Raw genomic sequence first — 144,179 nt, 5'->3', positions numbered from 1 at the left:
GTTTGACTGTAGACCCTGCCACATACGTCTTGTGTCTGAGTCTTTGAATTGCGACTCTACTTTGTCTCTATACTGACGCTTAGCTTGTTTGATTGCATTGCGGAGGGAATAGCTACACTGTTTGTATTCGGTCATGTTTCCTGTCACCTTGCCCTGGTTAAAAGCAGTGGTTCGCGCTTTCAGTTTCGCTCGAATGCTGCTATCAATCCACGGTTTGAGGATCTTCATCAGATGACACTCATAGGACTTCATGTTACACAATACATGTATGTTTTGTTCATATTTATATCAGAAAATCTCAGTATACATTGGCGGGTTATGTTCAGAATGTTCCAAAAACATCTGGGGATTTTGCAGAGAGCCACATCAATTTACAGAAATACTCATTATAAATGTTGATGAAAATACAAGTGTTATTCATGGAAATATAGATAAACATCTCCTTAACCTCTAGCGTCGAGCAATCCCGTATCCGGGAGCGTAATCATAGCCTCAAGCTCATTAGCATAATGCAACGTTAACTATTCATGAAAATCGCAAATGAAATGAAATAAATATATTGGCTCACAAGCTTAGCCTTTTGTTAACAACTATTTCTCAAATGTCTGAAGGAAGGCCAAGCTATACTGAACAAAATATAAACGCAAATTGTAAAGTGTTGGTCCCATGTTTCATGAGCATTCAACTGGCATGCTGACAGCAGGAATGTCCACCAGAGCTGTCACGATACCATCCCCCATTTTTATCCCCCATGGACTTGAAATTCCCTGCAAATTAAACAAAAAGCATGTTTAGCTTTCGCGCTATGGTGAGGCTAGGCAGCTGGTTTCTATTTGGGGTGATAATCTGTGAGGTGACTGTAAATGACTTGTCAAGTCATGTGCTCTGGTTTTTGTATACACTGTAACAAGTACATTGAAGATTATTGATATGCTGAAAAGTGACCAAATTAAGTTAATATTTTTGGGGCAATGGGCGCAGCCATCTTTGACTCTGACTATTTGCATTTTATAGTGAATGGCATTCTGGGAATATTCACTTGTCAAACATAAACAACTGTGGCTGTCATCATAAAGAATTTAGCTACTATTGGCTTAGCTGACACGCATCTCTTTTCTAAACAATATAAATGTCTCCCTTGTGCTCACCAGAGAAGTGGTACATTGAAAAAAAGTCTAGCTGTTAGGTCGCTACTGTCATGACTGTCCTGTGAGAATCAGTATGGGTCAGATCAGCTTGGTGGTGGATGACAGTAACCCTGCCTTCTCTCACCCACAGAAAAGGAGAGGAGTATCCCTGGTTAAAATCAACATATTTCTTGAAATGTGTGTCAGAGAGTGGTTGTAATCCAGGCAATTTCTGGAAAGGGATATTTGAAACAAAACTACACCCATTCATTGCCCCAGCAGTTTTGACAGCCTCCGGTCACATACTAGAAAACATTTATATTTGTGATGCTTTAAATAACCATTCGCTTTAGCTGGCCACCTGTTTGAAAGGATAAACTCTGAAAAGTCATCTCATCCCACTAGAGGGAGTCCTGTAGTCACCTCAGAGCAGATTGTAGAGACTGATGCACTAACAGACTCGGTTGCAGCACTCACTACCGAGTTCCAAACTGCCTCTGGAAGCACCGTCAGCACAAGAACTGTTTGTTGGGAGCTTCATGAAGTGGGTTTCCATGGCCGAGCAGCCACACACAAGCCTAAGACTACTATGCACAATGCCAAAAGTCGGCTGAAGTGGTGTAAAGCTTGCTGCCATTGGACACTGGAGCAGTGGAAACACATTCTATGGAGTGATGAATCATGCTTCACCATCTGGCAGTCGGACAAAGCACTCACAAACTCCTACAGATGCACAATCGAGAGCATCCTGGCGGGCTGTATCACCGCCTGGTACGGCAACTGCTCCGCCCACAACCGTAAGGCTCTCCAGAGGGTAGTGAGGTCTGCACAACGCATCACCGGGGGCAAACTACCTGCCCTCCAGGACACCTACACCACCCGATGTTACAGGAAGGCCATAAAGATCATCAAGGACAACAACCACCCGAGCCACTGCCTGTTCACCCCGCTATCATCCAGAAGGCGAGGTCAGTACAGGTGCATCAAAGCTGGGACAGAGACTGAAAAACAGGTTCTATCTCAAGGCCATCAGGTTAAACAGCCACCACTAACATTGAGTGGCTGCTGCCAACACACTGACTCAACTCCAGCCATTTTAATAATGGGAATTGATGGGAAATGATGTAAATATATCACTAGCCACTTTAAACAATGCTACCTAATATAATGTTTACATACCCTACATTATTCATCTCATATGTATACGTATATACTGGACTCAATATCATCTACTGCATCTTTATGTAATACATGTATCACTACCCACTTTAACTATGCCACTTTGTTTACATACTCATCTCATATGTATATACTGTACTCAATACCATCTACTGTATCTTGCCTATGCTGCTCTGTACCATCACTCATTCATATATCTTTATGTACATAATCTTTATCCCCTTATACACACAAGTGTAAGACAGTAGTTTTGGAATTGTTAGTTAGATTACTTGTTGGTTATTACTGCATTGTCGGAACTAGAAGCACAAGCATTTCGCTACACTCGCATTAACATCTGCTAACCATGTGTAGGTGACAAATAAAATTTGATTTTGATTTGAAAGATAAATCTGGGTTTCGCGGAAGCCAGGAGATTGCTACCTGCCCCAATGCATAGTACCAACTGTAAAGTTTGTTGGAGGAGAAGTAATGGTCTGGGGTGTTTTCCTGGTTCGGCCTAGGCCCCTTAGTTTCAGTGAAGAGAATGTTAATGCTACAGCATACAATTACATTCTAGACAATTCTGTGCTTCCAACTTTGTGGCGCTTTCCTGTTTTAGCATGACAATGCCCCCATGCAGAAAGTGACGTCCATACAGAAATGGTTTGTTGATATAGGTGTAGAAGAACTTGACTAGCCTGCACAGAGCCTTGACCTCAACCCCATCGAACACCTTTGTCATGAATTGTCATGACAAATTGATCTTGCCTCTCCCTAAATATCAAGGAGCCAGATTGTACAGTCAACTTTCCTAACAGTTCTTGACTATGGTGACACCATTTACCAGATTGCAGCAGCCCCTACTCTTAAACCTTTGGATACCGTCTACCATTGTATTTACTGGTGACAGTTTAAATACTCCTGTATCAAAAGTTTGGCTGGTCATCATTAAAGTCCCCTAGATTGATTCATTGCTCACTTTTTGTTAGCAAAGCCCTACAAGCTTCCAACTTAGCTAACTTTAAAAAAAAGAAGGGGTGGGGTACTTACCTAAATTGGTTCTTAAAGTGTAAAAACCAAAAAGTGTAAAACCATGAGATACCAAACCTGCTCACAGGGTTGGTTAACTCTTGAGGTTCCTCGGGTCTCCACCAAACTAGGTAAATCTGCTTTTAGTTTTAATGCATCTCATTCCTGGAACCAACTGCAAAATACACTGCAATTGGATGCTCTGGTGCTGCTCGGGCATTTAAAAATATTGATTGCGGAACTACTTTCTGAGGAATGTGGCAGTTTGTTTGTTTGTGTTTGCAGTATTTTAGTTTGTTTTTGCACAATATCTGATTTTGATGTGATTTTATCTTGTGAATTGTATATGCAGGTCTCCCTTGCAAAAGAGACCTTTGTCTCAATGGTGACTCTGTTTAAGTTAAATAAAGATAAAAATTAACCCTAACTCCTAACTCTAACCCTAATTAGACTTTTTCCTGTGGGGACCGGCAAAATGTCCCCACTTGTCAGAATTGTCCTTGCTTTATTATCCTTGTGAGGTCTTCTGGTCCACACAAGGATAGTAAAACAAAAACACACACACACACACACACACACACACACACACACACACACACACACAGTGCTCAGAAAGGAAACTGCTAATTAAAGGCTGTGCTAGAATGCACCATGGAGACCGCAGAGGAGCAATATTCATCTCAATGTGAATTGATGTAAGAGCACTGTTGATTACGAGGAGAGCAGCCAGCCATTTCATATCGCTATGAGGAGCCAGCACAACCCAAAATTCACTCATGACTAGATGTAGATTTATTTTGCCCGTGAAGGGAGAAAAATCGTTATTTTCCCATCTTTGCTTGTTTCTGACTGATCACACAGTGTCCTCTCACTGATGTTATGTGCCCCCCTCACACAAACACATACCCACGCAGGGCCAGCAATAGCCTTTTGGGGGCCCCAACCAAAATCAATGGGGGCCACCTGGAGTTCAGGGCCCCTGGGCACCTGCCATGCATAATCAGTTGGTATTCGGCTATGATAACAACAAGTTTAGATTGCTGGCTAGACTAACTGACCAATCTACAAACTGACATAACAAGAGAAAAACTGCTGTTCCGCTACCAAATGTCGAAATTCCACCTTCTGTATTCTACTATTTTAACTCTCAAAAGTTGGTTGAGACCCCGACTGAGTTTCTTTTATTTTGTTGATGTTAGGGGGGCCCGTAGCGATCATGTACACATGACACACACACACACACACACACACACACACACACACACACACACACACACACACACACACACACACACACACACAGAGAGAGAGCTCAACAATGACCACTGCACTTGACCATTAAAGAGAGTCTGACTGAGTGTACCCCAAACGAACCCTTTGACTTCTGTTTGTCAGATAGGAATACATCCAAACAACAATTTCAGTGGACACATTAACAGAGGATAGTTTGGATAGGAGGACCTCATGATTCACAATATCAAAGGCCTTTATAAGATCCAAAAATAAAAGGTTTTGAAAGATCATACACAGCAAATCCCAAGGTCCTAAATTGCATTTTTTGTGTGCATGTTCTGCAGACCAACATCCCCCTCCCTCCCCCACTTGTCTACTACATTTACTATGGACAAAGATGTTCTATTATATTGCCAAGATAGTAAAGTGACTGCTCTAACAATGGAAGTATATGTCCTCAAAGATGGAAGGCATGCAGGAGGAGGCGAGTTCAGGTGGGACCATTCTAGCCAAAGAGGGCAGATACGCCTGTGAGTTCCCGAAATGTCACGTGTGTCCACTTATATCAGAGCATTCGTAACAACCTCACCTTCACGAAACTTCTATCCGATCAAATAAGCTTTGTGTTAAATTAGCAATTATTTTTTGTTGTTGACCATATTCGAAACTTTCTCAATGACATTCATACAAAATTTCGTCACTTCGTGGTCTTACTTTTGTGTATAGATTTTGACAGTAAACCCTCTCTCTTTGCCTCTTCCTCTCTGCTATGGAGCACTGTTTAAAGCCACCATGCAGTATTTTTGTATGTCTAATGAATCACTGTTTGTTTATTTCATGAAATCAAATCAAATTTTATTTGTCACATACACATGGTTAGCAGATGTTAATGCGAGTGTAGCGAAATGCTTGTGCTTCTAGTTCCGACAATGCCGTAATAACCAACTAGTAATCTAACTAACAATTCCTAAACTACTGTCTTATACACAGTGTAAGGGGATAAAGAATATGTACATAAGGATATATGAATGAGTGATGGTACAGAGCAGCATAGGCAAGATACAGTAGATGGTATCGAGTACAGTATATACATATGAGATGAGTATGTAAACAAAGTGGCATAGTTAAAGTGGCTAGCGATACATGTATTACATAAGGATGCAGTCGATGATATAGAGTACAGTATATACGTATGCATATGAGATGAATAATGTAGGGTAAGTAACATTATATAAGGTAGCATTGTTTAAAGTGGCTAGTGATATATTTACATCATTTCCCATCAATTCCCATTATTAAAATGGCTCAATGTTAGTGGTGGCTGTTTAACAGTCTGATGGCCTTGAGATAGAAGCTGTTTTTCAGTCTCTCGGTCCCAGCTTTGATGCACCTGTACTGACCTCGCCTTCTGGATGATAGCGGGGTGAACAGGCAGTGGCTCGGGTGGTTGATGTCCTTGATGATCTTTATGGCCTTCCTGTAACATCGGGTGGTGTAGGTGTCCTGGAGGGCAGGTAGTTTGCCCCCGGTGATGCGTTGTGCAGACCTCACTACCCTCTGGAGAGCCTTACGGTTGTGGGCGGAGCAGTTGCCGTACCAGGCGGTGATACAGCCCGCCAGGATGCTCTCGATTGTGCATCTGTAGAAGTTTGTAAGTGCTTTTGGTGACAAGCCAAATTTCTTCAGCCTCCTGAGGTTAAAGAGGCGCTGCTGCGCCTTCTTCACGATGCTGTCTGTGTGAGTGGACCAATTCAGTTTGTCTGTGATGTGTATGCCGAGGAACTTAAAACTTGCTACTCTCTCCACTACTGTTCCATCGATGTGGATAGGGGGGTGTTCCCTCTGCTGTTTCCTGAAGTCCACAATCATCTCCTTAGTTTTGTTGACGTTGAGTGTGAGGTTATTTTCCTGATACCACACTCCGAGGGCCCTCACCTCCTCCCTGTAGGCCGTCTCGTCGTTGTTGTTAATCAAGCCTACCACTGTTGTGTCGTCCGCAAACTTGATGATTGAGTTGGAGGCGTGAGTGGCCACGCAGTCGTGGGTGAACAGGGAGTACAGGAGAGGGCTCAGAACGCACCCTTGTGGGGCCCCAGTGTTGAGGATCAGCGGGGAGGAGATGTTGTTACCTACCCTCACCACCTGGGGGCGGCCCGTTAGGAAGTCCAGTACCCAGTTGCACATGGCGGGGTTGAGACCCAGGGTCTCGAGCTTGATGACGAGCTTGGAGGGTACTATGGTGTTGAATGCCGAGCTGTAGTCGATGAACAGCATTCTAACATAGGTATTCCTCTTGTCCAGATGGGTTAGGGCAGTGTGCAGTGTGGTTGAGATTGCATCGTCTGTGGACCTATTTGAGCGGTAAGCAAATTGGAGTGGGTCTAGGGTGTCAGGTAGGGTGGAGGTGATATGGTCCTTGACTAGTCTCTCAAAGCACTTCTTGATGACGGAAGTGAGTGCTACGGGGCGGTAGTCGTTTAGCTCAGATACCTTAGCTTTCTTGGGAACAGGAACAATGGTGGCCCTCTTGAAGCATGTGGGAACAGCAGACTGGTATAGGGATTGATTGAATATGTCCATAAACACACCAGCCAGCTGGTCTGCGCATGCTCTGAGGGCGCGGCTGGGGATGCCATCTGGGCCTGCAGCCTTGCGAGGGTTAACACGTTTAAATCTTTTACTCACCTCGCTGCAGTGAAGGAGAGACCGCATTTTTCCGTTGCAGGCAGTGTCAGTGGCACTGTATTGTCCTCAAAGCGGGCAAAAAAGTTATTTAGTCTGCCTGGGAGCAAGACATCCTGGTCCGTGACTGGGCTGGATTTCTTCCTGTAGTCCGTGATAGACTGTAGACCCTGCCACATGCCTCTTGTGTCTGAGCCTTTGAATTGGGATTCTACTTTGTCTCTGTACTGACGCTTAGCTTGTTTGATAGCCTTATGGAGGGAATAGCTGCATTGTTTGTATTCAGTCATGTTACCAGACACCTGGCCCTGATTGAAAGCAGTGGTTCGCGCTTTCAGTTTCACGCGAATGCTGCCATCAATCCGAGGTTTCTGGTTAGGGAATGTTTTAATCGTTGCTATGGGAACGACATCTTCAACGCGCGTTCTAATGAACTTGCACACCGAATCCGCGTATTCGTCAATGTTGTTATTTGACACAATACGAAACATGTCCCAGTCCACGTGATGGAAGCAGTCTTGGAGTGTGGAGTCAGCTTGGTCGGACCAGCGTTGGACAGACCTCAGCGTGGGAGCTTCTTTTTTTAGCTTTTGTCTGTAGGCAGGTATCAGCAAAATGGAGTCGTGGTCAGCTTTTCCGAAAGGGGGGCGGGGCAGGGCCTTATATGCGTCGCGGAAGTTAGAGTAACAGTGATCCAAGGTTTTTCCGCCCCTGGTTGCGCAATCGATATGCTGATAAAATTTAGGGAGTCTTGTTTTCAGATTAGCCATGTTAAAATCCCCAACAGCAATGAATGCAGCCTCCGGATAAATGGTTTCCAGTTTGCAAAGAGTTAAATAAAGTTCGTTCAGAGCCATCGATGTGTCTGCTTGGGGGGGGATATATACGGCTGTGATTATAATCGAAGAGAATTCTCTTGGTAGATAATGCGGTCTACATTTGATTGTGAGGAATTCTAAATCAGGTGAACAGAAGGATTTGAGTTCCTGTATGTTTCTTTCATCGCACCATGCCTCGTTAGCCATAAGGCATACACCCCCACCCCTCTTCTTACCAGAAAGGTGTTTGTTTCTGTCGGCGCGATGCGTGGAGAAACCCGTTGGCTGCACCGCCTCGGATAGCGTCTCTCCAGTGAGCCATGTTTCCGTGAAGCACAGAACGTTACAGGCTCTGATGTCCCTCTGGAATGCTACCCTTGCTCGGATTTCATCAACCTTGTTGTCAAGAGACTGGACATTGGCAAGAAGAATGCTAGGAAGTGGGGCACGATGTGCCCGTCTCCGTAGTCTGACCAGAAGACTGCCACGTTTCCCTCTTTTTCGGAGTCGTTTTTTGGATCGCTGCATGCGATCCATTCCGTTGTCCTGTTTGTAAGGCAGAACACAGGATCCGCGTCGCGAAAAGCATATTCTTGGTCGTACTGATGGTGAGTTGACGCTGATCTTATATACAGTAGTTCTTCTCGACTGTATGTAATGAAACCTAAGATGACCTGGGGTACTAATGTAAGAAATAACACGTAAAAAAACAAAAAACTGCATAGTTTCCTAGGAACGCGAAGCGAGGCGGCCATCTCTGGCGGCGCCGGAACTAATGATTGAAATCAACTGTTTCCCTGAGCCTCCTTTTGACATTGAAATTCTCAGTCTGATTGTGTGGGCGTGTAAATATGAATTTAAATACATTTACATACACAGCCCTGATTGGTGGATAGGATCGTCTAGACCAGGGCTGCCCAACCCTCTTCCTGGAGCTCTACCATCCTGTAGGTTTTCAGTCCAACCCTAATTTAACACACCTGATTCCACTAATTAGCTGCTCAATACAACCTTAAATAGCTGAATCAGTACTGCTAAATTAGGGTTGGACTGAAAACCTACAGGAAAGTAGATCTCCTGGAAGAGGGTTGGGCCGCCCTGGTCTTGACTGTATTTTCCCCCACTTACCCTTCAAAGTAGGAGGATACAAATCAAAGATGACTGGTCATTGGTCAGAATAATCAGATTGTGACGTCTTGATCTGGGCTAACCAGACTGAAATTCAAGGCATTTTTTTCAAATAGCTCTTACACAAAAAGGGCATTATCATAATTTTCACAACTTCAGAGTGTTATTTCAACCTCATAGTGTGGATATTTGATTTTTAAAACCTGGAAAAGCACGTTTTTAACTGCACTGCCTCTTTAAGGTCATGTTTGGTGTATATAAGCTTGTGGCTACTGGTGTTACTGACATTACCATGCCATTCACAGATTGTTCACAGACTGTAGTATTCCTTTTGATGTTCACTCTCAGTAGCACAATATGTTTTAGGAATCTTTTTTTGAAGCATTGCAAATATTCTGGCCAAGATATTTTGACTATCTTTAGTAAAATGTGATACAAGGGAGTATGTGGGTCCTATTTGTGTACATAACTTAGGTCAGATGAGAAGGTAAGGTACACCAAATCAAACGGATTCAGTCTGTACCCTGCTTCAAATGATAATGATTTTGAAAATAGACTACAGGTTTGAGAAAACAAAAGCTGTTGCTGGACTCAAGCTATAAAAATGGTGTGTGTGATCTGCCCTTGATTTCATTGACGGCCCTTTCGGCAGGCCACGTTTTTTTCCTTGTCCCAAATCTGAAGTAGAATTGCTAATGTTCTATAAAAACAGATCAGAGGCTTCCAGGGAAATGTTATGTCCTCTTTGGGCCATTCATTCCGCAAGGTCAGGTCATTGATGGAGTAGCTCCTCTTCATTGCTACTAGTTCTCACAATCCCAATAACACAATGGTGGAATTCCTATTCTCCCTCAGACAGAGAGCTAGCGATTAAAGGGACACCTCTCCAGAAGATTGTCATTCTTGCTGTGGAATAGGGTGGTGGGGGTCTGGAGGGGTACGCCAAACCCCCCAAAGGGGTGCTCTGTGGCCCTCTGTAGAGAAACAGACTGGTCTGAATAGGCCCCTCTCAAGGGAAAGAAAGGAACCTCTTCAGAGGTTTGTTTTGAGATCCTGCCTCTGAAATGAATGTATTGGCCCAGTTTCTCCTGTTCATGTGGAATATGGACAATGGCACTCACAGGCTTTATTATAGCTCCTCTGCACTATCCAATGAATGTCTCATAATGCTTGAGTTGGATGAGAATGACCCCCCGGTCCTACAACACACCACCCCACCCCAACAACGGAGGACAGGCAAAGCAAATCAATAGATTGATTTAGCCAATTTCAGGTAATACAAGGACTTCCAATTAGTCTAACGTGACATTCTGGGCTAAATCAAAATATAGGATGACAAAACTACATTGAACACCATATCTTGAGCATCTGGTTTACAATGAAGTAGAACATGTGTTTCTCAAACGTGACTAGTTTGAGGCCTTGGAACACAAAGTAATCTAGAGTGAGAGGCTTATCAGACCAATGAATTTATCAATGTACTTGACAGGCTGGCGCTGATCTTGTGAGGACCTGGACTGAGCCAGACGGGACCAAAACATCTTGAATAACAAGGCCACTGACTAAAGTACATTTCTTTATTTAATTTTGTTTAACTATGCAACAGTAAAATGTTGTTGCTATTAACTGTGGCCAGGTTACACATGCTACTGTAACAGTAACAGAGTTGTCTCTCAGTTGGTGAAAGTCTGACCCGCCATCTGGACAACCCCTGAGCTAAATAAAAGCAGGGGTGTAGTGTCATAATGCAAACTAACAGTAATTATACTGTATGTATTACACTGAAAAAAATATAACATGTAGTGTTGGTCCCATGTTTCATGAGCTGAAATAAAAAAATCCCAGAGATTTTCCGTACACCAAAAAAAGCTTATTTCTCTTAAATTTTGAGATCACTTTTGTTTACATCAGTATTTCTCATTTGTCAAGATAATCCATCCACCTGACAGGTGTGGCATATCTAAAAGATGATTAAACAGCATGATCATTACACTGGTGCACCTTGTGCTGGAGACAATATAAGGCCACTAAAATGGGCAGTTTTGTAACATAACACAATGCCACAGATGGCGCAAGTTTTGAGGGAGCATGCAATTGGCACGCTGACTGCAAGAAAGTGCCCCATGGTAGCGGTGGGAATTTGGTATGGACAACGAACACAATTTCATTTTATTGACGCTAATTTGAATGCACAGAGATACCGTGGCAAGATCCTGAGGCCCATTGTCGCGCCATTCATCCGCCGCAATCAACTCGTTTCAGCATGATAATGCACGGCCCCATGTCACAAGGATCTGTACATAATTCCTTGAAGCTGAAAATGTCCCAGTTCTTCCACGGCCTACATACTCACCAGACATGTCACTGAGCATGTGTGGGATGTTCTGGATCGACAGTGTTTTTCCAGTTCCCGCCAATATTCAGCAACTTCGCACAGCCTCTGAGTAGTGGAACAACATTCCACAATCAACTGCCTGATCAACTCTATGCGAAAGACATGTGTCATGCTGCATGAGGCAAAATGTGGTCACACCAGATACTGACTGGTTTTCTGATCCACTCCCTTACCTTTAAGGTATCTGTGACCAACAGATGCATATCTGTATTCCCAGTCATGTGAAATCCATAGATTAGGACCTAATACATTTATTTCAATTGACCAATTTCCTTTTATGAACTGTAACTCAGTAAAATCTTATAAATTGTTACATGTTGTGTTTATGTTTTTGTTCAGAATATATTAATCTGGCACTTTTCATTATGGTTTTAAAAACACTCAAAATTGTATGGATGTAACGCATCCCATCCATGGCGAATGTTTAGGTCTACCTGGGTGACGCACGGCAGCCTTTTTGGATTGACAATAACAGGGTGAGCCTTAACACATTGGGCACGTTCCACTGCCCAGGCATTGCTAATGAATGCCAGATCTTACAACGCCTAGATAGGCATTTTAAGTATCGGCTAACTACATCACACGTTATAGAAATCTGTCAATCGATGACGTGGCACACAACCATTGGTTGAGGGCTGCAACGTCTGAGCAGGGGTACACAACCATTGACTGACTGTCATCGCAATGCATCGACAGAGAGGTTGACACAGAGGGAGGGACAAGACAAGGACACATTACACAGCCTTTTGGAAGGTACCGTTTCTGAAGTTGTCCATGTGTGTTGTACTGAACACTACCAAACAATACTGAAAGACTAGGAGAAAATTAAAACTGTAGCTAATGTTTTGCACTGTTAACATATGGATTCTTAGGAGTCTGGACACTATATTCTCACATGGCCTCATTTTAACACTTGTCCATTGGCAAATTTCTGCATTAGCTGTCGAGAACAGGTACCCATATGCCATACCTATGGTGGGTAAAGTGGGTCTTTCCTGCAATGTCCACACATCTGATGCGGAAAGCTCAAGTGAACTGCAGTCTTAAAAAAGGTCCTCACTAATATTTCAGAACAAACCTGTTCAAAATGTAAACATTTTTTTTAGATAACAAAGACTTGAATGTAACCCTCAAGCTGAGTAACTATTTGTAATAGTCACGCAACCTATGGGGCCTCTGGGATAATAAGCCTCTGGGCCAATAAAATAGCTTTTCCTTGTGCAGTATTTCATCCCGGCCAATTATCAACCAGTAAGTCAGTAAATAAAAAGTTTTGAGATCAAAACCAAATTCCAAAACACATGGTAATGATTGGAATTTATTAAAAACAAACTAAACCAGAAAAAAATAAATACATGGAGGAATAGTAATACTTTTTAACTAAATAAAACACTAAAGTGGTGACAGACAAGTCAAACAACACCTTTTTGGCCAATGGATTGTAAAAGTATCCCAGCTACTTTTGACATATCAGGGGAAATATATATCTAAAAAGATGCGATTTGTCTTGTACACGTTTCTGAACTGATTGAAAACATCATAGTCCAATAATACAATGCTTGGTGTTAAGATTATATATATTTTTTTTACAGGCCCCAAAATATATTGAACTTAAAACCCAGTTTCCGAGTGAGTAGGGAGGATGTGGGCGGGTGGAGGGGGATGGGGTCAGGCTTAGCTTCATATTCTTTTATTTGATTGTTTTAGTGCTTGTAACCCCCCTCTGAAAAAGAAAAATGACCAAACTAAATAAGTTGGTCACAAAAGAAAACATGGTGTTCAGAGGTAAAAAAGAATCTTCTGTTGACCTAATCACGAGGCATAGGGCTAGGAATAGGAGCCAAGTGCAGTCATTAACCGTTGAGGGTACAAATTAAAATCACATAACAATAATTTATCACAAAGAAACATCTGAAATTAGGCAGGATTGATACATTCATAGTGTGCATACCCTCCACCTTTTAAATAAATAAGAACAAGTGAAGACTTTTGACCGCTCTTTAAAAGCTTGAAATGGGCACGGTCTAACGTACTCGACATCCAAAAACATACCGTACGAGTCAAAAGTTTGGACACGCCTACTCGTGGAAGTTTTGCTATTTTCTACATTGTGGAATGGCAAAGACATCAAAACTATGAAATAACACATGGAATCATGTAGTAACCAAAAAAGCGAGACACAAATCAAAATATATTTTATATTTGAGATACTTCAAAGTAGCCATCCTTTGCAGTGAATAGCTCAAATAAGCAAGGAGAAAACAACAATCCATCATTACTTTATGACATAAAGGTCAGTCAATCCGGGAACATTTCAAGAACATTGAAAGTTTCTTCAAGTTCAGTAGTGGCAGCGGGTGCCGCTGTGGCCTAAGGTACTGCATCGCAGTTGCTAGCTGTGCCACTAGAGATACTGGTTTGAGTCAGCCACAACTGTGGCCACGACTGTGAGACCCATGGGGCAGCACACAATTGGCCCAGCGTTGTCCTGGTTAAGGGAGGGTTTGGCCGGCAGGGATGTCCTTGTCCCATCGTGCTCTAGCAACTCCTGTGGCGGGCCAGGCACATGCAGGCTGACAAGGTTGCCAGGTGTACAGTGTTTCCTCCGACACATTGGTGTGGCTGGCTTCCGGGTTAAGAGGCCATTGTGTCAAGAAGCAGTGCGGCTTGGTTGGGGTGTGTTAAGGAGGACGCATGACTCGCGACATAAGCCTCTCCGAGTCCTTACAGGAGTTGCGGCGATGAGACAAGACTAACTACCAATTGAATACCACAAAATTGGGGAGAAAAAGGGGTAAAAAGTTTTTTTTTTTTTATATTTAAAAAATGATAAGTTCCATCGCAAAAACTATCAAGCGCTATGATAAAACTGGCTCTCATGAGGATCGCCACAGGAATGGAAGACCCAGAGTTACCTCTGCTGCAGAGGATAAGTTCATTAGAGTTAACTGCACCTCAGATTGCAGCCAAAACAAATGCTTCACTAAGTTTAAGTAACAGACACATATCAACATCAACTGTTCAGAGGAGACTGCGTGAATCAGGCCTTCATGGTCGAATTGCTGCAAACAAACCACTACTAAAAGGACACCAATAAGAAGAAGAGACTTGCTTGGTCCAAGAAACATGAGCAATGGATATTAGACCGGTGGAAATCTGTCCTTGGTCTAATGAGTCCAAATTTGCGATTTTTTTTGGTAATGATCTCCACAATAATGATCTCCACATGTGTGGTTCCCACCGTGAAGCATGGTAGGACTATCATTTGTTTTGAACAGGACAATGACCCAACACACTTCCAGGCTGTGTAAGGGCCATTTGACCAAGAAGGAGAGTGATGGCCTCCACAATCACCCAACCTCAACCCAATTGAGATGGTTTGGGATGAGTTGGATCACAGAGTGATGGAAAAGCAGCCAACAAGTGCTCAGCATATGTGGGAACTCCCTCTAGACGGTTGGAAAAGCATTACAGGTGAAGCTGGTTGAGAGAATACCAAGAGTGTGCAAAGCTGTCATCAAAGCAACAGGTGGCGACCTTCAAGAATCTGAAATATATTTTGATTTGTTTAACACTTCTTTTGTTACTACATGATTCCATGTGTTATTTCATAGTTTTGATGTCGTCACTATTATTCTACAATGTAGAAAATTGTAAGAACAAAGAAAAACCCTTGAATGAGTAGGTGTGTCCAACTTTTGACTGGTACTGTATCTATGTTTAGCGTTCTTAATGAACCATTAAGTAAACTGTTTGTCAAAGTTATCTGGCTAACTCATTGACCCTGCTTTGTGGTATACCACTCTGTCCAGACAACTGTTCTTTACTCCGGGCTGGCCAATTATCCCTGTGTTTGAGCTTGTGAGAGATATATATGTATATATGTGTGTGTGTGTGTGTGTGTGTGTGTGTGTGTGTGTGTGAGAGAGAGAGTGTCAGTAAGCCTATGAAAGTCTGTACATATACACTTGTGCATATCTTGTTCTGAGTACACACTTGTGCTCTATTGGTTCCTCATGGGGACTCTGAAGACAGAAGGCCGCATTGTTGCTATAAAACTATCAGTCATCAAATCTTACAGCCCACTCTTACTTGGCAGCTCTTTCAAATAAAAACACATTTCTAAATTCACAATTTGATCCATGAAACAAAAACAGAAGACCTAAAAATGGTAGTTTCCCTACTGGCTCTACAAGGGGTGGACAGGGACAGGGGAGGGTGGAGGAAAGAGGCTGTAACTTACAATTGGCATTTGACTTGACACTTCTCCTATTGATCAAAATGCCCTTTTAGTTGTACACCAACCTAACAGCAGGGATCTTACTCACATTCACACGTACCATTCCCTTGACCAAGGCCTGTGTGTTGCTTCCCTCCCTGACTGTCGTCACAACTGGTCAGAAGGGGCACACGTTTCTCTCAGCTCTTCCAGTATGGCTCAGTTTGTACCAGGGACAGTAAAGGGGGGATAAAATATTTCAGAAATCATAAGGAACGTACATTTAAAAACCCATTTTCGTCCTTGGTAGCCAGTTAGACATATTTAAATTTAACAGTTTCAAGTGACGGGATCTCAGCAGGGACTCTCCCAGTGAGGTGTCCCCTCCTTCTCCAGTTGGACAAGCATCGCAGTGGTGACCTCTTATTGGCTGCTTTAGTTCACACATCCCTTGACAACATCCACAGCCCCCCACCACCACAAGGTTCTCTGCTGCTCTGTTTAAGACTGTACGCTCATAAATATTACCATTACTCTCATTTATATTAGTGTCTTTTTGTTAAGGATTTATGAATCCTGCTCTCAAAATAAAAAGGTAGTAAAAGTCAAGTTAAGAGTCATCCATGAAGGAAGCACTGGGGGGTGAACCAGGGGTTCTCTGCAGATATGGTCATGAGTGACGTGGCTGTGGGAGAGGAGAAGGGTTGTCCTTAGAGCCCTGCCCCACACAGTTGTTTCTGAACGGGGCTGGAACAGAGCCCAGTGGGACACCACCCTGACCCTGGGGGAATGCTGCTATGCCGCCATGAGATACTGGTGGTAGAAGAGGCCGAAGATGGAGGTGGAAAAGAGGCAGGCAGCGATCCACCAGGTGAGGAAGGAGAGGAGGCCACGGAAAAGTAGGGGGGTGAATACTGTTCGCAGGCCCCCGAGGGCCACCGACAGCTGGACCACTGATGCCTGAGCCACCACAGCCAGCCCTGGAGCTGCAGTTGCTACTGCAACCACAGCAGGGTCAGAGTTAATCTCCATTGGGCAGGGGAGGTCTTCCTCAGAGTACACCCCCCAGGAGTGTCCACCTATAACACAAAGAGTAGGGTGCTACATTAGCAGTGTGGTGGACTAATGACGGCTGCTAAATGGTTCAATTTAATATATGAGCAATAATTTCTGATGATGTGCCAAACTCACCTAAGGTTTTTAGCAGGAAGGTTGTATGCAGCAACATCACCAAGGGTGCCACATACTGCAGTGCGATTACACATAGGTAGTAGAAAACACGGGCCACCTTGAAAAAAAAAAAATAAAAAATAAATAAAAAGAGTACTCCCTGTCAAGAGGAACTCTTAAAACCCCATTTGTTTTATCATACTCTGCCCATCTGTCAAGGCCAAATGATTGGCTGATTTGAGGCGCCACTCACCATCTTCTGCAGATCAATGGTGCTGATGCGTCCCACCTCCTTCTTCATCTGCTCCACGCCCTTCTGGGCCAGGTTGAGGTAGGCCTGGAGGTGGTGCCTCATCATGGCCAGGCGCAGCACACACAGCAGCAGGATGGCCCACAACCGCAACGTGTCATAGGTCTCCTCAGTCATCCTGGTGAGGAGTCAGACACAGCAAGTGTGTGTGTGTGTGTGTGTGTGTGTGAGGAGTCAGACACAGCAAGTGTGTGTGAGAGTGAGTGAGAGTGCAGGAGAGCGAGCGATGGGTGACGGGAAAATAAGCCAACCCACGTCAAATAATGTGAGAAGATGAGATAGTGTGTGAGAGAATGTGGAGGGTATGAAAGCCAGGAGTGACAGGGAGAGGTGGAAAGAGATGTTACAGAGATGTGAAACTTTGGGAAGGCTTAATCCTTTGACCATGCATGTGGTTGAAAAATGTACTGACAAACAAAACAAGGTGAACTTACAAAGGCATACTCTCCTTCCCCAGGGCAGGATTCAGGAGGTAGTCCTTGGTTATAGGCTTCACCCACAGCAGTACCATAATAAGAGGGGAAAGGAAGTTGATATGAAGCAAAGTCCTGGAAGAGAAGAACAAAATAAATGGTCACACATTCTTGTCAGTACAACGCTTTGCTTATCCAGGAGTACAATGTGAATACTGTATGAGCACTATATGTTTATGGCATACTATCATCTACACCAGAGGTCGTCCGATTATGATTTTTCAACACCGATACCGATTATTGGGGGACCACAAAATCCGATACCGATTAACCGGACGATTAAAAAAATAATGACAATTACAACAATACTGAATTAACACTTATTTTAACTTAATATAATACATCAATAAAATCAATTTATCCTCAAGTAGATAATGAAACATGTTCAATCTGGTTTAAATAATGCAAAAACAAAGTGTTGGAGAAGAACGTAAAAGTGCAATACTTGCTATGTACGAAAGCTAACGTTTCAGTTCTTTGCTCAGAACATGAGAACATATGAAAGCTGGTGGTTCCTTTTAACATGAGTCTTCAATATTCCCAGGTAAGAAGATTTTTCCCTCTATACCATTTGTATTTCATTAACCTTCGACTATTGGATGTTCTTATAGGCACTTCAGTATTGCCAGTGTAACAGTATAGCTTCCGTCCCTCTCCTCGCTCCTCCCTGGGCTTGAACCAGCAACACAACAACAGCCACCACATCGAAGCAGTGTTACCCATGCAGAGCAAGGGAAACAACCACCCCAAGGCTCAGAGCGAGTGAAGTTTGCAACGCTATTAGCGCATGCTAACTAGCCAGCCATTTCACTTCGGTCACACCAGCCTCATCTCAGGAGTTGATAGGTTTGAAGTCATAAACAGCGCAATGCTTGACGCACAACGAAGAGCTGCTGGCAAAATGCACGAAAGTGCTGTTTGAATGAATGTTTACGCGCCTGCTTCTGCCTACCACCGCTCAGTCAGATACTTAGATACTTGTATGCTCATGCAACACAGGACACGCTTGATAATATCTAGTAATATCATCAAACATGTGTAGTTAACTAGTGATTATGATTGATTGTTTTTTATAAGATAAGTTTAATGCTAGCTAGCAACTTACCTTGGCTTACTGCATTTGCGTAACAGGCAGTCTCCTTGTGGAGTGCAACGAGAGAGAGGCAGGTCGTTATTGCGTTGGACTAGTTAACTGTACGGTTGCAAGACTGGATCCCCCGAGCTGACAAGGTGAAAATTGTCTTCCTGCCCCTGAACGAGGCAGTTAACCCACCGTTCCTAGGCCATCATTGAAAATAAGAATGTGTTCTTAACTGACTTGCCTAGTTAAATAAAGATTAAATAAAAAGGTGTCAAAAATATATATTTAAAAAATAAAATACATACAAATCGGCCCCCAAAAATACCGATTTCCGATTGTTATGAAAACTTGAAATTGGCCCTAATTAAATCGGCCCAATTAATCGGCCATTTCGATTAATCGGTCGACCTCGAATCTACACTCATTGAGGACCAGCCAGTAGACCACACTTATTGGTTTATTCAGATCCCCATTAGCTTTTGCCGATGCAGCAGCTATTCTTCCTGGGGTCCACAAAAAACAATAATTTAAAAACTCACACCTTCTTCCCCAGCCCATTTATGAATGGGACAACAGTGCAACTGCGGAGAGGGTGAGGAAGACAGGAGAGAAGAGAGGGACTCACTGTGTGACTTTGGCTGTGGTCAGGTTGAGGGCGTCCAGGTGCATTTGAGCCAATCGTAGGCCGGGAAAGGTGAGGAATGCACCAATCAGAGAGCAGAGCAAGGCCAGGATCAGCTTAAAGGTGAGTTTAGATATGGGACCCCTGGAGAAAAGAACAGACCCAGTTGTACTGGGCTAAAGCGAACGTCACAGTCATACAACTTGTGAAAACGCGCACACACACAGTCCACGAGTCAATTAGATTCAAGACCCATGCATACTGATTTAAAAAAAAAGCTCATACTTACTGGGACTCTAACCCCTGGTTTTCCAAAAACTGTGTGGCACTTTCAGAGAAATTTGCAAAACCTAGATTGAAATGAAAACACAATTCAATTTTAAAAATGCCCAGAAAAATAACAATTACAGTACATTAGACGAAACAAATGGAATCTATTCCTCTAGTAACAGATTTAATCTATTCCTCTAATGTAGTGTTCTTCCACCCTGGTCCTAGGGAAGCACAGAGTTTGCAGGCTTTTGTTCACACTCATCACAAACACAGCTAGTTAGATAGAACTTGATGTGTTAGTACTGGTCTGGAACAACAGCCTGTGGGTCCCAAGGGTTGTAATCACTAGGAAGCAAACGGGACGAAAACGGTAGTTTTCTTTTTCCATTACAAAATGTTGTGCTGTGTTTTGTACTAATGAATAGGACCCAGGTGCAGGGCGGAAGAGCACTGTGGGCTAGCCATACTGACAGATGGCTCATCGCCCACTCACCTGTCTCCAGGCCAAACTCCAGGTAGTTCTCAGTGACGATGAGGATGGCCATGGCTTTGACAAAAAAGAAGAAAGCGAAGGTGATGCAGAGCGAGCGCTCGCCACCTTCCTCCAGCTTGAAGTAGAAGGCCGTCAGGGAGAACAGGGTCTTACTGTGGGGCAGGGGAGTTAAGGAAAATGCCAGCAGAAACACACCACTCATGAAATATAGCCTACTAATCATATTGCTGTGAGCCATGGCCGTGTAGAGACGTTTCTACAGTAATGGTGGTGGCTCATTAACATAATGGACTCGAAGGATCAGAAGCAAGCAACAGTACTCGACAGTGACCCTGCAACAAGCATGCGCACACACATCTAGCTTCTCTCACTCTTAAGCAGCGGCTGTCACACATTACCATGAGGCTCAATGGGCCGGGCTTCCTCAGAACTAGAATGGTGTTTTCTGCGGTGCCTTGCTGCAGTGTTTCTAGGGTGCTAAGTAAGGACATAGCATGCTTCTAGAGCTGCCTCGCATCTCCAAGGTGATGGAGTTCAGCCTTTATTCCACATAGCAATCTCTCAGGCCATTCTGAATGGGGAATCATGGTAATGTAGGCAAGCCAATGGATTTGCCATTTCCTGGGGGTCACAACCAGGATACTAAAGGCTGCATTAAAAAAAAAGAAGGTATCTGACAACTTAAGAGCTAGTTTCTCTCAAAGGAGTAATGAAGCCCCATTATCAGAGCTCAGTGAGGCAGCTGCTAATGTAGCCCTAAATACACCTTGGGAAGCATCCACAGAACGCAAGTGGCAAATTTCGATGCAGCATTTCAGCGAGAGTAGCTTCAGCCCACTTCGTTATACCATCACTGATTGTCAGGATAAATCTAGGCTAACCAACAGGACACTCAATGGGATGTCTACCTGTTGTGCATTCAACTTCAACGCTTATTGAAATCCCTTTCTGTTAGGTGGAAATCACAGAGCTTGGGAAGAATCCAATGTTCCAATACCGTACTGTAACTTCACAAAAAATGCAATCTGCTAAATCCATTCCAATTTGCCAGTTTTAAGATTCCATTCCATGGCTGAGGTGTGTTAAGTCGAGGTTAACACAACAGTTTCCCGGCTGCAGCCTCTGGCTCTTTACTTCTCCAAGAGGGTCGCCCGAGACGGGAATATGAAATCAAGTGTGCCATTAACACACAAACACACACACCATCTTCATCATCCACCTAGCCGTGCAACCCCTCCTCCACATACCACCCCCTCCCAGTCGCCTCTTTTCCCAAGCAAATCAGTCTGGTGGGCTGTGAAAATTGGGCCTCCAATCTTCCTCAGCAGGCACGCAGGAAATGGCATGCCTTCTGACCGCACTCAGCCAGGGAGCGTGGGAAAGATTGATCCCCACGGACTGCGGCGGAGGATAATGCGTATGATTTGGTGACGCGTCGGCAGAAGAGAGTAGCAGGGAGGCATGTGGTGGCAGGCAGTGGCTGGAGCTGTGTCTGTCAGTTTATGGCTACTTACTGCCGTCTGCCTGCTGAAATGGAACCTGGGAACAATCAAGGCTCTCTCTCACATGTTTTTTTACACTCTCGTAGACAAAGAGATGTTAACCGGCAACAGGTAGGGAACAAAAGGTAGGATTCTCAGTATGTGCACGGAGTGATTAAAAGCAAGAACTCTAATGAAATCAAAGTCTTTTACTAGGCCTTTTACAGCGCCTATGTTATCGATTTTGATTTGTGGACGAAATAGGGGCGAGGTACGTTGAGCAGTGTGCAAATAAATAAATAGAACAGCAGAATATGTACCATCGTTCATGTGATATTGTCACAAGGGGAGAAAAAAACAACAGTATTCACTGTTTGCAGTAACGTCTTTTTGTTATGTAATAGACGTTTCGCCATTAATGACTTGGTTTGTCAAACATTGCCATTCGTTGAGACTGGGGTTCCACTGAAACCCTGACAACCTCTAGACCTGGATCACTGTTCAGCAGGACATTGTGACAGATGGATGTTATATAGAAGGAATGATCGAAAGAGAGAAAAAGGGATTGGACGATGTACTGACTGAAGGATGCATGACGAAGGCGAGGACGAGCAGGCACCACACCACGCTGATGTTCATCTCCCCAGAGGGCTGGGCCACTGTGTAGTACAGCTCTGTGATCAGATACACCACTGTGGCAGCCACAGTGAAGTCCACCAACCACTGGAACTCTGGGAAGTAGTGCAACGCTGCAGGAGGACGAAGAGGATGACTGATTTACTGTTCTGTTACTTGGTTGATTTATGACAGTAATTCTGGACTGTGATGATGTGCTCAAATACTGAACAATGAAGATTTGTTGAGGTTTAAGAGGGGAAAACAAAACTGGTTATAAAGATAAGAGGATAACTGAATGGTGCCAGTAGATATGGCCTCATACCTAACGTGTCCACTTCTGTGATGCACTTGGTCTCCAGCTGCAGGTCTATGTCCTTGGGAATGGTCAGAGGCTTGTTCTCTATGTGGCCATTGTTCCTCCTGGGACAAAAGACAAGAGCGCCAAATCAATACCAGCCAGACATGGGGGAAGAGAGACAGACATGTCCTATATGTTGCAGGCAGGTGTACTCTGTAATTTTTCTGGTCATTAGTCCACCTCTAAAACACGGCCACAGCAGAGAGTGCTAAATAAAAATTGACTGCTATCGTGTCAATTTACTGGCTGTCCTAAAGAAAAACACATCATATCCCGGACTATATCAAACTTAATCTGTGTACAAGGTCATTTGGGCATCTGCGAGATGGCTAGCGTCATGGAGGTCACGAAAAACGTGACAAAATATTATGTGCGCACATTGATGAGGCAGAAGGCCGTGTTGTGTTTCTGAGCAGTCAGATAGTTAGCAACAATGACAAGAAGCTGCCATGGGAGGAATCGTAGGTGGCTCATTTCAGCTCGTTGTATCTTTAAATTGATACAATGTCTAGTTGATTCATGTCAGGTCTACCCTAATATGGCTAAAATTAGCTAGCTAGCTAACAACCAACTGTAACCATGTATTTGAGAGACACCATGTATGTTTTCAATAAACATTTGAAGACTGAATATAGTTTACATGTTGTCAACAATCCAAGCCAACCCAGTATGCTTTGGCCCATAGGTGCACACGCGTTGGTTTTGTTGCCTAACAACCAACCAGTCTATTGTCAACCCAACCAAGGCATACCAGCCAGACACTAACGCTAGCTCTTTTGTAGTGAGGAGTATGGCCCATGTAATTCATAAGTCCAATATTTTGTCATAGGGCTACAGGGTGCAACATGCAGTACAGACTGCAGGAGCAGCACATGGCACTGGCTGGGCCAGCTGTTCCTTGGACAAGCCAACCTTTCTAGAGGGCCTCCGGGACACAGGGCAGTGTTTGTTCAGCCATGTGTGTGTGCTGGATTCAGAGGACAATACTATGGCAAGACACTGGGGCCAAACTTGAAATGTGACCAAGGCATCTTTGGGGGACCTGACAGGAAAAAGTGCTCTTCGCTTCACAACAAAAGGAATGGAGATGTGGCACAAGCAGGCAAAGGGACAGTGGTCCGTTTTTGAAGCGTAACACGGAACCCAAACCGATTTGGCACGCGTGCGCCATCGTGCATAAATGTATTTTGTTCCCTACACCAAATGCGATCACGACACACAGGTTAAAATATCAAAACAAACTCTGAACCAATGACATTAATTTGGGGACAGGTCAAAACGCATTAAACATGTATGGCAATTTAACTAGTTAGCTTGACTTGCTAGCTAATTTGTCCTATTTAGCAGTCTTGCTGTTGCTAGCTAATTTGTCCTGGGATATAAACATTGAGTTGTTATTTTACCTGAAATGCACAAGGTCCTCTACTCCGACAATTAATCCACATATAAAACGGCCAACCAATTCGTTTCTAGTCATCTCTCCTCCTTCCAGGCTTTTTCATCATTGAACTTACATGGCGATTGGCATCTAAACTTTCATAGTATTACTATGACAACCGGCAAAACATTTCGTCTTTCAATTACCCATGTGGGTATAACCAATGAGGAGATGGCACGTGGGTACCTGCTTCTATAAACCAATGAGGAGATGGGAGAGGCTGGACTTGAAGTGCAATCTGCGTCAGAAATAGGAATGACTTCTATTTTAGCCCTTGGCAACGCAGATGCTTGTTGGCGCGCACGAGCAGTGTGGGTGCAATAATTGAATAACATGGATTTGTAAATTTATTTCTAAAATAACAACTCAATGTTTATATCCCAGGACAAATTAGCTAGCAACAGCAAGCTAGCTAAATAGGATAAATTAGCTACCAAATGCAAGCTAACTAGCTAAATTGCCATACATGTTTAATGCTTTTCGACCTGCCAAATTAATGTAATTGGTTCAGAGTTTGTTTTGATATTTTAACCTGCGAGTCATGATAGTGTTTGGTGTAAGGGGACACAATGCATTTATTCACGATAGCGCGCGCAGCCGGTTTGGGTTCCGTGTTAGTAAACGTGGCGTTGAGCTCCAACCTGCCTCATGTAGGCCTAGGAATTGGACTAGAACTACGTAAATGCTCCAAGCAAGAATCTAGAAGATAAACTTCATGAGACTTAAATTTTCAAATGTTTGAGGACATTTCACATTACCAAAACTTGCTTTCTATTAGGCATGAACACAAAATGGAGATAAGAATAAATATCAACATAACGCAAGTCTTATTTCAGAACTCGCCATAGTATCGTCATGACTTCTACCTGAAACCATTACATGGGGTTGGCCCTAAAGCTTGTTTTGTTGGGAGTCTTAAACTATGGTTTATTCACCACTGAAAGATGTCACCTGCATGCCCAGGACTGACCAACCATTCAAGGTTCTCCCACCTTAACTCACTACCGTAAGACAGCCAGAGACCATTCTCAAAGACAAGGCAAACAAAAAATATGTCAGTCATCTCACTTCAAACAGGCCTTAAACAAGCCTCCTAAACACATCAGCTTAATCTCTCAAATGCCGCGCCCGTGTTCACCATCCGTCTCACACGTCCGCCTTTCCTTCCTGCCTGATGAGAGGTGCCACTCACTCCCCTCTGCTCCACCCTCGTCAGCAGCCCCCCCCCCCTTACCGGTCTTTCTTGCTCTTAGTTTTTTGTTGCTTTCCGGCAAGGCTCCTCAACTCATCTTCCGTAGGGTGCTGGTACCACCGCAGACTGGGAAAGGAGGAGACAAGTGAGTAATCAAGGTAGCTTTAGAACTACACCAGTGGTCCCAGGTCCTGGAGGGATGAAGGGTGGACAGGCTTTTACACATCAATCAATTAACTAACCAATACATCAGTTGGATTGTTGTTGTTTTTTTGTATTGTGCAAGAACAATATATTTACACAGGCTATGGCCCACTAGGACCAGTATTGGTGACGTTATTTTATTTTACCTTTATTTAACTAGGCAAGTCAGTTAAGAACAAATTCTTATTTTCAATGACAGCCTAGGAACAGTGGGTTAACTGCCTGTTCAGTGGCAGAACGACAGATTTGTACCTTGTCAGCTAGGAGATTTGAACTTGCAACCTTCTGGTTACTAGTCCAGCGCTCTAACCACTCGGCTACCCTGCCGTTATACCTCACATACCCCAAAAAGTGAGCCCTTCTATTGTTTGTGGTTCCAGGCCTTCATGATTTAAAATTATTAGGATCATCAATTAGGGAACAATCTGGCTTTTGCGATAATTTACCTTAGAAAATACACACAAGACATCCCTCAAAGCATATTCAATGTATTCAATACAACTAATACACCTATGACAAATACTTGCCAGAAGTTTACAAAGAGGGTAGTTATCGTGTTCTTTTGATGACTGTACATAAAACAAGAGCTAATTTAAGAGAAGCCTTTTGAAGACTAACATTTCACACAAGCTCTAACTTTGTCACAAGCCCTGAGAGGCATAGGCGTGAGGGAGGAATGGAGGGCTTGTTTTCATTCATTCATCTTTATTTATTTATTTATTAGGGGAAACTTAATTGCAGATCTCTCTGAAGCAACACTGAGCCTCCTGTTTGGGCTAAAGTTGTTTTTTTTTAATGCATCAACAGCCCCCTAGAAAAAAAAACAAGCACTAGTGAATTATTAAGTGTTTTCTGGGGAGCTGTTTACTCAAAAACACATATCGCACTAATTAGAGGAAACGAGTCGGGTGCTTTATTTGTATTGCCCGTCCTCTCGGGTTCTCCCAATATTTGATGATGCCCTTTGGTCTATGCGACGCAACTTAAATTATTATTTTATTTTTATTCCCTTTCAGCAGACAATGAATAAAGAGACTGTGTACAAATTGAGCAAATACTATTTTCCCGCATTGTTAAGACTTGAAATGAATTGTTCTGATGGGAAAACCACTGAGGAGATTAAATCATGGCTCTTAAATACACCACCAAAACCATTAATGTCAGGTACAGAGTTCTACATTACCTGCCACTGCAGAGTAGCCATCTTGCAAAGGAATAATGAGGAATGATCTTCTGAATTACACTGGCCATTACCATAGTAACCACCAGCTGCACACCGATCACCCCCTGAGGGAGGGAAAAACAAATCAAGTTATAATTTAATAGGAATTGGACAGATATGAAATACATACTGTTGAAGTAGGAGGTTTACATACACCTTAGCCAAATATATTTAAACTCCGTTTTTCACAATTCCTGAAATGTAATCCTTGTAAAAATTCCTCCTTCTTAGGTCAGTTAGGATCACCACTTTATTTTAAGAATGTAAAATGTCAGAATAACAGTAAAGAGAATTATTTATTTCAGATCTCTTTCTTTCATTACATTCCCAGTGGGTTAGAAGTTTACGTACACACAATTAGTATTTGGTAGGATTGCCTTTAAAAATTGTTAAACTTGGGTGAAATGTTTTGGGTAGCCTTCCACAAACGTCCCACAATAAGGTGTGTGAATTTTGGCCCATTCCCACTTACAGAGCTGGTGTAACTGAGTCAGGTTTGTCGGCCTCCTTACTCGCACACGCTTTTTCAGTTCTGCACACACATTTATTGGATTGAGGTCGGGGCTTTGTGATGGCCAATCCAATACCTTGACTTTGTTGTCCTTAAGCCATTTTGCCACAACTGTATGAAGTATGCTTGTATGGTGCATTTGGAAGACCCATTTGCGACCAAGCTTAACTTCCTGACTGATGTCTTGAGATGTTGCCTCAATATATCCACAATTTTTCTTTCTCATGATGCTATCTATTTTGTGAAGTGTACCATTCCCTCCTGCAACAAAGCACACCCATAACATGATGCTGTCACCCCTGTGCTTCACGGATGGGATGGTGTTCTTTGGCTTGCAAGCCTCCCCCTTTTTCCTCCGAACATAACGATGGTCATTATGGCCAAACAGTTCTATTTTTGTTTCATCAGACCAGAGGACATTTCTCCAAAAAGTATGATCTTGTCCCCATGTGCAGTTGCAAACCATAGTCTGGCTTTTTTATGGCGGTTTTGGAGCAGTGGCTTCTTCCTTGCTGAGCGGCCTTTCAGGTTATGTCGATATAGGACTAGTTTTACTGTGGATATAGATACTTTTGTACCGGTGTCCTCCAGCATCTTCACAAGGTCCTTTGCTGTTGTTCTGGGATTGATTTGCACTTTTCGCACCAAAGTACGTTCATCTCTAGGAGGCAGAATGTGTCTCCTTCCTGAGCGTTATGACGGCTGTGTGGTCCCATGGTGTTTATACTATTGTTTGTACAGGTGAATGTGGTACCTTCCGGTGTTTGGAAATTGCTCCCAATGATGAACCAGACTTGTGGAGGTCTACAATTTTTTTCCCATGATGTCAGGCAAAGAGGCACTGAGTTTGAAGTTAGACCTTGATATACATTCCGGCGCCGACAAGAGATGGCCGCCTCGCTTCGCGTTCCTAGGAAACAATGCAGTTTTTTTTTTTTTTTTTACGTGTTATTTCTTACATTAGTACCCCAGGTCATCTTAGGTTTCATTACATACAGTCGAGAAGAACTACTGAATATAAGAGCAGCGTCAACTCACCATTAGTACGACCAAGAATATGACTTTCGGGAAGCGAATCCTGTGTTCTGCTTTCACCCAGGACAACGGAATGGATCCCAGCCGGCGACCAAAAAAAAAACGATTTCGTAAAAGAGGGAAACGAATTGGTCTTCTGGTCAGACTCCGGAGACGGGCACATCGTGCACCACTCCATAGTATACTTCTCGCCAATGTCCAGTCTCTTGACAACAAGGTTGATGAAATCCGAGCAAGGGTAGCATTCCAGAGGGACATCAGAGACTAACGTTCTTTGCTTCACGGAAACATGGCTCACTGGTGAGACGCTATCGGAGTCGGTGCAGCCAGCTGGTTTCTCCACGCATCGCGCCGACAGAAACAAACATCTTTCTGGTAAGAAGAGGGGCAGGGGCGTATGCCTTATGGCTAACGAGATGTAGTGTGGTCACAAAAACATACAGGAACTCAAGTCCTTCTGTTCACCTGATTTAAAATTCCTCACAATCAAATGTCGACCGCATTATCTACCAAGGGAATTCTCTTTGATTATAATCACAGTCGTATGTATTCCCCCCCAAGTAGACACTTCGATGGCTCTGAATGAACTTTATTTGACTCTTTGCAAACTGGAATCCATACATCCTGAGGCTGCATTCACTGTAGCTGGGGATTTTAACAAGGCTAATCTGAAAACAAGACTCCCTAAATTGTATCAGCACATCGATTGCGCAACCAGGGCTGGCAAAACCTTGGATCAGTGCTATTCTAACTTCCGCGACGCATATAAGGCCCTGCCCCGCCCTCCTTTCGGAAAAGCTGACCACGACTCCATTTTGTTGATCCCTACCTACAGACAGAAACTAAAACAAGAAGCTCCCATGCTGAGGTCTGTCCAACGCTGGTCCGACCAATCTGATTCCACACTCCAAGACTGCTTCCATCACGTGGATTGGGATATGTTTCGTATTGCGTCAGTCAACAACATTGACAAATACGCTGATTCGTCGTGCGAGTTCATTAGAACGTGCGTTGAAGATGTCGTTCCCATAGCAACGATTAAAACATTCCCAAACCAGAAACCGTGGATTGATGGCAGCATTCGCGTGAAACTGAAAGCGCGAACCACTGCTTTTAATCAGGGCAAGGTGACCGGAAACATGACCGAATACAAACAGTGTAGCTATTCGCTCCGCAAGGCAATCAAACAAGGTAAGCGTCAGTATAGAGACAAAGTAGAATAAAAAGTAGAGTAAAACATTTAAACGTGTTAACCCTCGCAGGGCTGCAGGCCCAGACGGCATCCCCAGCCGCGCCTGCAGAGCATGCGCAGACCAGCTGGCTGGTGTGTTTACGGACATATTCAATCAATTCCTATCCCAGTCTGCTGTTCCCACATGCTTCAAGAGGGCCACCATTGTTCCTGTTGCCAAGAAAGCTAAGGTAACTGAGCTAAACGACTACCGCCCCGTAGCACTCACTTCCGTCATCATGAAGTGCTTTGAGAGACTAGTCAAGGACAATATCACCTCCACCCTACCTGACACCCTAGACCCACTCCAATTTGCTTACCGCCCAAATAGGTCCACAGACGATGCAATCTCAACCACACTGCACACTGCCCTAACCCATCTGGACAAGATGGATATTTCAAACTTTAACAAATCAAAAACTGAAAAATTGGGCGTGCAAAATTTTTCAGGCCCTTTACTTTCAGTGCAGCAAACTCTCTCCAGAAGTTCAGTGAGGATCTCTGAATGATCCATTGTTGACCTAAATGACTAATGATGATAAATACAATCCACCTGTGTGTAATCAAGTCTCCGTATAAATGCACCTGCACTGTGATAGTCTCAGAGGTCCGTTAAAAGCGCAGAGAGCATCATGAAGAACAAGGAACACACCAGGCAGGTCCGAGATACTGTTGTGAAGAAGTTTAAAGCCGGATTTGGATACAAAAAGATTTCCCAAGCTTTAAACATCCCAAGGAGCACTGTGCAAGCGATAATATTGAAATGGAAGGAGTATCAGACCACTGCAAATCTACCAAGACCTGGCCGTCCCTCTAAATTTTCAGCTCATACAAGGAGAAGACTGATCAGAGATGCATCCAAGAGGCCCATGATCACTCTGGATGAATTGCAGAGATCTACAGCTAAGGTGGGAGACTCTGTCCATAGGACAACAATCAGTCGTATATTGCACAAATCTGGCCTTTATGGAAGAGTGGCAAGAAGAAAGCCATTTCTTAAAGATATCCATAAAAAGTGTTGTTTAAAGTTTGCCACAAGCCACCTGGGAGACACACCAAACATGTGGAAGAAGGTGCTCTGGTCAGATGAAACCAAAATTGAACTTTTTGGCAACAATGCAAAACGTTATGTTTGGCGTAAAAGCAACACAGCTCATCACCCTGAACACACCATCCCCACTGTCAAACATGGTGGTGGCAGCATCATGGTTTGGGCCTGCTTTTCTTCAGCAGGGACAGGGAAGATGGTTAAAATTGATGGGATGATGGATGGAGCCAAATATAGGACCATTCTGGAAGAAAACCTGATGGAGTCTGCAAAAGACCTGAGACTGGGACGGAGATTTGTCTTCCAACAAGACAATGATCCAAAACATAAAGCAAAATCTACAATGGAATGGTTCAAAAATAAACATATCCAGGTGTTATAATGGCCAAGTCAAAGTCCAGACCTGAATCCAATCGAGAATATGTGGAAAGAACTGAAAACTGCTGTTCACAAATGCTCTCCATCCAACCTCACTGAGCTCGAGCTGTTTTGCAAGGAGGAATGGGAAAAAAATTCAGTCTCTCGATGTGCAAAACTGATAGAGACATACCCCAAGCGACTTACAGCTGTAATCACAGCAAAAGGTGGCGCTACAAAGTATTAACTTAAGGGGGCTGAATAATTTTGCACGCCCAATTTCAGTTTTTGATTTGTTAAAAAAGTTTGAAATATCCAATGTCGTTCCACTTCATGATTGTGTCCCACTTGTTGTTGATTCTTCACAAAAAAAATACAGTTTTATATCTTTATGTTTGAAGCCTGAAATGTTGCAAAAGGTCGCAAAGTTCAAAGGGGCCGAATACTTTCGCAAGGCACTGTAACTATGTTTTTCTACATGTCGAACTGCTTTGCTTTATCTTGGCCAGGTCGCAGTTGCAAATGAGAACTTGTTCTCAACTAGCCTACTCGGTTAATTAAAAGGTTACACTAACAGCATAACATTTCAACACCCTAATTTTCTAATTCTAGTCCAACCAATTACACACCCATGGGTCAGGTCTGTGCGCGGCTCTGCGGCCCATCCCGTGCCCCCTTGCATTGAACCTTCGACCTTGCGCGCGTTCAATGGATGCAGCTGGAGAACTGCAAGGCAATCCCACTGTGTGCCACTCGGGAGCCATGACCAACATATATTGTCCTGTTAATAACAGGGTTAATAATATATGAGAGAATATCCAGCAGGCTTTTATATAATTCTAAATGAATAATAATCACGGTTTAAAAAAGAACAATATTTGAGATGATTTTGTTTTCAAATAATGTAAAATTGGTGAGAAAAAGGTGATTCTTGAACATGGGGTGAGACATTGCTACTAATTTGTAAATTAAGCCAGTTTGTTATTTATAATGACTTATTTCTGTTTTTAGAGGAAGAGAAACCTACAATCATCTCATGGGTCTCCCAGTCAAGGGCGGCACGGGTATTGAACCAGCATCTGTAGCAATGAAGCTTGCACTGTTATGCAGCGTCTTAGACCATTGCACCACTGTACAACGTGAACAGTTGGGAGTGGACTACAGTACTACAGTAAGAGCAAACTAATCCTAACAAAATAAAATAAAAACCTTACTGTAACAGTTTTAGTAAGTAATAGTGAAGTCGTGCACAATTAGTTTCTATTTAGGTTTATGTCGCCCATTCACTGTCAGTTGGACACAGTAGGACCAAAAAGCATAATCAGTGCTCACTCCCCCTTGCGTTGGTCTGGAGCAACGAAGCAGTGACGCAGGGTACCGTACTAAACCACAAATTACCTAAATCAAACAGCATAATCTCAACATTTTCAGTTGAGCAACCATTGTACGTGCACACTAGACGGTCAAATTGGATTTATTTGCTCTCAAGTGGTTTTTAGTCTGTTTTTTTGCATATCTTGTTGCTTGCTAGTTAGCTACTCTGTTGCCCGTTTGACAAGAACATGTGGTAGCGAACTAGCTTGACAATGGTTTACAAACAAATTAGTGAATGTACTCAAAAGCTAAACAGCTACCTCGTTAGCTAGTTTGACTGCTGTGGCTAGCCAAAAATAACTAATTTAAAAAGTTGTATCAGCTTCTCCTTTGAGCCTTTAAAAGTGTTCTTACACTGACTTTGAACATTCAAAACAACTGGGAAATGTTCATGACAGGCATTGTTGTCACGTTAGCTTGCTATACAACTTCTGAGTGATAGGAAGCATGAGCACCACCAATCAGCCTACACCACCGTGCACACACAGGTCGTTATTATGACAACTAGCGTAGCCATGTCAGAAAATGGACTTCAGTCTGAACACAAATCCACATTTGGTCACTTGTTTGAACAGTCAGTATACCGAATGGGATTTGAAAAAGGCCTGCGGTGTGAACAAGGTAGATGCATTACCATGTGTATGGGATCCAACCTGTGGCCTTCACTTCTGATGAGAGCATCGGAAAGTATTCAGACCTCTTCACTTTGTCCAAATCTTGTTGTTACATTACAGCCTTATTCTAAGATTGGTTCAATTGTATTTTTCCCCCCTCATTCATCTTCACACAATACCCAATAACGACAAGGCAAAAACAGTTTAGAAATGCTAGCTAATTTATATTTAAAAAAATTGAAAAACTGAAATATCACATTTACATACAGTGGGGCAAAAAAGTATTTCGTCAGCCACCAATTGTGCAAGTTCTCCCACTTAAAAAGATGAGGCCTGTAATTTATCATAGGTACATTTCAACTATGACAGACAAAATGAGAAAAAAAATCCAGAAAATCACATTGTAGGATTTTTTATGAATTGATTAGCAAATTATGTTCTCATTTTGTCTGCTATTTACTGTTCCTTGATTGACAACCGAACTTGTGTTGACTAGTTTATAAAAGGTGCCAAACTGCCTGAATAAAGGGGCCTCCAGCGTGGCGCATGTGTCACTACAGACCATGAGGGGTGCACAATTGGCCTGGTGTCATCCGGGTTTGGCCGGCCGGAATGTCCTTGTCCCATCGCGCTCGAGCAAATCCTGTGGCGGGCCGGGAGCATGCACATTGACTTCGGTCGCCAGTTGTACAGCGTTTCCTCAGACACATTGGTGTGGCTGGTTTCTGGGTTAAGCGAGCAGTGTCTTAAGAAGGACTGTGGCTTGAAAGCGTTGTGTTTCGGAGGACGCATGGCTCTCGACCTTCGTCTCTCCCGAGTCCGTACGGGAGTTGCTGCTATGGCTTGCGAAAAAAATGGTACATTTAAAAAAAAAATTACTGACTGAATAAAGTCAATCTCCAATATCCCTTTGCTATTCATAAATCATATAAATACATTGTATGTCCATAGTGACAAGTAAACCAAAGATTGTGTGTATTTTCCCAATATTCTAAGCCCATGTCGAGACTTGCCAGTGACGCCTAAAGTGACTCGTCAGTGTAGCAAAAGTAATGGGTTGTTCGCGACCAAACGGCTGTTTTAAAAAGCTTCTTTTAGGTGAACGGAATCAAATCATCGGTGAGAGACATTTATTTGACTCCCTAATTTGCATACTAGGCTACTACTGCTTTTTTGAAATTATCTGCAGATAAATTATGAAAACATTTGATGAAGATGTTGAATATAAAAGAAAACAGATTGAGCATTATAAAAGCTAATGTCATGATACTTACAATGCCTTCAGAATGTACACACCCCTTGACTTATTCCACATTTTGTTGTGTTACAGCCTGAATTAAAATAATCAGCCATCTGTATACAATACCCCATAAAGACAGTGAAAACATGTTAGAAATGTGTGCACATTTTGACAGGAAATACGGAAAGACAAATTTACATAAGTATTCACAACCATGAGTCAATACATGTTAGAATCAACTTTGGCAGTGATTACAGCGGTTTGTCTTTCTCGATAAGTCTCTAACATGCTGACCAAACCGGACACGCGTCTCTGTGCACAGTGAAGCTTTTTTTGTGAGATACATAAGGCAATTCTAGGTCTTGTGGCATATTTTGGTTAAACTATCCCCAATTCAATGAAATTGCAACCCTCTGCATGAACAGAGCATTCTTCCATCACATGTGCAACTTATTCTCAAGATCTTGTACACTAATGAGATGCTATTGAGCCCAAACTACTACAGTGTCTGAGCCAAGGACTTACATGCTTTCTGGTAAGTTTTGATTACAATACTTTGTGCGGTGAATATTTTTATATGACATGCATGATTTGTTGTTTACTAGTAAATAGTAGCCTACAGCAAAGTGTGTTTAAATCATTTCTAACTTGTTAACAATTTCTGCTAGTTAGTTTTTGCTACCATGTGGATTTTAGCGTGCTTGCGTCTGCTAACTGAGGAGTGTTAATTCACCTGTTTCCATACATGCATAATTTTTAAACAACTCCTTTGTAAGATCAAATGTTGTATCTAACTTGTTAACTATTTATCTGTACATGGAATTGTATGTATATATATATATATATATATATATTTGCTAACGTCTTTCTAATCTTTATAGGATGTGTGAATGTGATGTGTGAAGACATTTCACTGCAGCCAATGTAGAAGGAAAAGCAGTGTACATTTGTAAACACTCTGCCAAATCATATGTTGGACCACAGAAGGTATTTGCACTGGTGACAGACAATGCTGAGAACATGAAGGATGCTTGGTCTAAAGTGGAGGAGTCCTACCCATTGGCTGTGCTGCTAATGCATTGAATCTGCTCCTCAAGGACATCATGGCACTGAAAACACTCTACAAGAGAGCCAAGGAAATGGTTAGGTATTTGAAGGGTCATCAAGTTATAGCAGCAAACTACCTCACTAAGCAAAGTGAGAAGAATAAGAGCACCACATTGAATCTGCCCAGCAACACTCATTGGGGTGGTGTCATCATGTTTGACAGTCTCCTGGTGGGGAAGGAGTCTCTCCAAGAAATGGCCATATCACAGTCTGCCGAATGGACAGCCACATCAAGATGTATTTTGGGAGAGAGTGGAAAGCAGCCTGAAATCTATAGCAGTAGCCATTGCACGGATTGAAGGAGACAATGCCATCCTGTCTGATGTTCAGACTCTGCTTGCAGATGTAAGAGAATAAAACCGTACTGCCCTGCCCACTTCACGGTTACTCCAAGCAGAGAAAAACAGAGGAAGCTCATACATGTTGGACACCAAGTATGCTGGCAAGAGCATCCTGTCTGGTGCAGATTAACAAGGCCTATGGTGTCACCACTAACGTGTCTCGCCACCTTGGCCTGGATGAGGGCATGGTTCTTGGCAGTCTGGCAAAGTACACTTCCAAGCAAGGGCTTTGGGATCGAGATGCAATATGGCAGTCGTGCCAACATATTTCCTCAGCCACCTGGCGGAAGGAACTTTGGGGATCTTTGAGGAAGGCAACCAAAGCTTTTTGGGAGATGCAATGGATCATTGGGGATCATTCAATATTCCCTTTCTTTTGTTGTTCTGTGAAATCATCTCATGTGAAAAGTCAACAAATTTAACTTCGAGATAGGGGGCGCTCCTAATTTTTGGATAAAAACGTTCCCATTTTAAACAAGATATTTTGTCACGAAAAGCTGCTCGGCTATGCATGTAATTGACAGCTTTGGAAAGAAAACACTGACGTTTCCAAAACTGCAAAGATATTATCTGTGAGTGCCCCAGAACTAATGCTACAGGCGAAACAAAGATGAAATTTCATACAGGAAATGGTTTTGAATGCGCTGTGTTCCAATGTCTCCTTATATGGCTGTGAATGTGACAGGAATGAGCCTGCACTTTCTGTCGTTTCCCCAAGGTGTCTGCAGCATTGTGACGTATTTGTAGGCATATCATTGGAAGATTGACCATAAGAGACTACATTTACCAGGTGTCCGCCCGGTGTCCTCCGTCGAAATTATTGTGTAATCTCCAGCTCCATGCGCATTTCCATTTTCTTCAGAGGAGAAAGTCAACTGCCACGAATGATTTATCATCGATAGATATGTGAAAAACACCTTGAGGATGATTCTAAACAACATTTGCCATGTTTGTCGATATTATGGAGTTAATTTGGGAAAAGGTTTGCGTTGTAATGACTTAATTTTCGGGTTTTTTTCTTACCCAAACGTGATGAACAAAACGGAGCGATTTGTCCTACACAAATAATATTTTTGGAAAAACTGAACATTTGCTATCTAACTGAGAGTCTCCTCATTGAAAACATCTGAAGTTCTTCAAAGGTAAATTATTTTATTTGAATGCTTTTCTTGATGTTGTGAAAATGTTGCCTGCTGAATTCTAGGCTTAATGCTATGCTAGCTATCAATACTCTTACACAAATGCTTGTTTAGCTATGGTTCAAAAGCATATTTTGAAAATCTGAGATGACAGTGTTGTTAACAAAAGGCTAAGCTTGAGAGCAAATATATTTATTTCATTTGCGATTTTCATGAATAGTTAACGTTACATTATGGTAATGAGCTTGAGGCTATAAATAGGATCCCGGATACGGGATTGCTCGTCGCAAGAGGTTAATTGAAGTTCAATTCGTAAGTAAATTTTATTACTATTTTACATTTTCATGTATTTCTATTTTAATACTTTGCAATTGTCTACTTGTGATAAGGTAAAAGGTTTATGTTTGTCTCCATATGATACATATATTCAATGCAAACATCTACATGTAAATGGTATTAATTTGCATATAGTTCCATTAATTCCCAAGAAAGTTTCCACCTATTGAATATTCCCCAAAATGTGCAATCCTAGGAGTAACTAACATTTCATTGATCCATCCTCAGTTCTCTTATCACAGCCATTAAACTCTGTAATTGTTTAAAAAGTCACCATTACCCACATGGCAAAATCCTTGAGCGGTTTCCTTCCTCTCCGGCAATGAAGTTCAGAAGGACGCCTGTATCTTTGTCGTGACTGGGTGTATTGACACACCATCCAAAGTGTATTTAATAACTTCACCATACTCAAAGGGATACTTAATGTCTGCTATTTTTTGTTTTACTCATCCACCAATAGGTGCCCTTTTTTTGCAAGGCATTTGAAAAAAAAACAACTTGGTCTTTGTGGTTGAATTTCCCTGCAATTCTATATTGTTCCTCAACAGGGAATCAATGTTTATGACAGAATCCATGCACTTGACAGAACACAACCTTTATTCTTAGGTTTTTGCAACAATACATTCAATTGAAAGTCGTTTTTCAGACTAGATTACTAATCTACCGCCCTCCCTCAAAGTCCCACCAACAGTGATTGACAGGTCTGAAACCCTACCAATTCTGTGACTCAAACATCCTGCCCCCTCCCCTGACAATCCCACCCACAGTGAATGATTGACAGGCCAAACAGTTAAAAGGATTATTCCCCTAAATTACAAAACTGGTTTCCTTACCTTAAGTGTCCAGAGCAGCAGAGCCAATAAAATACATCATTTGAAGAACAAACATCAGTGTGGCAATTTATATCTTGCAGCAAAACGGTAACTATGGCTTTAATCTCAAAACAGATTTTATGTTTAAAAAGGTCACCTTACTTAGAAAATACCCCCGATCATATAGGCGATATCCAAAACAACGCAACACACTGAATTCATACATGTTCAGTCATTTTAAAGTTGTTTCTCTACTCAATACACAAATCTTACAGCGTTGGGAGGTAAAGTCGTTAAAGTATTTAATAATTTAGTTGTGTATTTCGGGTGGAATCAAGAGAGGTGAGCAAAACACAGCTTCTTCTTTAATAACTTGCTGGCTGGCTACTTTTCCTAGTTGGCTGGCTACTCCATGTACGCCTACTTACAGAAAACATTGTTAGGAAAGAGAAAGGGTTGTACAACTGAATGTATTCAACTTAAATGTCTTCCGCATTTAACCCACCCCCCTCTGTTAGTTGGCTGTACCTGCGCCAAAACTATAGCTTGTTCTCCATCTTCTTTTTAAATAGTGAGCCAACATGTTTTCAGCACTTTGATTTCCCAGACGGACCAAAACTCGTTTCTCTGCAGCAGACATATGTTTGGAAAATCAAATCGCAGTACTGAATCACAATACATATAGAATCATGAGAATAGCAATATCGCCACCTAAGTAAAGTGATAATATCGTATAGTGAGGTGCGGGACCGTGCTGCTCAGTTGCTCAATGCGCTTGCAATGTCAGGGTTGTGGGATGGATTCCCATGTGGGACCAGTGTAGGGGAAAAAACAAACATGTATGCACTCTCACTACTGTAAGTCACTGGATAGGAGTGTCTGCTAAATTACTAAAATGTACAGTACTGGGCCTAGACTACGGTGTCGCTGTTCATTTAAAGAAAATTAGCCTACCATTTGTGCAATAGGTCTCATTAAAACAGTGCAAAGCACTGAAAAATCACTGCAAAGCAAAGAATGGAAGTCTTGTTTACATTTGATTAGATTACATCAATTTGGGAACTTCTACAGTGACCTTCAACTGAGTTGAGATAGGGACAGTTAAGAGTGGAAAGCTGGTTTAGTTGTCCCTCAATGTCATTTCAGCTTCTTGTCCTCTCGACCAAAACACGAGAGTAAAGAAGCTTTTTTTTCCTAAAGACCTGCAGATATTGTCAGTCATAACCAAGGTAAAAAAAAAGAAAATAGAAATCTGGCACTGAGCAAATTTCAGGTCTGCTGAGACCAAAACTTGAACATCGTGAAAATTGTGTGCAACTTCCAGCACACATTTACTCAGAACACTGAGGCTGTACACACTTTAAGTTACAGTTTTAACAGAGGCCAAGTAGGCTACTGTGGCTATTTGATCATAATGTAGGCCTACGAGGGCCCTACCATAAAAAAATGATGGTGAAAAATGCAACCCATAACATTTTAACATGGAAATAGCTGTTCTATCATTCAGCCTACAGTAGCAGCAAATGTGTTCAATGTAAGCCTACATTCCGTGAGACTTTTGAAAAAAAAAAAGGGCTACACATTAACCTGTTCATCCACTTGTCCTTCAGACAAGGTGACTGAAAATGTGTTGTTTGATGCAAGAAACTACTTTACAAAATAAAATGAATTATTATTATTCCCATACCATTATTACAGAGAATCCAAAATTATGCGAGCCTCTGACTACTTAGCTTATTCAAGACAGTCTCAATACAACACTGCCCCTTTAAGACAAACAAAGCTCTTTACCTGACTTTTTATTTTTACCTTTATTTAAGTCAGTTAAGAACAAATTCTTATTTTCTTATTCTTATTTTCAATGATGGCCTAGTGGGTTAACTGCCTGTTCAGGGGCAGAACGACAGATTTGTACCTTGTCAGCTCGGGGGTTTGAACTTGCAACCTTCCGGTTACTAGTCCTGCTATCGCGAGGTACCGGAGCGCCAAGTCTAGGTCCAAGAGGCTTCTAAACAGATTCTACCTCAAGCCATTAGATTCCTGAACAGCTAATCAGATACCTACCCAGACTATTTGCATTGCCTGCCACCCCCCCCCTCCTGCCGCTACTTTCTGTTATTATCTATACTTAGTCACTTTAATAACTCTACCTACATGTACGTAATTACCCCTGACACAGGTGCCCCCGGCACATTGTACCTGTACCCCCTGTATTAGGCCCCGCTATTGTTATTTACTACTGCTCTTTAATTATTTGTTATTATGTCTTACTTTTTTAGGGATTTTCTTAAAACTGCATTGTTGGTTAAGGGCTTGTAAGTAAGCATTTCACTGTAAGGTCTGTTGTATTCAGCACATTTGACAAATACAATTCAATTTGAGTCCTTGGAAGATAACAGGTTAGGGAAGAAACTGAACAAATCATTATTGAAACAATTTCCTGAGCCATTAAGAGTTGTAGTGTAGCATGTGTTTTCAGACATGAGTTTTAACCAACTTCGTGCAGGAGACAAACTCAATTACATGAGGGATTATTAGAGAAATAATATTAGGAAACAATTAGATAAGGCTTATTAGTAAGCAACTTACGAGAGTACACATTAACTCAACTGAAGTACACCCCAATAAAAAAAAAATGGGTCTCTAAGATAGCCATTTAGGACTGTTAATACTGTACAATGCAGAATCGCTCATACACACTCCCAATGAAAGTCCAATAATTTGTACACTGTAATTTCCAACAATGGAGTAGGCTACACAGCAGCAAGGTGCACTTCTTCTGTTATGATAGACAACTGCAGAAACAAAGAAGTGAGACCATTAAATGTTTTTATTGGCACATTTGAGGCACTTGCAAAAACAACCATCAGTGTAATAAAAAAAAGTGACTCTCAGCACCTATTATGCTCATCTGAGAACAAGCAGCACTCAACAGTGGGAAGCTGGTCCTGTGAAAGCCAGCTTAGGCTTTAGCACAGGGGATTTCATTTCAACCCTTACGGATCAATACTCTCTTAAACAGGCTGGGTAGAATCATTCATATCGTGCTCTTACTTTACACGCTCAGTGTAGGGTAGTCCAACTTTTACACACCGATGGTTGTTTTTGCAAGTGCCTTAGCCATATCAGCACGTACTCATGTGGATGCGCGCACACAAACACACTAATGTAGGCCTTTGAATAGCACTAGATCTTAGACAAATTTGTCATTTGAATAATGATTGAGTCAAGTTATTGTCAAACTGACAAAAACAGTGGGCCAATGTGGTCAACAAAATGCCCTTTCATGTGCCACATTTTAGTCACACGCCACATTTGTATGCCTCATTAACCTATAGTAAATATAAAATCACGGACTTCTATGTGCAAACATACATAGCCTTGTCCTACCAACATATTTTTCTGCATAACATCCTATTGTCTTCCCAACAGCAGAAATATGACAAACATACAGTACTTAGTCAACGTTGACATACCTACTCATTCAGGGGTATTTCTTAGTTTGTTTTTACTATTTTCTTCATTGTATAATAATAGTGAAGACATCAAAACCATGAAATAACATATGGAATCATGTAGTAACCAAATAAAAGTGTTAAACAAATCAAAATATATTTTATATTTGAGATTCTTCAAAGTAGCCACAATTTGCCTTGATGACAGCATCGCATACTCTTGGTATTCTCTCAAATCCAAATAAAAATCAGTCACATACACATGTTTAGCAGATGTTATTTCGGGTGTAACGAAATGCTTGTGTTTCTAACTCCAACAGTGCAGTATTATCGAACAAGAAATATCAAAAATGTTACAACAACACACAAATCTAAAGTAAGGAATGGAATTAAGAATATATAAATGTTTGGACAAGCAATGTCGGAGTTGCAAAGACTAAAATACAGTAGAATACAGTACATACAGTGAGGGAAAAAAATATTTGATCCCCTGCTGATTTTGTACATTTGCCCACTGACAAAGAAATTAGTCTATAATTTTAATGGTAGGTTTATTTGAACAGTGAGAGACAGAATAACAAAAAGAAAAACGCATGACAAAAATGCTGTAAATTGATTTATATTTTAATGAGGGAAATAAGTAATTGACCCCCTCTCAAATCAGAAAGATTTCTGGCTCCCAGGTGTCTTTTATAAAGGCAACGAGCTGAGATTAGGAGCACGCTCTTAAAGGGAGTGCTTCTAATCTCAGTTTGTTACCTATATAAAAGACACCTGTCCACAGAGGCAATCAATCAGATTCCAAACTCTCTACCATGGCCAAGACCAAAGAGCTCTCCAAGGATGTCAGGGACAAGATTGTAGACCTACACAAGGCTGGAATGGGCTACAAGACCATCGCCAAGCAGCTTGGTGAGAAGGTGACAGTTGGTGCGATTATTCACAAATGAAAGAAACACAGAAGAACTGTCAATCTCCCTCTGCCTGGGGCTCCATGCACGATCTCACCTCGCGGAGTTGCAATGATCATGAGAACGGTGAGGAATCAGCCCAGAACTACACGGGAGGACCTTGCCAATGATCTCAAGGCAGCTGGGACCATAGTCACCAAGAAAACAATTGGTAACACACTATGCCGTCAAGGACTGAAATCCTGCAGCGTCCACAAGGTCCCCCTGCTTAAGAAAGTACATATACAGTGCCTCAGATTGCAGTCCAAATAAATGCTTCAGAGTTCAAGTAACAGACACATCTCAACATCAACTGTTCAGGGGAGACTGCGTGAATCAGGCTTTCATGGTCAAATTGCTGTAAAGAAACCACTACTAAAGGACACCAATAAGAAGAGACTTGCTGGGGCCAAGAAACATGAGCAATGGACATTAGACCGGTGGAAATTTGTCCTTTGGTCTGATGAGTCCAAATTTGAGATGTTTGGTTCCAACCGCCGTATCTTTTTTAGACACAGAGTAGTTGGATGGATGATCTCCGCATCTGTGGTTCCCATGGTAAAACATGGAAGAGGAGGTGTGATGGTGCTTTGCTGGAGACAGAGTCAGTTATTTATTTAGAATTCAAGGCACACTTAACCAGCATGGCTACCACAGCATTCTGCAGTGATTAGCCATTCCATCTGTATTGATCTTAGTGGGACAATCATTTGTTTTTCAACAGAACAATGACCCAACACACCTCCAGGCTGTGTAAGGGCTATTTGACCAAGCAGGAGACTGATGGAGTACTGCACCAGATGACCTGGCCTCCACAATCACCCACCCTCAACCCAATTGAGATGGTTTGGGATGAGTTGGACCACAGAGTGAAGAGAAAGTAGCCAACAAGTGCTCAGCATGTGGGAACTCCAAGACTGTTGGAAAAGCATTCCAGTTGGTTGAGAGAACGCCAAGAGTGCGCAAAGCTGTCATCAACACGAAGGGTGGCTACTTTGAAGAATCTCAAATATTTCCTAAATTTGTATTTGTTTAAGTTTTTTTGGTTACTGCATGATTCCATAAAGTTTTATATAAAAGTTATCTTCACTATTATTCTACAATGTAGAAAATAGTTTGTTTTTTAAAATAATAACTTGAATGAGTAGGTGTCTCCAAACTGTTGACTGCTACTGTAAATAAAAGTAGTATGGGTCTCACCTCCATCACTCGGTGGCATCATTGCCATCAACATTCTACAGACCCAGCAGCCACATTGGTGTCCAAAGTAGAACAGGGGCTCATTACTTTGAGCAAGAGCTAATGACTTCCAGTGATGTGGTCAAGTCACTAAACCTTTCGTCCGAATCGAGTCCCAAGTCCCCTGTGCTCGAGTCCAAGTCCGAGTCAACAATGGTCAAGTCACATGTCCCTTTGGTTGAAGACCGAGTTCCAGTGCTCGAGTCCTGGTCCAAGTGCTCAAGTCTGAGTTACTTGGTCTACATTAACTTAATAAAATTAAGTCCCTTTTCCATTTAGACACTGTTGCTATCCCTTTCCCTTCTTATGTGGCACCAAATGGTTGCATAAAGGCTAACGATGATGTTACCAGGGCCACGTTCCGTTGCAAAATTATCTTGAACTTGGCAGATAGACATTCCATGAATAGAGGTGATGTTATTCCTTATTCAAAAATGTCAGATACACGTTTGTTCTACATAGCATGTTTCGATCTGAACGTTCCAAAATGTTGCGTCCTACTGAAAACGCCCTAGGTTGTCATCTATAGCTAGCCAATGAGGTATCATGACTGAACAAGGTGTAGCCTAAACAAATGGTTAACAGTCCGCAAGTACCCTAGTTTTAGAACAGCCCCGCCGCCAATTCATTTGAAAAAGAAACGTAGTGAGAGAAAAAAACGTTGGGCCGTTATTATGGGTCATATCGTTTGAACGGCAAGGCCTAGAACCAAGATGTTTTCTCTGATGAAAATAAGGAGACTTGGCTGCATGGGCTACAGAACCTGGCTATGAAATGCAGTGGGGAAAGTGGGAGGGTATAACGAGATAACAATTCCACAGACGGCCTACTTTTCTATACTGAAGGGAGAGAAAACATAGCTAAACTGTTGTTTTACTATGAAGCTCAATGCGGCTTGATTTTAATTTCGTAAAGCAGCTAGTGCTTCTTAACCAAGCAAAGGGTAGCTAACTAGAAGGCTGGTGGTGACTGAATAGCTACTGGGAAGCAAGAGTCGCCTGCGAGATGTATATAATCAGAGCCGGAGCAGAGACTGTCTGCCCACACTCAACGCTTGCGCATCTATGCAGCTAATATTTATTGTGCTTTTCACTGAAAAGCTCTCAATCTCTATCAAAAACTATTTTCCAGTCCATTTAGTAGTCAGATTTTAGTCACAGAGAATTGTGTCTAGTCTCGTTTTAGAAAAATACTTTTTGGTTTTAGTTTTTTCTGGGTCCATTTAGTTACCAATAATCTGGTCAATTACTATGGAAAGATTGGTGTTAACGAATATTTTAGTCACTATTTCTGTTGACAAAATTAACACTGGCTCAGAATACATCGAGAAGCCTTGGACAACTGAGACCGCCTTTTCCCATCAGCTGGGAGACTGCTTCCATGAGAGAAAATTAGGTCATCATGTGGGGGAAGAAATGTGAGTGAAAGGGTGAATTTCATAGTGTTTCTACTGTGCATTTTTATGGCCAATTTTACCTCACTTTCCCCTCTAAGAGTACTCTACTGCAGAATATGCTGATGTAGCACCTTCATGAGTCTGTGAGCAGAAAATAAGTTCACTGGTTTCCTGATTCTGACCTGACCACTGACTATTACTGGATTTGAGAGAGGGAAGGGAGATGTGGGTAGAGAATGCAGAAGAGAAGATGGAGAAAATATATGTGTGTGGGGGGTTTGACTGGAATTTGGGAGACCCCAGGCAGGCATCACACAGTGCAGCATGCACTCTTAAAGCCAAAGTCAATACCTCCACTAGAGTCACAGAGGGGGGGAGTAGGACCCATAATGTTGCAATTTACTCTTCATCTGACATCTTTAGAAATGTGACCTCTGGTATCTGACAATAACAGGCAGGATGGAATTTCTCAGACTCTTGGATGTACAGGGTATATAGGTCAAACACACACTAACACACAGTTGGGTCGGTCTTGAACATTCTCCATAGGGCCCACTAGGACTCCCAAGCCTGGGGAAATTGAACACCAGCATGTGCTCTCTTATCTTCCCCAGTCCCCACAACCCCATCCACACAGGGGCCAATTGAAGGCCGGGGGGGAGATAACAAACACCTCAGAGCTCAATCGCCCCCAACAGGCAGCCTGCCATCTTGCCCCTGAAACCAACTGGAGACCAGAGAGGGGAGCCCATCTCCACTGCCCCCCTAGTTAAGCTGACAGTTGGTGAAAAGCTTCAAGGTTTCCCTGCCTGGAAATGGTACTCACTACTAGCAATATGGATTCACAGAGAAAACATGCCAGAATATCAAAGTCAGTCAAATAATTCTGTGTAGACCAATATCACTTGTGAATAATAGACAATAATGGTGTGCTACACACGAACTGATTGATTATTGTTAAGCTATTATCCATATCTACTATTGAGCAGCCATAGTGCACCCCATTAAAAAAGCTTACTACAGCCACCTTACCTGTGAATCGTGGGCCAATTGCATGAGAGCTGCAAGTACAGGTAAGGCAAATCAGTGACTTTCTGACTGTGTGTTGCACTGACCATCACACATGACAATGTAGCTTAATAGTTTATCTAACATGTCCAATCTGAACAGCCCAGGCATCATAAGGCATAAATGCCATTAAAAAAAGTTCTCCATGATGTTATAAATGTGTTATAAACTGCTTATAATTGGCATATCAAAGACCACCCTCAGTGGGTGAGTGCATCCTTAAAACAACGAAGTATCCTAAATCTCACACCTGTGCTTCCATTATTCACAAATGAACCATGAGTGCTTTCAAGTCCCTTTTCTAAATTGCAATGAATTCCAACATTATCTGAAAAAGATAAGGCGCTTAGGTTATACCAAACTACTAAATTAAGAATTCTCCTCCTATAGTTTAGGAGACCTTATGATAACACACAATTCACCTAAACATAAATGGACATCAATCGTAAATCTACATTTAGATCAGAGATGGTAGGCCAATCTTCCCATTCAGAATGTTTTAAATTGTAGTGTTTGGTTTTTGGTAGTACATTTGAATTTCAGAACATGCCAAGGGATTCTACGGAATCTGATATTACTTTTATGTTACATCGTTTGTACATTCGGTGCCATACAACGTATAACTTGAGAAGTTTAAAGTTATCTTTACAGGTTGCCCTGAGGATTTAGCCAGCATTACCAGTACAATAATATTATAAGAGACAAAAGTACGAGGGACATACAGTGTATGGCTGATAAAATGCAATATCACAACATGGCAAGGTAGAAAATAACCCACAAGCATACCGCCTCGCGGAGGGCATTCTGAGGTCAAAACGAGTGTTCTATATAGAGGTGAGAAACACCTTTCCCTACCTGCACATTCTCAATGATTGATATAATCAAAGTGAACATGGCAAGCTAGCAAGGTTCTAGCTGTTTGCTGAGCATCACGAGCGCCAAATTCTCCAGCAATCTAAGTAGTTGTCAGAATAAGATGGGTAAAAACATTGGCTATCGAGTAATAGTAACTAATTGGAGTTCACTGTGTCTGAGGTTGGATAGTTACCTGCCGTTAGCTAGCTAGCTTGCTAACCTAACGTCAGCTACCTAGATATCGTTATTCGCTAGCGCAGGAACCGAATGCATGACTTGGAACTAAACATGCAATATTACATCTGGTTGTGAAACTTCAGTATATATTAGAAAGGTCTGCATTAATAGCTAGTGCTGCAGCAGATGTGTAATATTATCCAGCTAGTTAGCTGGTTGCTCTCTGATATCAAGCTAACGGCTAACTGGGGTTAATGGTAAGCTTGCCGTGGGATAGAATACTCACCATGTTGATGCAGTTGTGCTGAAATGGACTTAACGCCGACAACTGTCACACTAAGCTCCCCGAGTCGGAAATCGAGCGGCGCGGAGCACATAAGCCTTTCTGAAGTTGGTGATATTTAAGATTAATTAATTTATAAATCAAACTGCTGCAATTATATTTCAATGACCAATTCATTCAAGCTCGGTTCCCAAATGTTTTCAACTGCAGTAGAGGTCACGCTAAGGCTCTGGGTATATAGGCGTCTCTGAATATGCCTGTTTACAGTGTGACTTATGTGGGCGTTACTTTCTTTTAAACAAAAGCATGGCGCATTGCATTTGATACGGATATCTTTAATGTAAACCCATATTTACGGACAATGAAATATGGCATACTTTCTATTGTAATATGTGGATTTTATTGAGGCATTTTAGAACACAATAAATGTACCTAAGGACCCCTAGAACGGCTGAAGGTACACGTGACTTTTACTTTCAGCAGTCTGTCAATGGATGAGAAACCCAGCGAGATCTGAATGAACTCTGAACTGGAGATCTGAACTAAAGAAGAATGTGCAGTGTTTTAGAAATGTTTTATTTGGCAGGTGAAGATTTTCTAGTATTTGCCTATTGCGAATTTGAAATAGCCTCATGCGCTACAGTGGGTTGTACTACTTTAGTGAAGCCTATGGCCTAATTTGACATGATGCACCATTTCAATAAAACAATTAAACATAAATGATTCTGTAGTAAGTGCAGTGGCGACCCGTCATTCTGTTATGTGACGCATATTAACGCCAAAATAACAACATGCAAAAATAAAATTGAAAATACACCTGTTTAGCTAAACATAAATAATGTTGTGTTTTTTTGCATGTTATTGTAATTAAAAAAGGCATTCAAAGAGCGCGTCCTCGCGCTAGCTTGCAACTCTACGTCTTACAGGAACGCGCTCACCGGCCAAGCACACGCACTGTCGTGGATGCAAGTTACGATCACTTCCGACACCAATGCAATGACCTGATTAGATCATAAAGGAACAATTGTTCAGAGGGTTGAGTTTACGAATTGACGGTTTATTAACCCAACTTTACACAGGCTACTGTTTGGCCAAGCACACCACTGTCGTGGATGAAAGTTACGATCACTTCTGACACCAATGCAATGACCTGATTAGATCATAAAGGAACAATTGTTCAGAGGATTGAGTTTACGAATTGACGGTTTATTAACCCAACTTTACACAGGCTTCTGTTTGGCCATAGCCCAGGCCAAATAAATGAAAGATACCCCACAAGCCAACCGTGACCGTCGTTTGTGAAGGCCAGACATAAGAGAAGAACAATGGCTAAACCTGGTCTTAACTTCCAATGCTCCATTCCCCTGCCCAACCCCCCTCCACGCCACTCCGCCAACCACCAGGATTCCCTGCATCAGAACATTCCAGGCATTCCCGTGATTGGCAGATAGCAGGTTGTTTGGCATGTCGGAACACTGGTAAGCACAACACAACCCACTAATAGCCGAACACATAACACCGCTGTCTGTGCGGGTCGCTACACAGCCTCCCGACCACAAAGTCCCTCATCCCCGAGGGAACAAACAAAGTCTCTGAAGCGACCCGGAGGTCTCCTTTGCCTGCGTGGCCGTGATGGTCACGGAGTGTCCAGATGTGAAACAGGGGGCTCCATCCGTGTCAGGGGGCTTCCCCTCTGGGACCCAGGGGATGAAGGAAGGGATATGGGTGACAAGGAAGCAGGAACTGGGAATGCAGTCTGTGGCTCCGGGGAACCACGCGGTGACACAGGGAGGGAGACAGAGGGAGTGGGCTGTCTGGAACCTTGTCAGCGGCACCTGGGGGTGTGTGCCTGGAGAATATCATTGCCAGAGTGGGGAATTTTGGGGGGCCCTGGGGTTTGGGGAGCAGAGGCCCCTCTGTATGGGGCTAACCTGTCTGGTGCAGTGCCACCTTTCTCCCCCTGGGAGGAAGCTGCACCCGATAAACAACTCTCTCCAGGACGCTGCAGGGTCCCACCCAGTGACTGTCCAACTTGGGGCATCTGCCTTTTTTCCTTAGGGGGCTGTAGACCCAGACCAGCTCCCTAGACACAAAGTGCCTTCCCCGGGTGTGCACATCATAGTTCCTATTCTGCCTCACACCTGCATTCACCAGCTGCTCTCTGGTGAAGGTGTGGGCTGTCTCCAGGCGGTACTGGAGTCTCCGGGCATACTCCGGCCCCGGGGGAACATGAGGGCTATCCAGGGGCCGACAAAACGCCATCTCCGCAGGGGTGCGGATCTCTCTCCCCATGAGGAGGGCAGGCGTGCAGGAGGTGGAGTCTTGGACAGCAAAGCGGCATGCCATGAGAACCATAGGCAGGTGCTTGTCCCAGTCAGGCTGGTATTTGGAAGAGACGATGGCCAGCTGCTGTCCAAGCATTTTGTTGAAGCGCTCCACATGGCCATCACTTTGAGGATGGAGAGGAGTAGTGCGGGTCTTGTGCATACCCAGCCTCTCACACATGGTGGCGAACACACGGGACTCAAATTTTCTGCCTTGGTCGAGGTGGATGGACTCCGCAACTCCAAACCTGCTGAACATCCCCGCTGCCAGGGCATCGACGATGGTCTCTGTGAAATAGTCCATGGCCGTGAGCACCCAGCGGTTTCCACTGTCTGTGGTGGGGAACGGCCCAACTACATCCACTCCCACCCTCTCCATGGGAGCCCCAACTGGGAACTGTTTGAGCTGAGCATGAAAGCGGCCTGGGGGGCCCTTTCTCGCTGTGCAGTTGTCACAGCGGTTACAAAAGTCCTCCACATTCCTCTTGTGCTGCCCCCAGTAAAAGCCCTGACGGAGGCAGCGCAGTGTTTTTGTGACCCCAAAGTGTCCAGTCCCCACCCCCCCAATGAGTACTCTGGAACGCAGCCTCCTGCAATGCTTTTGGGACCACCACCTGCCACCTCTCCTCTGCCATCAGCCAGCCGCAGTCTCTCAAACTTTGACCACAACCCTTTGGTCGTGAGTGAGAGCGCTATCACCTCTTCCCATGGTGGCCTCACCTGCGCCTCTACCCACTGTAGGACTGGCTGTAGGTCTGTGTACCGTCCCTGCTGCTGCCCCCATTCAGCCACGTCGACAGTCTGCAGCTCACAGCAGACAGGCCTGCTCGCACGACACACTGTGGCACAGACCCCCTCCTCTGCATACAGCTCTCTCTCCCGTCCCTCTCTCCGCTCACAGTGGAGGCAGCCGTCTGCAGAACTGGGCCGATGGGACATTGCGTCGGCGTTGGAGTGGCGTGCCCCTGCCCTGTGCACCACTGTGAAGTCATACGGCTGAAGCTCCTCCAACCAGCGTGACACCTGCCCCTCTGGCTCTCTGAAAGACATGGGCCACTGGAGAGCAGAGTGTTCAGTCCTTGCAGTAAAGGGCAGGCCACCCAGGTAGTACCTGAAGTGTTTGATGGAAGCCACAACAGCCAAGAGCTCCCGCCGGGTGACACAGTAGCGGCGCTCATGTTTGTCAAATGTTTTGTTGAACTACGCCTTCACTCTCTCCCCCTCTGGCCCCACCTGGGCCAGCACCCCACCCATGCCCACATTGCTCGCGTCTGTGTCCAGGTTAAAGGGCAAGGTGAGGTCAGAGGGGGCGAGCACGGGGGCCTCAATCAGCGCACGTTTGAGGGTGTTGAAGGCCATGAGTCTCTGCAGCTTTAACTGTTGGAGTAAAGGGTTTCTTGGGTTGAGGGAATGTGACATTAGGGTGAATTCCAGCCATCCCTGGAAGCTCAGTGGGCCCCCATTTAGGTCTAACTGGCAGCCTGTGCTCCTAAGAATGTCCAACCCCAACAAGGGTCCTGCACAGCCTCCACCCACACAGGATGACGCACAGTCCTGCCCCCTACTGTCAGAGTCATTATTCCCCCCCTTTCATGGGTGCCAGCTCACCTGTGACTGTGCAGAGCTGCACAGTTGTGGGCTCACACTGAGTCCAACCTGGCACAATATCTGGCCTCACCAGGGTAACTGTGGACCCAGTGTCCACCAGGGCAGAGCAGGGCACCCCCTCCACAGTGACATGACAAAGGTCCCCAACACAGGTCCGGCCCACCACAACAACAGGAGCCATCCGTTTGCCCTCGTCTGCTTCTGGGGGAAGTGGAGCCTTGCTTCCCCGTATGTGCCGGTGGGCTCCTCCTGACGAAGATGGTGGTTGGGGATAGAAAGCCAGGGGACCGCACTACCCGGTCTATGCAGACCCCGAGCTGTATCCCTAAGCTCTGGGGGACATGGGGCAATCCCGGCGCAGGTGGCCTGGAGTCATCATGCCAGGTAGTCATGAGGCGTGGTCCTAGGGCTCAGGTCCTCCGAGAGAGAGAAAGAGAGAATTAGAGAGAGCATACTTAAATTCACACAGGACACCGGATAAGACAGGAGAAATACTCCAGATATAACAGACTGACCCTAGCCCCCCCCCCCCGACTTATAAACTACTGCAGCATAAATACAGGAGGCTGAGGCAGGAGGGCTCAGGAGACATTGTGGCCCCATCCGATGATACCCCCAGACAGGGCCAAACAGGCAGGATATAACCCCACCCACTTTGCCAAAGCACAGCCCCCACACCACTAGAGGGATATCTTCAACCACCAAGTTACCATCCTGAGACAAGGCCGAGTATAGCCCACAAAGATCTCCGCCACGGCACAACCCAAAGGGGGGCGCCTAACCAGACAGGAAGACCACGTCTGTGACTTTTGCGCAAAACAGTCACAAGAATTATGTTTAACAATAAACATCTTCATGAAAAATAACACAGAAAAAACGAGCCTGCCTGGCGTTTCAACAATACACACGTAACACAAACAACCTTACATAAAGACATGATGGGTACAGAGGAATAAATACATGTAGATTGATTGGAGAATGAAAACCATGTCTGCAGAGAACAAGACAAAAAAAATTGATACATTAAAAATGGAGCGGCGATGGCTAGAACGCCGGTGACGTCGACCGCCGAACGCCACCCGAACAAGGAGAGGAGCCGACTTCGGCGGAAGTCGTGACACATGTAATACATACACCATCATGGGTCTCTTTTCAGAATACCTACATCACTGCACTCCCTCTCTTGCTGTTGGTCCTCATCTTTGTATGTCAAATTGATTTTGTTCCTCTCTTTTATCAGTTTCTATATTTTTTTTATTTTAATCTTTAACTAGTCAAGTCAGTTAAGAACAAATTCTTATTTACATTGACGGCCTAGGAACAGTGGGTTAACTGCCTTGTTCAGGGGCAGAATGATAGATTTTTACCTTGTCAGCTTGGGGATTCGATCTAGCAATCTTTCATTTACTTTCCCAAAGCTACAACCACTAGGCTACCTGCCACCCCCTATATGAAAATATTTAGTGAACTCCATGACAGTAGCTAAAGCAAATGGGCTATAGCAGCAATTAAGTAGACTACAAATGCATGCTGGGCCGGGCATGCCCTGAGCTCATGAAGCGAGAAGGCCGATGCTCCAGCCAAATTTGGCATGTTCTGCTCCTCACTCCAGCTCCTCTCCGCTCACATACTCTGGTGGCACCTGGCCACACAACTGAACAGTAGTCCAGGTGCGACAAAACTATTGTCTGTGAAACTTTCCTTGTTGATAATGTTGTTAAGAAGGTAGAGTAACCCTTTATTATGGACTGACTACTCCACATTTTAGCTACTGTTGTATCAACATGTTTTGACTATGACGGTTTACAATTCAGGGTTACTCCAAGCCATTTAGTCACCTCAACTTGCTCAATTTCCACATTATTCACTACACGACTTAGTTGAGGTTTAGGGTTTAGTGAATGTTTTGTCCCAAATTTTGTCCCAAACCGATTCTGAAACTAACTGCAGCTCTTTGTTAAGTAATGCAGTCATTTCAGTCGCTGCAGTAGCTGACGTGTATAGTGTTGAGTCATCCGCATACTCAAAGCCAGTGGAATGTCATTAATAAAGATTGAAATTATAAATGGGCCTAAACAGCTGCCCTATGGAATTCTTTATTCTACCTGGATTATGTTGGAGAGGCTTCCATTATAGAACAGCCTATGTGTTACGTTAGAGCGCTAAGTCTTTGTCCACAATATGGCTGGGGGTGTAAAGCCATAACACATACGTTTTTCCAGCAGATGACTATAATTGTTAATGTCAAAAGCTGCACTAAAGTCTAACAAAACAGTCCCCACAATCTTTTAGCATTAATTTCTCTCAGCTAATCATCAGTAATTTGTGTAAGTGCTGTGTTTGTTGAAAGTCCTTCCCTACAAGCATGCTGAAAGTTTGTTGCCAATTTGTTTTCTGTAAAATAGCATTGTATCTGTTCACAACACAACTGACTAAGGGGTAACAGGCTGATTGGTTGGCTATTTGAGCCAGGAAAGGGGGCTTTGCTATTCTTGGGTAGCGGAATGACTTTTGCTTCCCTCCAGGCCTGAGGGCACACCCTTTCTAGTAGGCTTAGATTGAAGATATGGCAAATAGGAGTGGCAATATTGTCCACTATTATCCTCAGTAATTTTTTATCCAAATCAAGTCAAATGTTATTTGTTTCATACACGTGTTAAACAGATGTTATTGCGGGTGTAGCGAAATGCTTGTGTTTCTAGCAAGTAATCTCTAACAATACACACAATCTAAAGTAAAGGAATGGAATTAAGAATATATGAATATTTGGACGAGCAATGTCAGAGTGGCATAGACTGATACAGTAGAATAGGATAGAATACAGTGTATACTGTACATATGAGATATAATGCAAAATATGTAAACATTATTAAAGTGACTAGTGTTTATTTGCCATTCCTTTTGCCTCATCCCTCTCAACCTTACAACTGTTCAATTCCTCATCAATCCAAGAGGATTTCACAATTTTTACAGTCATTTTATTAATGGGTGCATGCTTATTATTAACTGGAATAATCAATTTCATAAATGTGTCAAGTGCAGCGCCTGGTTTCTCCTCATTACACACCACAGACCAGAAAATATTCTTTACATCGTCAACATAAGAATCACTACATTGTCCAATCCACATTGTGTTAACCCTTCACAACCTTTTGAGTTGTGTATAGCGATGGTGAAAAGGGTTGACATTGTCCTTTGGGTGTGACTGATAGATGCTAATTTGTCTATAAACAGTTAGACCGGTTGAATGCCCCTCCCTATATAGTACATCAGAGATTGACCAAAAGTTTAAATGTCCATTCACAGTAGGCTAAATTGTGTTTGTGTATTTCTGAATCATAATACATTTTACAGTGGAAAGGCCTTCATCAACAGTGTAAATAGGGAAATAGCCTATGGCCAATTAGATTATGTATGCTGCACAATGTTCAAGAGATGGCCTACTGCTTGGGTACTCAAATCTTTCCCTGGAGGTCCAAATTACTGCTTGTCTTCTGTTCCCTGATTACAGGGCAAGAATTTAAAAAAGCAGTGTTACTGGCTTCAAGGTCCAGATTTCAATTTGAAGGGCCTACTCATATCCTTTCCATAATGAATAAATAGAAACATATGGCTCATGTTTAGGACTTAAGAAGCAACATAATTACAATACTGTATTTTTCCAACAGTCTAGATAATTTATTTTGTAGATATGTTGCCCTAACAGTAGGGGAAGACAGTATACAGCCTAGTACAAGACTGTACGGAATGTTAGCCTAAACAATATGGCATAGTGTAGCTAAATTATAGATTGATACGCTGTAGCCTACAGTCAATGCGTATTGAGTTATCAACAAGTCTACATTGTCTACATTGTTTCTTAACTTCCTAATCTAAAAGCAATCTAAATATCTGCAGTGATTCATAGCAGGCCTACTCTCAGTCTCAACATGTCTTGTGTCATGTATACTTACCATTGATATCAGAGGGTGGGAGATTGGGGGAAGTGTTGGGAGTGTGAATGTGCATCTGCATGGGTGTGGGCAGCCAGCTTTAGGGCGTGTGCGAGTGTGTATGTATTTGCAGATGCAAAGGTGTTCATTCGCCAGTCTAGAGCCCTCCTCTCTTATTGCAGGGATCCCCACCCCCATTATGCATAACTGCTGCCCTCTCTCACACACACACACACACACACACACACACACACACACACACACACACACACACACACACACACACACACACACACACACACACACACACACACACACACTGGAGTGTGTTTCTCCCCTGTTTCTCAATCTGCCATGTCACTCATTTCCCTTGTTAAGAAATCACACCTCAGGCCTGAATTGAGCTTAATGTGTTGTAATATAAAGCCAGCAGAGAATGCAATTAATTGTGGAAATATTGTCAAATGCATACACCACAAGTTCTATATGTACATATTTCATATATAGTGCATGGTTATTTAAAATGTGATACTTTTCTGACAGTACACTGTGACTTAGTGACAATAACATTTTTGAATGAAATTAAAAGCAATGCTCTGTATTATATTGCGTCCATGTTGTAAGCCCCCATACAGTCAGCAGCTCTGTCATTGCTAGAACATGGACTGTATTCTCTGTGGAACAGAGGAGTTCTGTTCTTAACACAGCCCAGATATCAAGTGGAGTTTTATTTTTAGATGAAACATAGTAGTCGGCATCCAGTGCGTTCTGTTGAGTTTCAAACTCGTTCCTGGTTTAATCCATGTGACATCTCCTCAGTGTCTCCTGCTCTTTTGAGTTCCCGCTCATGAGCCCTGCGAGATAAATAAAGCTGATAGAAATATTACAGTAAAACCTCTGCATAGTCAATCAAACACACTCATTGCGCAATGTCACGCTTCATTTTTAATGACAGAGCTTTTTGGTATTTGAAAGCTGGTGAGCATTATAGATCATTTCCTTATTTTATCATTCAACAGTTTGAATTGCATGCTACTAATCTCAGCAGTATACTGCCTCAGTGCGGAAGAAAATGGAACAAAAAACCCAGTCAATCCGGACACTGAAATGGTTCGGAGAGCAATTTTGAAGTCTCTTTGGTGTAGTTCCTCCTTCCCCATTCGCTCTAATCTACAAGAATGCAAATGAAAATGCAAATGAAAATACTACTGAATAATTTATGTATCGTATTCCTTAATGCAAACCAAGAGCTTTCCACTTAAATAGAATAATGTAGCTTTGGAGCATACATTTGTTTTCGCCAAAGCAATGCAGCATACAAACGGTTCTGTTTGACTATTTGGCAGAAGCTGCACATGTAAACATCTACTCTGGCTGTATTATACAAGGATCATCAATACATGATTCTGAATCGTATTATTGTGTGACAGGCTGGGTTTTTGCTGTGCTGTAATCAACCTGACCTCCATAATCTCTACCATTCCTGAATGCCAGTAGGCCTACTGGACATACTAGGGAGCTGATATACATAACCTCTATTTCATGACTTTCTTGTGCAACATTTACCTGTATTTTAAATCCATTGTCATTGCTTGGAGGGAATGGCCATTGTTTTGAATATTACATACTTCATTTTTCCTCACAAATGATTTGTGAAATTTTCTGGAGCTATAGCAAATTAAACATTTGGGATATTTTAATATTCTCTGCCTCTGCTATTGAATATGTCAATATGTAAACCACTGACGTTAGCTCCTCACCATCTGATGCTAATTTTGCGTGATACAACCCCGCAACTTGAACCTTTCAATGCCCTTCCTTGGACCCCGTGCTAAAATAATCCCAGTGTTTTTACAGTACAAGCTTTTCCCTCAATTATACACTGTTCCACCACACATCCACTATTCAGTAGGTTATATAGTTTCCCATTTCAGGAAATAAAAATATATTTTCCTTCAGAAAATACTCATACCCTTTCACTTATTCCACATTTTGTTGTTATAGCCTGAATTCAAAATGGATTAAATATATTTAATTTCTCTCCCATCTACACACAATACCCCTTAATGACAAAGTGAAAACATGTTTTTAGAATTTTATTGAAAATGAAATACAGAAATATCTAATTGACATAAGTATTCAACACCCCTGAGTCAATACATGTAAGAATCACCTTTGGCAGCGATTATGGCTAGCTGTGAGCCTTTCTGGGTACGTCTCTAAAAGCTTTGTTCACTTGGATTTGCAATATTTGCAGATTATTCTTTAAAGAATTCTTTAATCTCTGTCAAGTTGGTTGTTGATCATTGCTAGACAGCCATTTTCAAGTCTTGCCATAGATTTCCATGCCGATTTAAGTCAAAACTGTAACCAAGCCACTCAGAATCGTTCAATGTTGTCTTAGTAAACAAGACAACTGTGTTTTAGGTTATTGTCCTGCAGGAAGGTGAATTTGTCTCCCTGTGTCTGTTGGGAAGCAGACAGAGTGAGGTTTTCCTCTAGGATTTTGCCCGTGCTAAACTCTATTAAGTTTATTTTTGCCGATGACAAGCATACCCATAACGTGACGCAGACACCCCCATACGTGGAAACACTTTATATTCAGGACAAAACTTGTATTTCTTTGCCTTACTTTAGTGTCTTAATGCAAACAGGATGCATCTACAATGTTGTTTGTCCAACTTCAGTTTTCTCCTATGACAGCCGTTGAACTCTGTAACTGTTCTAAAGTCACCATCAGTGGAGACCCGTCATTCAGGGCAAGTGAGGCAGAGCAAGCCGAGCCCCAACAGTTTTAAGCTCCACCTTTTTTTAGCTTAAACAATACAAAATACTTTTTGGGTTGCCTGATTGGCATGTTATTCTGGCATTGATATGTGTCACATATCAGTTTGCAAACAATGTAACATTTTTATAAATAACATTGAGTTAATAAAGCCGCATACAAACTTGGTTTCCTTTTTGTAGCTCTGAAATGCAGGTGTTTCAGCCTAGCGCAGTGCTTTCTGTGGTTTTCATTGTGCTCCGCCCTATGGGACTCCCACTCACAGCCGGTTGTGATACAGCCTGGATTCAAACCAGTGTGTCTGTAGAGACGCCTCAAACGCTGAGATGCAGTGCCTTAGACCGCTACGCCACTCGGGTGGTGGGGCAACCATTGGAAAATACAGAGCGGAGGGGTTGGTAATGTTCTCTAGTTGCGCCTTGATTGGCTCAGCATTCTGTCATTCATGGGGACACTAAATCACCGCCAAATCTAAGGGTAGAACTCGAAAATTCAAGGCCCTTGAGGGCTGCTATAGATTTACATTAGAAGTGTCTATCCAATAAGGCTCAAGGTCATTGGCCACAGATAAAATTATGTCAAATCACGTTATATGTACAGTAGCTTTGATTGGACTGATCATGTCAACATCACACTTTCAAAATCTTAGCTAGCAGTCATCATCATGAATCAAGTTGACAATCTACTGGCTAATCATTTTTAATCCTTGTCATATGAAGATAAATAATTAAGAGAAATTATAGATATAATTTATCGGTATCAGAAACTAAGGTAAAACCCAGATGCAGACAACGTCGAATTAACAATGGTTTAATAATCCAACAGGGGCAGGCAATAGACAGGTCAAGGCAGGCAGGGGTCAGTAAACCAGAGGTGGGGCAACGGTACTGACGGCAGTCAGGGTCAGCAGAGGTCAATAATCCAGAGGTGGGGCAACTTTACAGGTCAGGGGCAGGCAGGCGGGCTCAGAGTCAGAACAGGCAAGGGGAAAAACCAGGAGGGTGAGAAAAAGAGACTAGGAACAGCAGGAGCTGAGACACAAAACCAGTGGTTGACTTGACAAACAAGATGAACTGGCAATAGACAAAAAGAGAACACAGGTATAAATACACAGGGGATAATGGGAAAGATGGGCGACACCAGGAGGAGGGTGGAGACAATCACAAAGGTGAAACAGATCAGGGTGCGACAACCGGTGGTCATCGGCCATTGGACTTACACATTACACAACCATTTGGAAATCGCAAATTCAACAATGAGTGGTTTGAAAGGAATAAGTGGTAAACTGCAAGCATTGCAATGCAGTCACTAGTCTGCTATTCAGTGGAGTGGATGTGTGGTCCAAGTCTGGGTTTAAGGGTTTCTTTTCCAAGCTTAAAATGATAAGCATGAAACATTGGCCATGCTGTCAATCCAGCATGACTTCTGCTGCGTTCAGAACAACTGGAAACTCAGGAACTGGGAAATCTGACTTTAGTGAGTTCAAGACAACTGGGAACTCAGGAAAAAACAAGCTGGGAAAATAAGTTTTGAACTTCATTCAACTCGGAATTGTAAGTCAGGAACTCAGGCCTCTTTCTAGAGCTTTGACCTGAAGATCACTGACGTCATCATGATTCGACCTTGTTTTTTCTCACAGTTCCCAGTTGTCTGAAAGCACCATAAATACAGAGAATGGCAAAGTTTGATGACAAAATTTGCCCACAAAGTACTGCCACAACACCTTCCTGTTCAAGTGAGCACAGCACAACAAGATGAGTCCAAAAATGTATTGTATGCTGCTGCATAAATTATGTAATATTCCAGGAAGATATGTATACTGTAGCTAAGAAAGTAATACTAAGTGTATGTTGTGTAGTAAGCTGTTAGTAGCCCATGTGCCTCACCCTAATCATTTTTTCCCTCTTAATTTCACCTACAGTTCTGACTTGGTGGTGCACATATAGCCAGCATATAGCCTGTTTTAGAGAAATGCAATTATTGAATATTGTAAGAGTTTCATTGCATGCTTATATGCCCCCTTTATTTATACTACGGTTCTGACTAAGTGTAGAGGAAGAATACTATAAGAACGGCCAATGTTCTCAAATCTGTCGCTGTACATTTCATAAGTGCTGAACAAATAGTCCGACCAAGTTTGCTCTTTAATCTCTTTATCGAAATTACAGATTGCCTCTTATCCGCTTGTCCTCCCCTTATGCCATAGTTTGTACATCTCAATTGTCATTGGAAACCATATATCTATAAGCAAGTCAGCCATTATCAGATATGTTTTTTTAAAGGGCAGTAAATGAGCCTGAATTAACTGTTTTGCTGCCAGACAAGGCTCCGTTAATAGCCAGGTGTAGCAGTGGTAAGGTGTTGGGACTGCTGTTGGGACTCTGCTGTTGGGACAGCTTTATGTGGGCCCTACAGTTTGGGAGCACTGTTTGTCACCGTTATAGTCCAATGAATGTATTGTTTAGTGTTAAGTTGTGTTGTGTAATGACTTTGCTGGCATGCATCCAAAACTTGTCTTTTTTTTGCACCACAAAGATTTACATGCTAAAATCGTCACTGGTCACACCTCATGGTGAAATCTCTGAGCGGTTTCTTTCCTGTCCGGCAACTAAGTTAGTAAGGATGCTTCTATCTTTGTAGTGACTGAGTGTATTGATACATCATCCAAAGTGCTATTAATAACTTCACCAATGTTCAAAGGGATATGCAATGGGTGCTTTTTCAAAGTGTTTTATCTACCAGTAGGTGCCCTACTTTGCGAGGCATTGGAAAACCTCCCTGGTCTTTGTGGTTGAATCTGTGTTTGAAATGTTCATTTCAGCTTTTCATTTTTTATGAATTTGTTTAATTAAAATTACTAAAAACATAATTCTACTTTGACATTATGGGCTATTGTGTGTAGGCCAGTGACACAACATCTACATTTAAATCATTTTAATTTGAAGGTGTAACAACAAAATACGGAAAAAGTCAAGATGTGTGAATACTTTCTGAAGGCACTATATATAGGGAATTTGGAAAGTATTCAGACCCTTTGACTTTTTGCCAGATTTTGTTACATTACAGCCTTAATCTAAAATTGATTAAATTGTTTTTTCCCTCATCAATCTACACACAATACCCCATAATGACAAAGCCTTGAGTCTTCTTGGGTATGACGCTACAAGCTTGGCACACCTGTATTTGGGGAGTTTCTCACTTTCTTCTCTTCAGATCCTCTCAAGTTCTGTCCGGTTGGATGGGGATTGTCGCTGCACAGTTATTTTCAGGTCTCGCCAGTGATATTAGATCGGGTTCATGTCTGGCTGGGCCACTCAAGGACATTCAGAGAATTATCCTGAGGCCACTCTGGAGCAGGTTTTCATCAAGGATCTCTCTGTACTTTGCTCCGTTCATCTTTCTCTCAATCCTGACTAGTCTCCCAGTCCCTACCAGTCCCTACCAGTCCCTGCCACTGAAAAGATCCCCACTGGATGATGCTGCCACCACCATGCTTCACCGTAGGGATGGTGCCAGAGTTCAATCTTGGTTTCATCAGACCAGAGAATCTTGTTTCTCATGGTCTGAGAGTCCTTTAGGTGCCTTTTTGAAAACTCCAAGTGGGCTGTCATGTTCCTTTAACTGAGGATTGGCTTCCAACTGGCCACAAGACCATAAAGGCCTGATGGGTGGAATGTTGCAGAGATGGTTGTCCTTCTGGAAGGTTCTCCCATCTCTACAGAGGAACTCTGGAGCTCTGTCAGAGTGACCATCGGGTTCTTGCTCACCTCCCTGACCAAGGCCCTTCTCAGTTTGGACGGGTTGTCACGCGCTGGTCGAAGTATATTGTATTTGTCCTTATTTTTTTGGTCAGGCCAGGGTGTGACATGGGTTTATTGTGGTGTGTTTTGTCTTGGGGTTTTGTTAGGTATTGGGTTGCATGGAGCAGCCAGAGCTGTCAGTCTGCATTGAGCAGACAGAGCTGCCAGTCTGCATGGAGCAGCCAGAGCTGTCGGTATGCATGGAGCAGCCAGAGCTGTCAGTATGCATGGAGCAGCTAGAGCTGTCAGTCTGCAAGGAGCTGCCAGTCTGCAAGGAGCTGCCAGTCTACAAGAAGCTGCCAGTCTGCAAGGAGCTGCCAGTCTGCAAGGAGCTGCGGGCTGCAAGGAGCTGCCAGAGCTGCCAGTCTGCAAGAAGCCGCCAGAGCTGCCAGTCTGCAAGAAGCCGCCAGAGCTGCCAGTCTGCATGGAGCAGCCAGAGCCGTCAGTCAGTATGGAGCAGCCAGAGCCACCAGTCAGCATGGAGCAGCCAGATCCGTCAGTCTGCCAGGATCCGCCAGTCAGCCAGACTCTTCCAGATCCGCCAGTCAGCCAGACCCTTCCAGATCCGCCAGTCAGCCAGACCCTTCCAGATCCGCCAGTCAGCCAGGATCTGCCAGATCTGCCAGTCGGCCAGACTCTTCCAGATCTGCCAGTCAGCCAGACTCTTCCAGATCCGCCAGTCAGCCAGACTCTTCCAGATCCGCCAGTCAGCCAGGATCCGCCAGTCAGCCAGACTCTTCCAGATCCGCCAGTCAGCCAGACTCTTCCAGATCTGCCAGTCAACCAGACTCTTCCAGATCCGCCAGTCAGCCAGACTCTTCCAGATCCGCCAGTCAGCCAGGATCTGCCAGAACCGCCAGCCAGCCAGGATCTGCCAGATCCAACCACCTGCCTGAGCTTCCTCTCAGTGCTGAGCTTCCTCTCAGTGCTGAGCTTCCTCTCAGTGCTGAGCTTCCCCTCAGTTCCGAGCTACCCCTCAGTCCAGAGCTTCCCCTCAGTCCCAAGCTACCCCTCAGTCCCGAGCAGCCTCAGTCCCGAGCTGCCCCTCAGTCCCGAGCTGCCCCTCAGTCCCGAGCTGCCCCTCAGTCCCGAGCTGCCCCTCAGTCCAGTGGGGTTCTGGGTGAGGACTACTAAGCCATGGTCGGCGGTGAGGGTAGACTATCCAAGGACGCGAGGAGGAGGGACTAAGACTTTGATAGAGTGGGGTCCACGTCCCGCGCCGGAGCCGCCACCATGGACAGACACCCACCCGGACCCTCCCCTATGGTTTTTGGTGTGCGTCCGGGAGTCCACACCTTAGGGAGGGGGGGTTGTGTCACGCCCTGTTCGAAGTATATTGTGTTTGTCTTCATATATTTGGTCAGGCCAGGGTGTGACATGGGTTTATTGTGGTTAGTTTTGTCTTGGGGTTTTGTTAGGTATTGGGTTTGTGGCTTAGTGGGGGTATCTAGCATAGTCTATGGCTGTCTGGAGTGGTTCTCAATCAGAGGCAGGTGTTTATCGTTGTCTCTGATTGGGAACCATATTTAGGCAGCCATATTCTTTGAGTGTTTCGTGGGTGATTGTCCTTAGTGTCCTTTTGTTCCTGTCTCTGTGTTAGTTTACACAAGTATAGGCTGTTTCGTTTTTTGTTACGTTTATTGTTTTGTATTGTTCATGTTTATTCGTTCATTAAACATGTATGAAAATTACCACGCCGCATTTTTGTCCGATACTTGCTTCACCTCTTCGTCAGAGGAGGAGTTAGAAGAAAACCGTAACACGGGTGGCCAGATCTATGAAGAGTCTTGGTGGTTCCAAACTTCTTCCTTTAAGACCAATGCTTTGGAAACCTTCCCCAGATCTATCAAAACATATTATATAGTTGAGAATCTTCAAAGTAGCCACCCTTTGCCTTGATGACAGCTTTACACACTCTTGACATTCTCTCAACCAGCTTCACCTGGAATGCTTTTCTAACATTCTTGAAGCAGTTCAGCGTGAGTAAGGAGGGGGTGGAGGGAGGGAGAGGAATGCTTATTTTAATCAGGTAATTACGCCAGTGGAATTAGAAGTATCCTTATTTTCTCAGGCGGCAGTCAGAGTATAGAGACGTTGAAGTGATTCCAGACTTAATCCTTGGATAGAGCAAACTCTCTGGGATAATGTGGAGTGGCTGTAGGCTGGTGGAAGACAACAGGATTTTAAGGTGAGGCCTGGGAGCGCCTGGTCGCAGTGTTCCCCAGGTTCTGGGAAGTCATTTGTATTGATGAGGATTTTCTTCATGCTTTAGCTCTTCATAACCACAGCACAGTGAGAGGGGCCCAGCATCCTTCTCACCAAGGTCTCTGGCCTCACTGGATGGAACTTACAAACCCACCCAGTTACCAATTGATAAGATATTTTGTATATTTGTGCATACTTTTGTTATTCAATGTAATAGTATATCCTCTGTGTTGTTTTATGAATATACACAATATGTATGTACAGTGTCCATATATGTCTAATATGTACAAGTAGGCCTATTCAAATATAGTAAACCATGAATTGCGTAAATAATGATGTAGGTTAATACCTGCCACTAAATGAACTTGTTACTGGTTTGTGAGATGTGACGTGTGTGTTTGTCAAGTGTCCTGCCAGTCAAATTAATTTGTTTAATGTAAATTATACATTTAACTTAGAGTCTGCTTTAAAGAAGGCTAGGTCATATTTTTTTTTGTGCCTATTTTATCAAGATACCTCTCTTATCATTTCAATGTGAAAGAAGCACAGTTTTGCGTTATGCTTATAATATTGGCAATTTGCTTCTCCACAACAGTCAATTTTCATTGCTCTCAATGAAAACGAATGGTAAGCAATCTTTTTTTTTTAAATGTAGATATATAATTATGCAATCTTTTTGTATGTATTTTAATATATTTAATTAACACATTTGCATTTGATAGGTTATTGCAGCCTAATACAAAAAAATGACTTGAAAAGCACCAGCAGTTTATTGAGAAGTGAGTCTATTGTAAGATAATAACAATATATGTTTCCGTGCAAGACTTTGACCTTGGGGTTAAGGGTGTTTGACCATCATTTGACCTCACATATGTTACCTTATCAACCCCTGCTTGTTAACCGCTATTGATCACCTCTCCCCGGAGACATCACACAATAGTGATACAAAAGAACAAAACATTATTGATACTGTACAGGTTTGGTACATGTTTGTTTTGATTCTTGTTACTTGCAAATTGGATTTTTCCTACTTTGAATTAAATGATTGAATATACACTGGATATTTTCATTTTATAAAGGTAAGTAATAACTATCTACCTAACAACGAAAATGAAATACTTAATTGTATAAATTAATACCCCCTTTCCCCTCCCTTCCCACCCCATACAGCATTTTATTTTTCTTCAGTCAATGCTAGGCCAAATCAATCTGGAACATTAATTACGTGTAGATTTCCAGTGTTTATATTAATTATTGATGTCAATTCTTGTGCTTTGTTGCTCATATAATTTGGGAAATTTCACCATGCCTTGTTTAAATGAGTTTTGAGGTATAGATAGCAATCCTTTGTAGAGAATAATAGGGTGCATTGCAGTCGATCTGACTGTATAAACGAATAGAAAAGTAGACTCCAAATGCTCATATATAGTGATATGCTTTTGGACACGAATGTGAAAAATCACTGTTCTGTAGGCTTATACTTCAAAATCAAATGGCCAATTCATGAAAACGTCTGTCATGTAGCTGGCAGTGTCAAAAACTTTGACATTAAATGAGCTGATGCCGATTGAAACATGCGCTAATAGGCTTACATACATCTTGATGCACTGACTCACCAAGCAGGGATAAAAGTATATTTTCAATAATATATTAACAACAGCATCATTATTGCTATTATTATTAGGCTATTTTGTCCCAGTTGTAAGATGATCAAATAGTGATCATTTGATGCATTTGCTCATCATTTTAGCATATACACACACACACACACACACACACACACACACACACACACACACACACACACACACACACACACACACAAACTCATGACTGCACACATCCATAAAAAAAGGTCCCCAGTATTTGGGCAAGGGAGAGGAGTGGGGGGAAAGGCACGCAGTGGAATGACAACTCCCTGAAAGTTCTCAGGGAAGTGTTTGTGTCTGGCCATGGAGCAGGCAGCTGATTTTGGATTGAGCTTTAGCATAACAAAGCGCCAGAGCCTGTGAACTTGGGGCACCTTTCGACCCTGGTGCTGTGGCGATGAATAGCCCCCAGGCCTCCCCATAGAGTGCCCCCACGGCTCGTCTGTTCCTTGCTAAATTGTTAATCAGGGTAATTTAATATAGTTTTCAATATGCCTCATCTCTCATCGGGAAAGCATTCACAGGCCCCTCGCACTCCTGCCCAAGAAAAGCCTCCCCCCCCCCCCTATTCAGCCAGGCGAGACGGGCAGCTGCTGGCCTTCTAGCCCCCTGAATTGAAATGTTCAAACATCAACAACATGGAGACCTGAGAGCCTGTGTGTGTGTGTGTGTGGTGAGGAGGGGTGATGGGAGGAGTGCTGGTGTGAACTAGTTCTCTGTCTGTCCTCCAAACTTGAACGTGAACAGCCATTCATCCTTGTCTAAATCAACACACACACCTTAACTTGGCTGCGGACAAATGGCAGTGACAATAAGTCGTTTGTGAAAATTGTTGCGCACAAAATGTACGTTTTGATATTGGATGCTGTACAATATCATGAAAGCAATTTGGATGAGAATGTGATTTTGGTAAATAGAAGTAGATGTAGATACCAATTGTCAAACAAATGCATCAACTGAGTAAATATTTTCACCTTTATTGTTGTGTGACTAAAAGTTTGAAAATACAACTCAGGATATTTTGACCATTTTTATAACATTTCTACAGTTCTTAATCTGAATGACTCTTCATCGGCCACCCTGTGTGTTCAGAGTCCTTGATCAGAGGGAAATCACGTCAATCACACTACGGCAGCACCTCCTTGATTGGTTGGGCTGGACCCTTTTCCTATTCTTCTCCAGATGAGGCAGCCTCATTGCGGTCTGCTCTGACATGACACATACTGTAAGCGCAGGCTCTATTTCAGCCTGGCCCAGAGTGATGTCATCTCTCCGGGCAGTAACTCTGTGTGTTCGTCTCATCCTGGGGATGACATCGCTGGGCTGGCGTGTTCAGTGTAGATGGTGAGTCTCTGGACCCTGGACTGCTGAGTTTGACTTACTGTGTGTAGAGGAGAAACCCAGGGCCTACTCTTGATTCTAGCATCTATAAATACTACAGTAATTGAGGATGACTCAGGCCCTCCCTTGACTCTGTGTGTGAAGGACTGGGACAGAGACTGGACAATGACGGGCCCTTTTGTGGCTGGATAGGTGTGTGTGCGTGTGTGTGTGTGTGTGTTTGTGTGTGTGTGCCATGTTCCATTATCATTAGCTTTAGACATGTTTATTTGAATTGTTTTACTTTCCCATCTGCACCTTTAGCTGTCAGTCAGGCACCATCGTTTCCATAACCTCCAACCAAGCTATACCACAGCCTAAAAATGTTGGCCAGTTGCATTTTCTGCATTTTCTGCCATTGATGCAGTCTTCAAGTAGTCGAGAAGAGTCCTCTGGTTCCCAGCTGATGTAGTAAAGAGATGTGCTTAGTGCGGCTGCCTGTGGGCTTTGATAATAATAGGGAGGGGTGCATATTTTGCTGGATTCCATAGAATTTCTGTGAGGATGTGTTACCGGGTCTCGTTGAGTATAGAATACTGTATCTCCTTTACTCATTGGAAACAGCTATGATGATCTCAGGTGTTTTTCTCCACACTGTTCAAATGTTGTGCTTTGTAACACCAAACTGAGCTGCCACCAATGCGAAGAAGATGAAACCTTAACGGTTTTATATCCGTTCAATATGATCCATTACAACTCATGGCACAACAAGCTTAATACTAATGTTGAAATATACTTTTCTTTATATAAACATGTATGCAACATTGTGTGAAATAATCAAAAGGTCAAAAGATGTTTTAATTAATTAACCACAGTCCTCTAAAATCACAGTCCTCTAAAATCTGGCAAGATATGTTGATTTAAACCTTCCAATGATCAATCACTCAATTTTCTCTCTCTTTGTTTAACGTCGTGAAAAATACTTACATTTTTAGCCACATATTCAGTTGGATCTATTCTTTGATCATTGTGGTAAAAGGAAATTAACAAATCATTGAAACAACTTGCATAAATGGGTGTTTTGACACTTCATTGAGACAGTTATGAATTGACAGAGGGGATACAGATAGGTGGGAGAAACAGATTGAAGGGTCGGAGCAGGGAATTTAACCCCGGTCTTCGGTGAGGAGAGGGATGACGTGTCCAAGCCGGGTGCTTTATCGTTAGACCACAGGCTTTGCATGACTTGTATACATTTTTATTAAGTATATATTGGTTGTTTGTTTTTTTTGTGTTTTTTTTTGTAAATTGCCATTCACCCAAGAATAATTTCTTACCAGTGGTTGAGTGGGTAAAATTCAAACAAAATGTAACATCTTACTGCCCCTTCCTGTTTTCTAAACTTTTCAAATAAAATAACAAAGCGGAATTCCCCAAAAATATTTTCCATAGGCCCTTATCATAAATCAGTGTTTAGGCAAAAAAACAAACATTTGCATTTATAAACCATTGATTGTATGAGAAACACATGCTGCAACTTTCAAAAAGTGTTTTCACAACACTCTTAAAAACACCAACGTTAAGGTTGAAGAACCACTTTGGGTGTACTTGGGAGTACTTCATTTATGTTGTAAAACACATTATGTGCATTAAAACACTTACATTAAACACCCTATCTACCTTTTGTGGTTTGATTACACAATCATGGTGTTTTGAGACATTCTATTTTTACAGTGCAGGTGATAAGGGGAGAAAAGGGAATACACGATTGACTAATGAGACGATGGGCCTTAATCTATTTGGTTCATCATATTTTACCATTGTTATTACTACCATACTTTCCCCTCATTGCACATTTACAATAAACACTTCCACTTTGGTTATGGACACTAACTGTCATTGTAGTGTATCAAAAACAAGGATAGTGTACAGCACGTGTCAAACTCATTCCACGGAGGGTGTCCGCGGGTTTGCGCTCCACCCTTGTACTTGATTGATGAATTAAGGCCACTAATTAGTAAGTAAATCCCCTCACCTGTTTGTCTAGTTCTTAATTAAAAGGAAAAAAACAAAAACCAGCAGACACTCGGCCCTCCGTGGAAAGAGTTTGACACTGTTATATTATTAGATACCTTTCTAATTTATCTGTCTTCGAAGATTTTGACATGGGCCCATATCTTAAGAGTGAAAATATAGCATCTGTGAATTTACCGAGATCAAATCAGAGGCAGACTGTCTATTATTGACACACAAAAGGATTCCGCACCCGCTAGACGGCAGCTCATTTTGACAGCCATAAATAGTAATGTTGTATATCAATAAAAACATCTAAGCAAGGGGAAGAAGCAACAGTAGAGAGGCAGATAAGTAGATTGAGAGGAACAGGCAGAGGAACAGAGAGAATGAGAGAGGGGCAGAGATGGAGGATGAAAGAAAAAAGGTAGAGTGAGAGGATGTTTGTCTGTTTCGGCCCTGTGGTCTCGTGCCTCATGGGATACCCGGACACTCCGTCAAAATTCTACACTTCATAATCAATCACTATCCACCGGTTTAAACACACACATTCTCTCTCACACACACACCGAATGTGTTTGAGAATGTCTTGTCCAGCTCCACCTGAGCAGTCTCAGTATGTCATGTCAGTGTGATAACATGAGATGTGATTCCCTGTGAAGACAGAGAGGTCTGGTGTCTGGGCTGGCCATGTCCTACAGGCTGTCCACTGTCCACTCATACATGCATTTCAGAGACACTGAGCAAATACACGAGGACAAAAGAGGACATTAAATGGTAGTAAAGATATATATATTTTTTTACAAATCTAGTTCCAGTATAAAGTATTCAATACAATTGATTTACACTTTAGTAATTTAGCAGACGCTCTCACCCAGAGCGACTTACAGTTAGTGCATTCAACTTAAGATAGCTGGGTGGGACAATCACATCACCGGCATAGTAAGTACACTTTTCCTCAATAAAGTAGTTATCAGCAGAGTCAGTGCCAGAAAGCGGGGATGGGGTTTAGGAATTGTATATATTTTTGTTGTGAGGGGGGGAGGGGAGGTGAGGAGGGGGATTATTTAAGATATTCTTTGAAGATGTCGAGTTTCAGATGCTTTCGGAAGATGGGCAGGGTTGGGGTGGACGGTTTGAGTGAGGGTCCTAAAATGTATAAATAGAGCAGGGCCTATACGTTCCAATGTTATGTTCCGTCATATGCATCACACTGCCTGTAAGATAGTACAGTATGTCTGTTTACCTTTCTACCATTCTACAAGCATGCTACTTCACATTACCTCTTCCTACAGTTTCTCCTCTTCTGCCTAGTTGAATAAAGGTTAAATATTTTTTTTTTTTTTTTTTAAATACAAAAATAAGTTTCTCCTAACAGCCCTGCTTTACTTCTCTTTCTACTGGGGGAGAATTGTGTGGAAAACACTACAGTATATACAGTTATATGTCATTTTTCTTGCAGAGAAGTTTCCAAACTTAAAGAATTGGGTTTATTATCTGGCCACCCGTTGGGATCATGAGGTGGATGGTACTTGGGAGTGTTCTCCCAAACCAAATAAGATAACAAACTCCTGTTAACTGCAGATAAAAGTGAAATACTGCGACTTTAAAAAAAGAGAAGAAAAAAAGTCTCTCTCTCAGACATAATGGAGTTTAGAAGTTAGATACTCCTCGCCTGCCCTACCAAGGTCAAAAGAAACTCTCCTGAACATTTTTCCTTCAAATGACGTGTCAACAGTGAAATTCTTGACTGTTTACTGGGGATCAATCCTAAGTGACTCCAGAGCAAGGCCGGCAGAGCTTTTTGTGGTTCCCAAATGCTCCTGGCTCAATTCAATTGTGCTGAAAAATGTAGAGCCCAGCATTACGATTCCAGGAAGAATGGTTTACCCTGTCATCCATGACTTCAAATGTTGCATCAGTCTTCATTGGATTTCAATAGACATTCGTCAAACAATCAGGCATATAGAATTTGATCCCTGGCATCCATTTTTCATTGCTAATGCTGGATTACATATGACAAGAAATACTTAATCTGAATGTTTACACTAAACCATTTCTGATGAATAATCAAATTATATTCTCGTCAACTATAGAGTAGCCCACGCAGGGCTATTCAACTCTTACTCTACGAGGCCCGAAGCCTGCGGGTTTTCTATTCTAACTGAAAATTAATTGCCCCCACCTGGTGTGCCAGGCCTAAATCAGTCCCCGATTAGAGGGGAACAATGAAAACAAGCAGTGGAGCTGGCTTCGAGGTCCTGAGTTGAGATTGATGTGAGGTTACATTTTGTATTCTCTGTTCTGTCTTTATACTGGTAATAGTAAAAGTCATGACCCACGTCTGGGTCAAATATTTGAAAAAGTTGGTCACGGACAAAACACACATAATACTAATATACATAAAGTATATTTAAATCTGAGAGAATGTGTTGTGTACTGCGGGAGGAAACCTTGTGTCCCCACTGCCAAGGTGTTATGGGTAGTGTAGTTTCATTTTCAGTATGGCTACTTTCCTCACTTTTTACATCAGTTATGGGCAACTCCAGTCCTCGGGGGCCGGAGTGGTGTCACATTTTTGCCTTAGCCCCAGCTAACACACCTGACTCCAATAATCAACTAATCATGATCTTCAGTTTATAATTAAATTAGTTTAATCAGCTGTGTTTGCTAGAGATGGGGGGAACGTGTGACACCATTCAGGCCCTCGAGGACTGGAGTTACCAGTCCCTGCGTACACTCATAGAAAAAAAGGTGCCATCTAAAACCTAAAGGGGGTTATTTGGCTGTCCCCAATGCAGAACCAGGTAAAACGCTGTTGGGTTCCATGTACAACCCTTTCCACAGAGGGTTCTACATGGACCCCAAAATGGTTGTACCTGATACCAAAAAGGGTTCTATCTGGAACCAAAAAGTGTTCCCCTATGGGGACAGCCAAATAACTATTTTGCAACCATTTACTCTAAGAGTGTACCTACTGTATGTAACAGTCTCAAGCATATGTTTTGCTTGTGTTGCAACATTGTAGGCTTGGGCGATATATGTTAATAAAAAAAGGTTAAATTAAATTAAATTAAAATAAACAATTTATTACGTATACCGGGGTATTTCGAAATACTGACGGTATGATTTTCAATACCGTAAATATAACAGAAAAATAATATTAAGACAATAAAAATACATTTTGTAATGCAGAAAAGAGAGTCTAAATGTGTGGCTGTTTTATGAAAATCTGTGAATATGTGGCCATGTAAACGTTTGAAGGTGGGTCTCAGGGAGCTGTTAGGAAGGGAGACTTTTGAAACAGGATTGAATGAATTGGCAGTATATAGAGTATGTTGAATGAGAAACTAATGAACATTGAGAGCTTCACAAGTTTTACGATATCTTTCACTCTACCAAGGCTATTTACTTACTTTTGTAGCTAGCTCTTCGTCAGAAGTACACTTTTTGTAAGTAGTTATACATTTAGCTGGAATTTAGGATTTGAGAAATATGATTGGTTAACGATAGGCCTATGCCATTGGCCTACGTCTCATCTTGTGCTGCGCCAAATATCAGATCTCAACAACAATTGGAGAAGTGTTTAACATCACCAGTACCACATCCTTATGATATATATATATATATATTTTTTTTTTCATAAGCGCAACGGGACTGCAAGAGACAGATTGGATTGTCTGACTGAAATACGGTACATAGGACCTTTAAAAAAATAATTGTACTGTTTGAATTTGTTAATAAAATATGGGACATAACGACAGTTTATCGCAGCTACACTCTAGCTTGGTTTGCACACAACGGTGTAGGCTGGTGGGAGGAGCTAAAGGAGGACAGGCTCATTGTAATAGCTGGAATGGAATCAATGGAACGGTATCAGACAGATCAAACCATATGGAAATCACATATTTGACGCCGTTTCATTGAATCCAGCCATTACAATGAGCCTGTCCTCCTATAGCTCCTCCCACCAGCCTCCACTGGCACACACACTGGTGTGTGTGTGTGTGTGTGTGTGTGTGTGTGTGTGTGTGTGTGTGTGTGTGTGTGTGTGTGTGTGAGGGAAAGATTGAAGCCATCTTTCATCTCCTGCAGCGTCCAGGTACTCTACATGATATGATGATACAGGCCCAATTAAGGGATGGGGCTGCGTGAAAAATGTGATGACAGGGCGAATAGGAAGACTAGACTCTGATCTACCATCTGAAAGAGAGTGAAAAGAGGGGAGGGAGATAGAGTTGATAAGGGAAATGAAAAGGAGGGAGAGGGTGAGGAAGGAGAAAGAGGGAGAAGGGGGAGAGAGAGAGAGAAGAGGTGTATCCAGAGTGACTTACAGTCGTGAATGCATACATTTTTTCTTACTTTTTCCGTACTACTATGGTGAGATACACTTCTCTCCCTCCTTTCCTCCTCGTGGACTGTTGCGGCGTGGCCTTTCAAGCCTTGACCTCTCTGATGACACCTAGATTATGAATGCTTTGTTAATGCCAGTGTTGCCTTAAGCGTATTCCTTGTGTGTAATTTAAGTGTATGCTTTGTATGTCAATTATTTCATTTTAAAATGTAATTAAATCTATTTGCATGTAGTATTCCATGTCACATGTGGGGTACGTAGGAGAAACGTAGAAGATTCAAACACTAACCTGACATGTGGCTATGCTACAAATTTTTCTCTGGTTGACAAGGTGCTTCGGGTAATGAGCATAGCTAGTATCTTATTCATTATAGATTTTACAGTTGTGTCTAATTTGACATATGCTAACACATTGACAATGTAGGAATACATACTGTCTTTGTACTGTACGCAAACTGTATGTTTCTCAGCATTGTCAGGGGCCATCAGAAACAACTACAGCCATGTCAGCAACCGTTCTCCTTTGATCCCACAGAGGACCTAATTATGTCAAAGGTATACAGACAAGGCTTACTATAGACAGAAATCATGTGGGGAAAATTAATACTTCTCAAAAATATTAGTGAATATACTTTATTCCATTTATTGAGAAAATACAGTGATTTGAGAACGTTACAAAATATTGTCTTGATGTACTGTTTCAATCAATTCATATTTCAGATAAAGAGCAAGTGCACTGTGGGTTCCATTTGGGATCACTTATACTCAATTCTAAGGACAGATTCACTTGAAATCCAGAACAACAATAAAGACTTTTACAATTCAGAATAAATGATGTTGTACTTTTACAGCCCAGTAGAAGGTAAACAGTTTTGCAACTGATTTTTAAATCACAATGATACAGAAATGACTGAGTGCTGACTATGAATGCTGATAAGAAATAGTAGTTTGCTGTATCCTTCTTCATCAGCATACTGTATCTTGACTGTTGTTGCTGATCAGATGGACATGACAGTCCATGCCTCTCTCTCCACTCGAGACAGCTGTAGTGAGTCACCCAGATAGATGCTCCACCTAGACAAGACAAACACACACTATTAGTTCAACAATATAATCTCTGTCCATGTGATCATTCTCTTCATGTTAAACTCTTGTGTCTTGGGTGAATTTGGAACTTTTAACTTGGAGGGGCATTACTTTCATACCCCAGGAAATGAATAGTATTTTCCTTTTGTTATCCAATGGACAGCTATGTGTTTACAGTGCCTTGAAAAAGTATTCATCCCCGTTGGCATTTTTCCTATTTTGTTTCATTACAACCTGTAATTTAAATTGATTTTTATTTGGATTTCGTGTAATGGACATACACAAAATAGTCCAAATTGGTGAAGTGAAAAAAAAACTTGTTTCAAAAATTATTTAAAACAGAAATGTGGTGTGTGCATATGTATTCACCCCCTTTGCTATGAAGTCCCTAAACAAGATCTGGTGCAACCAATTACCTTCAGAAGTCACATAATTAGTTAAATAAAGTCCACCTGTGTGCAATCTATGTGTCACATGATATATATACACCTGTTCTGAAAGGCACCAGATTCTGCAACAACGCTAAGCAAGCGGCACCACCAAGCAAGCGGCACCATGAACACCAAGGAGCTCTCCAAACAGGTCAGGGACAAAGTTGTGGAGAAGTACAGATCAGGGTTGGGTTATACAAAAATATACAAGAACATCCCATGAAGCACCATTAAATCCATTATTCAAAAATGGCACCACAACAAACCTGCCAAGAGGGGGCTGCCCACCAAAACTCACAGACCAGGCAAATAGGGCATTAATCAGAGAGGCAACAAAGAGACCAAAGATAACCCTGAAGGAGCTGCAAAGCTCCACAGAGGAGATTGGAGTATCTGTCCATAGGACCACTTTAAGCCATATAATCCACAAAGCAGGGCTTTACAGAAGAGTGGGGAGAAAAAAGCCATTGCTTAAAGAAAAATATAAGCAAACACATTTGGTGTTCACCAAACGACACGTGGGAGACTCCCCAAACATATGGAAGAAGGTACTCTGGTTAGATGAGACTAAAATTGATGTTTTTGGCCATCAAGGAAAACGCTATGTCTGGCGCAAACCCAACACCTCTCATCACCCCGAGAACACCATCTCCACAGTGAAGCATGATGATGGCAGCATCATGCACTGGGTAAGTGTCCCGTCTGGAGGAAACCTGGCACATCCCTACGGTGGAGCATGGTGGCGGCAGCATCATGCTGTGGGGATGATTTTCATCGGCAGGGACTGTGAAACTGGTCAGGATTGAAGGAATGATCGATGGTGCCTAATTCAGGGAAATTCTTGGGGGAAACCTGTTTCAGACTTCAAGAGATTTGAGAGTGGGACGGAGGTTCACCCTTCAGCAGGACATTGACCCTAACCATACTGCTAAAGCAACATTTGAGTGGTTTAAGGGGAAATATTTAAATGTCTTGGAATAGTCTAGTCAAAGCCCAGATCTCAACTTTGCTGTATACCAGCGGAACCCATCCAAGTTGAAGGAGCTGGATCAGTTTTGCCTTGAAGAATGGACAAAAATCCCAGTGGCTAGATGTGCCAAGCTTAAAGAGACATACTGTACCCCAAGAGACTTGCAGCTGTAATTGCTGAAAAAGGTGGCACTACAAAAATTGACTTTGGGGGGGGGGGGTGAATAGTTATGCACGCTCAAATTGTCCGTTTTTTGTCCTATTTCTTGTTTGTTTCACAATAAAATATATTTTGCATCTTCAAAGTGGTAGGCACGTTGTGTAAATCAAATGATAAACACCCCAAAAATCCATATTAATTCCAGGTTGTAAGGCAACAAAATAGGAAAAATGCCAAGGGGGTGAATACTTTCGCAAGCCACTGTATGTTACTATACAGTTTATATTTTGATTCAAACCAACTGTTCAGCCAAACATATGACTTACAAGTACAGCACAACAAACACACATGCTGTAGCTACTGTCAAAAACACAAGGAATAGCACCTTTTTTTCTAAGAATTTATCATCTCGAACCTAAAATGGTTCTTCAGCCGTCCACATAGGAGAACCCTGTGACTAACTCTTTATGGTTCCAGCTAGAACTATTTTGGGTTCCAGGTAGAACCCTTTCCACAGATCCAAAAAGGGTTAACCTGTGGGGGCCCCAGAATAACCCTAAAATAAATCAATTTTTGGTTTTTGTTTGAGTGCTCCAATTCCTTTCTACCTTGAATTAGTCCTTTTGGATTTTTTTCTTGTTAAGCCTTTCTCGTGATTTTTGTCATTGTTGTTGAACACCCCTACTGTATTTTGTTTGCTGAAGCACAAATTCCCACCTAAACCCTTTTGGAACCTTTTTTTCTAAGAGTGAACTTTCTACTATACATTTTGCATACATTTCACCACATACAAACTCCAGGCCTGCAGATGAAGAGGACTCTGAGTTCAAAGTTCCCAAGGTACTCGACAGCAACAAAGGGCCACAACAATGGCTCCTGACATGAGTCTCCCTCATATCACACTGCACTTTCCACACATTGTTCCCCTGGCCTTCTCACATGTATTGCCTTACATTATGTTCTTAGAAGTGGATAAGACAGCCAGGTTTTGTGCTGGGGACACAAGGCCTGGGAGTGTCTATGTGTTACAGACGCTTATTATTCTCTCATAGGGCGATGGGGCGATGGAGCTGGGGAACGCCTTATCAGATCCCCCTTACACTCACCCCAACCTGGGTTCAGATCCTCTGTACAACCCCCCCCCCCCCACCACCACCACCACTCTCTCACCAGACACTCCCTCCAACAAGGTATTATGCTATCACGTTTCTCGAAACTATAGAGGCTGCTGACAAGCATGGAGACTCTGGTAGCCTTTATGGGGCATTATGAAAGTATATACCATGTTGCTACAGCAGCTGGGGCTACTGGAGTTTCAGAGATACGGCTGGTTATTGCTTTAAATAGTGTAAAAATTATTCAGGATAAATACATTTTCTATCATCTTTATACATTGCTGTCCAGCAGTTGACATTTTTGGGGGTAAGCACAGCAGTGTATATTACAAGGTACTTTATGTTTTGTGTAGGTATTTGGAGAGCACTAAAATATATACTGTAGCTGCTAAAACGCAACTGGTTTTCAGTGGATTGGGCCCCACTGCATTCAACTTTGCATCTCTCCTTGCCTCGAACAAAACAAAACCCAAACGGAAGAAAGAACAGAGCAGAGTTCCAAGGGCACACCTCCTTGCTTGCACAGAGCACCTTCAGGGCACTCCCTGCCTGCCTGTCACCCTCCCTACCTCCCTCCCTGCCTACCTCCCTTCTTGCATGCCTGCCTCCCTCCCTTCTTGCATGCCTGCCTCCGTCCCTTGCATGCCTGCCTCCCTCCCTTCTTGCATGCCTGCCTCCCTCCCTTCTTGCATGCCTGCCTCCCTCCCTTCTTGCATGCCTGCCTCCCTCCCTTCTTGCATGCCTGCCTCCCTCCCTTCTTGCATGCCTGCCTCCCTCCTTCTTGCATGCCTGCCTCCCTCCTTCTTGCATGCCTGCCTCCCTCCCTTCTCGCATGCCTGTTTTCTGGCCGTTTGTGGCAGGCATGTTCTTTTTTTTCTTTCTTACATCCTACTCTCTGCATCCTACTCCCTTTGAGTCTGCACATTTGCACATCTATCGGGAGCTAAAGCCGCGTCAAACTACACACGTTTCACACACGTGTGTGACTGTCTGTGTGTGGGCGTGTACTTTTTTGTGTGTTAAACACATCTCTATCCCACCACTGAGTGACTAGGCGTTGCTTATACCAATCCCAGAGTGCTCAGTTACCTCGGATGGGCCCTGTGGCTTTCTATGGTGGTACAGGCGACACAGCCAGATGGAGGGGGCTAATGGTTGACTACACACACACACACACACACACACACACACACACACAGCTTTGTTCCTTTTTCTGGAATGCTTATCCATTTAAGCAGTATCTTTGTCCTCCAAAAAGCAACTTGAAAGGTACATTCTTGATTTAAATGACTTTTGAAGGTATTTTAAAAGCAAAGACAAGTATTTAACATATTTCAAAACTACTTTAAAGAATGAGATGTATAAATGCAATCCATTGTCCAGATTGTACAGTGAAAACCAGTAGATATATTAGAACATTACACTGAGTTTACAAAACATTAAGAACACCTGCTTTCTATGACATACAGTGGGGCAAAAAAAGTATTTCGTCAGCCACCAATTGTGCAAGTTCTCCCACTTAAAAAGATGAGAGAGGTCTGTAATTTTCATCATAGGTACACTTCAACTATGACAGACAAAATGAGAAGAAAAAAAATCCAGAAAATCACATTGTAGGATTTTTGCAAATCATGGTGGAAAATAAGTATTTGGTCAATAACAAAAGTTTATCTCACTACTTTATTATATACCCTTTGTTGGCAATGACAGAGGTCAAACGTTTTCTGTAAGTCTTCACGAGGTTTTCACACACTGTTGCTGGTATTTTGGCCCATTCCTCCATGCATATCACCTCTAGAGCAGTGATGTTTTGGGGCTGTTGCTGGGCAACACGGACTTTCAACTCCCTCCAAAGATTTTCTATGGGGTTGAGATCTGGAGACTGGCTAGGACACTCCAGAACCTTGAAATGCTTCTTACGAAGCTACTCCTTCGTTGCCCGGGCAGTGTGTTTGGGATCATCGTCATGCTGAAAGACCCAGCCACGTTTCATCTTCAATGCCCTTGCTGATGGAAGGTTTTCACTCAAAATCTCACGATACATGGCCCCATTCATTCTTTCCTTTACATGGATCAGTCGTCCTGGTCCCTTTGCAGAAAAACAGCTCTAAAGCATGATGTTTCCACCCCCATGCTTCACAGTAGGTATGGTGTTCTTTGGATGCAACTCAGCATTCTTTGTCCTTCAAACAGGACGAGTTGAGTTTTTACCAAAAAGTTCTATTTTGGTTTCATCTGACCATATGACATTCTCCCAATCTTCTTCTGGATCATCCAAATGCTCTCTAGCAAACTTCAGGTGGGCCTGGACATGTACTGGTTTAAGCAGGGGGACACGTCTGGCACTGCAAGATTTGAGTCCCTGGTGGCGTAGTGTGTTACTGATGGTAGGCTTTGTTACTTTGATCCCAGCTCTCTGCAGGTCATTCACTAGGTCCCCCCGTGTGGTTCTGGGATTTTTGCTCACCGTTCTTGTGATCATTTTGACCCCACGGGGTGAGATCTTGCGTGGAGCCCCAGATCGAGGGAGATTATCAGTGGTCTTGTATGTCTTCCATTTCCTAATAATTGCTCCCACAGTTGATTTCTTCAAACCAAGCTGCTTACCTATTGCAGATTCAGTCTTCCCAGCCTGGTGCAGGTCTACAATTTTGTTTCTGGTGTCCTTTGACAGCTCTTTGGTCTTGGCCATAGTGGAGTTTGGAGTGTGACTGTTTGAGGTTGTGGACAGGTGTCTTTTATACTGATAACCAGTTCAAACAGGTGCAATTAATACAGGTAACGAGTGGAGGACAGAGGAGCCTCTTAAAGAAGAAGTTACAGGTCTGTGAGAGCCAGAAATCTTGCTTGTTTGTAGGTGACCAAATACTTATTTTCCACCATAATTTGCAAATAAATAAATTAAAAATCCTACAATGTGATTTTCTGGAATTTCTTTTCTCATTTTGTCTGTCATAGTTGAAGTGTACCTATGTTGAAAATTACAGGCCTCTCATCTTTTTAAGTGGGAGAACTTGCACAATTGGTGGCTGACTAAATATTTTTTGCCCCACTGTAGGCTGACCAGGTGAATCCAGGTGAAAATTATGAACCCTTACTGATGTCACTTGTTAAATCCACTTCAATCAGTGTAGATGAAGGGGAGGAGACACGTTAAAGAAGCCTTGAGACAAATGTGACATGGACTGTGTATGTGTGCCATTCAGAGGGTGACTGGGCAAGACAAAATATTTCAGTGCCAAAGGACATCCAGCCAACTTGACACTGTGGGAATCATTGGAGCCAACATGGGCCAGAAACCCTGTGGAACGATTTCGACACCTTGTAGAATCCATGCCTCTATGAATTGAGTCTGTTTTGAGGGCAAAATGGGGGAGGGGGGATTCAACTCAATTATTTTAAGCAACATAATGCGATTGATTTATTCTGAACTGTTTTGGTAAAATGTAATTAACAAAAATTTCAACAACTTACATACATTTTTATTAAGTATGTGTTATTGTTTAAAAAAAAAATGTTATCAATTTCAATTCACCACAGAATAATTTTTTACAGTACAGGACTATAGAAACCTTAAGGAGACATACTTTTGCATATGTCAGGTTGGATGGAAACAGACATGATCAAAACGCACAAGAAAAGCCTTTCCACCAGAGGAGGCTATTTGTTTTGGATGCTTGAAACATTGCATTATCTCCTTCAGTGTTGCAGTCAAAGAGTAAATAATGTATAGTCTCTCCTGCACTGTGAAAAAGCCCAGTCTTCACTTCTGGGATCATCCAGGGTTTACTTTTATAAATGGGCTTTCAGGGTCTTCAGAGAAATGGATAACACCACAGAATGTGGGTCAGACCATTTCATTTGCACAGCGTTTCTCTTTGTCTCATTCAATCAGTGTTCGACAGATGCAATGTCACTCATCACATCTTAGGGACATCTGGGGCCAAAACTATTTCAGACTAGGAATTGGTTGAGGTAAGGATTATTTGATCCATGATAAGAGGTTATTGAGACAGATATGGCCCAGCTAACGAGAGGACAAGAACAGACCTATGTGAAACGCCAGATCTCACACTCACCTCTTCGATCTGTGGGCCATACTTAACACATGGACAAATCAGAAGCTATCCTCTTTCTCTCTGTCTGGCTCCTCTCACCTGAAACAGAATAACATAATGGGATGTTAGAAGTTTTTCCCACTGACAATACAGGGGAAAGTGTTCAGACCACTTGACTTTTTCCACATTTTGTTACGTTATAGCCATTTATTAAAATTGATTAAATAAATATTTATCATCAATCTACACACAATACCCCATAATGACAAAGCGAAAACAGGTTTATAGAAATACCTTATTTACATAAGTATTCAGACCCTTTGCTATGAGAAATTGAACTCATGTGCATCTTGTTTCCATTGATTGGACATGATTTGGAAAGGCACACACCTGTCTATATAAGGTCCCACAGATGACAGTGCATGTCAGAGCAAAAACCAAGCCATGGGGTCAAAGGAATTGTCTGCAGAGCTTCCGAGACGGGATTGTGTCGAGGCACAGATCTGGGGAAGGGTACCAAAAAATGTCTGTAGCACTGAAGGTCCCCAGGAACACAGTGGCCTCCGTCATTCTTAAATGGAAGACGCTTGGCGACTTTGAAGGGTGGCGACTTTGAAGAATCTCAAATATAAAATATGTTTAGATAGATCTGGGGAAGGTTTCCAAAGCATTGAAGGTCTTAAAGGAAGAAGTTTGTAACCACAAAGACTCTTCATAGATCTAGCCACCCGGCCAAACTGAGCAATCGGGGGAGAAGGGCTTTGGTCAGGGAGGTGACCAAGAACCTGATGGTCACTCTGACAGAGCTCCCGAGTTCCTCTGTGGAGATGGAAGAACCTTCCAGAAGGACAACGATCTCTGGAGTACCCCACCAATCAGGTCTTTATGGTGGAGTGGCTTGATGGAAGCCACTCCTCAGTAAAAGGCACATGACAGCCCGCTTGGAGTTTGCCAAATGGCACCTAAAGGACTCTCAGGCCATGAGAAACAATATTATCTTGTCTGATGAAACCAAGATTGAACTCTTTGGCCTGAATGCCAAGCGTAATATCTGGAGGAAATCTGGCACCATCCCTACGGTGAAGCATGGTGGTGGCAACATCATGCTGTGGGGATGTTTTCAGTGTCAGGGACTGGGAGACTAGCCAGGATCAAGGGAAAGATGAACAGATTAAAGTACAGAGAGATCCTTGATGAAAACCTACTCCAGAGCGCTCAGAACCTCAGACCGGGGTGAAGGTTCACCTTCCAACAGGACAATGACCCAAGCACACGGCGATGACAACACAGTAGTGGCTTCGGGACAAGTCTTAATGTTCTTGAGTGGCCCAGCCAGAGCCCGGACTTGAAACTGATCGAACATCTCTGGAGAGACCTGAACATAGCTGTGCAGCAACGCTCCCCATCCAACCTGACAGAGCTTGAGAGGATCTGCAAAGAGGAATAGGAGAAACTCCTGACATACAGGTGTGCCAAGCTTGTAGCGTCATTCCTAAGAAGCCTCGAGGCTGTAATCGCTGCCAAAGGTGCTTCAACAAAGTACTGAGTAAAGGGTCTGAATACTGTTTTTGCTTTGTCATTATGGGGTGTTGTGTGTGGATTGATGAGGGGGGGGGAAATTATTTAATCGATTTTTTGCATAAGGCTGTAATGTAACAAAATGTGGAAATGGTAAGGGGTCTGAATACTTTCCGAATCACTATGTTTCATGAGCGGACCACAGTGACACAGACTTGACTTCTCTTTATATGACTTTGGGTTTGGGATTTTTGACCAATTTCTATGTCCCTGTTTGGTTCTCTTGTAGAAGCCTTTGACAGTAGAGTCGCATCTTAAGTCTCTCTTTGGCTCCCTTCCCCCAATTTCCCACCAGTTGGAGGTACATTGAAAGAGTTTCAAAAACTCTCAATTATTTATTTGATTTTCTGTTCACACCTTTGGGTTAAAAATATACCCCCCGGGGCTCTGTGTATTTATGTGGCATAACATACATACTTGTGCCTGCGAACACATATACTGTACGTGTACTAAACTGGGAGTTTAGTACACATGTATGTGTTCGCAGGCACAGGTGTGTATGTTATGTCACATACATACTATTTTGCAATACTTTTGTAAACAAACAAAAAACATTCTGCGCTGCGGCTTGGTCCGCTAATATAGCAAAGGCTCTGTGCACTACTTATGTGAAGACACAATGAGGTCCCAGATGGTATTATTATAACACAGTTTGATCTGTGTGTGTGTGTTGTGTGTAGTGTATTGGAAAGAGAAGGATATGTATTCACCTGCCCTGTCCTATGTTCTGTACTCTTTGTCCTGACTGAATGTGTGTCTGAGTATACATGGTGTTAGTACAGTCACAAAACTTCGCAAAGCAAGCCATTAGCAGCAACCATTGTTGGGGCTACAACTGTATAAAACCCCTAAAACACAACTGAATACATGCACCCCCATTTCACGCCCACACACACACACACGCACACAGACCACTACCTCCACCACCCTTTAAACTCAAAAAAAGACGCTAAAACAAAGACACGACAATGTGCTGATGTTCTAGCAACAATTACATTCTGGGTGAGTGTGAATAGATTGGACCAAATCCGTGTTGAACTGATGAATCAATGAGCAGTGCGGCAGATGAAAGGTGTGGGTAATATATGTATGTCTGTACACAGCTAACTGGCTCTGGCTTTAGTCTACTGTGTGTGAGTGAATATTAATGTCACCGAGATATGTGGTTCTTAAAGGATCTCCATGCTCTCCCCCCTCCCCCCCATGTCTACCCCCTCTGCCCTTGGCCATGTCGCCGTGGTATCTCCCTGGCATGCTGAAGGGTTGTCATGGATACCACCAGACACATCCGCCATACCATGAGCGGGGGCGCTGAGCGCTTCGGTGGGGCCGGCGCCGAGACTTTCCCCCCTCCACCTCCCTTCCCCCAAACCCTTCCCCCTCAACCCATCAACCCCCACCCAATCCCCTCTTTCCCCCTTCACATATCACAGCCCAAACCCCCTCTCTATGGCTCTTTTCCCCGTTATTTTGCTGGCTAGGCCTGAGACTAACAGCAGCTATCCATACCCCATACCAGGGTCCTGTCTGCCTTTCAGTATAATGAATTCATGGCATTCTGAGTAGGAGGTACAGGAGACACAGACACATGGCTGAACCAGGAGTAACACAATAATTAAATAAGACACCACAAATCTGCACAGATGTATCTCCGGGGCCAACGCCTTGAATGAGCTGAATGCGACAATGAAATGTGTGTGTGTTTGTGTGTGTCTGTTTGCTTGAGGCCTGGATTCAACTTGAGGTTCATCCTGAAGAGATCCTTTTCATAAGTCACTGTCAATTATTCAACAGTGCACTTGCTTAAATGCTCTGTGTCCAAACTCTCCACTCTGCCTAACATTCGCCACTTATGATCTGTGCACTTTTCTATTGAGGTGAACATAGGTGTGTTGATCGGTTCAAATGTTCACACTCAAGTCTTAGAATTATTTTATTTTATTTTTTAAACGATGAACATTTAATACCATTGCTGACACTCAACATGGTTATGCACAGTCATAGTTGGGTTAAATATTACAACAAATAAATTATTGTCCCGCAAAAAAAATGCATAAAATCCAGTCTCGCAAACAGAAGTAAAGGAGTTCATATTTTATGACACCTCCTCTCGCTCACCCAACCCTCGCTTTAATATTTTCCAATATGACAGCGCTCTCTTCTTGCACGTATGCTCAGGAAAAATAATCCTCTGTGATTGAAAAGCTAATTTTAAGTGTCAATTATTCTTATGCAAATGCATGTGCAGTTTCTCATGTCTGAAAAGGTTGGGAGCACAGATGGGTGCAGACACAAATCTCCCTCCAAAAAAACACAGTGTCTTCCCGTCTGCCTCTTTATTTGTACCTCCAGGACAAGAAAGCTCCCAGACAAAGAAAGCTTGCATAATGGGACCGTGATATTTGCATGCTTGTTGTCCATGCTGAACACCAAACATATCGTAAATTGACAATGCAATACTGGAACTCTAAATGTGGCACCAAAACAACAATGCCACATTGTATCACTGGGGCTAATGTGGACTAAAACCACCATGGTGAAGCATCTAGCCAACCTCAGAGTGGCTGTACCATTTCATAATTCGTATAACTCACCATATTAACTAGTAGTTGTGTTCCATGTAGTTGACACCTTATCCGAGCCAGAGCCTCCACCAGAGACAGAGAGGCCGAGGGCGAAAGGGAGGGCTTGAGAGAGTGAGAGACAGAGAGAAAAAAAGAACGAAAGAAAGAGAGAGACAGAGATCAGCGGTAGAGCAATACAGGGGGGGGGGGTAGAGTCTTGTTCCCTGACCCTCTCAGCTGATGTGACTTAAAAAAAAAAGCCTTTTCAGGCCCAAACAGGATCAAACAACCTGCTGTAGAGTCCGTTTACACCACGACAATGGTCTCCATTCACCCTCCGCCTCAACACAACAGCTTTTTCCACAAGTAATCTTTTTCTGTATTATTAGCTCAAAGGGTGTAGAGAGAGAGTGGGTTGAGTAGGAGGAAGGGGGAGGAAAAGGGAGGGGGGCTGTGTGGAGATATCTTAGACGATAATGGTGTTTCGCAGATTAGATGATATCGGTGAGCAGTGTTTGTTTTGAACTGTCTGCCTCCAGCCACTGAGATCTATACCTCGAGCCGCACTAATTCACACTCAAAAAACACAAGAGAAATTTAGGTTGCCCTTTACACTCGTACAGGTTGAACATTTGGACATTGGCTGTACAGTAACATGCTACACATGACATCAGAGATTTACAGCGCTGTATGGGTTTTGACTGACAAGTCGTTCTGAACACCTCGCGTGACAAGAAGTTGCCCCCAACCCTCCCGCTAATTGGGCAAATGGTTTGCTGTCTGAGTGAGGGAAATGCTGTAAATTAAGAGGACTCTATGTATTTTGAAAAAGGAGATGTTGAGGACTGGAATAAATACCGCTTCAATGTCATACAAGCAAGCCAAACACCCATGAGTCCAAATGTGCACTTTTTAATTTTATTCTTACCTTTATTTAACAAGGCTAGTCAGTTAAGAACAAATTCTTATTTCCAATGACGGCCTAGGAGCAGTGGGTTAACTGCCTGTTCAGGGGCAGAACGACAGATTTGTCTTCCGGTTTCTTGTCCAACGCTCTAACCACTAGGCTACCCTGCCACCCCGCCCTACCACTTCACATTTCCATATCATAAAAACACAGTGTCAACATTTATGATCACCATCTTTGATGTACAGTTACAAGATGACATGGTGTCATAACCTGGGTAGTTCTGAGCTTATGTTTGTCTATTGTGAAGAACATTGATGCGTCACATACACCTGAATATACTCGTGACTCCTTTCTATGCTCACCAAAATGATGATCTGTTTCCCTGAATTGCATTGTGAAAGCGCAACACCGTAAGATCATATGTTATAACTCAGTTAGTCATGTTGGCAATGGAACAGGCTTTCAAATTATGCTCACCTGACCCAGATTGAGATTTGTAATGGACCGTTTTTGGATTGTGTAAACAACAAGAGTAAAGTGTGTGATGTCGTGGACGCAGGGCTGTGTTCCAAACTAAACAATTGCAAGTGTGCTTGCTCTAGTTCCTGTAAAATGCACATGAAATCAACATTGTAATGTTTGGATTCCGTCTTGTGTCAGTTGAACTGTTGTAGCCTCCCCTTTGGTCTAATATGTTTCCCATAATCTCCAAACTGTTCCCTTTCAATTGCTACAATGGTTATGCATATGCTTTTCATATTTCTTCTGTAAGACATTTTTCAATTTAGCCCTGTCGATATAGGCCAATTCACACAAGTGTAGAGGGTTAAAGCCCTCAGATAGCTGAAGCTGCCAATATAAACGGGTGAAGAAATATATATTGAGGACAAGTGAATTAGTGTCTACACAAAGTACTCAAATGAGTGAAAATACCAAAAACCTGAAAAGGTGTGCTTTTAAGTGTGCTGTAAGAATGGTTACTACATCAAATCAAATTGTATTTGTCACATACACATGGTTAGCAGATGTTAATGCGAGTGTAGCGAAATGCTTGTGCTTCTAGTTCCGACAATGCAGTAATAACCAACAAGTAATCTAACTAACAATTCCAAAACTAATTTATTATACACAGTGTAAGGGGATAAAGAATATGTACATAAAGATATGAATGAGTGATGGTGCAGAGCAGCATAGGCAAGATACAGTAGATGGTATCGAGTACAGTATATACATATGAGATGAGTATGTAAACAAAGTGGCATAGTTAAAGTGGCTAGTGATACATGTATTACATAAGGATGCAGTAGATGACATAGAGTACAGTATATACGTATACATATGAGATGAATAATGTAGGGTATGTAAACATTATATTAGGTAGCATTGTTTAAAGTGGCTAGTGATATATTTTACATCATTTCCCATCAATTCCCATTATTAAAGTGGCTGGAGTTGAGTCAGTGTGTTGGCAGCAGCCACTCAATGTTAGTGGTTGCTGTTTAACAGTCTGATGGCCTTGAGATAGAAGCTGTTTTTCATCTCTTTTATGATAGGGTTCAGCTTGGTTTGTTATTGGGTATTATACATTGAGTGTACAACATTTTAGGAGCACCTTCCTAATATTGAGTTGTACCCCGTTTTGCCCTCAGAACAGCCTCAATTCTTTGGGGCATGGACTCTACAAGGTGTCGAAAGCGTACCAAAGGGATCCTGGCCCATGTTGACTCCAATGCTTCCCACAGTTGTGTCAAGTTGGCTGCATGTCCTTCTGGTGGTCACCTATTCTTGATACACACAGGAAACTGTTGAGCGTGAAAACCTTTTAACAGGTGACATCAATGAGGGATCATAGCTTTCACCTGGATTCACCTGGTCAGTCAGTCTATGTCATGGAAAGACAGTGTAGATCTCCTAGTCTTCATATAGACATGCTGGGAGAGATTAGTCCTTGGTTTTCTCTGGCTGTTCAACATGATAGCGAACTACATCAGCACTATAAGCAGTACACAACAGAAAATCTGATCAAAAAATTGCCCAACAAAAGACAGCCAACACCAAACCCTCAGTAGCTCTCGTCAGATGAAAGAATAAGTACATCACATTGTAGAGGGTTGTCAGGAAAGTTAGAGAAACCTCGTTGGACGCATTAGGTGGATCTAAAATCATGAATAACTTTGACAAGGAACTCGATGTAAAGACAAGGAGCAAACAAAATGGCCGTCCATATCCCATCGCAAACAGTAGTTCAACAAATCATGAATGACAGCTGATAACAGATAACAGCACTTTTCCTCTCCTTTTTCTTTCTCATTCTCTCTCTTCCTGAAGTGTGTGTCATAGATGTCAAAATGGTAAGGGGAGTCTTTTTGAACAGGCAGGCAGCCTGCTGGACCACAGAGCGAATAAACATCCATGTGAGGAGAAAGCGATCCGGGCCCTCTCACACTGAGCCTCTCCTGGGTAAAACATTGCTCATACAATTGATAGAAGAGGCCTTTTATTGAGTCCCTGTGGGGCTAGCTCCGGATCAAACGCACACACATATATAAGTACTCTACACACACGTGCGCTAGCGCACAAACACAGGCATTTTACATCTGCCCAAACTAGGAGTGACTGAGTTAACATATTCACCCCTTCATAGGTGGTGAGGAGAGGAATTTTTTAAATAGAAAAATAGATTAGGTGTCTAAAACAGTTTTGACTGTATGGATTAGGGACTGGTTGGTTACCCACAAGGACAAACTTACAACCCTGGCTAAAACAGATGTGTGTGTGTGTGTGTGTGTGTGTGTGTGTGTGCGCGCGCGCGCATGTGTGTGAAGGTACACTGTATGTTGATGTTGTGTCACCGCTGTCCCAGCACTGTGCTTATGACGGCACAATATGGGGAATCTAGGCACAAGAAGAAGAAAACACTGCAACACCTTTTTCCTTCCCAAGAAACAATTTTAATAAATGTACATCCCATTGACTGCCTCACTCCAGGCCGGCAACCCCTCATGTAGAATCTATGGGCATCCTCCTCCTAAATGAGCTCACACGGCTTTGCCTATTCTTCCCCTGTCAGAGACCCCTGCTTTCTCTGGGACACCCCTTTTCCAGTCTCCCATGTTCCGTCAGACCCCTCTGTCCCCCCCACTCCCTCCCCAGCTCTTCACTCCCTCTACTCCCTCACTTTCAACTCCAATTTGGGCACAATGAAGTTGTTCTGGCTGACAGTTTGGCCAGGAGAATAGGTGCTGTTTGAGCCTGCTGTGTGGCCCTGGAGTGGGCCCATTCTCCCCCTCGCCGGCTCAGTTACCTAGGGCCTGGCTGCCGGGACACATACAGCCCCATCCACATGCTCCCACCCTGACCCAAACAATTAGCCTCAAACTACAAGGAGGCAAATAGAGACTCCCCCTCCTACCAAACAACCAGCTCCTACCAAACAACCAAAACACCCTCTAGTCCACCTCACTGCACATTATCCCAAATCCCCAAAAGTGTAGTGTGTGTGTGTGTGTGTGTGAGGGCGTGCGCACAGCCAGGTCGATCAAAATAGACTGCGAAATGTAACGTCCATCCAGGTAAGCAGAAAGTTGGGAGATGAATCAGGGGCAATGGTGAGCGCTATTACTTACCATCAAGTAGGCTTGGGTTTTGCTAGGGCGTTGTGGGATGTGGATGGAGGATTGGCATAAACCGCAAGCTCCAGCTCTAAGGGTCGTATCTTCAATGTTAGGCACTTATTTAACTTTTTTGTTGTTGTAACTATGGTTGTCAAGGTTAACGTGTTAATCGGCATACGTTTCTTTGCCGCTTTTAATCGCGTCTCCATTACTTCACCACACGGAACCTTTTAAGCGCACGTTTCCATGAGAACATAACACGGAACAAAAACGTATGCCCAGTATTACCTATGTTTTTTTCTTTCTGCGGCGGATTCATGCGCATGTCGTGGGCTGTTTTAAACTACTCGCAATCCGCTATTTTGGTTTGATAACAAACAACATTGTTTAGCTAGCTAGTCATGTTACCTAACTAGCTAGCAACCTGATAACTTGACCACTGACTAGGTTATGCACACATTTGGATGGTACAGGAAGAACAGAATAGGAATAGGCTACTCAGAGATGCCTCAAAGGTAGGATGCATATGCAAGAGTGCGGTGTGAGAGGATGCATATGAGAGCGGGAGTAAGTGGGCAGGTTCGTTTTGCATGGCCCGGTTCCCGTATGGGTGGAGATTTCACATATGGACCAATGAAATGGTCTAAACTGTGCAAAACCCGGGGAAAAACGAACTTGCCCGGTGATAGTGTGTGGGAGGGAGGGAGAGTGTGGACCTATGTGTGTAAAGTTATCTGAACAGTACAGACGGTCACACTGTTTTCATAACATTGTTGGACAAGTTTAAAAGCTCCTTGTTCTTTGTATCCATAGAGCTGGTTATTTTTTCCTATAGCCACAGTTATTTAGAATGCCGGAAGCTTTAAACAGTACTTAAGCACATAAAGTGTGTGTGTGTGTTTAACTATTCTTGTGTGAACCAGAAGTCCCCACAAGAATAGTAAACAACAACAAAAAAATTGACCAATGGGGACATTTTGTTGGTCCCCACAAGGTCAAATGCTATTTCTAGGGGGTTTAGGGTTAAGGTTAGAATTAGTGTTAGTGTTAGGGGGAGCGAGAGAAAAAGAGAGAAAGTGTATGTGTGTGTGTGCTGTGCGCAAGTTTTAAAGTTCAAGAAAATTGACACGAGGGATTAGGCCTACTTAAACATTGGGAGCATTAATTGTTTATGATGAAAATGCTATTAAAACATTCCAATGTAGAGCATTTTATGTTTCCGTCCCTTACAATCAAAGCATAGAATACTGTAGCGCATATTTCAATGGAATAAGCTTTCTTGGGGCCAAATTTGAGCAAATAAACACAATTAACTAATGCCATTAAACCCATTAATTACTTTACTCTTTTGACAGTCATTTTAACCATATCCCAAACCCTAAAGGGAAGATTCATCCATTTTGAATTTGATCATGTGATGCAGAACGCATCAATTTTTTAACCTTTATTTAACTAGGCAAGTCAGTTAAGAACAAATTCTTATTTTCAATGACAGCCTAGGAACAGTGGGTTAACTGTCTGTTCAGGGGCAGAATGACAGATTTGTATCTTGTCAGCTCAGGGATTTGAACTTGCAACCTTCCAGTTACTAGTCCAATGCTCTAACCTCTAGTCCAATGCTCTAACCTCTAGTCCAACGCTCTAACCACTAGTCTAACGCTCTAACCACTAGGCTGCCCTGCCGCCATACTGGCTCTATTTCTGCCTGCTTGAACGGCAAAAGCTCAGATACACATGAAATCATCAAAAATACCCAGGAATGGATAGAACATTGCTCAGAGATGCACAAAAAAATGGGCAAATCTTTTCTTTAACCATTTGGAAGTAATGCCTAAACTTAACCATGGAATTTTAAAGTTTATGGAGAAACATCGGATTCTGCAGTGAGACTGTGAGAGCTTGTGTGTGTGCGTGCGCGCGCGCGTGTGTGTGTGTGTGTGTGTGTGTGCGTGCGCATGTGAGTAACCAACTAATCTGACTAACTTTTCATTGTGTATCAGTTATTTCTGTGTCTGACCACAGCTTGCCGGATTTTCAGTTATCTATTTGTTTGTGAACATATGTGTCAGACATGATTCTGTTTTGTTGAGAGAGGTATAGAGACAAAGCCTCCAGCTCTCTTTTCAGCCCTGTGAGAAGGCTTATGTCGCTTTTACTGAGCATCATGCAGGATACACCAAAATATGCACCTCTGGACACAAATAGAAACACATACAGTACACACACACAAAACAACACACACACACACACACACACTCACACACACACACACACACACACACACACTGCAAAGTGCACGTGAGAAAGTGTCTGGGAGAGGTCCTGATGGGGAGGGCACCATATGTCCAGGCGTTGTATATCACCCTGCCAGCCCCCCAGCGCTCCGCCGGACCACCATAACTTAGTTTGTCTTCCGCACAAAGTTTGGGACAAGCTTGGCTGGGCTCATTAGGAGGCCTTTCTCTGGAGCCAATGAAGCACGACAGACCTCCAACAAAGGAGCTAATCACAGGGGCTCCCTGTCTCTCTCTACCCCTTTCTCTCTCTCTCTCTCTCTCTCTCCCTCTCTCTCTCTCTCTCTCTCTCTCTCTATCTCGCTTTTTCCTCCGACTGGACCTAGACTTACTCAATATTTTCCCCGACCACCTCCCACATCAGGCCCCTGCAATCTGACTGGCTAGCAGAGCAACTAGCGGAGAGGCTAGCTTAGAGAGTAATTTGCTATGACCAGTTAGTTATCTATGTTTATGTATTGTAAAACAATTATTGTATGTGTTCAGATAAAGGCATGCATTAGATATAGATACATAAAAAAACAGCTTGGGCACACAATGTACAGGACAATTTATATATGTCAATGTCTTACAATCACACATATAAATACAGGCTACTAATAATGAAAATAAAGAGTTATATTCCATTATTTTATTGTTTTATGATTTAACATCTGATGTGTGTAGACCTATACTGCAGGTGTGTATAAATGAGTGAGGATGTAAGGAAAAATGTGTTCACACCAATGATTGTGTGTTTTGAGCTTGTGTTATCACCTAATAGACAGTGTACTGTCTCTGTTTAGGCTCTTTGGAGAGAGAGAGAGAGAGAGAGAGAGAGAGAGAGAGAGAGAGAGAGAGAGAGAGAGAGAGAGAGAGAGAGAGAGAGAGAGAGAGAGAGAGAGAGAGAGAGAGAGAGAGAATGAGAATGCAACAGAGGGGGAGGGAGCTAGGTATGTGCATGTGGTGTGAATCTGCCCACCTAAGTGTGTGAGGATGTGTGTGATGGGGATGTTGTGCACAGACAATGAAGAGCCCAAAGCTGCTGAATACTAGCAATGACCTTGAACCTCAGCATTCTCGATTCCCATGGCTGCAGGGACAGTGTGTGTGCGTGTGCATGTGTGTGTGTGTGAGATACTTTATAATATACTGTATCTCAGAATAAACATGATAGGCAGATAAAAGTGAAATAAACCAAGGGAAACCAGTGAAGAATGTCTACGGACAGAGCTACTCTGCCCTCACATCTTAGCTTCCCGTTCAGAAAGTTCACTACAGCACATCAGAAGGAGACTGCTGATTGGTGAGTGGGACTATTTGTTCGCCAGTGGTTGACTGGAGCGAGAGTTTGCCTAGGCTTGCTCCACAGCGTGTATCCTGCTGTGTAACAGGCTAGAGCAGAGCTGAACATGGACACAGCCAGGATAAAGGGGCTGTAGCTGGGGGGGATGGGGTTGAGGATCCCAGCTGGGAGATCGGGGAGAGCGCCAGGGACCAGCAGGAGGTGGTAAAGGCCATGTCAGTGGGACCTGCACAGCCACAAATGTCACCAGCATGGCCACCTTCAAGTGGACCTATCAGTGTGAGGCCCTAAGACAATCAGGGATGTAATGAGCCAAATGATCCTAATGATTCACATGGAGACATACCCTCAGTGTTAGTTACAGCTATATGACCAAAATTATTGTTCAGACTACAAGAAGCTAATGGACATTAACTAACAGAGCAACAGAGAGCACATTTTGCAGATACAGTAAGAAGCCAATTAAAAATATTATGACTGAACACATGCAAGTAGGTTGTTCTCCAAAGGCTTTTCTATAAGGGTTTCTGTCACTGAACTATATTCAGCTGGCTGATCCCATACAGGGAGTCTCCAGTCACACATAATAATTAATACACACCAAACCCCCACTCCTGCTCCCACTTGATGAAATATTGAACATTTCAAGTTTCAAGTGCAGACTGACAAAGCATTTAGTATTTAGTATTTTATTAGGATCCCCATTAACCACAGCCAAAGCTGCAGCGACTCTTCCTACGGTCCACACAAACAAACAAAAAACATGACATAATACATACAATTAGTAGACATTTACAGCTGAAGGATATAACTACATGGAATGACATAATACATAACATTAAACAGGTAAGGAACTACATACAGCACATTTCAAATAAGAATACACACGTTCATATTCTTATGCCTTAGCAAACCATGAAACATGTACTCGGAATAACGGCTACACTGCGGTCATCCATTTTGTTACAGTTGCTTACTGTTGCAGGTCCTGATCCTAATCTCTCAGAACCAGTTGTTCTGTAAACACTAGCGAGAATCTCACAACATTAGGAACCACCCGTGTCCTTGGTTCTCCCGTTTGACGTCAATACTATTCATAATAATAATGTGATTATGTGATTACAATGAATAATGATTACAATTAATTACAATTAATAATGTGATTACAATGAAAATGTAACAATTCCTTCTGCCACACTCAAACACAGACACACATGCACACGTGCATGGGTGCGCACGCACCTGCACACACGTGCACAAACGCACACACACACACTATGGTCGTACTGCCTTAAGACGGTTGGAGCAAAACATGGAGTGCTAAGAAAATGATGGCTAAATGCTGGGTTGTGTTGGAGATGTGAGGCAAGTAAACAACACAAATATAGTGTAAATAGTTGCAGAAATGCTCTTATACGCTATAGGAGAGAAGCAGAGTATGATTCGGGGGTGACAATGAGGGAGATTCAATACATTATAGATCGCTGTAAGGAAACAAAGGCACAAATAAAGAATACATTTCATCATTTTCTAGCTCAAGGGCTATATATAAAAACCTCTCTTCTGGGGATCCAGAGGCGGCTCTCCTAGTGAACAGGGACTTTATTGCAGGCAAAATTAAATCAGTTTTACCTCATTTCTACCAGCATGTTAAATGTGCAACCAGAGGGAAAAGAACTTGAGACAACCTTTACTCCACACACAGAGATGCGTACAAAGCTCTCCATTGCCCTCCATTTGCCGAATCTGACCATAATTCTATCCTCCTGATTCCTGCTTACAAGCAAAAATTTAAGTAGGAAGCACCAGTGACTCTGTCAATAAAAAGAAGTGGTCAGATGAAGCAGATGCTAAGCTACAGGACTGTTTTGCTAGCACAGACTGGAATAGGATCTGGGATTCTTCCGATGGCATTGAGGAGTACACCACATCAGTCACTGGCTTCATCAATAAGTGCATTGATGACGTCGTCCCCATAGTCACTGTAAGTACATACCCCAACCAGAAGCCATGGATTACAGGCAACATACGCACTGAGCTAAAGGATAGAGCTGCCGCTTTCAAGGAGCGGGACTCTAACCCGAAAGCTTATAAGAAATCGCGCCATGTTCTCTGACGAACCATCAAATAGGCAAAGCGTCAATACAGGACCAAGATCGAATCGTACTACACCGGCTCTGACGCCAGATGTGGCAGGGCTTGAAAACTGTTACAGACTACAAAGGAAAGCACAGCTGAGAGCTGCTGCCCAATAACACAAGCCTACCAGATGAGCTAAATTACTTCTATGCTCGCTTCGAGGCAAGTAACATTGAAAAATGCAAGAGAGCATCAGCTGTTCCGGACGACTCTGTGATCACATTCTCCGCAGTCAATGTGAGTAAGACCTTTCAACAGGTCAACATTCAGAAGGCCGCAGGGCCAGACGGATTACCAGAATGTGTACTTCAAGCAGGTGCTGACCAACTGGCAAGTGTCTTCACTGACATTTTCAACCTCTCCCTGAAAGAGTCTGTAATACCAACATGTTTCAAGTGCCATAGGCCCTGTGCCCAAGAACACTAAGGTAACCTGCCTAAATGACTACCGACCCGTAGCACTCACGTCTGTAGCCAAGTGCTTTGAAAGGCTGGTCATGGCTTATATCAACACCATTATCCCAGAAACCCAAGACCAACTCCAGTTTGCATACCGCCCCACCAGATCCACAGATGATGCAATATCTATTGCACTCCACACTGCCCTTTTACACCTGGACAAAAATAACACCTATGTGAGAATGCTATTCATTGACTACAGCCCAGTGTTCAACACCATAGTGCATTCAAAGCTCATCACTAAGCTAAGGACCTTGGGACTAAACACCTCCCTCTGCAACTGGATCCTGGACTTCCTGACGGGCCGCAAGGGAAGGTAACAACACATCTGCCACGTTGATCCTCAACACAGGGCCCCTCAGCAGTGCGTGCTCAGTCCCGTCCTGTACTCCCTTTTCACTGATGACTGCACGGCCAGGCACGACTTCAACACCATCATTAAGTTTGCCGATGACACAACAGTGGTAGGCCTGATCACCAACAATGACGAGACACCATATAGGGAGGAGGTCAGAGACCTGGCCGTATGGTGCCAGGACAACAACTTCTCCCTCAACGTGATCAAGACTAAGGAAATGATTGTGGATTACAGGAAAAATAGGACCGAGCACACCCCTATTCTCATCGACGGTGTGTAGTGGAGCAGGTTGAGAGATTCAAGTTCCTTGGTGTCCACATCACCAACAAACTAACATGGTCCAATCACACCAAGTCAGTCGTGAAGAGGGCATGACAAAACATATTCCCCCTCAGGAGACTGAAAAGATTTGGCATGGGTCCTCAGATCCTCAAAAGGTTCTACAGCTGCACCATCGAGAGCATCCTGACCGGTTGTATCACTGCCTGGTATGGCAACTGCTCGGCCACCAACCGCAAGGCACTACAGTGGGTAGTGTGTACAGCCCAGTACATCGCTGGGGCCAAGCTTCCTGCCATCCAGGACCTCTATATCACGCAGTGTCAGAGGAAAATCTTAACATTTTTCCAGCCACCCTAGTCATAGACTGTTCTCTCTGCTACCACACGGCAAGCGGTACCGGAGCGCCAAGTCTAGGTCCAAGAGGCTTCTAAACAGCTTCTACCCCCAAGCCATAAGACTATTTGCATTGCCGCCCACCCTCCTCTTTTACGCTGCTGCTACTCTCTGTTATTATCTTAAAAACTCTACCTACACTACCTGTCAAAAGTTTGGGATCACTTAGAAATGGCCTTTGTTTTTGAAAGAAAAGCATCCCTGAGTCGCCTCTTCACTGTTGGTGTTGAGACTGGTGTTTTGTGGGTTCTATTTAGTGAAGCTGCCAGTTGAGGACTTGTGAGGCATCTGTTTCTCAAACTAGACACTCTAATGTACTTGTCCTCTTGCTCAGTTATGCACCGGGGCCTCCCACTCCTCTTTCTATTCTAGTTAGAGTCAGTTTGCGCTGTTCTGTGAAGGGAGTAGTACACAGCGTTGCACGAGATCTTCAGTTTCTTGGCAATTTCTCGCATGGAATAGCCTTAATTCCTCATAACAAGAATAGACTGATCAGTTTCAGAAGAAAGTCCTTTGATTCTGGCCATTTTGAGCCTGTAATCGAACCCACAAATGCAGATGCTCCAGATGCTCAACTAGTCTGAAGACGGACAGTTTTATTGCTTCTTTAATCAGCTGTGCTAACATAATTGCAAAAGGGTTTTCTAATGATCAATTAGCCTTTTAAAATTATACACTTGGATTAGCTAACACAACGTGCCATTGGAACACAGGAATTATGGTTGCTGATAATGGGCCTCTGTACGCCTACATAGATATGCCATAAAAATCTGCTGTTTCCAGCTACAATAGTCATTTACAACATTAACAATGTTGACACTGTATTTATGATCAATTTGATGTTATTTTAATGGACCAAAAAAATGTGCTTTTCTTTCAAAAACAAGGAAATGTCTAAGTGACCCCAAACTTTTGAACTGTAGTGTACATGTATATATTACCTCAACTAACTGGGGCCCCCGCACATTGACTCCGTTCCGGTACCCTCTGTATATAGCCTCGCTATTGTTATTTTACTGCTGCTCTTTAATATTTCTTTAAATATTTTTCTTAAAACTGCATTGCCGGTTAACGGCTTGTAAGTAAGCATTTCACCTGTTGTATTCGGCTCATGTGAGACTTGCAATTGAATTTGATTTGATTCTAGGAATCTGTAAGTTCATAGGGAGTTCAAGTGCACTGATGGAACAATTACTACAGTATATACTGTACAGATATACATTTCTTGAATTATTTGTTTCTGATTGGCTTGAAGGGCATTCTAGAGAGTATAATTCAATGGCTATAGTGTATTCTTACAAGTCCTATGTTTGAGCTGCTTCTGAAAGCAACAGTCTTGTTGAATTAGATTTTCATAATAGCAAGCTAGGACTGATAGTTTGGGTGGCTAAACTAGCAAGTCTGTTTGTTTGGTTACCAAGGCAACTAACTACTGTAGCTATCTATTAAACCTGCTAGCTACTTCAGTGGATGTTGAACACATTTCTACCTGCAAATGAAGACATTTCTAGCAGCAGATGTGTTAAATTATAGCCATGGTATAAAAGGGATAATCAACTCGGGGCTCTATGCGTTCTAAGGGAAATAATGCAACTCCGTGGAAGGTCAGTTCCATTCCGCTAACACGCCGTGGAACACACCTTCCATGTCGTTCATTATTTTCCATAGAAAGCATAGCCCCTCGTTGATTATCCCTTACATCATTTGAGTTTTTTTCATAATCTTCTATAGAAGGCACACACATGCAAATGCACGCGCACACACATGCACCCACATTTAAATGAGTCCCTCTCTGTGCTGCATATGGGCATATCAGAGACCTGGAGCCATAGCAACCCAGCCTCCTGCCCTTGAACAGGAGGCCATCTCTCTCACTGTATTAATTGTATTTTCTCTCTTTCTTCTTTCTTCCTTTCTTTTGTCTCATTGAACTTCTAAAAAAAAAACACTTAGATCACAGAGTTCCTTTCGTGAAAGTCTATATGTTATACTGATTGCCAACATCCTCTCAAATCCTCCAGACAGACATGATTTGTGCCTGTGTTGGAGCTGAAATGCCCCTTGCCTTTCTGGGTACAGATTGCTACCATTACCGGGGGCCATTTCTCTGCATGGCGGTCAAAAAAAAAAGAAAAACATGAAAGAAGACAGAGGAATTTCTCCAAACTCTGTATGAATCGCTGATGGGACTTGAATGACAATTTTGTATGCAATTGTCATTGTCACTCAGAGACATTGTCAGGCCAGATTCTCATCTCCTTAAACCACAGACATTCTTTAGAAGTGTCAGAATACAGTTGGAATCCAGGGAAACCAGCCATCTCGCTTTTCCCCTTTCCTTTGCATAGTTCTGGAGAGCAAGTGAGGGTTTACTAAATAGATTATGGTTGTGTTATTTATTTTGTTCATATGGGTAAGCCTCAACCATATGGACAAACTAATAATACGTATAAAACATAAGATGTATAAAAGGAAAACAAATACATGTCATCTGTTTAATCTGCCAAAATGTGTTTGCATGCTCATGCAGCGTCCACACACGCACGTACACACACACACACACACACACACACACACACACACACACACACACACACACACACACACATACACACACACACACACACACACACACACGCACTGCCAAACTATTTGTTGTAGAGGAACATGACTGATATTTCCGGGAATGTGGAATGAATGAATGAATGAATGAAGGAAAATGCATATGCAACACTATGTCCTCCTTCACATTAAAGAATCAAATCGGATCTTTTGTGGCCATTGGGCATTGAGGGTGGGAAAGTGGCGATGTGGAAGCATTGGTTTAAGGTGTGAAAAAGATGGTGCCCAAGTGAAGTCGGATGGTGTGCTGTCCCCTAATTGATTGCCTAGGCTAACAAGAGCGTAATGTATTCTATTATGCTCATCATTCGTCCATGTTCATTAAGGCAGGAAACAACATGATCTTTTTTGTTTTGCCCCTTTCTCTCCCCACTCCCCCACCCCCCCCACCCCCACCCCCTCGCTCTCTCTTTCTGCCTCTTTCTCTCTTAGTGGTTGGGGGATATGACAGGCAAGGCATCCTCTACTGCCCCAAATGGCACAGCCAGGATAACAATGGGAGGATGAGAGGACGAGAAGAGAAAAGGAGGAAATAAGAAAGTGGGGCAAAGAGGGTGAGAGGAGGTAGCCTAGCGGTTAAGAGCGATGAGCCAGAAACCGAAAGGTCGCTGGTTCGTAATCCCAGAGCCGACTAGATGAAAATCTGTAGTTATGCCGCTGAGCAAGGCACCTAAGAATGTGGAATGTCAGAATAATAGTAGAGAGAATTATTTATTTAGGATTTTATTTCATTCATCACATTCCCAGTGGGTCAGAAGTTTACATACACTCAATTAGTATTTGCTAGCATTGCTTTTAAATTGTTTAACTTGGGTCAAACGTTTCGGGTAGCCTTCCAAAAGCTTCCCACAATAAATTGGGTGAATTTTGGCCCATTCCTCCTGACAGAGCTGGTGTAACTGAGTCAGGTTTGTAGGCTTCCTTGCTCGCACACGCTTTTTCAGTTCTGCCCTCAAATTTTCTATGGGATTGAGGTCTAAGATTTGTGATGGCCACTCCATTACCTTGACTTTGTTGTCCTTAAGCCATTTTGCCACAACTTTGGAAGTATGCTTGGGGTCATTGTCCATTTGGAAGACCCATTTGCGACCAAGCTTTGACTTCCTGACTGATGTCTTGAGATGCTGCTTCAATATATCCACATAATTTTCCTCCCTCATGATGCTGTCTATTTTGTGAAGTGCACCTGTCCCTCCTGCAGCAAAGCACCCCCACAACATGATGCTGTCACCCCGTGTTCACGGTTGGGATGGTGTTCTTCGGCTTGCAAGAATCCCCATTTTTCTCCAAACATAACGATGGTATTTATGGCCAAACATATCTATTTTTTTTTCATCAAACCAGAGGACATTTCTCCAAAAACTATGATCTTTGTCCGCATGTGCAGTTGCAAACCGTAATCTGTCTTTTTTTATGGAGGTTTTGGAGCAGTTGCTTCTTCCTTGCTGAGCGGCCTTTCAGGTTATGTCGATATAGGACTCGTTTTACTGTGGCTATAGATACATTTGTACCTGTTTCCTCCAGCATCTCCACAAGGTCCTTTGCTGTTGTTCTGGGATTGATTTGCCCTTTTCGTACCAAAGTACGCTCATCTCTAAGAGACAGAATGCGTCTCCTTCCTGAGCGGTGTGACAGCTGCGGTGTCCCATGGCGTACTATTGTTGCAGGCATTTGAAAAATGCTCCCAAGGATGAACCAGACTTGTGGCGATCTCCAATTTTTTTTTCTGAGGTCTTGGCTAATTTCTTTTGATTTTCCCATGATGAAGAGGCACTGAGGTTGAAGGTAGGCCTTGAAATACATCCACAGGTACACCTCCAATTGACTCAAATGATGTCAATTAGCCTACCAGAAGCTTCTAAAGCCATGACATAATTTTCTGGAATTTTCCAAGCTGTTTAAAGGCACAGTCAACTTAGTGTATGTAAACTTCTGACCCACTGGAATTGTGATACAGTGAATTATAAGTGAAATAATCTGTCTGTAAACAATTGTTGGAAAAATTACTTGTGTCATGCACAAAGAAGATGTCCTAACTGACTTGCCAAAACTATAGTTTGTTAACAAGAAATGTATGGAGTGGTTGAAAACCCTGTTTTAATGACTCCAACCTAAGTGTATGTGGACTTCTGACTTCAAGTTTATAAGAGAACGAGAGGAAGCTTGAGAGTGAGAGAGAGGGAAAGGATGATGCCTCTACCCCCCCCCCCACTCCCTGTTCCTGTCAGCTTCCTAGTCTCTCCATCTACCCGAACCACCCCTCCTCTCTCCCTACTATCTTTGCCCCTCTTGCCACTGGTTCTCTCCCTAATGAGAGCTGGCGGGACAATGGTGCCATTGTTGAAAGTGTTTGGAACCCCGCGCTGAGAACAATCGCTGTTTACCCAAGCAGTGGCACAGCCCCAAACCCTGTCCTCTGATTAAGTCTGCGCCCTCCGCTATGCAAGCTGCTATAAAGGGCCATTGAGCCAACCACTAGGACCCTTCATCTCCTCCTCTCCTCTCTTTCCATCCCCTTGTTCCCATCTTTCTCCCGATATCATCCCTCTTTCCTCCATCTTGGTTTGTTTCTCATTCGCTCGGTCTCATCCTCGTCCCCATTTCTGATGTGAACAGCATTCCCTCTCTGATTTGCACATGGTTCATCGAGGTCAGCAAGGTTCATCAATGTCCACGCATAACCACACTCATGAGATTGTAGAGGAAGAATGAGAGAGAGGTAGATAGAGAGAGAAGGGGAGGAAAAAAAGAGGGAGTGCAAAGGAGAGAACAATAGAAAAAAACTTATGTTGAAATTTGGAAACAAAAATATGTCTAAAAGAGAGTTAGTGGATATGAAAAATCCTCTCTTTCAGAATGACCTTGATAATCCAGGAAAAAGCTAATTTCTTTAATACAGATTAAATGTTGCGGCCATGTAGAGGCTATACAACCACATGCAAAAAGGCTTTCCAAGCGCTCTCAAATCATAATAAAATGTACACGAATGAAGGGAGTGTTATCCAACCTATGCTTGTGAGGAGACACAGTGAATCAGTGGATTCCGAGCCTTTCGCTCTGACACATCGCTGGATCGCGGTGCCTCGCTACTACAGACCATGATACCTGGGCCATGCAAAGCAGCATCATGAATATGTGTAATTAGGTGGGACTGGTGTAATTTTTCTGGGTTATGGGATGTGACATTTGTGGGGCAGGAGCATACATCAGCGAAAGCACACATGACAAATGGATAATCCATTTCTCCACATTACAGCGTTTTACAGGGCTGTCGCAATACGCAATTACACATTCAGAGACTCTTAGAAAAAAAGGGTTCCAAAAGGGTTCTTCGGCTGTCCCCATAGAAGAACCCTTTTTAAAGCCCCGGTAGAACCCTTTTGGGTTCCTCTGTGGGAAGGGTTTTACATGGAACCCAAAAGGGTTCTACTTGGAACAAAAAGGGTTTAACCTGGAACCAAAAAGGATTCTTCAAAGGGTTCTCCTATGGGGACAGCCAAATAACCATTTTAGGTTCTAGATAGCACCTTATTGTACACTCATAGACACTAGAATGATGGCTGTCACAACACATGCACATTTCAAATGAGTGTGGCAGTTGACATTAAAATAGTAATACTGCATGATTTTCTATAATTGTATTTATTTCATATTAAAATATTGTGTCACTAACTCCAGCATTACAATATTAACGGATCATATAAAATATATACAAATAGTGTGTTGATTGTTTCTCAAAAAACAACAGTATTTGTTTCTTTTCACACAAAGAATACTACAAAAAGATGCACCTCGTAAATGAAAGGGACACGTACACTAGACATGAGGATTGTCAGAAGCACCCAATTACTCAATGCAAATAGGGGGGACTGGGAAAGAAAATCAACAAAACCTCAATGAATATAGCAAGAGTCCACAGTGGCAGAAAGAGACAAAGACTGCCATCAGAAGGCAACACAGAAGCTAGAAATCCTACACGAGAAGCGTTATTGAATATAATAATGGAGCGTAAGCATGTCTGAAAGAACACATGTGATGAGTGACATTAGTGATAGGGTTATGTTTTAAATCAGTTTACAGATAGGACACCGCTGATGAGAAAATGCACTCTAAACTGCACATTGCTCTAACACACACTCATGGACACATACGCACAGAGAGACTCACACAGACAGACACACAGAGGTCTTTGTGGTCGAGTATGAAGATGAGAGGCTGTGATAATGATGGAACAGTGAGATATCATTAGTTAATGGCCAGGGCCCATGGGTCAGCTCCCTGTAGCTGAAATATAGAAAGATAGCATTCTGATTGGTCGTGTCATAAGGGGACTATTCTCCTTAATGAGGGTGGAATGTGCTCCACATGATACCATAACAGGTTAGTTTTGTGATATCATTGGCTGTAGGTGTAGAATTCCAATTGGAAAACACACTTGAAATTATTATTGAAAATAATAATGCTGATAACTTGATAACTTCAAACAGAAAATCCATAAATAACAAAATAATCATGTGGAATAGCATCAGACTGAAGCAAGCACGCCTGCAAATACTTTCACGTCCAGAAACAGTTTTAGAAATATAAGTGTTCAAGGGAACACGTGCATGCATGCACACACACTCAATGAACACCAAAAACACAACCAGTTACTCTTTGTACGTACACACATACACACAACCCGCCACTCTGGCGCTTCATAGAGAGCCATTTTACAAACACTAGTATACTGTACACGCCACCGCCTCCACACCTCTCCTCGCCTCTCTCCTTTCCTCGCAGTGCCCCCTTCCCCCACTCACATCCTCGGTGCAGCCACACACACCCAAGGGAAGGACACACCGCTCATGGCACACAGGAAATTAACTTGACATTTGATTCAGAAACACAAAATACATATTTCGAGTAGGGAAAAAATAAAGTGTACCCAGGCAGAGATAGGGTCTAGTAGGCTATAAACCAAGGCCCCCTCACCAAAGCCCGGAAACGCATTCGGGGGGAATTCAGTGATCTGCAATCCAGATGCCACGGGTGCCCACAGAAAATGACCTTCATTTTTGCCAGTCCTCGTCTGGAGACACTGCCTGTCTTTCCCCATCTCCGTTTTGTATCACTTCCTTCAGTTTTGATATCTAATCCATTATCTTCTGTGTTTATGTATCGTTCTGATGGGCGGTTTAGAGAGATAATAGACATCGGTGGAGAACTTGGTGATGTGTATGCTTACACTCATAATTAAGCCCCACCCCTTTGACACACTCTTAGTAAATATTTAAATGAGATTAAATGAAAGATTTATTCGTAGAAATGCAACCTATTCGGTTTTTACTGTGGATGTCATATAGCTTCCAGCGCATTGGTTTTGTTTGGATACACCTACTCATTCCAGGGTTTTTCTCTATTTTTACTATTTATTATTTCCTACATTGTAGAATAATAGAGGAGACATCAAAAGTATGAAATAACATGTGGAATCATGTAGTAACCAAAAAAGTGTTCTTCAAAGTAGCCACCCTTTGCCTTGATGACAGCTTTGCATTCTCTCAACCAGCTTCATGAGGTAGTCACCTGGAATGCTTTTCAATTACCAGGTGTGCCTTGTTGAAAGTTAAGGTGGGGTTGGTATACAGAAGAAAGCCCTATTTGGTAAAAGACAAGTCAATATTATGCCAAGAACAGCTCAAATAAGCAAAGAGAGACTCTATCATTACAGTCTATCATTACTTATCCTCTGCTGTAGAGGATAAGTTCATTAGAGTTAACTCCACCTCAGATTGTAGCCCAAATAAATGCTTCACAGAGTTCAAGTAACAGACACATTTCAAAATCAACTGTTCAGAGGAGACTGCGGGAATCAGACCTTCTAGGCGAATTGCTGCAAAGAAACCACTATGAAAGGACACCAATGAGAAGAATAGAATTGCTTGGTTCCAGAAACATGAGCAATGGACATTAGACCGGTGAAAATCTGTCCTTTGGTCTGATGTCCAAATTTTAGATTTTGGGTTCCAACCGCTGAGTCTTTGTGAGATGCAGAGTAGGTTAACGGATGATCTCCGCATGTGTGGTTCCCGCAGTGAAGCATGGAGGAGGAGGTGTGATGATGTGGGGGTGCTTTGCTGGTGACACTGTCAGTGATTTATTTAGAATTCAAGGCACACTTAAAATCAGCATGGCATTTTGCAGCGATGCGCCATCCCGTCTGGTTTGCGCTTAGTGGGACTTTCATTTGTTTTTCAACAGGACAATGATCCAAAACAGACCTCCAGGCTGTGTAAGGGCTATTTTACCAAGAAGGATAGTGATGGAGTGCTGCATCAGATGATCTGGTCTCCACAATCACCCGACCTCAACCCAATTGAGATTGTTTGGGATGAGTTGCACCGCAGAGTGAAGGAAAAGCAGCCAACAAGTGCTCAGCATATAGGGAACTCCTTCAAGACTGTTGAAAAAGCATTCCAGTTGAAGCTGGTTGAGAGAATGCCAAGAGTGTGCAAAGCTGTCATGAAGGCAAACAGTGGCTACTTTGAAGAATCTCAAATATATTTTGATGTGTTTAACACTTTTTTGGTTACTATATGATTCCATGTCTTATTTCATAGTTTTAATGACATTCTACAATGCAGAAAATAGTAAAAAAATAAAGAAAAACCCTTGAAAAACTCTCTGTCCAAACTTTTGACTGAGACTGTATATTCATAAACATGCTTAGTTAACAGACCCAAACATGCTCACGCACAAACATGCAAGATCTTCCATAATGTTTGATTGGATTAATGCTTTAGCCAAAATTTCTCAGTCACTTCAGCATGGCACCCAACAAACATGAGCAATACCTCTGTAGTACACCCACCAGGCCACAATTAATTCATCTTTATAAACTGTTGCCAGACATACACATGCACACCCACACACACACACACACACCAAGACGACGGCCTAGCCATTGTCTGTCTCAGTCCCGCCTCTATTAGACATGCAGGAATGTTAACATCATTATGCATTATTGTAAGTGTCTGTCTATGCCTTCCCCCTCTTCTCTCACTCGCCATATTGTGGCCGAAGAGTAGTCCAGTGTGTGTGTGTGTGTGTGTGTGTGTGTGTGTGTGTGTGTGTGTGTGTGTGTGTGTGTGTGTGTGTGTGTGTGTGTGTGTGTGTGTGTGTGTGTGTGTGTGTGTGTGTGTGTGTGCGTGCATTTGTGTGTGAGATGTAATTATTCCAGTGTTCTTTTATATGCTACTGCACACAAATCACTGATCATTGTTTAAATATGGGCAGCTCAGAGCACTATGTAGACATATACACACACACACACAGTCTATGCCTTTTTCACAGTTATAAAGACTAAGCTATATTAAACTGTTCAAAATTAAAGTAGTCAAAGTTATCTTAAATGTGTGAATTATATTGGAATTAAGTTGAAGGTTGAGTACACCATCCCTGGTTAGATGTACACTGAATAGCATACCTGTAATCTGCCAGCAAGCTATCTCCCATTTGAAAACACTGAGCAGTCGAAAAGCAAATTGTATTTAACATTTTCACTGTAAAAATGTTATTGAAAATGTTTTTACACATACAACCTGCATGACCAGAGTACAATTTCCTCATCCCATGTATATATAATACATTACAAACAAATCTCAATGTGCATGGTATACACTGATTTGAATATCCAGGAATATAATGTGAATATGTGATTTGTGAAAAGGGCTAAGGGCTAGAAAAGGGCGGGGGTGGTTGTCAATCCCTAATCCCCCTCGCTTGGGCTTAATGAACGTACTCAGGAAAATGTCACATTTTTGATAAGGTTGGAGTGTCGGCTGGTTTTTGTGAGCGGATGGGGGTAAGGGGGAGACTTTCATTAGCTGTGGTGTTAGTAATATATGTTTTGCATTTCTCTGATGCTGTATCGGGCCATAGCAGCGTTGCATCAGCCAACACACAAAGTACTGCCCTGCCCTCCCTAACCTGGTCTCTTCCATTAAAACACAAGAGACACATTTTCATTTCAATTCACTGCATTCAGCAGATGAAAAAAAGGATTGAGAATAGATTATGTAATTCTCAAAAAACATTTATGCAAAATGTTGCTAAGGAGTGAAGGGGGGAGAATAAGGAGTAACTGAGGGAAATGACACATGCAAGTTGTATCTTGTTTGGGCTTTGCATTGTCTTGCAACTTCGGAATTGGCATTTGGAGAATCTGAATTCAAATTGGTCCATCCAGGCCCAAAGGAGGGATATTCAAAAACACTTCTGTACAAATCTACAACTAAAAAGAAGGGTTTGGAATAAGACAGAGACAAATGAAGCAATATTTTTTGGCCATCTACCCCTTTTGTCAAAAAAGCGATATCTTAAATTGTGCAGGGCATGAGGTTTGCCTAGCGAGGGTAAGTACCAAGCCCTACCACTCCTCTTAGCTTCTGCATCTCCCCTCCCTCCTTCCACCTTCCCTCTCCTCCTTGCTGCCAGCGATTTGCATTCATTTGCATGATTTTATTATGCGCATATTCTTTGTTCTCGCTGTAAAATGATGATGCAGAAGAAACCCTACCTACGCAGTGCTATTACACACTCCACTGACGGCTACTTGGATATTAAATGGAGAAAAAACTGCAGTTTTATTCCTTTTAATTATAAATTGATAACTGATGTCGTCAACCCCCCCCACCCCCCACCCCAAATGCCCTACTCCTAGTAATTCCGCGAATCAAAATGAGAAAAAATATGGAAATGTTACAGTTTTGTGGGGGGAAAAATGCCGGAAAGAATGTGCTATCGCTAAGAGGCACAAGCCTCAGCAATATATAGCATGGTGGAAGGATCGCACCCAGGCATGAAATATGGAATTACATGATGAATAGGAAATAGGAAAATTATAGATGGGAAAAAATTATTTTAATGACATAGCAGCTTTCATATAAATACATTTAGCAAATGACCTATTTTCTTTGGTTAATGCTTGAACCTTGCTGCTTTATTACCACTACCTACTATTTGTTTATTACGCATTTATTGCATTATAATAAAGACTTAATTCATATTGTAGACATTTTCTTATGGACTTCCGAAAGCCGTGTTGTACGCTGGCACCTAATGTCATCTGTGTGCCAAAGCAACAAAAATGAACGCACAAAAATGAACACACACAGATGCACACACACACACACACACGCACACACTGTACCTCTCTTTAATCATGCAAACACATGCAGGGGACTTCATTATGTCCTGTGGCCTAGTGTTAATGACATGGAGGCTGCATGCGGTTATATTCTGAAAGGCCTATTCCAGGCAAACATGGGCTGTGCCTTGTAAACAGCAACACCTAACTACTGCTCTCTGTCATATTTCCACAGGTTCTATTTTAGATAAGCATTAGTGCTACATTGTACAAGTAATGCTGTGTCATATAAAAGCAATAGGATAGAAACATGTGTGATATTTTGCATTTTCATGGTTGCTATTCTATGAATACAATGTGTGTGTGTGTGTGTGTGTGTGTGTGTGTGTGTATGTATGTATATATGTATGTATATATATATTAGAATTAAGTGAATAGTGAAGACGTCAAAACTATGAAAAAACACATATGGAATCATTTAGTAACCAAGAAAGTGTAAAACAAATCTAAATACCTGTATATTTTATTCTTCAAATAGCCACCCTTTGCCTGCATGACAGCTTTGCATACTCTTGGCATTCTCTCAACCAGATTCAACTGGAATGCTTTTCCAACCATTTTGAAGGAGTTCCCAAATGTGCTGAGCACTTGTTGGCTGCTTTTCCTTCACTCTGCGGACCGACTCATCCCAAACCATCTCAATTTAGTTGGAGGATTGTGGAGGCCAGGTCGTCTGATGCAGCAGATAGTCCCACTAAGCCCAAATCAGGTGGGATGACATATCGCTGCAGCAGAATGCTGTGATAGCCATGCTGGTTAAGTGTGTCTTGAATTCTAAATAAATCACAGACAGTGTCACCAGCAAAGCACCCCCACACCATAACACATCCTCCTCCATGCTTTACGGTGGGAAATACACATACAGAGATCCTCTGTTCACCCACATTGCGTCTCACAAAGATACAGCGGTTGGAACAAAAAATCTCCAATTTGGACTCCAGACCAAAGGACACATTTCCACTGGTCTAATGTCAATTGCTTGTTTCTTGGTCCAAGCAAATCCCTTCTTATTATTGGTGTACTTTAGTAGTGGTTTCTTTGCAGCAATTCGACCACGAAGGCCTGATTCACAGTCTCCTCTGAACAGTTGATGTTTAGATGTGTCTGTTGCTGAAGCATTTATTTGGGCTGCAATTTCTGCGGCTGGTAACTCTAATGAACTTATCCTCTACATCAGAGGTAACTCTGGGTCTTCCATTCCTGTGGCTACTGCACTTGAAGAAATTTTCAAAGTTCTTGAAATTTTCCATATTGACTGACCTTCATGTCTTAAAGTAATGATGGACTCTCGCTCCTCTTTGCTTATTTGAGTAGTCCTTGCCATAATATGGGCATCTTATATCAAATAGGGCTATCTTCTTTATACCCCCCCTACCTTGTGACAACACAACTGATTAGCTCAAACGCATTAAGAAGGAAATAAATTCCACAAATTAACTTTTAAGAGAGCACACCTGTTAATTGAAATGCATTCCAGGTGACTACCTCATGAAGCTGGTTGAGAGAATGCCAAGCGTGTGCAAAAATGTCATCAAGGCAAAGGGTAGCTACTTTGAAGAATCTCAAATATAAATCATATTTTCTGATTTGTTTGACACTTTTTTGGTTACTACAGGATTCCATATGTGTTATTTCGTAGTTTTGATGTCTTCACTGTTATTCTACAATGTAGAAAATAGTACAACTAAATAAAAACCCTTGAATGAATAGGTGTTCTAAAACTTTTGACTTGTTGTGTGTGTGTATCTATACATAAGTCATATGAATTTCAGAACATGTACCCACTGCCCACAGCGCATGCAGCACATTTAAACCCAAAAGCAATTATTGTAATTTGGATATGGTCAGGGGAGTATAACAGGGAGATAGAAATGATAGGCTGCATTAGACCTGTTTCCAGGGGAATGTTTTAGGAGTGTCACTGCACATCTTTATCTGAGAGTTGAAAATAGCCATCTCTTCCTGTTTGGGCTTTAACCCCATGACCCCAACCATGCAATGGCTGATGGGAGGTTAGACACCACTCTGACTCTTAAAAAGCGTAGTGTGCCAGTTATCTTCCATTGCAGTCTACTTAAATGCAACAGTGGATATAGTGGTCTAATGACTAACACGCTGCTTTTAGGATGGTGACATGGATGCTATGGTATTGTTGTAAAAACATCATAAACAAGGTAGATTTAGTGTTTTGGAGAGGACCATGGTTAAAGCCCGCTTTCACATTTAATAAGTATTTGAAATATAGAATGAACTCAAACCAATGGCCCGATACTGAAGACTCCAGTTAACAATATCCATCTACCTTCCTCCTGACTTACAAGTCCACAGCACAACGCGTTCCTGACGACACATATAGTAACATTTACCCACATAATGGACTGGAGTTTTTTTGTTTAGTTTCAATGGAACACCAACCAGACGGACAATAGCGTATGATCTTGTCAACAGCCAACACTGGCTACAGCGTAAATTGCATCCTTCCAGAGAGAGGTATAGTTAGATTTGAATTACAATACACACAATATTACCATGCCAGGGTGCTTCCTGCTATTTAATACCAAAACTCGAAACCCCATTCTCAGTCTGAGAAATGTGTATTTTTGGTATTTTTTTCACAAATCTTTGGCCTTGACTGTATCAATGGTTTAAAAATAAACTAATGATTTGATAACAGTGCTCCTCTCTATGACGGCTAAAGGTCTTGGAGTTTAAATGGCGGGTAGTGACTCTGCTGCTGACTCTCCTGCCCGGCGACTCGGGCTGCCCTCCCTAATTGGCCCTTCAGAGCACTCCACCAATTGACAGAGAGTAGAGGGAGTAATTACAGTGGGTACACTACCAGACGTTGAGGCCCATGGGTGCTGACATCACTCTTACTCTCTTGAACCCTTGATTTCCACAACATCACACAAGAAATCAGCTTTACTGGAATACCAATACATACAAAGAGCCTTTTAGAGTTGCCAGAACATTCGGTCAGAATGGTACTAGGGGTAATAAGCTCTTGGTATGAGAATGAGTGAGAGGTCGGTATTTTTAGCTATCGGAATATTTTTGCTGACAGAGTTGTATGTCTACTGATTTAGCATATTGTGCACAGCACGCACATTCAATATCCCAGGAAACTAACATCCTGTCAATCTCTCCAGCTGTGTCTGAGATAGTTATACAAAGGTTAAGGTCAAAGGTCCAATCAAGGATAAAAACAAATGCTGAGGAAATAGGCCATAAAAATACCACGAAACAAGACCTTCTGCAACACATCACTAAAGCAAGCTAATTGTGTCGTCCTCTGTCATATTAAATGGCATAGATCAACCAATGTGGCAGTACAACTACAATGCTACATCCACACATCATGCACAGATTATGTGGTGAATAATAAGGGGATGTTCCATATAACCTCCCCAAGAACCTTGCCTGTTTGTACATCATTTGCAATGACTATAGCCAATTGTATTACCTTTTTATGGGTTCCACCTTTCAGACTGTGAGGTTGTGCTGATGTCAAACAGTCAACGCTAGCCTCTGCCCCCCTTTTGACTCATGTCTTTGGTACGGACCAGAGGGCAGAGGAACGGGTCATTGGATTTGATATTGCCCATGGCCACGTTGCATGAGTTCCCCTCAAACCAGTGTTTTTTTTTTCTTCTGTTTACTGCGTTCCCTGGACCGCTACTAATATCCAAGGGTTTACTCAACACAGAGGCTAACTTTGCTGCGGGCATGCAGAGACACACTCTCAAGCACACATGTACAGACGCTCACATGAACAAGAACAGAGTGCACGCACATGCGTGCACACACACCCACATGTGCGCACGCACACACACATGCGCACGCGCACACACACACACACACACACACGCATCATGGTCAGTTCAGAATTTGCTTCTTTGTGTCATTTGGGCCCTTTGGCTTTCTAACCTGAACTCACCTCATGTTGGTTTAGCAGTAGGGCAAGTTCCAGACATCTCCATTAGGCCTCTCTCCGACAGCAGGGGAATCAGGGCCATATTCCTCCAACCCTAAAACACAAGGGAACACACACACCGAGGCAAAAGTGTAAGTGTAATGCTTTTCCATGCAGCCAGTAACCTTTACATGTCAAATATAGTTTCTAGAGTAAATCACAATTAACATGTTCCAGAGGAGAGGCAGATGGGTGATCACATGACGCTTGCGAGCAGAGGTAGCATTTACAAGCGCTAAGTTTGCTCTACAGAATTCAAATTGGTAATAACTTCACGCTGCTGAACCTTTACACACAGCCACAAATAGCAGCTCTAACACCTTGATGTCATATGACTGCTTCGCTCCACTTAGAAACGTTTTCTTTTATATTTCTTTGACTGAAGATATGCGCTATGTGTGATGAAATTAACCCACAATAGCCTACTCTGATATGTTCAACATTGTTCTTTAGAATGGCGGATAAAAATGAATAGCAGCAGCAATGGTATATGTATAAGAAGTGTTATCCCAAGGCCTGATAAAATATATTAAAACATCTGAAATTGCTAAATACTGTATGGCATGAATTGTAGCCCAGACTGCCTTGTCTAGAGCTGCTTGTAGAGGTGTTTCAGTGCATACCGATGCTCCATGAGCTGCCATGTCCCCCTCATCCCTGACCCCACTCTGGACAGAAGGGGGCTGTGGTGGGAGAGTGGGGTCTAGACCCTGTTCTCGGGAGGACATGGCCCTCTGGGGTCAAGGGTTAACTCTGCAACCCACCAAGAAGAATCTAATGTACTTTTCAGAGACAACAGCATCACTAGTGATGGCCTCCACATCACAGAGAATGGATTAGTCCACAACCAATGGAGAACAACATATGAAGCCTTCCAATCCATATCTCTGTAATAGCACTCCATAGAGAATGTCACCATTGACAACTGTATCCAGTCAACCAAATGTGTTGACCTTCATATTACAATTGAGTGAAGCTAGAGTAACCTAACTGGTCCCCTTACTCTAGCAAAGTTAATTTGAGTGGCTACCAATGTTCTGGTTGATCAAGGGACGTGATTGATGAGACACTGTATAATGACAACACATACAGTGCCTTGCAAAAGTATTCATCCCCCTTGGTGTTTTTCCTATTATTTCATTACAACCTGTAATTTAAATTGGATTTTTATTTGGATTTCATGTAATGGACATACACAAAATAGTTCAAATTGGTGAAGTGAAATGAAAATAATTACTTTAAAACCTCTCTGGGATAAGAGGCAGTATTTTCACATCCGGATGAAAAGCCCAAAGTAAACTGCCTGCTACTCAGGCCCAGAAGCTAGGATATGCATATAATTACTAGATGTGGATAGAAACCACTCTGAGGTTTCTAAAACCGTTAGAATAATGTCTGTGAGTATAACAGAACTGATTTGGCAGGCGAAACCCAGAGCACAATCCATCCAGGAGGTCACTGTGCTTTCCAATGTGTTTCTATGGGAGGCCTGATTTATTAGGGCCCAGATTGCAGTTCCTATGGCTTCCACTAGATGTCAACAGTCTTTAGAAATTGTTCTATGTTTTTCTTTTGAGAAATGAAGAAGTAGGGCTGTTCTTTGTAGGTGTCACTCTGAAGAGCTTTAGTCTTTTGTTGCGCGGGAACTGGAGTGCGCTTCAACTTGTTTTTATCCGGTATTAGAAACAATTTATTCCGTCTGAAATTTTATTGTTTATTTACATTTTAGGATACCTGAGGTTGGATTAGGAACGTTGTTTGAAATGTTTGGACCAAGTTTACATGTAACTTATTAGATACTTTGTAGTCATGTTGGAACCGGTGAGTTTCTGAATCAAACGCGCCAAATAAATTAAAATTTTGGGGATATAAAGAAGGAATTTATCGAACAAAACAACCATTCATTGTGTCACTGAGACATTTGAGATTGCAAAAAGAAGAAGATCTTCAAAGGTAAGGCATTTATTATATGGCTATTTCTGACTTTTGTGTCGCACCTGCCTGGTTGAAAAATTATTTTCATGTGACTGTATGCCCGGCGCTGTCCTCAGATAATCGCATGGTTTGCTTTTGCTTTAAAGCCTTTTTGGAATCTGACACAGCGGCTGGATAAACAAGAAGTTAAGCTTTATTTTGATGTATTACACTTATATTTCCTTGAAGGTTGAATATTGATATTTCTGTAGTTTAAATTTGGCGCTCTACAATTTCACTGGATGTTGTCAAATCAATCCCGCGCTTAGGGATCCCTAAGATTTAATTAAAAAAAAAAAAAAAAAATGGAAAAGTGGTGCCTTCCAAGAGCGGCTTCCGAGAGAGGCGTTACAATGTGTGTTATCTTTATATCAAGTATCTTTCCACTGTCTCGGAGAGTTTCTGTTGTGTGCCCATGTTAGGTCGTGGCCTTCCTGATAGACGTCAACAGGAGATTGACAGCTGCCAGTTCTTATTAAGCCTCCATGTCAAACTAGGATGAACGCACACACACGCACAAATACATGTACGCTCGACCGTACACGCTTAGATTTTTGACAACTTGTACTATATTTAGTCTCCAAATGTTTATTGAAAACATAAATACATTTGCACAATGAGCACTTGTCTCTGAAATACTGTTATCTAGCGAGTTGTAGCCATATTAGCATTGCCATGATATCAATACCAAGATAAAACTAGCTGAAACGAGACACCTTTGATTCCCCACATTGCAGCTTCTTGCCATTGATGCAAGCTATGTCACCATTTAGAATCATAACAAAGTACGGCTTCTGGCCCTATCGATGCGTGCGCATCGTTTTCGTGAAGTTGTCTGCCAACCAGTCTATAATAAGACCAATAAAAGTGTGAAAGAGTACTACATCCCTGCATCATTGAGTGCACTGAAATTGCTGAATAAAGCATGTAATTTCAGAAAACATATCAAAGGACCGAATCTACACCGAACAAAAATATCAACGTAACATGTAAAGTGTTGGTCCCATGTTTCATGAGCTGAAATAAAAGATCCCAGAAATGTTCTATATGCACAAAAAGCAAATTTCTCAAAAATGTGTTTACATCCTGGTTAGTGAGCATTTCTCCTTTGCCAAGATAATCCACCTGACAGTTGTGGCATATAAAGAAGCTGATTAAACAGCATGATCATTACACAGATGCACCTTGTTCTGGGGACAATAACACACCTCTCTATTGTGTTGTATGTTTTGTCATACAACACAATACCACAGATGTCTCAAGTTTTGAGGGAGCGTGCAATTGGCATGTTGACTGCAGGATTGACCACCAGAGCTATTGTCAGATAATTGAATGTTAATTTCTCCACCATAACCCACATCCAACGTCATTTTAGAGAATTTGGCAGTACGTCCAACCAGCCTCACAACCACAGACCACGTGTAACCAAGCAAGCCCAGGACCTCTACATCCGGCTTCTTCACCTGCAGGATCATCAGAGACAAGCCACCCAGGAAGCTGATGAAACTGTGGGTTTGCACAACAGTAGAATTTCTGCACAAACTGTCAGAAATTGTCTCATCTGTGTGCTCGTTGTCCTCAACGGGGTCTTGACCTGACTGCAGTTTGGCGTCGTAACCAACTTCATTGGGCAAATGCTCACCTTCATTGGCCACTGTCACACCGGAGAAGTGTGCTCTTCAAGGATTAATCCCGGTTTCAACAATACAGGGCAGATGGCAGACAGCATGTATGGTGTCGTTGGGGCGAGCGATATGCTTTGTTGTGAACAGAGTGCCCCCATGGTGGCAGTGGGGTTTATGGTATGGGCAGGCACAAGCTATGGACAACGAACACAATTGCATTTTATCGAAGGCAATTTGAACGCACAGAGATACCTTAACAAGATCCTGAGGCACATTGTCATGCCATTTATTCGCCGCCATCACCTCTTGTTTCAGCATGATAATGCATGGCACCATGTTGCAAGGATCTGTGCACAATTCCTGGAAGCTGAACATTTCCTAGTTCTTCCATGGCCTGCATACTCGCCAGACATGATGTCAACCATTGAACATGTTTGGGATGCTCTGGATCGACGTGTCCTGCAGCGTGTTCCGTTCCAGTCAATATCCAGCAGCTTCGCACAGCCATTGAAGAGGAGTGGGACAACATTCCACAGGACACAATCAACAGCCTGATCAACTCTATGCAAAGGAGATGTGTCGTGCTGAGGAAAATGGTGGTCGCACCAGATACTGACTGGTTTTCTGGTCCACGCCCTACCTTGTTTTTTAAGGTATCTGTGACAAGCAAATGCATTTCTGTTTTCCCAGTCATGTGAAATCCATAGATTAGGGGCTTATGAATACATTTCAATTGACTGATTTCCGTACATCAATTATAACTCAGTAAAATCTTGGAAATTGTTGTATGTTGCATTTATATATTTTTTCAATATAGGTAGGTGATTTCACGCTGTGATTCATTAAAAACGTATTCGACACGCACACATGCTGTAGATTCGCTCTCTCTCTCTCTCTCTCTCTCTCTCTCACCCTCTTTGTATGTGCACTTGTATGTTTTTATGGTTCTGTGGTTAACCAAGTCTGTCTGTTCCTAGCCCTACGGCAGGGTTTAGGGTAGCTGCTTGGTACCCCCCACTCTGTTCCCTTTGAGGCTTGTGTGGCTTGTCTCATCGCATCTCTCTCCTGTGCACCCCATCCCCCCATCCCCCTCCTCTCGCTCTGTGGCTTCTGGCCTACATGCAGATAATCACTGTGCCACAGAAGCTCAAGTACCAAGTCTCAACCACTACAGACACAGAGCACAACGGCACAGGTAGACACAAAAACTCAAAGCTCAATTCAATCTGTAATGCTGAAGTGTTACAGATTCTGCAACAGAAATGTACAGATAATTTCCAATAAAGGTGACATGAAGCTAAAACGCTGAATTTCTACAATGCGGATTGAATAGAGCCCAGTCACATTCAAACTGTTTGTTCTGTGGCCACTAATAATTAACTTCAATTAACTTTCCTAATATTATGATGTTGTGTAAATGCTAGTAACACAGCAGTAATGTTATCAGAGTGTGACTTGTGTTGGCTGTCTCACTTCCTGTCTCACTTCAATCCATTATCAGAGGCCAGGCTCAAACACGCAGTTGTTTAATTATCCAGACTTCTCTAGGAGTACGCTGGGGTATACCATGCATCACCAGGAAGAAGGGTGACAGGAAGGAACTGGCCGTATATCTGCCTAGCTCATATGAGTATGTTCATAATGTGGACTAGATCACAAGTGATTACTGTTATGGGAGCACACACACATGTGCACAGAGAGAGAGAGAGAGAGAGAGAGAGAGAGAGAGAGAGAGAGAGAGAGAGAGAGAGAGAGAGAGAGAGAAAGAGAGAGAGAGAGAGAGAGCAATTGTTTTGACGTCTAAGTTGTGTAATTACATCGAACTAAGATGCTTGGTGCAGTATTTCTCAAGTGGAAAAATGTGCACGGAAACTAGTCATCTCTCGTTGAATGACAACAAACACTTTATTGAAGAATCCCGTACATAGTTCCCACTTCTACTAGGAGTAGTACTGTCGACCAATCACCGACAAAAGGGAGAAGACTTTTCCTGACAAACTTTGACTTGTCTCAAGTCTTGTGCGAACAGCTGAATAAAAAAACACACACAAAAATGAACAAAAACTTAATGACATTTCGTGATAATATACAGTGCCTTCAGAAGAACTTTTTCCACATTCTGTTCTATTACAAAGTGGAATTCAAATAGATGTAATTGTTATTCTGGGTCAATGATCTACACAAAATACTCTGTAATATCAAATTGGAAGGATTTAATTTTTTTTTAAATGAGAAATTAATGAAAATGAAAACACTAATATATATTGATTAGATAAGTATTCACCCCCCTGAAACACATTTGGCATTGAATATAGCTGTGAGTCCTTGTGGGTAAGTCTCCAAGAGCTTTGCACAGCTCGATTGTACAATATTTGCACATTATTCTTCAAGCGCTGTCAAGTTGGTTGTTCAAGCTGATGTAAGTAAAATCTCTAACTAGGCCACATTAAGAAACATTCAATGTCATCTTGGCAGTGGTGGAAGAGGACTCAAAAGTAAATATAACTTAATAGAAAATGACTCAAGTAAAAGTGAATGATGTCACGCAGTAAAATACTACTTGAGTAAAACTCTAAAAGTATTTGGTTTTAAATATACTTAAGTATCAAAAGTAAAAGTATAAATAATTTAAAATTCCTTATATTAAGCAAACCAGATGGCACAATTTTCTTGTTCTGTATTTATTTATGGATAGCCTGGGGCAAACTACCAACACTCAGACATCCGCCAGATCAGAGGCAGTAGGGATGACCAGGGATGTTCTCTTTATAAGTGTTTGAATTGGACAATTTTCCTGTCAAAATGTAATGAGTACTTTTCGGTGTCAAGGAAAAGTCTTTTGGAATGTAGTGAAGTAAAAGTAAAAGTTGGAAAAATATAAATAGTAAAGTACAGAATAAGTTGGGTGAATTTTGGCCCGTTCCTCCTGACAGAGCTGGTGTAACTGAGTCAGGTTTGTAGGCTTCCTTGCTCGCAAATGCTTTTTCAGTTCTGCCCACATATTTTCTATGGGATTGAGGTCTTTGTGACTCCAATACCTTGACTTTATTAGGCCATTTTGCCACAACTTTGTAAGTATGCTTGGGGTCATTGTCCATTTAGAAGACCCATTTGCGAGCAAGCTTTAACTACTTAAAGGTTGTCTTGTGATGTAGCTTCAATATAGCCACATAATTTTCCTCCCTCATGATGCCATCAATTTTGTGAAATGCACCAGTCCCTCCTGCAGCAAAGCCCTCCCACAACATGATGCTGCCACCCCTGTGCTTCATGGTTGGGATGGTGTTCATCAGCTTGCAAGCCTCCCCCTTTTTCTTCCAAAAATAACGATGGTCATTATGGCCAAACAACAGTTCTATTTTTGTTTCATCTGACCAGAGGACATTTCTCCAAAAAGTATGTTGGTACCTGTTTATGGTACCTGTTTCCTCCAGCATCTTCACAAGGTCCCTTGCTGTTGTTCTGGGATTGATTTGCACTTTTCGCACCAAAGTACGTTTATCTCTAGGAGACAGAACACGTCTCCTTCCTGAGCAGTATGACGGCTGCGTGGTCCCATGGTGTTTATACTTACGTACTATTGTTTGTACAGATGAACATGGTACCTTCAGGCATTTGAAAATTGCTCCCAAGGATAAACCAGACTTGTGGAGGTCTACAATTTTTTTTCTGAGGTCCTGGCTGAATTCTTTTGATTTTCCCATGATGTCAAGCAAATAGGCACTGAGGTTGAAGGTAGGCATTGAAATACATCCACAGGTACACCTCAAATTGACTCAAATTATGTAAATTATCCTATCTGAAGCCTCTAAAGCCATGCCATAATATTCTGGAATGTTCCAAGCTGTTTAAGGACACAATCAACTTAGTTTATGTAAACCTCTGACCCACTGGAATTGTCTTAAGTGAAATAATCTGTCTGTAAACAATTGTTGGAAAAATTATTTGTGTTATGCACAAAGTAGATGTCCTAACCGACTTGCCAAAACTATAGTTTGTTAACAAGAAATTTGTGGAGTGGTTGAAAAAAGACTTTTAATGAATCTAGCCTAAGTGTATGTAAACTTCCGACTTCAACTGTCAGTAGTACTTCAAAGTATTTTTACCACAGTACTTTACACCACTGCATCTTGGTAAGCAACTAAATTTGGCTTTGTGTTTTAGGTTATTGTCCTGCTGAAAGGTGAGTTAGTCTCCCCGTGTCTATCGGACATACGACTGAACAAGGTTTTCCTCTAGGATTTTGCCTGTGCTTAGCTTTATTCCGTTTATTTTTATCCTAAAAAAACTCCCTAGTCCTTGTCGATGACAAGCATACCCACAACATGATGCAGCCACCACCATGATTGATAATGAGAAGTTGCTTGAAATTCACTGCTCGTTAGAGGGACCTTACAGATAATTGTATGTGTTGGGAACAGAGATGAGGTAGTCATTCAAAAATCATGTTAACCATTATTATTGAACACATAATGATTCTGTGCAACTTATTATGTGATTTGTTAAGCACATTTTTACTCCTGAACTTATTTAGGCTTCCCATAACAAAGGGGTTGAATTATTATTGACTTGAGACATTTTAGCTTGTCATTAAACATTTGGTTTTTTTTATGTTCTACCAACAAAATTCCACTTTGACATTATGGGGCATTGTGGGCAGATCTGTAACACAACATCTCAATGTAATAAATGTTAAATTCAGGCTGTAACACAACACTTATGTGGAAAAGGTTAAGGGATGTGAATACTTTCTGAAGGCACTATATGCATGAAATGTTTTGACTGGGAAGCATGTGACAGGCTTAAAACCTCTTAAATGTAAAGTCCCCATATTTGTGGACCCTATTTGATTGTTTTTATTCAATTCAGTTTGGTATGAGAACGGTAGCCCCTATCTGCAAAAGCAGGGTGTCTGCGGAAGCTGAGTATCTTGGCTATTGATCGGTGCCTTCAAATATTTGGTATGACTTACTACCATATATGGGCATACGAATTTATAAGGGCAGGCCGAGCCGATGACCTAATTTCAAGATGTCTGCTACTTACATTCTGGTTAGCATTGTAAAGCATAAACGGAATAAACACAGAATACGTTGATACACACTGAAAGCCGGGACTTCACACATCATAAGTATAACATATGTGTCTGCCTGTGACCTATCTTTATTGATCCCCAACCCTGAGAGTCAAAATGTTTATTTTACCAAACATTTTCACCAAACCGCAAACATCTTACAAGGTAAGCTTCGATTTGGTTTGTGTTTGTTTTATAGCTACATGGGGGGTGTTGTTGGCATCCATGTCCCCTGTTTGTCCCCTGACACCACCACAATGTTTGAGAGATGTTGGTGTTGTAGAAGTGATGTAGTTTTTATAGTGAACAATAACTTTTAGGCACATCCAGTGTGCAAAACTAGCTTAATTACCACATTCGGACACTTTGGAGAGGTTGAAAGGACACTTGAATGTACCCTGGATACCCCATGACACCCCCACAATGTTTGAGTGAGGTTGATATGGTAGAAATTTTGTTTTTATACTGAGGAAATAGCATTTAGGGATTGCAAATATGTAATAGCACTGGAATGATCTAATTTACAGACATATGCCACTTTGGAGAAGTTTAGGGACACTTGGAAATGTCCCGTGACCACACCTGACACCACTTACTAAAACATCTGCTCATCTCTTGTTGTTAGGTCTATCAATCCCATAGTTTTTTCTGATATTGTTCACATGTTGTGGAAGCCATCTGATGTGTTTCCAGCTCTAGTCATCAATAATTCACTTATAGCTTGTCAATGAAATATGTTTTTTTTTGTGTATGCTTCAGCTTGTGTATTCTGAACTATGTACCTTCTATCTATCTTGTAATAACTTCATAACCTTCCAGATGTCTTCTTTCCAAATATACAAAGTTTTTGCATGTCAGACTCATGTAATTACACATGAATAGCAGTTACTTGTGGGTATGACTATTTAGGGGAAATCTACATTTCGCCATTACATTTAAGAGGTTTTGAAAGGGTAGGAAACATGAGTTTTTACTCACCAATGTAACAACACACTGTGGTCTAAAACTTAGTCACTAGGTTGTAGTCACAATCTGGTTACCTTTTAGTCCAAAGACAGTTATGTTTTTGGTTATTACATATTTATTAGCTAATTTCCGTATATCTTTTAAACTGCCCACAATGCACTAGTTCTCAACTTTATACGGAGGATCTACTCTGCTACCGAGTCCATATGCTAGCTCGGTAGTTAGCTCAAACTGGCTACTACCCATGCTAACATGTAATTACATTCCAGACTAAGTGTTGGCGGTAGTGAGCCCAACAATCACAGGAAGTGGGATGTAAACAAGAAGTGGGATGTAAACAATGTAAGGCCATGCAGTATGTTCTTCAGACTTTATGGCGGTGTTATCTAGTTGGAACCCATTAGCACAGCAGGCTCTGGTGCCTTCTTCCCGTGGGCTCAAAACTAAAGAGAAAATCATACCTGCTTGCTCAAGTGTTCTAGTACCTCCTTTTTGTTTTGTGAACTTTTCAGCATGTTATTTGTGATGTAGGCTATGGGAGTTTTGTAACGTTTTCCACCGTGGCTTACTGCTAGAGTGCTAGCTGACGGACATCTGGAATCTATCTATTTAGGATATACCTGACTCTTCATCGACCGGTGAAGAACCCACCTCCCCCTGGCTTTGGTAGCTAACTCAGACTGCATGCTTTTAAAAGCTTGCTTTTACTATCCGATGGGCACAACCATCAATCTGTAAGACTCTGCTCTGACTTGTGGGTATGTTTTGGTTGTGTTATAGCTGGTCTCCAGTAGTTCAGCTCTAGCTTGCTGACTATAAGCAAGGTACGTGGCTAGGCTGGCTAGGCTAATAGCTATTTGGCTAAATAACTCATGTTAGCTGGTCTTGCTAGCTTGCTAGGATAACTGCATATAACTAACATTAATTTATAGCTGGTTAGTTGGTGTTATGTATTTCCCAAACTTTGGTTTACTTGAATGTATCTGCAAGCTAGATGTTGATAGCAACTGGCTGACTCATGTAGTACTAACGTAACATTAATAGGCTGGTAGGGCTAGCGTTAGCAGGCTAGTAGGGCTAACGTTAGCAGGCTAGTTGGCTATCAACCTTGCAAGTTTTTGCTTGATGGTTGGCAGAAACTATAATTGAAACTATGAGTGAGTCATGAGTGCAAACAATTTGGTTTAATTCGAAGTTATTCATTTTAAGTTATTTCTGTTGGAGCTTACATTATAGGTGTCACGTTCTGACCTTTATTTCCTTTGTTTTGTCATTATTTAGTATGGTCAGGGCGTGAGTTGGGGTGGGCAGTCTATGTTTGTTTTTCTATGATTTGGGTATTTCTATGTTTCGGCCTAGTATGGTTCTCAATCAGAGGCAGGTGTCATTAATTGTCTCTGATTGAGAATCCAATTTGTAAGTCACTCTGGATAAGAGCGTCTGCTAAATGACTTAAATGTAAATGTAAAATCATACTTAGGTAGCCTGGGTTTCACTGTGTGTTGGTGGGTGATTGTTCCTGTCTCTGTGTTTGCACCAGATAGGGCTGTTTTGAGTTTTCACGATTCTTGTTTTGTTAGTTTATTCATGTATAGTGTCCTTATATATTAAACATGAATAACCACCACGCTGCGTTTTGGTCCGCCTCTCCTTCACCACAAGAAAACCGTTACAATAGGGAATAGGCTGGCTTGCCAAGTTCTCCATATTACATCGACCCTAGTAAAAAAAAACATAATTCTTCGGAATTCTGTTTGGTTTTATAGCTCTAAAATAAAAATGTGAGGTGTAACTTTGCATTGGGAATTGCGTATATTAATGCATGTCCATATGTTACAAGTGGTTATGTTTATGCTCCCTCCTCTTTGAGTGTGTAATATATTGAAACTGTTTGTTACTTCCTTTTTCCTCCAGCATTGGGTAATAGAAAACTAGTGCTTTGATTCTTTGTTGTCTATATGTCTTATATATATGTTTTACATTTCTAACAACAATACATATAAGCATGAATAATATAGTTTTTTAGCATCTTTATTGCTGTTTGGAATATATACCGTGGGGAGCAAGTATTTGATACACTGACGATTTTGCAGGTTTTCCTACTTACAAAGCATGTAGAGGTCTGTCATTTATATCATAGGTACACTTCAACTGTGAGAGACGGAATCTAAAACAAAAATCTAGAAAATCACATTGTATGATTTTTAAGTAATTAATTTGCATTTTATTGCGTGACATAAGTATTTGATATATCAGAAAAGCAGAACTTAATATTTGGTACAGAAACCTTTGTTTGCAATTACAGAGATCATACGTTTCCTGTAGTTCTTGACCAGGTTTGCACACACTGTAGCAGGGATTTTAGCCCACTCCTCCATACAGACCTTCTCCAGATCTTTCAGGTTTCGTGGGCTGTCACTGGGCAATACGGACTTTCAGCTCCCTCCAAAGAGTGTCTATTGGGTTCAGGTCTGGAGACTGGCTAGGCCACTCCAGGACCTTGAGATGCTTCTTACGGAGCCACTCCTTAGTTGCCCTGGCTGTGTGTTTCGGGTCGTTGTCATGCTGGAAGACCCAGCCACGACCCATCTTCAATGCTCTTACTGAGGGAAGGAGGTTGTTGGCCAAGATCTTGCGATACATGGCCCCACCCATCCTCCCCTCAATACGGTGCAGTCGTCCTGTCCCCTTTGCAGAAAAGCATCCCCAAAGAATGATGTTTCCACCTCCATGCTTCACGGTTGGGATGGTGTTCTTGGGGTTGTACTCATCCTTCTTCTTCCTCCAAACACGGCGAGTGGAGTTTAGACCAAAAAGCTTTATTTTTGTCTCATCAGACCACATGACCTTCTCCCATTCCTCCTCTGGATCATCCAGATGGTCATTGGCAAACTTCAGACGGGCCTGGACATGCGCTGGCTTGAGCAGGGGGACCTTGCGTGCGCTGCAGGATTTTAATCCATGACGGCGTAGTGTGTTACTAATGGTTTTCTTTGATACTGTGGTCCCAGCTATCATCAGGTCATTGACCAGGTCCTGCCATGCAGTTCTGGACTGATCCCTCACCTTCCTCATGATCATTGATGCCCCACGATGTGAGATCTTGCATGGAGCCCCAGACAGAGGGTGATTGACCGTCATCTTGAACTTCTTCCATTTTCTAATAATTGCGCCAACAGTTGTTGCCTTCTCACCAAGCTGCTTGCCTATTGTCCTGTAACCCATCCCAACCTTATGCAGGTCTACAATTTTATCCCTGATGTCCTTACACAGTTCTCTGGTCTTGGCCAGTGTGGAGAGGTTGGAGTCTGTTTGATTGAGTGTGTGGACAGGTGTCTTTTATACAGGTAACGAGTTCGAACAGGTGCAGTTAATACAGGTAATGAGTGGAGAACAGGAGGGCTTCTTAAAGAAAAACTAACAGGTCTGTGAGAGCCGGAATTCTTACTGGTTGGTAGGTGATCAAATACTTATGTCATGCAATAAAATGCTAATTAATTACTTAAAAATCATACAATGTGATTCTCCAGATTTTTGTTTTAGATTCCGTCTCTCACAGTTGAAGTGTACCTATGATAAAAAAATTACAGACCTCTACATGCTTTGTAAGTAGGAAAACCTGCATAATCGGCAGTGTATCAAATACTTGTTCTCCCCACTGTAACTGTAGCTATGTTATTTCAGATATAAGGTGAAATTATGTTTTGTTTCTTTGATGTGTAGTGGTTGAGGCTAATGATAGCAGAAATGGGGTATGGCATATGGACATGCTTTATTTACTTTGCAATGGCTTCCTGTCTTATCTTTGTATCATGGACTTTAGTAAATTAATCCATCTTTCAGTTTTGCTTTTGGCCTGCAAGCGAACTTTGCCAACACTTGAATTGTTTAAAAGATTTCCCAAGAGATTATAAAAATGTTCACATGCAATGTGACACAAATATCTTCTTTGGCTATAGCCAGGAATTTCCTTAAAAATGTAAAACTCTAATCCATTCAATATTAACAAATACAGTTCACACTTTGCCGGTGTGACAGTTACAGTCAATACAGTGTGGGAGACCAACATTGGAAAGCAAGACATGAGAAAATCACAAAGGTGACAGTAATCAAAGGACTAATGTATGCAAACGAGATGTTTGGCAGGCATGGCTGGTGATGCCGCTAATTGAATAATTGGCTTCAGAGCACCACACGCACCAACCACACTGCGTGTGTGCGTCTGTGCGCGTGTGCGTGTGTGTGTGTGTGTGTGTGTGTGTGTGTGTGTGTGTGTGTGTGCGTGCGTGTGTGTGCGTGTGTGCGTGTGTGTGTGTGTGTGTGTGTGTGTGTGTGTGTGTGTGTGTGCGCATGTGTGTGTGTGCGTGTGTGCGCATGTGTGTGCCAGCGGACATTTTAGATCTACCTTCCTCATGTGCTCACCACTGCCAAACGCCTTAAGATGGTGGCACCTTGAGGGAGAGAGACACCAGGCACCTCCTCCTCTCTCTCCTCCTCCTCTATCACAGGTCTTCACAACAACACTGGGCAGGCACCCCTCCCTAACCCCTGCCCTCCTAATAAATATTTAATTCCCCCTTTCTAATAAGGATATAAGGCGCCGGCTCTGGTGCCGGCTCTTGAAATTTGCATAAAAGGTCCAGATGCTAATGCAACTGTGGCGACTACGAGCAGTGCTTACTGCTCTATATGCAGCGTTACCATCTCCCTAGACAAGCCAAGATCCCACATAATTGAGTTGCGAAACAGTACACCGTATTCAATTGGCTCGCTGTATTCAAAACACATTAAGGTACCAAGGAGAACGACTGTCCTGTTTTAATTGTAGCACCGCTACAGCTGTTTATGCGTATTTCATGTCTCCTATAACCCCCCACCATTGTAAAAACGGCAGATAAAGTAGTTGGAATCATGCATTATATAAAACATTCTATACTTATTTGAGCCATACGAATTGGTAGTTGGGTTCTACAACTATTGCTTAAAAATGTATAAATATGTTCACATTGAAAGACACCTTGAACTATTAATATTAGATACTGAAAAATTACCGTATTTTCAGAGTATGTATGAGCAAATGAAAGAATGCAAGGGAAAATCTACAATTACATTGTGATCTACCACTGCTTTAACATACCAGAGCAAAATTATATATTTGGCAACATTTAAGGAAAAGTACAGTCAGTGTCACCATAATGTATGTCAGAACAGTAATGGCACAAGGTGTCACTTTTGGTTATTTTTAATTAATTGAGAATGAATAATGCAGTAACATGAAATACATTATTTACAATCTTTCATCTTACTAGAGGATTCGAAGCGTATTTCAGATGCAATTATTTATAGCAGGGGTATTTGCATAATCAAAAGCCAGTGGAGCACAGAGATATCGAAAAGGAAAGGCAGGCAGTCAGCTTGGTTTAGCCGTATACTGTAAAGCTGCCATTCATGCGTATGCAGCCAGCCTAGCTATTGTTAATGCCAATGCTCACAACATCAGTCATATTCATCTTCTGGCCGCCAGAGTTTCTGCTGCGTGTTGTTAGCATCAATGGCATTAGCCATTAAGATGACATAAGTGCAATGTAGCTAGCTAGCATTAGCATCTTTGTGGAAGTCTGCTAAACATTATATGGGATGGCTAGAGAGATATGTTGGAAAAATGCAAATCAACAAATGTTTACTATTTTGTCCTTTATATGTTTGAGCCTATATGTTTTTAAAATATGTATTTTATACATGTAGGCTACTGTATATATTATCTACGCCCATTATCTGTGTGTAAGTAACAATGTGTGGTTATGAGACAAACTCAAATGTTTAATGTTAGTTTGTAGGATGTTACTGTACAATAGGCTTTGTTCCTCATTCATTTTAGTGCCCTTCAATTCATTCAATGTTTTGCTCAAGCAATACCATAATTATCAAGGTCCCATTCACACTTCCCATTAACAAACAAACCCATCATAAAAACACATTTGGTGTGGGAGCTTACAGTACACTGACTGTCATTAATGTCCTATTAAGCCGACATTGATCCAGTCGTGTTCAGAAGGTAATGGCATGGACAGTGAGACATGGAGGTAGCTAATGTACTGGTAGGAGTGAGACCATGTCTGTGACCACCTCCACGCAGGCTGCTAAAGGGAGGGGCACTGTGTCAGAGCACAGCATGTCCACTGCTCCTCACAACGACGCTCAAGTGGCAATGCATGATTTCATTAAAAAGGGCCCAACCATTACATCCAACAATGGATTATTAGCCCATATTATGGCTGGTTGATCGTTTATGAGCAAGGATGCAGGAGGCACCTTATAAATGGTGAACCAGTGGAAAGAGGAGTCAATAGTTATTTGGTGTGTGTATGTGTGTGAGATGCCAAAAATCAGGAGATGCACTGAAAGGCACTGCAATGTCATATGTTTGATGCAGATTGAAACAGCATCTACAGTGGCAAGGCTGTCGTCATTGTGTTAGATGAGCAGCCATACCTACTGATGTGGTCTACATAGCTTTGGTCACCCTGTGCACTGCTAATAATATCCATCACACCACTGTTAATGGAGAAGTCACCTGACAGGAAATACAATGCAACACCTCAATGTGTGGGATGAATCTAAATTGAGCCCAGGAGACAAGGGGAGAGTGGCATTTTAGTCAGTTACACACACACAGACACACACAATAAAACCAGGAACATGTCCTGCTCCAGCAGTGCTGATGCCGGCATGCACACCGTGAGCTCACCTCTCGTTGCCACGGCGACACCAACCAGAGGGAAAATCCTGGTGTGTGTGTGTGTGTGTGTGTGTGTGTGTGTGTGTGTGTGTGTGACAGATGCCTGAGCGGGAGTAAGGAGGGCCTGAGGAATTCACACAGCGCTAGGGCTTGTTTAAGCACTAGTGCCTCATTCAGTTACCAGGCCTTAGTTATTAGGGAAACACTAAACCGGCCCTTTCAATTATCAAGGCAATGACTTTAGCACGGCAGCCTGTTTATAATGGCTGGCCTGGGATTTGAAATTAGATTACTTAGAAATAGTCGGCCGACAAGGTGGAAAATAGACATTTACAAACACACACTTACACACACAAATATGTGTATTATTGATTATGTAAATTGAACGGGTATGCACACAAACATATAGAGAATCACAGTCATGAACACACTTACAGGTACCACCACATTAAACACAAACACCCACGCCTACTTTTATTTCCCAAAACATAAAAATGGGACAAACAGCTGAATTGGTGACTGGATTCTATAAGTGGTGAAGAGCTAACTCAGTCTGAGGGTCCTCTGCTCATCAATGGTGGCGCTCCACCTCCATTGAATGCCCTGAATTCATTAGCCATCGAGCACAGATGGCGTCTGGCTGCTTGTCTCAAGTTCAAGTTCATGTCCAGAAGAGACAGAGAGAGACATGGTGAAGCCAGACAGAACAGACGCTACTGAGACACAACCATTGTTCCTCGTCTACAGGCATCTCCCAACGTCCTTGGGACCTAGACGAACGTTGAATACTGCATTGGATCTGGTATGACCTGTCTCTGCTTGACATAGCTTGATATTTTAGCAAATCAAGCTGAAGGATTTGTGTGATGTTTTTCGTGCTTAAGTATTTACCACGACTATGTAACAGCTACAGACAAATTACAAAAAAAAGGACGTGCTAGGTCTGAACACCCGTCCGTATGCAATTAAATCCCAGTGTAAAACACATTGTGTTATGACAATACAATACTAGAATAACAGATGCAACAACATGGTGACTATTTTAAATCCTTTGTCTAGCATAGAAATGACCCAGTCAGACCTCATCATAAGGTCACTGCCTGCCAGATTGCACTTGCATTATTACAACATGAGCCCTCTGCACAGAAAGAAGGCACATAAAAAAAACTGGCAAGCTGGGCTGGTGTAAAATATGCTGATTGCTCATCCAATGAATATGAAAAACCTGCCATGGTCGCCATGGTTATGTTACTCAGCCAATCACATGACAACAATGGCTGCAGAGGACTGTAAGTGTGGGTGGGGAGGGAGTGGACAGCAGAGCCAGAGTTACTGAGCAGAGAACGGTGCTGTCACCACCCATCTCTATACACATAGTCAAATCACACGTCTATATTTCTCTGTGAAAATGGGTCTTTTGAAATGGATGGCAAGGCCTCTCCTCTCCTTCCCATACCCTGCCTGTATGGCAGTTTCATAAATAACCACATGTATCCTCAGAGCCAGGGGCAGACTGGTCATCTGGCATTTCAGGCAATTGTCAGATGGGCTGAATCATTTTTAGCTGAGTGGGCCTGTCTAACTAGGTTTTTTTTTGTTGCACAAAATTATCATTATTTGGCTAATAATGTGGGCCTCAAGGGATAATTGAGCCGTTGTGGAGGCCTTGAGGAAAAAAATGGGCCAGTGTGGGGACCTCAGCGAAAAGAAATTGGCCGGTGTGTTAGAAATGCCAGGGCGGATTTCTGGTCCCAGTCCGCCCTTGCTCATAGCCACTCCAAGCACTTCCTACTGTGAGATACACTACTCAGCCAACAAAGATGAGCTAGAGAAAAAGTATGTAGGACTATCTGCTGTCGGGTATTAGATGAATTGTAGCTAAATATTCAGCTTGATAGAGTATTTATTATATTACCACAGACTCGTGCATGATTTTGCAGTGTTCGCAAGAGGACAAAATATTAATGTGATATACACTAATGCTCTGGAGACAGTGCACGCCCAATGCAAACCGGTGCCAGCCAATATCACTGTTACAGTATTTACAGCAGGAATAGTGAGAGTGACTAAGAGAGAGAGATGCAAGTGTGACTTGCAACAGTTTCAGGCATGTGAAACTGTTCTCTCTCCTGGCAACACTGGGCTACATCTAGCATTGCATTGTGATGCTGCACTTTTTGAGGAGAATGACTGGGGTTAACATCCTCTGTTTGATACAGTGCTACTATATGGGGAAACATAGTGTATGACAGCCTTGAAAGGACATGAAAGTAGGCTACTGCAAACCAATAAGACACAAAATAAAATAGGCTACCATATGATATAGCCTACTGATTTTGTATTTCAGGCTAAATAAAAATAATTACACTGGATTAATAAAATAAGAATGTCTACACCAATATCAATTGGCAGAGGAATAATTTGGTGAAATGGTAGACAATTTTTTGGGTCAAAAGTATCAAATTGAATTTAGGTAAGTTTTACACCATAAAACATCTTCAGACTTCCAATTATGAAGAAATCTTTTCATTCAGTCAGTTTAGTGTAGTGGCCTTTTATGCTGTGGAGAATCAACTGATTTATATTTGCTGGTTTACTTACAGGCTACAAGTTCTTCTTTACACTGTGTTGACATTTAGTACGAAGCCAGAGTAGAAAACAATGCAGCCATTCATGAGTCTAGATGGTGATTTCAATCGACTTAACCAGGGACAATGAAACTTGGTTATTCATTGCTTTCCCAAATTGTGTTCTCAAATAAAATTTTGGGCTAACGTATAATGACCCAGTATTGTATACACTCTTTGATAAGGGTCAGCACAAGACACACTAGTTTAGTCTGATGGTGTGAGAAAAGTCGGCCAGAGACCCTTTCAGCAAGACCGTGTTGAATCCAGCCACTGTGAGCCTAATTAACATTGAACTTGAATAATACCATGTGCACTAGCCTATCACTGCATACACTGATGGTTTAGGCCTAGAACTCTGGCACTTCCACATCAGCCTATCAATTAAAAATACATTTAGGCCAGCACTTGGCCCCCCAAAAAAATGCAATTTCATCAGTTAGGCTACAGCTAATCAATCTTTTAATAGGTTTTAAAGTAGTCATAAGACATTACACAATTTGCACAAAAAAATTACATCCATATGAAAAGGCCTACTATTAATAATAATATACTATCTGAAATGTTTAAAAAAATAACAAAAGAAAAATGTAGGCTATGACTCAATTAAAAGCAGTTTGAGAACAAGTGTAGACAATAAACATCCCCTCATCTCCAGACAATAGACTCTTGTAACATCCATGAAGAAAACAAACCTCCGAGGTTACAACTGACACCATACAGAGGCTATTCTCAAATATAAATAGATATTGTTGGAATGCCATCGTTTAGAAACAATGGTTTTTACAACTCTATTGAGTTGACAACAAAGCATTTCATGTTTATGGTGTTTGTAACATTCTATCCAACTGTGCTACCATCAATAAAGAAACAAGACAACTCTCCCGCTAGTCACCATGTGCCTAATGCATGCCACGTGCTCCCTTGGTTGTTATAAACAAATCCACTGGTGGCTAATATAAGCCTAATGGCCTGTAGCCTATAGCTAATAGCATCCACCATGCAGAATTACCAGGCCAGAAGCTATGCCTGCACTATTAAGCTATTTCTTTAAAACTAATTTGATTCGGATGTACTATATATATCAGAATAAAATAAATATGTTGGCTTTAGCTAATTCTATAAACATTCATTTATATTAATCAGGGCATGTCTTGCAATTAAAGGTAAAAAAAAAAATCCTGGTCAAGTTCAAATACAGCACATGAAGTGATATCATCTATTCAATTTGGCAGACTTCTCTAGGCCTTTATTGCATTGTCAAATTCATTCTCATGAGACAAACAATAGATCAGTGTTAGAACGCTAGGCCATTATAAGGCCTACAATTCCATAATTATATAACATCGTTGATTGGATGTATAAACGCGTCCAGGTTGAAGATAATTGGCAATGCATTACGCATTCAAAACCGTTGCTACTCAAGTTTTGAGGCCGCGTCGGCTGGGTGGGAAACGTCGCCTCTTTCTATGGGGATGCAGATGAGTCTGGCGCACTTGACATCTTTTCATCACCCATGGACCCCCCAACCCCCGTTCCTGTCTGTCATATTCGGACTGAGCATGGCATTGCCACTTGCCCCGAGCGTGGGAATGGGAGCGTCCAGTCGTTCACATCTCCAGCACTGCGGTTAACGGAATCAATTAAGCAGGGCCGACCCCCACTTACACAAACCCCTCCCACCTCCCCATCCTTCTTAGCCTATACCCCAAACCCCCCTCTCCGTTTTTGTCAGCTCTGTATACGTTCTAATTATTGCTGTTTGGGATGCCAGCGCCGTTTCCTGGTTGGAGTCGATCATGCTGAAATACAAAAAATGGGGAGGGCGCGCATCCTAAATGTCAATCTCATTCTCAATGCTATAGCCTACATTAGCCAAACAGATGGAGCATGCATTCTAGACTAGGCTATATTCATTTCCCACATTTAATTATAGATAATAACGTATTTCAAGAAAGAATATAGCAAGAAGCATGAACAAGATAGACACAAAATCAGAACTCTCACACTCTGAATCTGTCAAAGGCCTATAATAGCCTAAGCATATACTTAAAAAGTGTGTGGGCGTGTGTGTGAATGCAACATTTACTCATGCTATGATTAATTATAGTCTAGGCTACCTGAAGTTTTCAAAAGTAATTGCCTGCCACAAACATAAATAAGTAATACATAAATACAACAATTTCACATTTCCAAAAAGTGAAAATGTCCCGTCAATGCTAGCTGAAACAGCAATTATTTCAAATGTTAAGACTTTTTCAATATTTTGTACATAGAGTAGGTTTATTGGTCTTGTTATTTCCAGTTTATATTTCCAAGGTCCTCGATGAGTCTGGAAGTAGTTTTTACTTTCGGTTATCTAGCTTTATGACGGCCATCACACTCATACAGCTAGATAACCAAAGATAACAACCCACTTCCCATTCTTCAAAAATATTCCATAATAGTCTTCTGTTCTCCGGGCGTTGGATTATGCACCTGCTTTCAGAAGTCGTCACCCATACTTTGAGGCAAATAAACCAAAATATAGAAGTCACTATAATATTACTCCCATTCATAATCCTATTTTATTTCCATAAAGGCCACTTCTGTGGAACGAGTCCCCCAAACTTCCACACACCAGTTGTTAAAAAAATAGAATATCCAAAAAATATAATATAATGTGTTTAGATTGTCATATTCAGATGACATTAGCCAACATTACTGAGTTGAAGTAAGGTGGAGAACTGTATGGTGCAGTCATCCTTGCACAGGCCCTGATTTGCAATGCAAATTAATTCAATTCCACAAAAGGCTCTTTCGCCTATTAAATCGTTGTGGCAGGCGCAATAGATATCCTGTGAGGCCAGCAAAGAAGATACGGAGGAGGTGGAAAATCCGTTTCCTGGAGAAAGTGCGAAAATGACACAGGATAAACGTCGCGATTGTTTCGGAATATGGAGAGGACCTTGTATGTGACCAAAAAAATATCAAGTTGTCCGCACGTATCCAGCGTGCTAGAGGAAAGAGATGCCGAGGACTCTAAGCCAAGGGTTCCGTTATGTTGGCTAGCCTCTGCCAACCGTCTGAAAGGAGTGGGAAAAGGGCCATCCCCAAGGAAAGGGGGGAAACGGGGAGGAGGGCTGGGCTTCCAATGCCAAAATCTGGACCAACCCGGCGAGGTCAAAGGCCTCAGACCACGGGAGTGTAAAGTAATGATGATGATGTCATGAAAAATCACAAATGCACGCTGATATTCATGCACGAGCAAGTGGCAAATCTCCTTGCGTCATTACCAAGGCACCGGAATAATTGCGTTTTCCGCTAGCGGTCTGCACGCGTTTTGTGGAATGACAAAAAAAAGGACGGAAAGACAAAATGATTGTGCTATGGTATGAGCACGATCATATTGATAAATTTTTAAGCCATTCAGAGTATAATAGCCAGCAGTTTAAACCACAAAATAAAAGAGCTCAAATCAATGGAGGACATATGGCAGCATTCCAGGGATGAGTAGAGAGAGCATTGTCCTGTATTTTCGTCGCAGCTATATACCGAGTAGGGTCTTGGCTGTAGCATGGAACTGGGCCAGGTTGATCGAATAATACGGGTGTGAGAGAGAATGCGAGTCAAGCCACTTTCATTGACTCGATTTGAGTCGAAATCCTATTGGCTTCATGTGGTTTTTCATCGTCGTGACCGATGTAAATGCTACAATGGTTTCCAGGTAGGCTATACTTGCGATGTCGCATTATCCAACACGCGTTCATTTTTCTACACAGTGACACACCTAAAACGTTTCATCTTGTCTGTATCAAACATTCAATAATGATATATTAATATGTATCAGACTTAGTAGGAAATATAAATATTCAATCACCTAACTATTAACGATATGTGTTCATGCGCCCGGACGTTTTTAATTTTTTTATTTATTTTTAATATGCGCTTGGGATGTGTGCCAGGGCTATTACCCATACTATAGGGTAGGTTACTGTATACGTATTGTTAGCAAGAATTCTCAAAATTTGGCACAAAAAAAGCAAGGTAGTTGTGTGCTTTGTGTGTGTCTCGGTGTGTGTGTGTCAATTGAGAGAAAGGGAGAGGAGGGCGAAAGCAGTGAGGTCCAATTAAGGTATTGGGCTACATGATACACCAATATTGCGATTAATAGGCCAACTAAACAAGATCGATATTTCCGTACTATACTAATTGTGGTTCCAAACTTGGCTTATTTTTACAATGCAGAGATGATCCGCACAAAATGTGACTTTGTAGTCCTTTTTCAGGCTTATTTAATTATCTGTATTTTACAAACAACGGGTTTGCCTACGATATTGCCTAATCTTTGCACGTTAACTGAAATGTTTTGCGTTTCCATCTATGTCGCGACATGCACCTGTTCACTTGTGTTTTTTGCTGCGCACTATATTAATGTATTGGCCAAATTGAAACATGTCGTTCGGATGCTAACATGAAAGGCCCAGATAGGTTGGAAGGCATCCAATTGCTCAGCCAAAACACTTCTAAATTCAACGTTTATATGATCACGACACCCGGCCCTGTGCAATTATTAAGCCCAGTTATTATTTGGAACGCGGTTGAAATCTGACTGCAAGTTAAAGTATGCATAAGTGGTAGCCTTGATATTAAAATTCCTTCGAAGTGACACCGGTTGATCCAACTGACAGAGATCCCATTTGAAGGCTAATGAACTAATACAATGTCCCTCCAAGAATGCGCCATTCACGACTCTATCCAATTCTGTATCATTTCAGAGTCACCCATTTATTAAAGTCCATTTTTTATACTTTTTAATCATGTATTTGCAACCCTAAGTTCTGAACATAGGTAACACAGGCCTCAACCACGCATTTGTTGTATCATACAACCCCACATAGGCCTACAATTTTAACAGTAGGCTACCAAAGTTATATATTCAGTTAAGTGAAATTTCCCAATGGTTCTGACATAATATTATAATCTATATGACTACTATTTCTCAATTTCAACAGAAGTGAGTTTTAAACATAAAAAGCAAGCATTTCTCCCACCTTGGCCTTTTTGCGGCGCCATACAGCATGGAACATTTGCCCTGCAACATATATTTTATATGTTGGCATTCTATCACTTTAAACATCAGTAATGCCTTGATTATGCTACACAGAGTATGTCGTGGTTATTTCTGTACCCAATTTATGACAGTATCCCGTGAATGTCTGACACTGTATAAAACTGTGACATTCTAATATACCATCTGTATAATGTTGACTGGTTTTTATACAGTATGTAGGCTAAATAAACTAATTCAAACCAATAATTTTTACTTTGTAAATAGTGGTTTTCTTTTCTTTCTTTCTTTTATTGTGTTCTCGTGCTCATTAAAGGGGCAATCAAACAAGTTCAAACAATGACACAGTTGGGGTATGTGGCTGGAGATCTCAAATTCAAAGACAGAGCAATGCATGCAAAGACTGACGATCCATGATATCCCAATTATGGTTATACATTAAGTTATTTACAAACAATGTAGTTAAACAAGCTTATATGTTGGTCTTTATGGGGCTACAACAGTTGAATTGAGCTCATTAGACAATTATAGTGTATATTCTTCAAGAATCAATAAGTATTATTCATTAATTTTAAAAGTAAAAAAAAAAAGAAAAAGATGTGACAATCGCAAACTGTCCCTGGATTGGAGCAGTAAGTAGGTTAACTAACTACACAAAACCCCATAAGTACTTTTTCACAACTAACCCAACAACCGAGACTGGCCTGCACCAAAGGCGTGAAATTAAATATTGTTTACACCATACGATACGGAGGTAGCCTACACAATTTTCATCATGAGTCGATGTGCAACCCAATCTTTACGCATACGTTGTAGCCTACATTCAATTTTACCCGGCATAACACACTATAAACTGATGTTCGGAGCAATTGAAGACATTCTGGCCGTTTTAACTTATTGCACAAACCATCTACCAATAATTGAACGTGTCATTGCTCTAAGTCTGCACTTTGGCTCAATGCATGGAGAGGCGTTGGCTACTTTTGCACTGTGCTTGTGACTGTGGTTGCGACAAGCTCATGCAAACAGTCTGAGCAATGCTCAGAGTTTTCATCATGATTATTTATTTCAGCGAATTAAGTAGGCCTACAACATCTCCAAATGTGACAAAATGTATTTAAGTGCCAGGGAAGAGCACTTCCAGCCCTACGAAGCAGTATGAACTGCAACTGCTCAAATATATATGAAAGCTAATCGTAGCCTACATGGTCCTCTTCAGCTAAAACAAATAATCTCTATACATTACGTCCACTAGCCAATAAGAACCAATGAATATAGTCTATTATTCACCGAGTCATTCAACTTTACTGTAACTTTTACGCACATCAAGCTACATAGACTTTACGCACGGTCAAGGGATTATCACCAAAATTGAACTTACTTCCTCAAATTGCGCAAGAAGCATCACAGCAATCAGACACAGAAATTATCCCAGATAGGAGATATGTTCTGTGGGATCCGGTGGACAGTCCCCCAAATATCCAGCCGTCCTCGGCCATCACTTCATTTAAAATTGCCGCTAATACTCAGTTCATTATGCGTGCTTCAGTTGCTCTGAGTAAAAGCCTGAGCATATTCCAAGCACATGATAGAGGGAGGGGAGAGGGAAAGGGAGACCGAACTTTCCCATAACGTCTGCGGCACCAAATAGAAGTTGAAGCTGTGAGAGTCTGCAAGTTCTTTTTTTTGTGTGTGGGGGGTCCATCCTTTCTCTGTGAGAAAGGACGTGCTCTGAAATTCAAACAAGTTCTCTCGCTCTGTTGTTGGGCACGAACTGAAGAGGCATTGTTCGTCTTTTGGCCTGGACTCCCCCATTCCCAGACCAGGTTACAGAGTGATGGCGGTCGGTAATGAATTTGCTGCAGGCCCTCCTTTAACGCGTTATGACAAACGGAACATACTTACAGTCGCTCAGACAAAAGCGTGAACATAATGTGTTTGATACAATCCCCCCCCACGCACACACACACAAACACACACACCGTGATGGGATGATTTATACAATGTAAAAATGATGTACCAATTGAACTTGTGATAAATTAATTTCAGAAGACCGCAAAAAGTAGTTAGCTATAAGATGGAAGCAATGTGTGGCCCTAACTTCTTCTTTAGCCTGTGTTGTGCAAGCAGAGCCATAATGCCCATAGGGGGCACACAGACCCCCTCAGATGTATCCCAGCAATTGTATTTTATTATTTTATTGTTTAGCTTTTTTAGCTAGCCCAGATCCCAATCTTCCAACCTCATAACTAGCTCCTGTACCATGAAGACGTTTCAGTCTACCAATCAAGTTAGATAGCTTGTCTAACTATCTTAGCTGGACTGTCTACTTGCAAGGTTGGTAGACTTTAAAAAAGCAAGCAATTACCAAAAGTACTCAATAAGACTCACATTCCTTTAAATCTTTTACCAAGATTTTAGCAGATATGCAGAGAAGCACATTTAGTTTCTTTAAAATAACCACCAGTCAGTAGGATACTTACAGCTCAAGAGGTATGCTTAGATATACAGAAAAATATACATTTTTTTATATAGAATTAAGCATAGTGATTATGGCTCTAGATTACAGGAAAAAGCTATTTCAAGTGTTTGACAAATGATACATTCTCTAACTTCCACCCCCCAGCCATCCTCAGGTACTTTGTGCCCCCTTAGATTGTGGGGGTGCATGACACCCCTGTGTGCAAGGACCATGTGCCATGATATGCTTGGGCTGTTACATATCTATCCTATAGACAATGGAAATATTGGTATTGTTACTAACAAGTTACAATAGGTAATACAGGTAATGTAATGAATTGCAATTCTTATTGTTATTAGTATTATTACTACAACTATTATCACCTATTTGTTATTACACTATCAACATAGCTACGCTTATTACAGGTTCAAATGCCTTGTTAATAGTTTGGAGGAGATAAAGTATGTCCTTTTTTTGTGAAACACTACATTTATATCAGGGCAAAGTAATTTCCTACAGCTCTCTTTCTTAGTCTTTTCCCTGTTTAATTGCAGGCATATCCATGTGATTTAACCAGATTCACGTTTTGGTTTAACAGCGAGGTCACGTTCAATGACGTAGGCAAGCATATCATCTACGTGCAGCCATATTTAAATACATCAAGGAAATTAGTGCATCAAAATATGCAAATCCAGTTTACATAGTCTGTCTAGCCGCTGCCAGAGCAATTTCCCCCAACCGGTTCTTGGGTATTTGATTACCGTTTGGAAAGCGAACATTGTCCTGTTTGTTTTTGACAAAGCTCCGATGGTGTGTGAGCGGTGTGCTTTGGAGACATCAAGTGAAGAAACCAAGGGTTCTGCCTGGGAAATCGCCCATGCATAATGAGATGAGCCACTCTGCCATTCTCAGTGCTCCGATGCTGTTGGTTCCAGCGTGCGTATTATTTTTTATATTGTTGCATATGTAAAAGGTAGATTTGCATTGCTTTACTTTTCTATATTCTTCGTTTTCCATGCTATTACTTTTGGTTTAGGTTGTAGTGATTGCAATGGATATTTATGGATGATGACGCGCACCTACAAGCGTTAACCTACAGTATTTCGAATTTCACATCAGCTGAAAAAAAGGACTATTCCAAAAAATAATGGGTTAAAATAAGGCAATAGGCCTATAGAAAGTTTGTTAGTTGACTAATGATGTAAAACTGTAAAATATAATATTATTATTGTTCTCGACAGAAATATGTATAAGATTCTAATGGCCAAACAATAGAAGAAGGGATTCAGTGCTATAATAATGCTGAGGATCCTGGACTTATATTTATCATATATTCCAGGAAAGGTGCTCGAGATTGTGCTTTACAACAACAACAAAAATATATAGGATACATGTAGCCTATGGTCATTTGAATAATCTGAATAATGTTAAGTGTTAATCCACCTTTGAGTATGTTTCTCTAATGGCTATGTAAAGGCGACATTTCCTCTGTATTGGCTAATGATGCGCACACAGGCCGCATTTGTGCGAGCGCGCGAGCACATACACACCGAATGAAACACTGACTTATTAACCATTGTCTTGAAGTAGCTAACTGTTGAATTTTTAGCAGACATTATCGTTTTTTAAATCACAAACAATGATTGGTTTAGAATGAGCGTTTTGCTTTATAAAATCGAATTGCAACACATTATATATAGTAGGCTAGGCTAAATGAGATACGTTTAACTTACCCTTATATATTTTACATCACCATTCAAATCTTCCTGCTGGGCTATGCACGCGCTCTCAATCAAGTCGTCGCCAATTTCCCAGCCCAATTTATTTGTGCGAGCTGTTGGGAGATTCCGTAGTCCCTACTCGTAACTCAGCCTCCTCGTCAAGTGAACCTTTTTCCCGAACTGCTCCTCTTATGTGTCACCCAATAGAAGTGGTCAGACGGGCACACGTAAAGATTATTCCCTCCAAACAGGGTACATGCTGTCATCGACCTGCAAGTTGTTTGTTTTGACAAACACGCATGGGGTTTGCATGCATAGGCTACAGCATTCTAAGATTATTGCACATCAATTGCTCTTGCCACTTGTAAAAACCAAACCACCCTTTTTCGAATTTGTAACATGGAATAGTGTGACGCACTTTAACCAATATGTCAAGTGAGGCATGTCAGCTATGTGAACTAGATAAATATGCAGTTCCAATCACACTAGCACCTATTGACGGTTAGGCTAAAGCAAGATACAGACCCAAACAAGGTCTACAGCAAAGTGTAATAAAAAGAGAGCTGCGTGAACATGAACACTTTTTTTTTTACAAACGCAATGACCTATTAATAATTTGCATTTGATTTGTCTCGGATATTTCAAAATAGATAGCCATTGCACTTATTATATCAGTGACATATGTAACAGGGACGAATTTGACGATAGAGAAGAAACTGCGACATTTTCACAATTAGGCTATAGGCTATATGGCTTGCTTTTCTGCAAACGATAGAAAAAGATACAAACTATTATAATTGTAATGTGGTCATCAATCAATTATCGAATACATATTTATGCCTGACACAGACTTCATATTGGAACTAGATCATTGGTAATACACCGACTGGTGATACCCGTCTTCCATGTCGTGGTCAACATGGACTATCCTCATTACATATCTCTACATACGTTTAATGAAACATGCACGGTCAGCCTATAATGAGAATGAGAGGACAATCGTTTCTAGTCACTCGGTCTCTTTTACATCTTACCCCTTCCAGTCATATGGTGAATAACCAATTATTTATATTTTCGCCTGCTTTCAAATGTAGGAATAAGTTACGATTTTGCAGTTCATGCTCTCAGTTTCGAACAAAACTCGTAAATAGGCCTACAACGTAAACGCGTCCTTTATTGTAAATGATCTTTAAATCTTTAGAAAAAAAGACATCTTAAGCATCTCACCATGACGAAACAGGCCTTGGATAAGAAGAGCCAATAGTTCCTTGGTGTGTGTGTGTGCGCGCGAGCGAGCGTGTGTGAGTGTGTGAGACACATAGAGAGAGAGAGAGAGAGAGAGAGAGAGAGAGAGAGAGAGAGAGAGAGAGAGAGAGAGAGAGAGAGAGAGAGAGAGAGAGAGAGAGAGAGAGAGCAGAGAGAGAGAGAGAGAGAGAGAGAGAGAGAGGTTGAGTGCGTGCCTTTGTGCAATTTGATTTATGATAAAAAAAAATGTGTAGGGCTATACAATATATATATATATATATATATATATATATATATATATATATATATACAAAATGTGAGTTATATAGTTTCAACGTCGCTGCAACTTAACGTCAACCAGAAAAACAAATAGTATATTATTATTTATATTTGCATTATGATTATTATGATTAGGATTTTGATTATCACAAGTGTTTCAGTAGGCTATTATTTGTTTAGTTATTACTATTAAACCCAGGCATAGGCTACTCTGTTTTATCAGTATAGGCCACCTGAATTCGACATTGATTAACAAAATATGTCCAGCGTCATTATTTAGCGAAAACGAATCGATAGTTACCAGGCTGATTGAGATTTGTGGCTTTGATGATACAGCATCTGTGAATATTGGTGTCTGTTGAGATAGGCTAGAGGTTTGGACTGAGGATGGGAGAGTGTATCTACTATGCACATTAGCTAATAAACGGCGACATCTAGTGGTTACTGTGGAGAGTATCACGTGCCACGTAGTTATATTGAGGGTTACCAGTTTTTGGAACGTTTCGATTATTTCTCGTTTAGGAACAAACGAGATCATGTCAGGAAAAGGTCATGCAAACCACAAAGTCGGTAGCCTAAATAACGAACGAATTATTACAAAAAGAATCCCTATGGATTGACAAAATACCATACACGTCTAAAGAAAGCGATGTCTAGCCAATAACACATCCTTCAAATTTTACATTAGGTGGAATGTTTTTTCTTCTTAAATTGAAGGGTAAATACAAGGAACATGTTTTGAAATAAACTGCAATGGAATTGCATAGCCTGCTATTCCTCAATTTAATTGTCATTCTTCTTCTCATGTCTGATTTTGAGCCATATGCCTATGCTTTTATTGAATTTATTTCTAAACATGGCTCTGTGTTTGCATACTATTATTATTATGATATGCTATTCTTCGATTTAACACGCTTTGAATTAGCCTACAATTATTTTTCTGTCGTGTGATGTATTTTTACAATTTCAATTAATGGTGAAGTATCAATGAACTGTCTAAAATAACAACAGTTCACTTCTTTCAGCATTGCATGCACTAGGGTCAATTGATTTTATTCGATTCGTTATTCCGGTGAGTAACATTTTAATTACCTTACATATATATAAAGTGAAAGTAATTCCACATATTATACTTCAGATCTTCTCGCCCTTGTTTATCATATGAAGAAAATACTTATTTTAGCTCCTGATTTGAGCGGCTGTGTTTGCCTTTCCAACTTGCTCTCCTTGCACCACTGCACACGCTGTGGCCGCAGCAATCCCGGTTCGAATCTAGGTCACGGAAGTTTTTATGTTACATAAATCCATGTGCTTTCAATATCGAATTATCTTATATGATTTCACTCAGTCTTGATTCATATCAATTTAACGAGGTTACCTATTCAATGTACTAAAACAAATAAATAGGTTATGAAGCAATGGGATTCAAATAGGCTTACGTCTGGATCTGTCCTTATTTTTTTAATTGATACATTCGATTTATGATAGCGTGTTATTGTATTATTGTAGCCTACTCTAATAGTTTATATTATAAAAATTGGGGAGAAAAGTTGGATGAAAAAATACGAAATTCTCTCAATCCAATCAGTTTTCCACGTTCATTCAATATTATCACGTTTTTTTTGATGTTGTTGAAATGACATGGAAATAACTT

General features: G+C 42.1%; 1 protein-coding gene and 1 long non-coding RNA gene across 3 annotated transcripts; both read right to left on the bottom strand.

The window, feature by feature from the left end:
• Positions 1-12,863: 12,863 nt before the first annotated feature.
• LOC135514384 (transmembrane protein 161B) lies at positions 12,864-47,521 on the bottom strand. The gene is made up of 12 exons (XM_064937831.1): positions 47,299-47,521; positions 26,689-26,792; positions 25,344-25,427; positions 22,636-22,733; positions 22,288-22,444; positions 20,215-20,366; positions 19,738-19,798; positions 19,452-19,592; positions 17,707-17,820; positions 17,216-17,390; positions 16,984-17,080; positions 12,864-16,871 (listed from the first exon to the last, which is right to left on the bottom strand). Exons 1-12 carry the CDS (start codon positions 47,299-47,301, stop codon positions 16,588-16,590), a joined length of 1,470 nt encoding a protein of 489 aa, XP_064793903.1. The 5' UTR covers positions 47,302-47,521; the 3' UTR covers positions 12,864-16,587.
• A 26,381-nt stretch (positions 47,522-73,902) lies between these two features.
• Positions 73,903-141,191, bottom strand: LOC135514383 (uncharacterized). 2 transcript variants are annotated; one of them, XR_010451669.1, is made up of 4 exons: positions 141,014-141,191; positions 112,729-112,819; positions 81,126-81,203; positions 73,903-74,359 (listed from the first exon to the last, which is right to left on the bottom strand). It is a non-coding gene; the product is annotated as an uncharacterized LOC135514383 (long non-coding RNA). The 2 variants fall into 2 exon arrangements; XR_010451670.1 differs by lacking the exon at positions 141,014-141,191 and adding an exon at positions 138,201-138,448.
• Between the last annotated feature and the right edge of the window lie 2,988 nt (positions 141,192-144,179).

This window comes from Oncorhynchus masou, chromosome 25 (assembly GCF_036934945.1).
Source record: "Oncorhynchus masou masou isolate Uvic2021 chromosome 25, UVic_Omas_1.1, whole genome shotgun sequence".
Classification (NCBI taxonomy): domain Eukaryota; kingdom Metazoa; phylum Chordata; class Actinopteri; order Salmoniformes; family Salmonidae; genus Oncorhynchus; species Oncorhynchus masou.
This window is presented reverse-complemented; position numbering and strand designations above follow the sequence as displayed.

Excerpts from the sequence above, each read along its gene's own strand:
- LOC135514384 (XM_064937831.1), bottom strand. Across the intron at positions 25,428-26,688 it reads TGGCTACTCTGCAGTGGCAG|TCTGCGGTGGTACCAGCACC; the intron begins GTAATGTAGAAC and ends CTCCTTTCCCAG. Across the intron at positions 19,799-20,214 it reads GGAGTTTGGCCTGGAGACAG|GTTTTGCAAATTTCTCTGAA; the intron begins GTGAGTGGGCGA and ends ATTTCAATCTAG.